The following is a 144179-nucleotide window of genomic DNA, read 5'->3' on the forward strand; positions in this document are numbered from 1 at the left end:
TTTTCGTGCGTGTGTCGTGTGCTTTCGCCCAGGACGGCGAGTAACTACATCTGGGAGCTGGGAGATGGACTTGGCGCTTCTGGCGGTTGCTTGGAGAGGCTTGTTCACAATCGTGACGCCGAGAGGTGTGTGCTTAAACTCCGGTAACCACCGCTATTGATTAGCGTCAGCGTAAATATCTTCATAAATGACGATGAGAACGCCGAATTTACACGCGAATATGTGTCGACATTATCGTACTGCTTAAAGACAGTCGCCATTAAATATGTTGTGTCTTTCTGGGTGGTGTTGGACGAAATGTATACGCAGGCTATCCCACGTCTCGTCCGCTTACATCGCTCTTGACGCCCTACTTGTCTACTGACGTGCTGTTTGTGCTTTCAAGAACTGTTGGTGTCCTGCCCACACGGCGTTTCAGTGGCGACGCCGCCAGCTGGATCGTCGTGACGTTTGGAGAAATCAAGAGCGACGAATCCGTCAAGAGCAACAAGCTTCTCGATCCAAACCTCTCTCTGATCCAGCACACTCAACTGGGAGAAGGAGTCGTCTGTGTAAGCTGACCCTAGTGGTAACATGCGAGCGACCGCACGTTCAGCGACGGTGGTCACACGAGCAGCTATACCATCGTGCATAAAGGTGCAGGACCTCGCGTACAGCGACTGCGGGTTCGGATTAGACATGACATGACAGAACTTGATGTCCCCGCTGGCGTTTATCAGCAGAGGCGCTCCAGGGACATCACCAGCGAAATTGCCACGTACTCAATACTCGGCACACGTGCGCTTATAGTCAACACCAACTTTGATCGTCGCTGCCTTTGGTTTGTGAACGAGGCATAAAAAGCATTGGAGCGCTTGTTTTTCTACTGTTCAGTTGCTCATGCGCTACTGTACATATCCTTTCTTCAACGTGATAATGAGTGTCTCGTCACAATTTTCTGGGTTGAATCGATTCTGTTTCTTGGCTGCGAATAGCCAGTGACCTTTACGGTTGCACCAAACGTCCTGAGTGTTGACCGCACAGAAAGACTTGACCATTTCTATGAGTACACTGGGTGGCATGGTCACTTTCCGCAATGCCCAAGAATTTTGAACTTGTGCATCTTATATACTTATTCGGCATGTTTGCAACTTCAATTGTTCCAGGAAGTTTTCACATCGATAAAAAGGTCTGAGATGCAGATCTTTAATGCAGCTGTAAGAATTTTTGGAACTAGCCTTTCCGAGCTTCAGCTTGCGACACGCATTCTACCATGCCATGGCATCCTCATATGAGGACGTGTAAAGAACGTTGCACTATATTTATTATTATTTTAAGCAAAAAATATTTAGTTGGAAAAAGTGTTTTCAGTAAAGTTGAAAAAGAGTACAAAATTATCAGCGTGCCCAAGCAAGTACTTATAGAACAAAAATCGTCAGAAATCGCACTTCCTATGACAGCGCTCGGTCGTGTCATTTGCCAACTTTCTCGTCTTTTTAAACCTCAATAAAATAAAAAATGGAATTGTGAAGAGTAGAATAATATAAGGAGAGCAATAATTTTGCACCGATTTTGCTTTCGATTTCAGTGACTATTTTCATTATAAGTATACCAAAAAGTTATCGTTTGTTTGTCCTCAAGTAAAGAGACCAGGGCCGAAAGCATAGTTAAAGGCGCCATAAACACCTTCTGAGGAGAGTACATAAACTCTCAGTAATTACATTGCGCTGTCATGAAAGGCTCGACCATATAACACAATTCTACACAAAACACAACTCACTATCGCGCGCAAATGTGGCGAGCGCCTTGCGGCTACTTTTTCAAGCTCGCGCCCTCCTCTGTTTCACGGTCTGGCGTGTGCCAGTTAATAAATGGTTATTAGCTGAATTGATTCAGACCTCACGCAGCTAGCATGGCCGCAGCCACTCATTCGCTTCACTCCGGTGGGTCAGGAAGCTCCGCCCCATCGCGCAGTTCCCGCGCGCGTTAGCAGCATGCGGTCGGGCCGAGTGGGTAGACCGGCGCGAAGACGCTGAAATTCAAACCTACAGGATACTCAGTTTGCAAAAAACAAATTAAAACAATTCTTGCTAGAGGAAATTCTTGAGGCGTGAGGAATTCTGTACCTTCATTAAGAGCCCCTTTCAGAGTCCTTTTAAGGCAAGAGAAAGGGTTGATGAAAAAAGAAATCGTAAATAAGAAATCCTGTATAGAACTAAATTTTTGCACATTTTAAACTTGAAAATTGTCCCCCGGAAAACACTGCACAGCTCTCCGCTATAGAAAAGAACAAATGTGGATGCAAATAACTGGCATTGAACTATACATTTCCTCACGCTCGCTACCATCGAAGAAGAAGAAGCGAAAGAGTCTAGAGGGTCGAATTCACGCGCCTGAGAGGCGCAGCTCATCTCAGAAGAATCCAGCGGCGAGTAAACACTGCTTTCTGGTGGACAGCCCCTGCAAACATCGTCCCCTTTTGCTGACCGTCGCAGGTAGTTGCAGCTTGCATGAGAAGGGAGGAGCGGCGGTTCGGCTGAGCGACGACACAGTGCTGTCCACAAGGAGACCGCGTCGACGCTATGCTCGCGGTAGGTTCTCTGTTGGTAAGCTGAGCCTCTGTGCAAGCGTTCGCTCACTGAGGGAGTCTCACGTATGAACGGATCTCCAGCTGTGCACTGCAGCTTTTATATAGCTCGCACCTCCGTTCTTGAGGTGGGCATACCTGCCCCACATTTCTGTGCGTGTCGAGGCTGTTACCAGCATTAATCTTTAACCATATGCAGTGCCGCGAGCTTCACCGTGCGACTTAATCGCTCAGATTAAGCGCTTCATGCCCACTTCACTTCCGGCTAACTGGGCAGTATCTATATGCAAAATGCGAAATTTTGAGTGCGTACTTCATGGCAAAATTCACACATCCCTGCATCGAGCCGCAAGTGAATGGTGAATTCGTATCCTGTTTCACAGGCAGTAAGAGGTTCTGAACAGTTCACGCCGCGGCACTCTACCCACACGAGATTTTTTTGGTGTGTGCGCAAGCTACATTAGAAAGTTACCGCATAGCGTGATCCGCTACCGTGATCAGCTTCTGCGCAGCGCCACTGAGCATGTGCAGATCGCCTTGGGAGCACCAGATGGCGCCATGTGCCCGGCCAGCTGCGCGCTCCTACTAGGTCGGGACCAATCAACACACGCCTACTGCCGGGGCGCGGAAGCAGATCACGATAGCGGATAACTCTGATCATAGCTGGCGTACAGCGGTGTCCGAGTCACCATAGCGCCGCTACCGGCATTGCAGGCGGAACTAAATTTTAGTTGCGTTATTTCAGTTGCGGGGTTTCAGTAATGGCGATGAGTCCAGGAGGTCCTTCTGATCCCGTCTTCGACGTTGAAGAAAACTTGCGGCACAGCGTGAGTGTGGCAGTAAATGGTGATAACTCGCACAAGCCCACACGACGAATCAGCGATTAGTTCATCGCGGAAGTGAATATTATTGCGGTATATTTCATAAAATCGGCCAAAGCGAAAATAGTGAGAGCAATAGAGCATAGATTTAGCCTTTGTTTCATGACTGAGATACTTGCACTCCAACTGCGGTTGTGAAGAATGAGAAGAGCGAAACTGTTCTGAACGTGTTTGAACAAAATAGTGTGCTTGGCACGGCTAAGGTTCCATGCTGAAGAGGCATAAGTCTAGTGCCGATCATTGTTTTCTGAACAATCGTTTAAGGGATGTGGGAGGAAAGTTTCGTCATAGGTGCCGGAGCAGTGGGCTAGCCATACGTTTTTATTGCTCTCTGTAAAACAACTGTGCGCTTAAGAGACGAAGACGGAGGGAGGAGAACAAACGGAACACAAGGCACTTCCAACTTTAATAATGCGAGATGAATACAGGAGATCTTTTATAATTGCAGCGTAACAGGTGAGTTTGTACAATAAAGAAAGGTCGAGAAGAAAAAGGGGGTGTCTAAATGACTTTAATAAGCAACAAAACAAATCAAAGAATATGAAGGAATCACTTAAGCTATGGCGTGCTTTGTACTCCAGCATTGCGGTGAGATGTTCCCGATTCAAGAATGGTATAATTAAGATAGACAGCTCAGTCTGTACAGCGACTAACCCGATTTGGCGGTGGTCCCAGTTTCGTTCCTGGAGCAGGAGAAATTATTTGACTGGAAGCGTTTGTGAAAGCTGTATAACGTTCCTTGTAGCCGTGCATGGCTTCGCTTAGGCGGACGTTAATAACAACTTTCTTATTACGACTTTCACAATTCCTTCTTTTCTTCCTGATCATTCATTTTTTCCCTCACAGCGCGCTTGAGGCGCCGAAGAGTGGGTCTATTTAGCCTCTAATTTTCGGATTAGCAGTTGTATTTTTAATCCGAGAGCATGAGTACTCAATGCCAGAAAAAACAAACTTTGCTGCGTCGGCGTAGGCGACTATTTGAAGCTTCGCAGCCGGAGCGGCGGGAGCAGCCGTCCGCTCCGGCAACATAGATGGGCCACATAGGTCACGTCACATTGTGGAGTCATTACAACCTAATAACAACATCATACCACTATAAGCACCATGAAATTGTGGGCGTGTTCAGTTCTCTGTATAGTTACAGACAGGCTACCCTAAGCGACATGAGTGATTCCTCTGCCATGAGATGCAACTCATGAACTCAGCGTAAATTCCTCTCAAATGAGGCCCTCCAGCCAAAGCCATCGACTGATTAATGTGACGATGGGTTAGAGCCGGTTTCACCAGCCAACTGCCAGCTCCGTGTGATCTCACACTAGCAGACACAAAGGAATTAACAGCAGCAACGTCATAACGATAGGTCGACGCCATTGACTGATGGAATCCTTTTAGCGGTTTTTGGCGCTGTGCTTTTGAGTTGTGTCAGACTATACTGCGGTCATAAATAGTGCAAAAGAATGATTACAAATGAATACCTTCTGCTTTCGCAAACGTGACACCGAAAGGAGCAGTACTTTTGCATGCTATAATTATTGCGCACTTGTCTTTGACCGAGTGTCACTAAAGAAAGCAACTGTTCAAAAGGAAATCGTGACTTGGTGCTCAGCAAATTCTTATCCTTTCGCGGTGTCTCTTTTTTTGAAAAGAAGGGGGTTCTGAACGATCGCGATAACTATTCCTGCCTCTGCATATCAAATATGACGTGGACATAACCTCTAAGTAGTGTGCACGTGAGTTCTTCAAAATGCGCCGCATTAGGCGTCATTTTTCGCAGAATTTGATATGTGTTATTTTGTATTATTCTTTTCTGGCACTAGGTCTTGGTTCACCGGAGAAGAAATTCAAACGAAAATTATTTATAAAGGACCTAAAGACCTCAAGATAATCATGTCGGGGTGAGTTTGTCATGGCCTACAATTAGTCAAACGGGTAGTCCGACCGCGATTATGCTTAAACGCGATTTCCGAACCAAACTACGGTTATTGCGAATCGCTGTTCGCCGTTGCCACACAGCTCATCACCGTTCTCGGTTGCGGCAACCAACGGCCCCGGCCTTTTGCGAGCAACACACGAAGTGACGCGGTGATCGGCAGAGCGAAGCTGCATTTGCAAGTATCTTTGTTATAGGAGTACGCATAGGAAGGGGGGGGGGACAAAGAGGCAGTGGCTCCCCTGATAGACATCGGAGACGGGCCTCAAGTTTTGTATCGTACTGGTATTTGTTACCCAGAAGATTTGTACGGGCGCTACCATAAACTTGCCCCCCCCCCCCCCCGCCACCCCACCTCTTAAGGAGAGACCTGTGGCCACCTATGATCTTTGCTATTTACAGCAGTGCCATTTGAAGGCACTGTCATATTCCTGAACCGTTTATAGAGGCAGTTTTGATATAATTTAGGAGAATAACGGTAATAGGAGAAATGCTAGACGTATGAGAATAAACTTAATTTGCGTTTCTTGAAAGCTGGAAACTCATCAACTTGGCCTAGCCGTTAGAGGCCCATAGCCCTGAGGAGCTGTAGCACCAAATATTTCAAGAAAGTTCTGAGTATTAGGCTAATGTTCTTGAATTTCGTGTGCATATTGACGATCATCAGTGCAGCTTTAGAAAAGCATGACAAAAGTGATCCTCCGGTCCGGCTTGAAAATACAGCCCGAGAAGCGTTTTACACAAACGACACTGCCTTGCGGACTTCTATGATCTGTAGAAATCCTATGAGACTATATAATGGTTCGGGAGCATGCGCGACTTGACAGACCCTACCATTCGTGGCAGGAAGCAGAAATGTTCGAGCGACTTTCTTTCGAACCGTTTATTTCTAGTACGTCTCGGCGCCACGTTTCCGAGGAACTTGATTCAGGTACATTATACGTGTTATGGTGCTTGTTTAAAAAAGAACTTCTTGGCGAAAATAACCCCAAAATTCAATATGTATTTATATACGTCGGCGACTTCCAAATCGCGTGCACTTAGTCTAGCGCGCCAACATGCGAGAGAGATACAGCTGATCTCTATATAAACCGGAAAAGATTCATCACGCCCTCAAACCCTTTGCTGATGACGGATTTCAGATGGTCTTCGCGAAAAATCCTACCACCTTCAGTGAGGTCATTAACCTTTGCCATGGCTACGACGAGCTCCGCAAGCAGCGCGCTTCTACTTTGCGCTCTGGTGTGCACGACGAGGCCCTCTCCGCACTGGCCTGGGCGGTCCTACTCCTGAGGACTCCCCTCTGCTGTACCAAACCAAAGGCTTCGGTTACGAAGAGGGACCCGCCTGCTGTGCCTCATTTCACATTTCCATGACCCCGCCCACCATGTTCCTGATTCAGCCCCGTCTTTGGCCCCTACTATGCGCTGTGCCGTGCAGGACCACTTCGATGATGTGCTACCATCTAGTCCTGTGCTCCCGCACAGGAATCCCCTTTGACAACACTTTTGACGTACGCCAAAGCGCTGGCTAGGCTGCGACATCAGCCAGCACCCAATTCCTGCCAGGCCGCCCCTTCTTTTTGTCCTCCGCCGTCAACTGAGTCCCCGTCTCATGCTCTGTTCTCAAGAGCCCGCTCACATCCTACGAATACTTGACGTACTGCGGTCAAACGACCAATCTGCTACACCTGTGGTCTTCTCGTCCATGTCGCGCGGCTTTGCCACCAGCGCCTTCCACCTTCTCGACCTGATCTGCGCTTCTAGCCGTACGATGCCGAAACATCCTCGCCGAGAAGGCCGCCCGGTCCCCCTTTGTGTACCCCGATCGCTTAATTAGCGCCCTCAAGACTGAAAGCTGGACTAGTTGGTTGTACATTATTAATAAGAAAAGACTAGCGCCATAGACAAGGACACAGAAATAGAAGTACACAGGACAAGCGCCAAACATCAACTACGTTCTGTACTTCACAGAAAGACACATAAATAGAGGTCATGATCACATTAGTGTGGCTGGAAACAGATCACTTATGCATACGTGGTAAACATTTTTCCAGATAGCGTTTTTCTTTTTGAGACAGGGTGAGTTAAGGCGTGCTAACGCAGTTATCTCCTTTGTTGATGATATAGCAGGCTTCGCATATCTCTCTGTGCAGCCTAGTACCCCCCTACCGAGCACACACGTGGCTTCAAATGCTGGCACGCACCCGCAACGCCTACAGTGTTTGGCTAAAAAGCCGGTCCCGCTAAAGAATCGACTCCTGCGTTGTGTGCTCGTAGTCTATCACTTACGCAGCGTCCCTACTACCCAACATTGCACTTCCCGCAAGAGAGTGGAATCCGGTATATAATACCAGTTCTGCAAGGTAGAGGTGCCCCAAAAGTACTACGGAGCACGCGAGCGGTGGCCGAAATGAAGAAAACTGCATGCCAGCGCGCTCTGTCAACAGATGCGCAGCAAAGAGTAGGGAGACGTCGGCACATCCGGCTGACCCGTCTCGATTTGATGCTCGCTTAATCGCCTCAACGAGCGAAGCTGCGCTGCTATCATCCATGTCCGCCAGGGGAAAGGAAAAGCAAAAAGCGCAAGCTGCCGAACGCCAACTCTCTGCACAGCCCGGACGAACAACAAACCCTTGCATGAGGTATTGTAAGCGCCCCTAGCTAGCACTGATGACAGCAGCGCAGCTTTGCTAGTGGCAGCGATAATGCGAGGATCAAGTTATCGCGATGGGCAGCCGGATATGCCGACATACCCTCGCTCTTTGCCGCGCATCTGCTGATAGAGCGCATTGGCATTGAGTTTATTCCAGTCAGGCCGCAGCTCGCGTGCTCCGTATTACTTTTGGGGCACCTGTACATACTTGCACTCATGATTTGTAGTGCAGGCGGTCTTATTTTTCTCATTCACACCTTTGCACATGCGAACAAGCTTCTCAGGAGCGGTGAACAAAACATTCACACTGCACTTCCCTCCAACCTTTTTCAGCCGGTGTGATAGCTGATGCACATTCGGGATGGCTTCTCGCTTCAATTTGGTGCCGCTTTTTCCGCTCCTATAGCAGAGCGCCCACCTGGCTTGATTTCATTCATCAAGCCTTCAGCGGCTCCCATCACTGTTTCATGAGGGAAACCGGCCTTGTCCAACCTTACGTCTTGTGCCTGCAGAGTTTCCTCCATTCTATGGTGACAGGCCTTCTGAAGAGCACCCCGAACGCAGTTTTTTACTATCGCCGGCTTCACAAATTTCGGGGGGGCCGGATTGTATGCCATTCTGTCCTTTTTTGAGCGTGGCTTCTAGCCCAGCGAATATGCCCCCGACCAAAATACAAACGCAACTCAAAAATTGGAGACATCCTTTGACCGCAACTTCACGCGTGAACCTAAGATCCCGCTAATCTACAGCGCTAGTCTTTTCTAGTTTATAATTTGCGCCACTCGCCGATCGCCTTTCAATCGTCGCTGTTCCCCTTCTCTGATGCTTCGACGTTCTAACAGTCGCAGTTCTAGGGGAAAGAACAGCGCTTGTTTCGGACTATTCAGGTCCTCCGGTTGTGCCGCTAACGTAATCGCAGTGTCCATGGAAGGCGCCGCAGTTCTCGCTCTCGTCGACACGTTCGCTGGAGTATCCGTCATCAGTGAAGCTCTCCACAGTTGACTCCCCGATGTGATCACCCTGCTTGCTGACTTCGCTCTACAGCTCCTCCTCACAGGGTATTCATCCGTCAGCCGCGTGTGTAGCCCGTGTCCTCATTGAAGTCGTTTTGTGCATCATCGAGTTTATTGTTCTGCATCACTGCTCACAAGACATCATTTTTTGATGCCACTTCTTTCCCACCCATCATGCCGTTATTGACTGTGCTAATGACTGCAGGTTCTTCTCTTAGACACCTACGCGTATAACACTGCCACGCAAACAACCACTGGTATCTATTCCTTCTTTTTTCTGTACAACCGCGCCCCCTCCCTACACAATGGATACTCTTCTTCGCTATCACCCCTGCATTTCCGAGTCCACGCTGCTCTCCGACGCCGCCACGTACGCCGAAGAATGCAGTCAGCTCGCTCGATTGATTACGACGCAGAAGCAGTGGCAAGAAAAAAATGATAGCGACACGTTCGAAGCCGCTACGCCTTAACTTGCTGAATCCTTTTTGAGGCTCTGGGTGCCTCCCCCAACACCCAGCCCTTCGCGGAAAGTGCTTGCTCAATATCATGGTCTATATCTTGCTTTACAGCAAACCTATCCTTTCAATTACATAGTTTAGCCCGTTGCACCCTATGCGGGCCGGAATGACGAACTAAGCTTGTATTGTAAGGGGCGAGACCCATTAGGGGCCTCTCCCCGAGCACCTCTCGGTATATATAAATTAGTAAATGCTTTCACCACTACCACCACCATGTAAATTGATTGAAGCCATGCTACAACACCTCTGTTCTTGCCCATAAGTCGCCAGGCTAGCTACTTTTTTCATCTAAGAAGCTGTAATGTACCAACTGTCACGGGTTCCGCTACCCGCAAGCCCAGACACAGCGCGCAGACAGTACGCTGCGCCTGAAGGCGAAGAACTTCCCCGCTCGCTCTCTTGGTTCTGGCTATGCCTGAGCATGCGGCATGATCCGTCACAGCAGCTCCGTCTCTCCGAGGAAACATAATAAATGCACCCCTACACTATGAATTTCAAGTTTTTCATACAGAAATCAGTGGCTGTATTGTTCTTAATTAAATGATGACTGCACACTGATCCCACTCTCTCAAAATGAAAGAGCCCTTGTGGTAAAACGAGAACAAATTTTCTGATGTAACTTCTGATAAACCAACATTTCTGCCTCACACAAACACGTACCCTTAAATAGAAAGCCTCACGTTCTCTGAACATACAGAGAAGTGCTCTCATGGAAACTTAAATTCATCGCTGCGTTGTACAGTTTCTACAGTTATGGGTTCATAGTTTGTGGGTCTGCGAGATCATCATGTCTGGAACAACTGAACTCGGCGCATAACCTGGGCTTGCGTCTCTCAGATGGTGTATAGAGAACACATCTCGCATAAATAGTCTTTATGTAGAAACGAATTACCCGCTCCTAGTAAAGAACAGAAAGGTGCTTAGATGTGCATAAGTGCTCAAAATAACACCCCTAAAACGGTGAAAAAAAAGAGATGATCCAACAGCGACGCGAAGCGCAGCCAGTTAGTATTACCTTTACGCATGGCAGGGCCGCCAGAGAGAAACAAGGACTCTGTGATTGCTGGCGGGAAACGCTGCGCTCTCACTTAGAACCAGTCGAAATGACTACTTCCGGCCGGACATTGACCTCTATCAGCCGTCGTCGCATCGTTTACGTTTGCAAAACCTTACGTTGGACCCCGTTTCCGATTCCGACAACGAACTTCTCCCAAATAACTGCGGCCTGCGTTCACTGACCTCAACCCCACACAGCGTGCCATGCCAAGCGTGCCAGCGCCCGTTTTTTTTGTAATCTCATACGAGCTGAGCAGTCTCGTTCAACTCAAGAAAGGGCTTTGTTCACTCGAACTCTGCGTTTACACAGCCGCCCGGCACGTTTTGCTAGCGATTTAGGCATTGTGCCACGAGGCCCCTGCGGACGCCGTTTCCCCTCCCATGGCCTACGTTAAAGGCATGCCGAGAGCGTTTCGGCAATTATATCAGATCCGGTGAGCCCCCCAGGCTTGCTGTCCGGTGCACATCGTCTCGCTGCCGCCTGCAGTGACGCAGCGGCCTGTATTCTGTTCGCCGCATCCATCCGGGGCAGCTGTGGCGAGACCAGTCAGCAGTCACCTCCGGCTGCTGCTGCCCTGGCGACTACTGCCTGCAGTTTTCCCACCGGCCTTCTATTCGCGGGCCTGCTGACACAGTAGACCGCGGGCATTGAGAGTCGTCCCAGCGGATAAATTCACGCCGCCTTCGGAACACCGCGGAAGTCTGCGTGGACGCAGTCGGCATGACCTCCGCTGCAAGACGTGCCTCAAGGATACGAAGACCAGGAGACTCCTCCATAGCATGTACTTAAATGCGCGTGGGTCTATTTAAGGTTGGGGGGATGTGGGGACCTGCCCTGCAGCCCCCTGTGTTTGCTTTTCTGCGAGGCACCGTGTAGCAGCAGCGTTACCTCGAGGAGGAATGCATTCCCCTGTCAGTTACATTAACTGGCAAAAGAGGGTGCCAGCGTCGCTGCGCGAGAGAGTGCTTGAAGCCCACGCGCTGGAGAGGCTCTTGGGCGCGGATCGTCGGCGCGAGCGGACGTGTCGCTCGCGGCTCCGCTCTTCGCCGGCGGCGCGAGGAAGCGACGTGGAGACCCGCTCTCGTATTCTCGTCCCGTCCAGGCCGCGGAGTACCTCTCAGCCTAGCGGGGGCGAACATTCGCTCGGAACCTTGCTGGTGAGTAATTCATTAGCGTACCTTGCTGCTAGCCGGCGTTATTGTTGCTGTAGCAACAAATGCCTGTTTATGTCCGCCAATGTGTCGTTCCTTTGTGCCCTCAGAGCAAGGCCCACCGTGGTTGGCGTGCGCTCGGTAGCGTACGCGATTGCGGGCTGGGGTCCGGGCGGCATTGAACCGTGTCAGCCGCGATTAAGCGGGGAGAAACTATTTTTCTGCCCAATTCAACACCACAATTTATACGCAGCTTTTTTTCCTTTACGCAGTTTCGTGCCGTTGCACGAACGTCCGATGAGCACTTAATGAGGCTCTTGAACGTCCTCCGCTGCTCTGCCCTTATAAATCGAGGCGCATAAAGAAACCACACGTGCACGAAGAACGCATAGCCGCGAAGCACACCAAAATATACCGAAACTGAGCTGGCCGCCTGTAGCGAATACAATTGCTCATTTTCTATAATTTCCAACATTCAGGTAGTGTTTCTTCCTCTTCCTCGTGTTATAAAACTGTGCTGATTGTTGAAAACAAAACAAATTTCCAATAACGATCAAAGACGTAACCACGATGCATGTTTGAAAGCATCAGAGATCTGTGGTGATTTCCTCTTATTTCATCATCACGCTCGTACTTGCGAGACTCGCCTGTGGCGGCGATACCTGTAATTCAATTCTTGCTCTTCTCTAGCTTACAAGAGCTTTTGTTTTCAAGAAGAGTGGTGTTTTTGTGTTTAGGACTGGTATTCTATCGATCAAACAACTCCAATGCCTCCTCAATCTCTCTTTAATGCTATAGCGTTAAGTTGAGCGGTAAACCCTATGACGTGAGCAAAAATTCTCCAGAGAAATTTCAAGACGTGACCTTGTGATGTCACTGCTCAGGGCGAACAACCTGGGTCGTACAAGCACCATTCGTGGCTGCTCCGGAAGCTCAACACTGCACCACTGAGCCAGGAGCAGGGATGGGCATACTTACGAGGGTTAACCCTCATGAGGGCATCCTCACCATCACCTCATGAGGATTTCACTCGGTGAGGTGAGAGGAAGGGAGGATGGCCGCAAGAAAATATGTGCGGACGAGAGTGAGAGAGGAGCAACATGGTGAGGTGAGGGAGGACAGAATTCGTTGTTTAGGGCGAGGGTGGGGGTTAGAGCCGTACTCCGGGCTACCGCTTTTGTCTGTGCCGCCCGTTATGAATTCTCGTTTTAAAGCGCTGCTTCTTAGGGTGAAGATCCTGGGGAAGACGTAGTTTCTGCACTCTGGAGGTACAAGAGGCAAACACGAAACGCTGGTGCAGCACGCCTTCTCTATCGCCATGATGTACTACACCCCCGAAAAAAGCACTCTTGTAACTTGAGTGGATGAAGCGCACAAAAGACACGGCACATAGGCAAAGACGGACACGACACAGGCGCTTGTGTCGTGTCCGTCTTTGCCTATGTGCCGTGTCTTTTGTGCGCTTCATCCACTCAAGCTATGAACCAACTTGCCGAAGAACGTGTTCCACTCTTCTAACTAAACAATCCTTTTTTAAAGAACTGTGTAAAGTATTCAGTGAAACACCCTGTATAGTGTGCTAACAAGAGGGCACTGCTCGTGCTGTGTGGGTGGCCGCCAGTCCAACGGGAACCATGGTACCGCATTCAACATTTTCATTATCAGCCCCAAGCCTGTCGGATGATCAGAGTGTAGAGTAAAACTCGTAGAAATTATACCTAGTAAGGATGTAGAATTCCCATGTTCCAGGCCTTCTTTTCTCGAACGAAGTTTGATTTCAGCTCAGTGAGGTTTAACAGAATCGGCTGCAGCGCAAAAAAATGCTTGTGCGAAATTTCACCCTCCAATCAAATGCTGTTAGTGTCGTTGGTGTGGAATTTTTTTTATTCACGCTGTGAATAGTTCACTACAGTAATATATTCTTTCCATATTAGATTTTCTATGCAACTGCGGTATAGGAGAGCGGTGCCGCAATGTGACGGGCAAAAGCGACCACTGTAGTCTTACCCTGAATAAAAAGCAGCACCTTAACCGCTTTGGTCTGAATCATCGTTCACACCGCCTTGCATTGTACGATGTGCCAAAAAATAAAGTTTTACTGCTCTCCAAATAACATCAGCATCTCTCGATTTAATTGTGTCTATGGTAACACCTGTGACTGCGTAATCGCGCCCCTGATTCTATGAACCAAATTTCTAGCAGGCATGGTAAGGAATTCGCACTCAGCGTTTGAGCAAGGCGTAGACGGACAAGCAACAAAATCACGGGCGGTTTCGCTCAGAGTTAACCATGAATTATCGTGCGCTAGCACCGTTAGTCCTGTTTCGCATGGTTTATCTTGACTTTTTATGCTCTTGCTTGGCCTGAACTTGCTCACTTTAGTTGATATGTCTTTTATGTAAGCTTGCACGATATTTCATAATTTTAGGCTTCTACTGCGGCAGAATTCGTCATTCTCTGCATTCGCAGATACCTGGAAGTCCTGGTTACGCTCTAGGTGCAGGTACGCAGCGGTTAAGCTACGCGCTAGTACCCTGCTATGGCAGGTGCTGCCATCGGTGGGGCTTGTGAGACCTGTTGTTGCTAAGGAAGCTCTCGCGACTAATCATTAAATTCAACTGCCACGGTTGGGAGCTTGTGATGACGTCAGAATGTCACGTGACCAAGGCGGCCCACGTGCTCAAAGCAGGCTTCGAACAGACAGCCACTTTCGGGGGATTGGAAGCGCTAGGGTACTAAAATGGCATGCACAGGAATCTTTCACTCCTGACTCGAGGAGTTAGTTATTACTATTATTCAGCCCAAATGCTACATTTTAGCTAGCCGTTTGATTTTCAAGTGGCCTAAATAATGTTTTATCTTATGCGTCCGAATAAGAGGCTCACTGAAGAGGAAAGCCGGCACCGCACTGCTGGAAGACACTAAAGAAATAAAAAAAAATTTGAAGCTGGGGGAGCGGGTACTAAACTCACGGCGGCACTAAAAAATTTGTCGAGCTGGCCGCTACTTCAGACAGAACAGCGCGCACTTTGACAGGGAGTGCGGGGAAGACACAACAAAGAGGAACGCTCGTCTGTGTCGTGTCTTCCTCGTAGTTCTCGCTGTTCTGTTTAAAACGACTTACCAACTCGACCAAGCGTCGGTTTTAACGCTACTTCAGACCACTACACTGTCGCCACAGCTTTTTAAGCATGACGTTTATAAGATTGAAAATATTTTGTATTTGCCTGAACTAAATTATTTACAAAGGTTGTAGGATACGCCACGAAACATCGCAAAAAAGAAAGCAACACAGCAGTAGACGCGAGGTAGAGGCTGTGCGCATCATCAAGAAGGAGTGCCACTTCAGTTTTAAGCCGGTCGGTTCATACACTTCCCTAATTTGAGCAATCAGTTTGGAGAAATTATAACATCCTGCCTCTACGAACTGCCAAGCTCTCGAGCTGTGCTTGCAATGTCGTCGTCTTCGGCACGTAGCCGCGTTCACGAAGTTGTTGAAAGTTTCAGTCTCTCACGCTGTAGTTTGAAAGCGTGGTCTTCATCATCTTCGATCTTTGCGCGCGTAAGTGTCATCAGACGAGCATGTAGCAAACCGCACGAAATGGCGGAAGGCTAGAAGCAGTTCACTTCAGAAGACCCAGTGCAATCGAAATGTCATAGGGTAATGGTAATTAAGCGACCTACAAAATTCCTTCTTCTGAGTCTATTCTGTGCTTAGCACTTATTGTAATTATCTGGTAAACGCTGCTGAATGGTTTTCTAAATACCCTTGGCGTACGTTAATTTTTATACACAGACACAACAAAGCGCTCACTGATTTTAGCAGTCGATTTTAGCACAATGGTCATGACAGCAGCAAACGAGCCAGCATGCTAAGCAATTCTTTTTGCCTTGATATCCAGCTTAGTGATTCCAAATCTGAACATTGCTACAAGAGTGACGATCGCTTTCTAGTGCTGCTGCTCTGTCCACTTTGTGTTAAGCGTTTCGCTTCTTGCCTAATTGCATTATCAGAAGATCTGTTGTCTTGTGGCAGTAAAAAAATTGTGGCCGGCTTGTAAAACAAATGCTACCGGAATTAATAGAAAGCCACAGAATAAACTTTCCGGTTTTACTCAGTGCATAGGTGGCTCTGAGAAACAGTTGGCGGGATCTAAATGTCTTGGCTACGAAGGTGACAGACATGGAATCAGCAATATCGGAACTTCAGGAGCAGCTTAGTACAAACAGGAATCAGACAGACGATTTAGAAAAAAGAGGCAGGAAAAAAATATCCTGATCATTTACGGAATAAAACAGGTTAGCGAGGAGACTAGCGATGAACTGGAAAAGGAAATAATGGTGTTCTTTTTCTGGAGCAAGGTTGAACAGTGAGCAGTGTCGGAAGATGCCACAGGGGGGGGGGGGGGATAAACAGGTTATAAATAACGCGCAACCAGTCGTTTTGAAACTCCTCGACTTGTATGAAAGAAAATTCGGTATTACGATCATGCTATTAGTTTAAAAACACCCAAATCAACTCAAAATTTAAACACCAAAAAAGCTCAAAATTATTAGCTTAGGGCATTTCTAAACGAGTTAGGGAAATACGCAAACTGTGGAAGAACTCTGAAGAAGAAGGGAAAGAGGCCGTCAAGCTTTAAAGCTAATCTATTATAAGCTCAGCCTTAATAGCATACTGTATGGTTAGTGTACTGTAAGCTGTCATCTACATACACTAAAACTGTTAAATCAGACGAATGGGGATGCACTGGCCAAAATATTTAAAAGCAGCGGGGATTGCACCAATTCTTGCGGCACACCTATTTATTGATAATATGTATTAGAACATAGGGTTCTCTCAGTGTAATAAAAGCATCTTTCCTTCAGAAAATCAGATATTCACGCATAATTAGGTAGGAGGATGTAACAGAACAAGTCTGTTAAGTAAAATAGTATGTTCTACATTGTCATAGGCCTTTCTGCATCAAGAGGGGCCAAAAATGAAACTTTCCTTCTGCGTAGTGATAGCCGGATTCTGCTCTCTAGATCCACATGCGCGGACCATATAGAGCATCCACGACCAAAGCCAGTGTGGGCTGACCTTAGACCGCTGACATAACATGTTTTGTGAGGCGACTGTGCCCTTTTCTTTCTATTAATTTGACTAAATTTAAGGTCAGCGCAATTGGCCGAATCTTATCTAAGACGTATCCTTTTCTTGCATCTTTAAGCAATAAAATAATTTTCGCTGTCTTACAATTGCCTGGAATCCATGCATTTTCCAACGAAGCATTGACCATGTCTAGGAGGTGGCCTGTAAATTACTGGGCTAAAATTTTAATCATACCAACAGTGACACCATCTGGTCGAGGAGCTGCACGATGCAACATTGTCAGGACTGAGAGAAGTTCTGATGCGCCCACCTCAGTATAATTCAAAGGGGGTGAAATTGGGCACAAAGGAACGTTTCTCTACGTCTACAAGCGTAACGCTAATCGCTGAGCAATACACTCGAGGGTTTCCTGAGCCTTTTGTGGTAATAACACTGTAAAATAGTGAGGAGAGAGACTGCAGAACTCTTGTTACGTGTCATGAATCTACACAGGCCTTCCGACTGCGAGGATTTGAACTATATGAGCGATCACCACTGAGCGCGTCTCTTCGGTGTCTTCTATTCACAATCGGGACGAACGCTCGGCAGTCTCGGATAGTTTCACGAACACGAGAAAGCTGGCAGTGGCGCGGGACGCAGCGTTCGCGCTAGGCCAGCAGTCATTAAAATCATCCCATTGCCATTGTTCATCTCTGCTCATTCTTCGGCTGGTCGCCACGTAACAATATTATTGGAGCATTGTACAGGGCAACCAACTCTACCATTGCCGAAATATAGGAACTAAAAAAATATTTTTGCACGAATGTTATTTATTTTATTTTTATTTACAACATACCGCGGGCTAAGCCCCCAAGCAGGAGTAGTATACAGGTATATAAAATACAAAAAGCAATAAAGTACAATGTCCAAAACACACCACATTTGGTAGGACAGCGGAAGTGGTTATTACTATACATAAGATACTGGAATCAAAAATCACATTCAAGAACACGTAGAAGACAAAACTTGAAGACTTCAAGTTTTTATCAACTTAATTCCAGCTTATACAAAGATCTAAAGTAGAAGCTGGCAAACAATTCCAATCTGCAATTGTATCAGGGAAAAAGGAGAATTTTTATGTTAGTCCTTGCAAAGTGTGGCGCCAAGGACAGTGCATGAGAGTGGCGTGTCTGCATTGTTGCAAATGGGTTGCAAGCCCCAAGGGTAGCGTTGGCCTGGCGGCCTGGGGCAAAGCTGGAAACATCCGAAGGTCCCGGCAAAGGATGAGTCGACTGGCAACAGAACAACTTGTTTATTCTGGCATCCCAAAAGAGCAGCCGGTCAGGGCGACCACGTTACTCGAAGGGCGAAATCGAAGTCTCTCTGGCGTCCGGGGCAGCGGCTTTTTTTATACCCTCGGAGTCGAGGGCAAGAGGGAACGGCTTGGGAAGAGGCGTTCGATACGGCGATGCTTGAACATGTCCAGACGTGACGGGCGCGCCCGCCGGGCCGGCGCCGGTCAGACCTCCTCGCCTCCCAGTTGGGGAGCTCCTCTCCCCGGCTGCCGCGCTTTGACAAGCGTGGGCACCAACATGCACACACACACACACGCACGCACGACGACACGTGGCACTGAAACCTGCCTGGACGCGCTCGGCGGGAGGCGTTGCGGCCGCGATGAACGAAGCCGCGGCGTCCGTTGCATCCGCGCCGGCTATACCGCGCGTCGTAGGCGAGACGTAACAGACCGCCCCGCCGGGAGAAGGAGATCCCGATGGTCAGGGGACTGCATCCGCTGTCCAGAGGGATGTCGCTCGATGATGCTCGTAATCGAAACCGATCGTCCCTCGACGTTGCTTGAGCGCAGCGCACAGAGAAGGCCTCGTTCACATGTTCAGGATCACATAGGACACTGCAAAGTCACTTCGGGAGAGTTGCCATTTTTGTGCTCGTTCCCAGCAAGCGTTAGAACTACGCCGAAACGCAACCGCTCAGTCAGCAAGCACGAGACAACCCTCACTAAGCTCTGCCAGGCTCTTTCCCCTTTTATACTACTGCCTAGTTCCTTACAGTAGTCAAGCAGCACTCAGAACGCGTCCACAAATTGGAAAATTGCACAAGAAAGCACATCATCACTTTGAAACACTAAACAAAAGCAATATGTTAAAAATCCTGCCTCAGGAAGAAAACATCAGTAACGAACAACTTTGAGGCGGATTCCCACGTTAGGGGCTTCGACTTAAGCCATCGGCGTTACCGTTGAGACTCCCCTTTTTGTAACGCACCTCAAAGGAATATTGTTGCAAAGCGAGGCTCCAGCGCAGGAGGCGGCCATTTTTGGGAGATATGGTCTGCAGCCATTGGAGAGGGCAGTGATCCGTCTCAATGATAAACCTCGAGCCGGCTAGGTAGCATGACAATTTCTGAACGGCCCACACGAGACACGCACACTCTTTCTCAGTGGCGCTGTACGCCTGCTCACGACAGGTCAGCTTACGACTAGCATACAGGACGGGGTGTTCCACTTCTCCATTGTCCCTTTTGCACAGTACAACGCCCATGCCTCGCTCACTAGCATCGCACTGAACAACGAACCCTTTTGTGTAGTCTGGCGATCGTAGCACAGGCTGGCTTGTTAGGGCGCTCTTTAGGGCGCTAAAAGCTCTTTCCTTTGTCTCGCTCCAGACGACTGTTTGGGGCTCTGTTTTTCTTAAAGCATCCGTCAGGGGAGCCGCGATATCGGAGTACCTGGGGATGTACCTCTGATAGTAGCCGGCGACACCTAAGAACGACCGAATATCGGTCTTCGTGCGCGGTTGCGGAAAGTCTCGCACAGCGGCCACCTTTATTTCAGAGGGGCGGCGACGACCCTGTCCAATCACGTGACCGAGGTAGACAACCTCGGCCTGTGCTAATTGGCACTTGGGAGCCTTGACTGTCAAGCCCGCTTCGCGCAGGCGGGTTAGCACTGCCCGCAAGTGCGCCATATGCTCAGACCAGGATGCGGAGAATATCGCTACGTCGTCTAAATACGGTAAAGCGAATTCTTCCTGTCCCCGCAACACTTTGTCCATGAGGCTTGAAAAGCAGTATGGCGCGTTCTTCAAACCAAAACTCAAAACTTTAGGACGGAATGTTCCCATTGGTGAAATGAACGCCGCATACCTACTAGCCTCTTCTGTAAGTGGAACCTGCCAATAACCCCTGACAAGATCTAGGGTGGAAATAAACTGAGCGCTACTAACTTTCTCAAGGCGCTCCTCGATGTTAGGGATCGGATAAATTTGATCCTTAGTGATGGAATTAAGCCTGCGGTAGTCGACGCAAGGACGAGGTTCCTTGCCCGGTACCTCAACTAAAATCAAGGGGGAGGTATAATCACTCTCACCCGCCTCAATAACACCGAGCTGTAGCATTTTCTTTACCTCAGCCTCCATAATATCGCGATGGCGGGGTGACACCCGGTACGCCTTGGATCGTACTGGTTCTGGCGAGGTAAGTTCTATATCATGAGTAAGGACAGAAGTCCTACCAGGCCTCTCAGAGAACTGACCTTGAAACTCTTGTAAGAGTTGGTGTAGTTCGGTTTTCTGCTCAGGCGACAGCGGTGCTTTAATGATTAAGTCACTAATGACCTGATCAGTGTCTTCCCTGTTCGTCACTGAGCTTAGTCCCGGAAGCTCGACCGGAAGCTCTTCTAACTTTCCCGTGTCGGGCATTTCCTCTCCAGTACCTGGTGCCTTCAACGCTACAGGCTCAATTTTATCCAGTTCGGACGTGCTCGGAATATCAGCTTGCTGCCCCTCCGACCCTTTTTCATTGTTCGACAACGTCGGCCCCGCAACTACCGCCTTTGCAGCGACCTCCCGAACTCTCGATTTGGTTAAGGCCTGAACGCTAGCCTCACCAAACAAAAGCCCCTTCTCGCGCAGGAGGTGATCGGACCTGTTCGAAAATAGGTACGGGTACTGGGGGGGCAGCATAGATGACACTACGGCCTCCGTCTCAAGTGCTCCGAAAGGTCCTTCAATAAGCACTTTTGCTACGGGCAGACACACGCTGTGAGCTTCCACGGCTTGCTTGATCCATGCGCACTCGCCCGTGAACATATCGGGTTCTACGTAAGAGGGGTGAACTACATCCATTGTAGCTGCGGAATCACGAAGCACCCGGCACTCTTTCCCGTTCACGAGGAAGTCTCGCATGTAAGGCTCGAGAAGCTTCATGTTCTCGTCAGTGCTACATAATGACAAACACACGACTTCTCTTTTTGTTTCTGGACACTGCGCCGAAAAGTGACCCGGCTTCTGGCACGTATAACACACGCGCGCTTGCCTCGCCTCGAACCGCTTTCTGCGTTCGGCTTCGGCTGCCGCCGTCTCCTTACGTTCGGTCGGACTGCTTTCACTCGCATCCGCACTACGCGTGTCCCCCCTTGCTCTCATGGGCGTGAACTTCGGCCTCTCAGACTTGGAGCCAAATTCACCCTTTTGACCGTCCTTAGCTCCGCGAGCCCGACGCGTCACAAACTTCTCGGCTAGCTCGGCGGCTTTAGCCACTGTACTAACGTCTGGCCTATCCAAGACCCAGTACCGCACGTTCTCAGGTAACCGACTGTAAAACTGTTCTAGCCCGAAACACTGCAGAATTTTCTCGTGGTCACCAAACGCTTTCTCTTCTTTGAGCCACTCCTGCATGTTTGACATAAGCCTGTAGGCAAACTCTGTATATGACTCATTTCTGCCTTTTTCATTTTCCCGAAACTTCCGACGGAACGCCTCCGCTGACAGCCTGTACTTTTTTAGCAGACTTGATTTCACTTGGTCGAAATCCTCTGCCTCCTCTCTCTTCAAGCGAGCGACTACGTCGGCCGCTTCGGCGGGTAACAAAGTGAGCAAGCGCTGTGGCCACGTTTCCCGAGAGAACCCCTGCTTCTCGCACGTTCGCTCAAAGTTAACCAGGAACAAACCAATGTCCTCTCCAAGCTTAAACGGCCGCATCAGGTCAGTCATTTTGAACGATACCCGTTCTCCTGCACCGTGTGCCTGACTTCCATTACGAGCGCGTTCCATCTCTACCTCGAGACGCTTCATTTCCAAAGCGCGCTCTTCTTTCTCTTTTTGCTCTTTACGTTCGCGCTCGTCTTTCTGCTCTTTACGTTCGCGCTCCTCTTTTTGCTCCCTCTCCTCAATGGTCTCAAGGCATTCCGACAGCTCGTCATCCTCAGCCTCCAACTCAAGAATAGCCCTTAGCAGTTCTGGTTTTCTGAGTTTGTCTGAGACATCCAGACCCAACTCTCTTGCAAGCTCCAGCAATTTCGGTTTGCGCAACGACTTCAAATCCATGGCTGCTCCGAATGCTGCTTTCTCTACTGCCTACTATTGTCTTGCCGCAAACTAACCCGGCAGCAACGACAACACAATTACCAGCTCTGTTTCTGACACTAACAAAAGCCTGGCAAAACTCAGAAGAAGAAAGTCCGGCACTCACCAAACCTCGCAGCCAAGAATTCAGCGCAGTCGTTCCGCTGCAGGCAACCAGTCATCACACAGGGCTCGTTGCACTGCTCCCGGATGGTCGTTGTGCTGCTCAGCATACAGTTGACCGCATATCTTCGCTGCTGGCCTCCGTTGTCGGGATCTCACCGCTGGCAACCAGTTGTTGCATTTGGGTTGCAAGCCCCAAGGGTAGCGTTGGCCTGGCGGCCTGGGGCAAAGCTGGAAACATCCGAAGGTCCCGGCAAAGGATGAGTCGACTGGCAACAGAACAACTTGTTTATTCTGGCATCTCAAAAGAGCAGCCGGTCAGGGCGACCACGTTACTCGAAGGGCGAAATCGAAGTCTCTCTGGCGTCCGGGGCAGCGGCTTTTTTTATACCCTCGGAGTCGAGGGCAAGAGGGAACGGCTTGGGAAGAGGCGTCCGATACGGCGATGCTTGAACATGTCCAGACGTGACGGGCGCGCCCGCCGGGCCGGCGCCGGTCAGACCTCCTCGCCTCCCAGTTGGGGAGCTCCTCTCCCCGGCTGCCGCGCTTTGACAAGCGTGGGCACCAACATGCACACACACACACACGCACGCACGACGACACGTGGCACTGAAACCTGCCTGGACGCGCTCGGCGGGAGGCGTTGCGGCCGCGATGAACGAAGCCGCGGCGTCCGTTGCATCCGCGCCGGCTATACCGCGCGTCGTAGGCGAGACGTAACAGCATGGAAGAGGGTGAACGTAATGGCTAGGATCTAGTGCGAGCTTGCGATTAAGTAAGAGAAATAAATTTTGAGACGGTGGAATTTTCTCCTTCCCTGGAAAGTGTTGATGTCATTTGCTGCTATTAGTTCAGATAGCCAGTCGGTGCGACCGTACTTCGAATAGATAAAGCGTACTGCCCGTCTCTGAATTTTTTTAAGAGAATTTATATTACACATCGTCTGGAGGTCCCACACAATGCAAGCATATTCCAGCTTAGGTCTTAGAAGTGTTGTGTAAGCAAGAAGTTTGACATGAGCGGCTGCATCCTTGAGCTTGTGCCTGAGCAAGCATTGTTTGCGATAGGCTGAAGAGGAAAAGTTATATGTGTGTTCCAGCTGAGTCGATTATTTAATATAGCTCCGAGATAGTTATATTTCTGAACTTTATATAATCGGCGGTCCTGGACAGAGTAACAGTAATGAAGTGGGTATTTTCTCGTTATGCGAAGACAGATTTTTATAGGTTAAGAAGCGTGCCATACTCCTGGCACCACTCTAGTATGTTAAATAGTTCAACATTAAGTGCGTGTTGGTCTTCAGGTACCACAATTTCATTAAGGATAACGCGGTTTTCGGTGAAGAGACGAATTTAACGAGATCATGGATCACTTTAAGTATGTCGTTGCAAAATATCAGGAAAAGGAGCAGCCCGAGAACACTACCCTGTGGAACTCCGGAAGTGATTTGAAGAAAGTTAGAGTTGAAGTCATTAAAATGTACGCACTGAGAAGGACTGGTTATGTATGCGGAAATCCAGGCAATGAGAAAAGTGGGAAGTTCGGCTGTCTTTATTTTGAAAATAAGCTTTCACGCGGGATGCGATGAAAGGCTTTACTGAAGTGTAAAAGTACGACATCTATTGGCCAACCTCTATGCAGGACAGAAGCGAAAAAATGAACAGCTGTTGTTAATTGGGTAGTAGATGATAACCCCTTTCTGAAGCCTTGCTGGAATGAAGATAGAATATTGTGCTGATTTAAAAAGTCGGTGATATGAGTGCTCCATATATGTTCAAGCATTTAACAGGCCCATGACACCAAGCAAATGGGACGGTAATCAGATACTGAGAGTGGGTTGCCTTTTTTATAAAAACAGGCACTACACGCGCAATTCTCCAGTCAGCTGGAAGACAGGACGATCTAATTTAAAGTTTTAAGATTAGTACAATGTACCATGCTAGTTGCTATGCGTAGCTCTGAAGAAATGAATTTGTAATACCACCTGGTACTGGGGCCAATTTAACTTTCAACCTTAAGATCATAATAACAATTCCCTTCATATGAGAAAAAGTTTGTGTCGTGAGTATCGCAAGGAGTGTTTACAAGTGGACTAGAGATAGAAAAGACATTGCTGAAGTGGCGATTGAAATGAGATGCAATAGCTTCAGGATCTGTTATTAAGGTGCCGTCATGTGAAATTTGATCAATAGGTTTCTTACATTCGGTAACAAACCTCAAGAATTTTTCTGTATCTTATTTGATAAAATTAGGTAAGGTAGCATTAAAATAGAAACGTGTGGCTGACTGAAACCCGATAATCGTATTATTATGTCGGGATATTTTAATTTTCCTGAAGTAGGTTGCTCAAATTTTTCAGTTAAAAACCATGACCTCCAAGGTGAAGCAATGTTGGACATTGCTTTTACCTTTGTTTTGTTGCAAATTGTTGTAGAAAATACCATATTTACTGGCCAATTCTGAACCAATGCTCGACCCCCTTTATTTTAGCGGATCAATTACTGCCAAAACAAATAGCCAGATAGTAGATGAAATATCGGACAACAAAGCTGTACTGCTCAGTATAATACAGACAACGCTTTAAATAAAAAACCTAAATATTCATCCAATCGAAACTTTTCTCGAGCTTTTGTCGAGGAAAGCTCCCGCCTCGATTTCGGAGGTGGTGGGTTTGATTCCCGCTGCCGGCCGGTTACCCACCGGTTTCTTGAAAATGGGTACAAGGTTTGCCCCGGCCTGGTGCTCGCATTGCTAGGGTTGCATGTCTTGGTGAAAAAGCCTCCGCCTTACATCCCGTCACGCCGGGCTTTTCTCGAGATACAATATAAGTTTCTCGGACCCTTGATGACCCATGACTTCACTAGGACTAAGCACATTTATTACATAATGGCTAGTGTTAATCGCAAGCTGTTCTTTCTTAGGAGAGCGTTGAGACTTATACTCCTTCTGTCCGATAGCTCGCATACAAAAGCGTACTTCTGCCGATACTAGACTGTGCATGCGTTATTTGGGACACTTTCAGTAAATCTCACCCTAATAAGATAGAAATGATGCAATTAAAAGCAGCTGACTAGACTATTATAGATAGGACGTACGACAGCGACAGAACTCTGAGCTAAAGCGGACTTGCCACTATTAAAGCAAATAAAGCGTGAGTCACGACTAAAATTCCTCTTTGAATTTAAAAATCGTCACTATAAGATAGATATCACGAGAATAATTTCTTTTCATCTGGTTACACCACTAGGCAAAGACGCATAGTAACGCCATTTACCACGCGTAATAACTGTTTTCAGTATTCTTTCCTTCCACGAACTTCAATTGAATGGAATGTGCTAACCACGTTTCAAAATCGTATATGTCGACAATTCTTTCCAGTATTGTTTAAAAATATGTTGTGTGTGCTTATTTTCCTAAATCTTTAAGCTACGTTATTCTACTTTGTTCTTGTGTTCATTGCCTGTGTTATTACAATGTGTTTACTTCTCTGTATCCCACCCTGCTAAAATCTGCAGCGGGGATTGCAGTATAATCAAAATAAGATATAGATAATAATAAAATTATCTAAGTGCAGGGCACATGTATGCTTGCATTGCGTGACAGAAGTAAAGGCAGAGTGATATTTTAGGGCTCAACTGGTAACTGCCTCGGTTTTGTCTCACATTTTAACTCAAAAAGCTCACGCACACATATTCGATCATACATAGCAGTATAAGCATCTAGCTCTCGTCCAAGAGAGCCTTGAGGGTGTGCCTTGTTTTTTATTACTCAATAATATCGCCAGAAGCTGCGGACCTGAATATATAACTAGAATTTTAAAATGACTGTCAGTGAGGGTGAGGGCGAGGGAGGGCCGGATAAATTTTAAAAATGAGGGCGAGGTTGAGGGAAGGCCGTGGATTCAAAAGTAAGGGTAAGAGAGGAAAATTAAAAATGAAGGAATTTGCCCACCTCTGGCCAGGAGTGGTATGAGGACTCCCAGCGAACTTTATTTGCTTTGGTTAATGGGGTTTAACGTTCCAAAGCGACTCAGGCTATGAGAAACGCCGTATTGAAGGGCTCCGGAAATTTCGACCGCCTGGGGTTCTTTAACATGCACTGACATCGCACAGACACGGGCCTCTAGAATTTCGCCTCCATCGAAAATCGACCGCCGCGCTCAGGATTGAACCCGCGTCTCTCAGGCAAGCAGCCAAGCGCCATACACACTTAGCCACCGCGGCGGCTGCCCAGCGAACTAGAATGTATAAAAGGAAATAACCAGTTCCGCATGGTAATTACCTATTAACGCTATCGCGTCACACATTTCAGGAGGAGGTTAAATGTCCCCTAGTTTTTATGTCGCTCGTTTCGCTGTCGCTTTTATGGGCACGCCTGGCACAGCGCTTTATTTCGATGCATATAAGACAATCGCCTGCTTGAAACGGTTCTTGCTGGGAGAGGTGTGCGCTTATATCTCTGGCGACATTCTGGGTTGTAATTTGACTGCAGACCGCGTCAGTGACAGCTTAATTGATGGTACAACAGCTGTCTTTTCTGCGCATACTGCATTCGACTGTGAATGATGTTCAGGAGAAACATGGCTTATATAATGGCACGGATTGAAAGCGTTCAAATGAGTTCTGTGGAACATGCATTCAGATGAATACTAGAGCACTTGAGAAGTGCACAACTGCCAACGTGTTCAAGCCATGCTTTTGCTCCAGCTGTCAGATGTCTCGTTCTATGACACGAGCTGCAGGGGGTAGTAGTCAACACCTGAATTTAAACAGAGTTAAGGGTGTGGTCATTATTTATACATTTATTGTAAGAAACGTAATGTCAACTAAGCAAAAAATTATTGGTAGTTTTAACTGGAACCAATGTAACAGTCCAAATGGTTTCAGCTCTCTTATATAATCACCCGACCAATTGGACCCATTAGACCGAATCGGCAGTTATAGCATCCGCCAAATATTTACAAAATATGTTTAATTTGGTTTGATTGGGGTTTAACGTCCCAAAGCGACTAAGGCTATGAGCGAGGCTGTAGAGAAGGGCTCCGGAAATTTCGACCACCTGGGGTTCTTTAACGTACACTGACACCGGGCAGAAGGTGGGCCTCTAGAATTTTGCCCCCATCGAAATTGGACCGCCGGGGCCTGAATCAATCTCACATATTTCGGGTCATGAGCCGAGCGCCATATTCACTGATCCACCGCGGTGGCTCTTACAAAATGTACCTGAAAATAAATTGTGTAAATTACATAATGTGACAAGCATTTCCAGAACTTAGCGGGCATTTTATTAATGTGGAAAACGAAAACTGATTTATGAGGACTGTGGTCACACTCTCTGGCTGGTGCGAATCAAAACTATTGTCAGGGAATTAAAAATGAAATTACATCCTTTCATGGAAATGATGACCAACAAGTATGCCATGCATCAGAGACAAGATGCACTTATTTAAACACTAATAGCACAAGCTCAGTATGTGCATCCAAAGAATACTTCTGCTTTAACATATATACCTCATTTATACAATACCATACAATAAAATACAGTACAATGCAATGTTTATTCAACATCTCAGGGATGTTTGGATCACAGGCTTGACTAAGGACTGTATCCTATTACATGGCAAGCAGTGTGCAGCTCCATGTTCAGTGGTTAAAAATAAACAATAAAAAATGGGTCCGATAAGAGAGCACACACAAGTGAAATGTGAGCATACATGAAAATAAAGCGCACTGCACTGAAAGTTTAACTAGCATGGTGAAGCTTATACACGTTTATTCATACATACAACATTATCCAGAAACATCAACAATAAAGAGCACAGCAAAAATTTAAATGCGCAAAGAGTTTCGAAATTTAAAACTTGGTGACATTTCAGTCCTATACATATTTATTCCGCAGGCTCTTCAATGAAATATACCAAAAATCTATATTCCCGTCCCCGCGAAATCATTTAGCAATATTGGCACTCTAAACTTGAAAATTTTCATCAATATCCTGTATGGCATTTGCTGAATTTCCATTCTTCTGGGTGGCAATTGGGCACATGGGTGTGTGTTCTTCAAGATTTGCCAGTAATTTCAAAGTGTCATTCCTTTGGTTCTTTCTACTCTGCTTTGCGTAGAAAGTCTATAGTCATACATAGATTCTACGCTGACAATATTCAGCAGCTTGTGCATCGCCTGCGTACGACGAAGTAAATAGGACGCTTTGCAAATTATGGGGATGGCACGCTTTTTGTACCAAATGAAGCTCATGAAGTATGTCTTTCGTAGTGGTTCTTCAAAGAAGTGCGCTGTAGTTAAGTTTTGATGAGAATAAACAGTTGTAAAGCATAATATTAACTGCTCTTGGAAGTGTGAAATAATGTCGGCGCATGAGACCAATAGTTTTCGAAAGTTTTTGATGAGATAATTTATGTGAGTATCCTAAGAAAATGTTCAGAAAAAAAATGGCCGTGGTTTAGCTCTCGTTAAACCTGCAGTGACGCGATAGCTACAGCTGGCCGAGTGGAACTCGCTCAGTTGAATTACAAAGTCAGTCTTTCGCCGCTGCGTTCCGCTCGCCGTTCCTTGTTCATCTTCGTCCCTGGACGTGGATACACTCTCTCCCTATCTCCCCTCTCCACTCTTCCCCCTCTCGGTTTCGCCGACGTGCCGCGCCATCGGCAGCTGCCACGGTGGCCAAGGCGCTGCCACGCTGAAGGCTCGAAAAGCTAGCATAATGTAGGCGCGCGGCTGTGTGCTGTGTGCCCAGCTGTGTGCCCTGACGTCAATTCGCGCATGCGCGCAACTGACGAGGCGGACGGCGTCTGCTCCGTCGTCGGTGCAGCGGCGAGGCGCGCGTAGGGCACATCAGCTGCAGGCTGTGAAGTCACTCCGCGCATGCGCACAGCTGGCGGAGTGGAGGTGCCACGGCTCAGCACGCAGTCTCGCGACCTCGCGAAGGGCTGGCACAGTGTAGCTATCGCTACAAAAATAACACCGAGCGACTTGAAACCCTCAACAACCTCTACCTCTTTGCAGGCAATGACAATTGGCGGTAATCAATAAATTTTATTCCTTCAATGGAACATAACAAGCTTAGTTTTTGCAATATTTAATTTTAATTCATTTCTTGCTGCATAGGTGCTAACCAGGTTAAGTCTTGGATAAGTATGAGAAGACAAATCCGGACCAGAACTGCCTGGAAAGAATAAGCTTGGGTCATCACCGTAAATTATTTACTTGCCACTGGGGTCAATGCTAACTATGTCGTTTATATACAAAACAAATAGAAACGGACCTTGGATGATCCCTCGCGAAACACCTAGTTTTACCGGTTTGACGGTAGATGAGTGTTCAGTTATTACAACGCATTGAGATCGGTATTGAAGGTAACATGATAAGGTAAGATGGGTATTAATGGGACTCACATGCTTGGGCAGTAGCACTTGCCTATTAAGCACGGTTTGTCATTTCAGTTTGTGCGCGGTTAGAGTGCAGACGATAAATACAATTTCTTAGGCTAAGCTGCTCATAGCTCTTATTATAAGAACCATATCAGCTATGCCTTTTTTCTCGGATATGCAAATTTTCACATGGATGCATTGGGCGGATTTGAACAGAATAATTACATGCGACTACTGGGACAAACTGGGCTCACCAGTTCTAATTGGGAGTCCATTTTGACTAGTTTTATGCGACACATTTCCATCTGGAACCTGTTGGAAACTCAATCGTTTCAATTGTTTTTTTTGACCGGGAACTATAAGAAGCAGGTCGCTGACATCGTTTAAGAACAGCTAGAAGTGAAACACAAGGAGAACCTCAGTGTTTTTGGCGAACTCCTGTATACCGTGTGACTAGCTTGATCCGTATCAGCTATCAGCGCTAACACATGCCATCGGTTCTACCAAAGCTGCTCCGCAGCTCTTCGGCTTCGCGTTGCCATGCGCTGCTGGACATTTTTAGCCTCGCAGAATACGCGGCAGGTGGACGTTCACTTGAATGTTCGACGGACGGCTCTTGGGGCCAAGATCGTCTTTCACATTTGACGCCTCTGCTGCGAGAAGAGCAGTGACCGCGAGCCTCAAGCTGCTCACTGGCTGCTTGTAGATCTTTTTTTGTTTCCTGAACTATTTCTTCTTAGACCAACATAGTAATTTAGATGTGCCTTTATATCCGCTTTGTTCTCAGCGCATGGAAACACTATGCGATGCTTATCAAGCGTTTCGTCGATGCTGATCAGGTTGTAGGCATTAGGCTTTGCAGCATGTTTTCGGAAAACAGCTTCCGCTGCATGCAATATCACTGTCAAAATGCCTTCTGCACACGTAGTCAGTGGACTGGTCAACATGATCGCTACGGGGAATAGCCTTTAGCCATATTTCCAGGCTAGTTCCGCCTTCGGGAAGGCTGTAGAGCAGTATATGTGCTCCTTGCACGACGCATAGCCGCTACTGCTACTAGATACAAAACAGTACAAAACGTCTTCTTTCTCTCGAATATGCGCAGCTGTTCGGCAAGCCTCCCCCAAATAAACGGTTGTGCTTTCCGCGTCCTCTACGTTTGTCGGTGGCATTTGGTGGAGCCGTGCGGGGTACGATCCAATGTACGCTGACCCAGTCGAAATCTTTGACGCTTCCACCCCCAACCCGACGTGCGGACGCCACACCTGTCGACGAAGCCAGCCGTCGCCCGCGAGGCCTGCAACCGGAGTTTGAGCCACTGAAAAGGCCTGTACGAGCTATGACTTCTACCACTGGTAGCCAGACAGGTCAGTACTCCAGCAGTGCCCAGCCGTTCGCCCTTCTCGCACCTCGGTCGCCACCATCCTTCCATGTGGATTCGAGGATGTTGAAGATTGGCTGGCCAGTTTTGACCGTGTTGCTGCGTTCAACCAATGGGACGACAAGCGAAAGCTGATGAATGTTTATTTCGCACTGCAAGACTCCGCGAAAACGTAGTTCGAGAACCACGATTGGGTTGGATTGGAGCGAACTTTATTTGTGCCTGCAGTTGGGCGCTCGCGCGCCCCGACGAGGGCCTACGTCATCTACAAGGTTGCCGTTACTTGGCGCGGGTCTCCGCTCGCCGTTGCCGGCTCGCTGAGTCCCTGCCTTTCAAGCGCCCCAAGGACCTGCTGGACGGCCTATAGCTGTTGGTCATGGTCGTTGCTCTTCGCGGCTGCCTCCAGCCGCGGCGGGATTGTTCTTGATCTTGCTTCCTTTGGATTTTTGATGCAGTCCCACAAACCACGAGGCATCCTTTTCTAACTGGGCTGCTTTCTGCCGTGAGCTGCTCGCCACTTTCTGCTCGAACGAGCGAAAGGAAAATGCTGAAATTGCCCTTCGCTCCAGGTCACAGCAGTCCAACGAGAGCGTGGCCATGTTTATTGAGGACATGACCCGCCTCTTCAATCGGGCCGACCCAGCCATGCCCGAAGCTACAAAGGTGCGGCACCTTATGCGTAGGATAAACGAGCAGATGTTTGCTGGCTTCATGCGTGACCCTCCGAGAACCATCGCCGCCTTCAACAAGAAAGCTACGAGCATGGTACGTTCATTGCAGGAACGGAGTGCCCAATACGGCCGTCGGGCAAATGTAGCAGCCACTCTCTACTGCACGTCCTTGCCTGGCCCCGGGGATGAGGCCCTGCGAGAGCTGGTGCTGAGCATTGTTCGTGAAGAACTGCGACACCTCCACTTGGATGCTCCGTCGGCAAGCATACCTTCTACAGGCGATGTCCTCCGTGACGAAATTCCGCGAGCGGTGCAGCCACCACCAGCACCACTATCGGAGCCGCACGTGATGTCCGACAGCGATGCCCTGCGCCGGCCTGCCCCCGCGCCGCAAGCGTTTCGCCCCGTTGCCGAACCACGACCACCCCATCGTTACCTGCGTCCCGTCGAGCAGCTGCAGGACCTGTGCCCTCCTTTCAACAAAGCGCACGTATGGCGAACATCCAACAATCGCCCGCTCTGCTACCACTGCGGGGAGTCCGGCCATATTCTGCGGAATTGCCCGTACCGGCGGTTGGGTTTGAGAGGATTCCCACCGGACGCACCTCGACCGCGCTATGGTCAAAGACCGCAGGACATAGAGATGTACCTGGCCACTCAGGTGCTGCCCCCGACCTCGCAGAGGTGCCAATCGCGATCGCCGTCCCCGAGGCGCTTTGCCTCGCCCAGTCGGCCGTCATCCTCTGGTCGGTTCACAGGCACGTCCCCTGGCCGGGAAAACTGAAGACGGTGTCCTCCGGGGTAGGGCCGCCGCCACTGCACAGTCAACAACCTCCACCCGACGATTTGATGCGATGGCCCGAGCGGCGACGACCTGATCCGACGTGCTGCGAACGATTAGTTGCTGCTGAAATTTTAGTAACCGCGGACAGTCGTGAAGTGACCGCACTCTTCGATACCGGCGCTGATTTTTCTGTGATGAGCAGGCAGCTCGCCACAACCCTCCATAAGGTTCTGACGGCTTGGTGTGGACCCGTGATCCGCACCGCCGGTGGCCATGTAGTGACGCCGATCGGTGTCTGCACCTGTCGCATCCAGATCCGAGTTCTTACTTTCACTGGCTCCTTTGCCGTATTACGTGACTGTTCGAAAGATCTCATTCTGGGCATGCATTTCCTTCAAGAGTAGTGTGCGGTCATCGACCTTCAGGAGCTTATGGTATCTTTTTCTGCCCAGCAAGCCGCTGGCATCAAACCCGAGCACAGCAGAGTAATGTTGCGCGTATGTGACGACCACATAATAATCCCTCCGCGAGCCAGCAAGTTCGTCACTGTCGAGTGTAATGACAGCACTGGCACTCTTGGCATCGCTGAAGCGAACATGTCGCTGCTACTCGCTCGGCAGGTTTGTGTCGCTCGAGGCCTGGTAGAACTTGCCAATGGTCGCACGGACATCTTAGTCACCAACTTTACAGTGAACCACAGCATTTAACGAAGACAGCGGTCACTGCTTATTTTGACGAGCTTTGAGAGTGTTCCAGACAGTGCTATTTGCCCACCACGTCAGACATCGACGATGCAACGGCTACAGCCATGCCGACCGACGTAAGCCCGCACCTCTTGGCCAGTCAGAAACGCTGCTTGGAAAGCCTCATCTCTTCCATCCGCGACTGTTTTGCATCAACTTCCATGGCGCGACAGACGCCGCTTACCAAGCACCGAATTATCGTTGCTGACAACCAAAGACCACTATGCCAGCGCCCTTATCGCTTGTCTTCAAAAGAACGTGACGCCATCAGCCATCAAGTTACCCAAATGCACCACGACGACGTCATACAACCGTCCACGAGCCCCTGGGCATCGCCTGTTGTCCTTGTCATGAAGAAAGATGGCACCATCAGGTTCTGCGTGGATTACAGACGCCTCAATAACGTCACGAAAAAGGATGTGTATCCTCTGCCACGCATTGATGACTCCCTAGACCGCCTGCGCCATGCCACCTACTTTTCTTCCCTTGACCTCTGCAGTGGGTATTGGCAAATAGAGGTGGACGAACGCGACCGAGAGAAGACCGCCTTTATTACCCAGTTGAAAAATACACCAGGATGTTTTGGTGTGGTCTGGTGTTTTCTACACAGTTTAAGTGTGTTCTACTGTTTACACCAGACTGGTTTGGTGTGCGCTGGTGTGCACATCCTAGTGTGTTAGTGTGTTTTGATGTGCACACCAGAGTGGTTTGGTGTGTGCTGGTGTGCACATCCTAATGTGTTAGTGTGTTTTGATGTGCACACCAGGGTGGTTTGGTGTGTGCTGGTGTACACATCCTAGTGTGTTAGTGTGTTGTGATTTGCACACCAGGTTGAATTGGTGTGGTCTAGTGTGCACACCAGACTAAAGTGCACCTCAGAGTGCTGGGGTTGGTAGCGTGCACATCAGAGAGATGGTGTTTCTTGAGTATGTAACACTGCCAACAGAAGTGAATATATTCGCTGTTTGGATCATGAGCAGCTCAGCATAATTGTACAATAGATGTGCAAGCAATTATTTCACACCAATAAATAATAGTTTAATTATATATAAATAATTATATGTCGAATATCACGGTGAATTACACGGCGTCAGGAGACATCTGAAGATTGAGTATGACGCGCCAATGCAACATCGAGTGCCTTTGAGGGGCTGATTATGGTCATTCTAAAACACGGAGGCGCGAAGCGCCTAAGTCTAACTGCAATTTCCTAACAGTTCGCAGTAATTATTTGCCATGACACGCGCAGCGCTAACAGCCCCGCGCCAGCGCCTAGCGTGCTTCCCAACGCCGTTCAAATCTAGCGCGCTGCAGCTAGGTCACGTGGCAGGAAACAGCAAATCCTCCTCTTTATCCTCTCTCTCTCTGCATTCCAGTGCGATATCCGATTAGGCCTTACGCCGCGCCGTGCCATGTTCCGTGCTGCTGTTCGTGTGCTGTTTGTGTTTGATTTCAAAATCGTTGCTTCAAACTTGCGTTTGGGTTTCCTGCTTATCGTAGCTTGCGCCGCGTGTCAGCAATGCAGCCGTTCGCGTACTTTGTGAATAAGTGACCACGCCAAGAAGCATGGAGCCGTTTCATCTTGACAACACGTTCGACTTCAGCCGTGGCAGCCGAAAATAAGAGAAGAAAGGGGTTACTGCAAGGCGTCGAGTGTTCGTTTCCAGGTGAGACCCATAGTGTAGCGCAGGAATGCGTGCAATTTGCGACCGCGGAACTAAACGAGCGAGCACAAAGGCGAGAAGAAACGGAAGGGACGAGGCTCTCTCAGTTCTGTCCTGTACGTTTCTCTTCGGCATTGCGCGTGTTTCTCTGGTTGTTTCCGCGGCAGCAAAGTGCATTCCACATCGAATCATCAACATGCTGGTCTGTCAGTGTTCACAGTGTATGCGTTGCTACGCGATCGCCGAGGTCTGCCATAGATGCGTTTGCTAAATTCCAGGCACGCGTAGAATCCTAAATGTAATTTTTGCGTATTGGATACCGCCCAGCAAGGCGCTGTCGCAGCGAACTGTGTGACTGTGTTTCGAGATTTCGTTAATGTGGTTGCCCGACTTCCTGTTTATTATTCGACGTACGACGTGATCGCTCGCTGCATGCACGCGTGTTTTTTGACGCCAGTATCGGCCCGTTGCGGACTGCTGATGGCGTACGCCGCTCGGTCTGTTTCGCGTTGTGTTATTCGCTACGCGTATGTGCGTCTTATGATGTGACGTCTTAAGATTAGAAAACACCTCTACGAGCCGATTACACCAGCTGTCAAGATCAGGGTGCGAGCGGGGTGACGCGTCAAGGCAAGCAAGCGACTGAGTGAATTCAGCGACGCGTCGCAGCGATACCCCAGAAGGAAGCTGGCTGCTCGATCACCATTGTAACATTGGTAACGATGGTTGCAGCTGTAAAGTTCTTTTAGTTGCAGGCGGTCGTGAATAAAAATCATAGCTAGATTTTGACGAAGTAGCCCTAGAAAAAGAGCGCTTCTTAGCCGTTTCAAAATAAGTGTTTTTGAATAACCTATGTAGTACAGAGCTTATCATGATAAACTAGTGTGAGCAAGTGGCGTTATGTATTTAAAGTTTGGCTGTTTAAGCATTTTCTTGTGGTTGTGTGAAATGCCAGCAATACAAATAATTACCAGGAAGTGCCAGGCATTGTGGGTGCAAAAATACACAGCTGGAAATTATGTTGTGCAGGTGAAGTACCTGGTGTTCAGTAGTGAAGAAATCTGAAAAGAGCTTCATTGGAGAGGATGTCTCGACTGTTCAGATTTGGGGGCGGCTCTTGTCCGTGCCCCTTTCAGCGTACATTGCAGAGCACAAGTATGTATTGAGTTTTCTAAGATCCGTTCTTTCACCCCTGTGTTGAGATCAGTGTGTTGCAATGTCTGCGTTGGACCAGAACGTTGACGGCATGTATTGGCGTTTCCTTATTCAAAATAAGATGTGTCTCTTCTCAATAGGTCACCATCAGATAGTGCCACTTTCATGCTCAGTATGAAGCAGTGCTTAAATTCAGGGGGGCATTGGCAAGCCTCAGAACCCCTACCAAGACTAATGAAGAATCTGAGACTCCCCGTACTAGAATGTAGGGAGTGTGTGAATCCGAAGCAAGCAACCAATTTTCGTTTCTTGTTAATGGTAGTTGGAACATTTCTTCTGTCATTTATAAAATTTGGTGGGGATTTTTACAATAATCATTAACACGTTTTATCAAGGCCGAGATGGAAAAAATGCAAAGTTGACAGCACAACACAAAGGGTGGAAGAAAAAGGGAAACCCGAACCCTCATACAACGAGTGGGTATAGAGCAGGCCGCTCAGCTCAAAGGCCACACAGCAACAACGAGCACACTGGCATAGCCTCAGGTCAACCACTTTCTCGCTCTCCCGCTCTAGTTCCCTCCCAACCTGTTATCGAGCTACTAGAGGCCCCCTTCAATGCAGCCAGGCTTCAAAAAACACCAATATGAAGTAATGGGCTACAGGGCAGCATTTTAAGGTGGTATTACAGCATGAGGACCATGCTTTTATTTTTTTTCTAGTACCCAGGTCCACATGGCACTCCTCATAGATAATTATCGCAGGATAACCATGTCATTCTTCAATAATGCCGGTGTGTCACATGGCACTCTTCCGAGGCTGCTCCAGCAAAGGCGTCTCATTTCACTTGGCCAAAAGAATATCAACAGTATTATATAGTGCAGCTGTGAATGCGCCTCAAAGATGAAACATGAATTGCACTTTATAGCTTCCCTTGTAAGCTTTTTTCTGCGGCCTCTCACTGTAGTTGCAATATTTTTACTGCCTCTAGATCTGAGTACAAAATAAGCACCGTCTAGTGCAAACTACTTCAGGATCTGTTATATTATAGCCTGTGCACAGAAAAGCTGAAAGTGCTAAATGAAAAAAATGGTGAATCTTCAACATAAAACATTACCTCAGTTATTATCTTGGTGAGTTTTGATGTTTTTTTGCCATTTCACTTTCGTGGCTTTGACGCTGTGCAAGTTCAGTGAATATACTTGTCTAATGCAGCATTAAAAAAAATGTGACCAAAATTTGGGGTTTATAGTCCTTGAAACTAATTCTTTTGGTGTTGCACATTTCACTGTTTTCAATTTGCAGAGGTAGCAGTGTTTAGTACTGCTTGCCTTCTTTCTGTTGTTATTTTTTCATTGATCGGTTGTGCCCTGTTTTTTTGTGTTATTTTGTGTTGTGTTATCAAGTAGTGCATCCCTTCTTTTCTGTTTGTACATCTCTTCGCTTCAGTGTTTTTTTTTTGTGGCACGCCTCATGACAGCTGGCAGCTTTCCTTTCATTTTTTCCTTCTGGTACTAGAAAAAAATATAGTTTACTGAAAGGCAGAATTCTAAATTGTAGAGCATCATTTAGGTGCCCTCTTCCTTTTTAGCAGATGCCATGAATGGTGATGCCTACTGTTGCCAAGAATCTTACATTGACACAAATTTGTTTCACAAATGCAGGGCATGTTTGCTCTCATGTAGAGTTTGTGCATTTGCAGTGTATACTTTGTATATGGTCTCTTAGTTGGTGACTGACACAGTGGCCTTATTGGCTGACTTGTATTATTATGAGGGGTTAGAATTTGTTTTTCACATTGCTGATGAGCGTTTACGGGACCTTATTACGTCTTCTTCAACAGTCGTCTTTTTTGTTGCTTTAGTTAGGATACTGTGGCTCAAATGAGCGAGCATCTGGGGCCAGAATACCAGTATAACTTCGTGCCGTTTGTCAGCTTTCTTTATGATGTACATAACTGTGCAAGTAATTTCTGGTCTCAGTGGCCCTTTATTTGCTTTAGTTTTTGAGCCTTTATGCCAGATGTCAGATTTTGGAGGATAGTTTGTCACATCCTTCATTATTGAAGTGGGGTAGCCCAAGGTACCAGCCATGACAATTGGTCATTGTAACTGAGCACCCCACCCTCACTTTATGAGCACACCAAAACTGAGATCAGAAGGCAACTTTGATAAGCATTGACACCTGAAGTCGTCTTTTTACGAGCATAATGTTACGGACCACCTGTAAATTTCCTTAAGCTATTGTGTTCAAATCGTGGTTTTGCTTATTCAAACTCGCTGAACTGCACTTTAATTATGCCTTCATGGAATTTCACGCCGGACTTCTGCTCCTGCAGCAAATATTGTAGGTCAGATGGTCGGTTGTGTTAAGTAATGCAGCATGGAAGTGAAAATCACAATGCGCACTTATTACTAGTTTTTGGTCCTTGACCAATTTCTGTCATTTAGAGGCACTGTACTAAAAAGAAACTAATGTGTGCCGGAGCCGCTGGCAACCTTTGTGTGAAGAAAAGGCATACTGACTTTGGTCGTTAAAGTTTGATGATTGTGCAAGATTTCAAAATGACCATTTTACTACTTCTTTATGCACATGTACTCTCCAATGTCACATAAGGTGTAATTGCGGAACTTCTCTCATTTTTCTTTGCAATTCAGTTTTGTTTCTATTTATATTTTGTATTTCGTAGCATGAACACGATAGGTAATGCACTTCTGTATTGCATTGTATAAGAAAACAGTGGCGAACACAGCGTGTGTGGGCTCCTCATTGAAAACTGTTCTGAGGCACTAAGTTGTTTGCGTTGGACTATATCAATAGCTCATGCACTTCTACCTAAAAAAATATTAAGTAATATTTCGTTCAATTTTCACTACAAGATATTTGGTAAGCAGCATGTTGAGGGCATATTAGCTTTACTGCAGGTCAACTGGCATAAGTGCCTTGCTTGACAAGATTTTGGGGAAGAACTGTAATTAGAAAATTGTCTTAGCATTCGCTGCTTGTTGATATAGACAATGGAAGTGCTCCTACTATTTTATTATCAGTATTTGTTGCTCCACTTACTAATCTTTGATTTTCAAGGATCAAGTCAATTGTTTTTTAATAATTCTGCAGTTAAAGTTGCAAATTCTTAGAGAAAGCATGCAGTTGCATTTTGTACACTGCTATCAGAACTGACCGCTATTGCATGGCACCATCAACACCAAGGTGTATGTTTTGCATTGGTAATAAACGAAATGATTTCTTACTTTCTTGCTTCAACAGGTGTTAAAGCATACTGCCATTGTGAAGTGTAGAAATGCAATTATTATCATATTCCTGGCTGTGATATATGGGTAAGAATTTTTTCTACGTGTGTTCTTTTTCCTGTAGGTGTATCTAAGTTCAAGGTAGAGAAGGCAGTTTACGGCACCAAGAAGGGAATCCCAAAGGATGCAGTATTTCACAAGAGGGCTGCCACTACCATCTGGACAACAGAAGCAGTTGCACAATGTAGTTCCAGTACCAAGTGCTCAGGAGGTGACAGTGGAAGGCAAGAAAAAGGTTCTCCACAAGGCTAAGCATAGAGGGCTGGGATAATTGGTTCTGGACAGAATTATAAGACATCATTCTAGTGCACAAAAATGTGTCCAGTGACCATGGTGTCTATTCTCTTTGTTCGTGTGTTTTTCTGCGCTGGAGTGATGTTTCACAATTCTCTCCGCAAGGCATTGACTGAAGTGAAAAATCTATGCACTGAGAGGTAATTGCCAGCTTTAGCTGGCTTTATCTCAGAGGCATATACTCACTCCATGAGTGTATGTGAGAATTACGACTCATGATTGTTAGAGGTTTTTAATATAAAAGCACAGAGCAAAGGATAATGAGAAACATATAAGACTTGACCAAATAATTGTAGATATTGTCTTCATGTGAAAGTTAATTTACATGAGGTTAATTTATTGGTGCAATTAGATGATGTGAGGATAAAAGCTTAAAGGCCTAGGCTCTATGTGCAATGTGGCATTGCATGAGCAGTGAAATCGCCCATAATGAACAACTTTGAATGAGTACTTTAGTATCATGCAATGGAGACAGAAGATTGGTCGTACTTGGGAGTCAATTGCCCTGAAGCTTCGATTTTAACTGCTGAGGCTTGAGGGATGCTGATTCAGTGTAGGCTTTCGTGGGTGCCATCACATTTGCAATCATCAATGAATCCTCCGGTTGTCTATGCTTAATTACGAATGTTTCCATATTATAACTTGTAGCCATCACTGAAAATTTTGCACAAAATAAGCTTGAATTGAATGCTAGCCGACCTATTGTCTAGCTGACAGATGCCATGATGGAAGTGACTGTTGGCGTTCATCATGTAGCCCGTAATGACCCCTCCTTTCCCTTCTCTGCTCTCTTGTCGAGCTGTTATGCACATAGTTTTGCAAATCATATTTCAACTTGGGCTACCTCAGCTTACCTGTAAAAAGTTTTTGGCTACTTTTTACTCAAGCATAGGTGTGCTTGAGCTATCTTTTGCTAGTTTTGCTGCATGCTTTGTAAAAATAGTTTGTGGCATTGATTATGACAATCTTAACCACTTTTCACACTTATGAGGGATGGCCCAGTGAAGCCTTGTAGAGATGGCTCGAAGCGGATGCAATACTTTGTTTCATAAATGTTGGGAGTGATCATGCGAATTTTGAGTTATTTTTATTTTATTTTTCATACTGTTAGCCTCACTGGGACTGTTACAGGAGTGGATTGATAAGCAAGGTACAAATTAACAGATAGTAACACAAGGGTCAGCAATAAGGTTTAAAGAAAGAAGATATTAAAGTATCAGTAAGCGGTCACATCGAGTGCGGCATAGTTGACGGAAGATAGTTCGCAATTCTGATCTTCAAAGCATCCGTTCAAACACATTCAAAGCAGTACAGGCAATTGGCCAACTTTGGAATCCGTATTAGCAAAGGCCGGCCTTACATGTATTTGTGTGGCAGTAAACATTGCTACTTTGGAAAAGGCGCCAGTCTGCCATACAATGTCAGCAAAGCTTAAAGAACCCCACTTGTTCTAAGTTATTTTGAAGCCCTCCATTACAGTCGAAGAACAATTTTTATCAGCCGAAAAAGAAGAGGGACAATAGGAGAACCTACACTGGTTCCTGTGTAGGTTCTCCTCTCGTCTGTCTTTTTTCGGCTGGTAAAAATTCTTTGACATGACTTACCAACTGGCCCACTATTCAGCCTTGTGCTCTACAGTGTACTGCAGCCGTTATTGCTATCTGCCTTGCTGTGAGAAGCGGCTCTTGCAAGTGATATGCCTTCTTAGAACCAATCAACAGGTTAAGCTTATTCTTAAGAGGGTTTCAAATTGGGCAAGTTGGTAGTTCACATGGTAAAACATAATTGCACTTTTAGACTGACGTGGGAGAACACAGGGACGGTACAAACACTGGTCCGCAAACTATCAACAGAGGTTTAGTGTGGTGCGCACATATATACGCTTAACATGTCAAAACATGAAAAACACATTTGAACCGGCAACTTTGCTATTTTATCGTCAAGCATCAGAGAGAGTTTGTCCCAGCAGATTGGTTTGTTTGGTATCTCTTGTCCAAGAATTGCTTTTCCTGTTTGGTAAGCAAAACTGAAGGGTCACTAACACACGTCCCTTCTTTTCCTGATTCCAAGCATTAGGCTTCCCACAGCTCCCTGCTTGTCTAATCTCTGGATTTCAGCAGAACTGTAGTCTGTTGGAAGTGGGATTTGCAGCTGTCGCATCTGGCGCATTGTGCCGCCAGATTTCCAGGTGACTTAATCTGCCGGCAGTTGCGGTTATGCTCTCTAAGTCTTTTATTTAAACTTCTGCTCGTCTGGCCCACATATGCTCGGCCACAAGATAGCGGTATCTTGTAAACCACTCCTTCACAGCACTCGACGAACCTGTTTGTGTGCCTGACGCCACAAGACTTCAATCCTCAAGGACTAGTTTCTTCATTTACCTTCGCACACATTCCTTTCAGTTTTCTTGGTGCGGAAAAAACCACTTGCACTTCATGCCTTTAGGCAAATTTTTTCCTACCGTACATTCATGCACGTTCTCACAATTTGGAAGACGTTGCCGGAAGGCATGAAGTGCAAGTAGTTTTTTCCGCACCAAGAAAACTAAAAGGAATATGCGCGAAGGTAAATGAAGAAACCAGTCCTGGAGAAGAGAAGTCTTGTGGCGTCAGGCACACAATCAGGTTCGTTGAGTGCTGTGAAGAAGTGGTTTATAGGATACTGCTATCTCGCGGCCCAGCATATGTGAGCCAGATGGGCAGATGTTTAAATGAGACTCAGAGAGCATAACCGCAACTTCCGGCAGATTATGTCACCTGGAAATCTGGCGGCACATTGCGCCAGAAGCGATAGCTGCAAACCCCACTTTCAACAGACTACAGTTCTCAAATCCAGAGATAAGACAACAAGGGAGCTGTGGGAAGCCTAATGCTTGGAATCAGGAAAAAAAGGACGTCTGTTAGTGACCCTTCAGTTTTGCTTACCAAACAGGAAAAGCAATTCTTGGTCAAGAGATACCAGACATAAACCGATCTGCTGAGACAAACTCTTTCTGATGCCTGACGATACGATAGTAAAGTTGCGGTGTCAAATGTGTTTTTTATGTTTTGACATGTTAAGCTTTTATATGTGCGCACGCCACAATAAACCTCCGTTGATAGTTTGCACACCAGAGTTTGTGTCATTCCTGTGTTCTCCCACGTCAGTCTAAAAGCGCAATTATGTTATTCCCTTAACTCGGAATCAACTAGGACATTTTTTGTAACTGGAACCCTAGCGCTTGGATGCACCAAAAGAAGTGCATCTCACTGGAAGACAGGGAGTGCTAGGCACCATAGTGGATAGTTCACAGTACCCAGAATCTACTGTGGGTTTTGTATGTGTGCAGGTACCATGCAGTGAACTGCACCAGACGCTCAGGATGTGTATAGAAAGATAATACCTAAAGAAAACTGATGTGTGCTCAGCCAGCTTTGGTTTCAACACGTTCAGAAAGAAAATAAGCTGGCAGCTTTTTTGCACATCTGTTGCGGTTTTAAAAGTGCCAGGGTTCAGAGCATCTTGTTTAATTTTCCTTGAAATTGAGTGGGAGAAAAGTTTTATTTCGAATCGTTAACAATCCAGCCTTGTCGTTTTGTATGTGGCATTGAGCTTAAAATAAATGTCAACAGACTGCTTTTTATGCTTTTCTGCCAAAATAGGAAGAAAAGAAGAGGAATGGTCTTCTAAATAGATGCAGCCAGCCATTGCTTTACTGTTCTGCACACTGTGGGCATAAAAAGTCTAAATACGTGGATTTTGTCACCCTAAATTGCACTCGCATCAAATGTTTTGTTTTTACTGGAACTGCAGCTTATCTCATTTTTGTGACCATCTTTACGGTCACCTTCTAAACATTTCTCTAATGTCTTAATGCCTCTTAATTTTTTTCTTTTCTGCAGCAGTAGAATTTTCATGGTAATTTATTTCTCTAGATTACGAAGTATTAGAATCTTTGAGTCTGATAATGAATGAAATTACCTGAGATACTAGAGTGCTGTTCATTGTCTCAGAAAGCTTGATTTTGTTTTAGAAGGACTGTCATGCTCAAAATCAGATGCAACGGTAAATATTTGGTAGGAATTCAGATTATGAAGCGGGCGTACCCAGCTGTGGTGTAAATATCCGCAATTAGCTATGAATGCAAAAAAACGCAACGCAATAAATAATTCACACTTTCATTCACACAGCATGATGACGAACAAGGGCAAGGGGGACGCACCACAAAGCGTTTTTTGGCGTCTTTTCGTGTATGTATTGTCACACTGTGCGAATGAAACTATGAAATATTAGCTCATCCAGCAACTGATTTCAAGCAACTTAATGCAAGTGGGGTGCTTTATGTGAGTAGCATTGATTTACTATAAAGCAGAAGACTCACTTGGCTTACTGCAGAGGCATTTCGAGTCGTATTGAATGTGTAGTACATGTTTGCACCACTAAGCAAAATTGAATGGCTGCATTTGCTAGTTGCCTTTGTGCTGTGATTAGTATAGTGTACTTCACACAAATTTGCGATTTTGTTCTGTTGTTCTTCGGGTGTTGGGCTACACAGCTGGATTCAAGCTGCTGTCAGGGAAATGCAAGATTTTCGACTTTCTCAGAAAAGTTGCATGCTACGATGCAAGAGGCCTCTAGCTTGACTGTGCTGCCAATTTTGTCTACCAATAAAGCTAAGGATGCTTTTGAGCAAATGTGAGCATTTTTTTCTTTCTATACATGCTTTTTGTTCATATTCTGCAAGAACACAATTGATGTGGTTATGTGCATGCTCCAGCATGCAATCGTAAAAAATTATGACGCTGCGAGTGTGTGTGAAACTCTTCCTAACTGTGTGCATTTCCCACTTATAAAATGCTCGTGCCTTCAAGACCGGCACAGCGAGATCAGTGGATGTTAGTGCACCTGTCTCGACATCAGGAGTGCTTGCAGTTTAACACCATTTGGCGTGCGCTCACAGGGGTCTCTGGTTTTCGCTCACGATAGTATGTCCAAACTCGCAGCATCTCTATAAATACATTGTACAGTACACCAACCACACCAAATCGAATGGTACACCGACCACAAAAGAAAAAACAAAACGAAGCCACACCAGAACCGGTATCAGATGACTGGGTCACAGCACAGAACACCAGACCGGAACACACTAAAACACGCCACACTACACCATATCAGGACCCGTGTCTGAAAAACCGGTCTGGTCAGAAAACCAGACACGGTCACACCAGAAAACACTACACCAGGTCACACCAGAACCCTTGTCTGAAAATCCTGTCTGGTGTAAACACCAGAAACAGGCTGGTGTTTTTCAACTGGGTACTCCTGATGGTTTGTACGAGTTTAAGGTTCTCCCTTTTGGCTTGTGCTCGGCTCCTGCCATATTCCAACGAATGATGGACACCGTACTGTCTGGCCTGAAGTGGCAGTCGTGCCCCTCGTAAATCTCGATGATGTCGTGATCTTCTCTGACACGTTCGATGAGTACCTGCAACGTTTGTGTGCTGTTTTCGAGGCCATACGTTCCGCTGGTCTGTCTCTCAAGCCAGAAAAACGCCACTTTGCGGTTCATGAGTTAAAGTTTTTTGATCACATTATCAGCGCTCGAGGTATTAGTCCATACCCCGAAAAGACGGCTGCCGTAGCTGTCTTCCCCAAGCCAACAGACAAACGGAGCCTGCGTCGTTTCTTGGGCCTCTGCGCGTACTATCGCCGGTTTGTTCGCAACTACTCCAAGCTAGCAGAGCCTCTGACCTGCCTGAAGAAAGACGCTGAACCCTTCTTCTGGGGCAAGGACCAGGAAAGAGCCTTCACGGAACTCAAGTCCCGTCTCCAATGTGCGCCTATGCTTGGCCACTTCGATGACGAGGCCGATACGGAACTGCACACTGATGCCAGTAACGTTGGTCTCGTTGCGGTCCTTTTTCAGCGGCACGATGGTCTAGAACGCGTGATTGCTTACGTCAGTCGCACTTTATCCTGTTCCGAAGTGTATTATTCCACCACGAAGAAGGAATGTCTGGCTTTGCTGTGGGCAGTTACAAAATTTCGACTGTACTTGTATGGCCGCCCGTTTCGGGTCGTGAGCGACCATCATTCACTGTGTTGGCTGGCGAACCTGAAAGATCCCTCGAGGCGGATTGCTCGATGGAGCCTTCGGTTACAAGAATTTGATGTCACCATCGTGCACAAGTCCGGCCAGAAACACAGTGATGCTGAATGTCTCTCCCGCGCTCCTATTCTCTGCCCCACGGACGAGTCCGACGACGATTCCGCTTTTCTCGGTGCTGTCACCACATCCACCCTTGCCCGCCAACATAGGGACGACTCCGAACTGCTGCCCCTCATCGAGTGCCTCGAAGGAACCGCTCCATCACCTACTCGACTCTTCAAGCGCGGAATTTCATCGTTTTTCTTTCGTGATGGTGTCCTCTACAAAAAGAACTACGGCCCAACAGACATTGTCTGTCTGCTTGTAGTGCCTACAACGCTTCGTGACGCAGGTCTGTGTGCTTGTCACAATGACGTTCTCTCGCACCACTTCGGGTTTTCCCGCACGTTATCGCACATACGCCACAAGTACTACTGGCGCAGGCTTGCTGCTGTTGTCCACCGTTACGTGCGAACCTGTCGTGATAGCGCGGGAAGACGCCGCCGACTAAACCAGCCGGGCTTCAGCAGCCTATCGATCTCCCGCGCCTCGCATTTCAACAGGTCGGCATGGACTTACTCGGCCGATTTCCGGCGTCTTCCTTGGGTAACCCGTATATTGCTGTTGCCACTGACTCTCTTAGCCGCTACTGGGAGATCAAGGCCCTTCCCCGTGACACCGCCGCCGAATTTGCACATTTTTCATTCGCAACATTGTGCTTCGTCACGGAACCCCAACAGTCGTATTAACTGGCAGGGGAACCGCGTTTACGTCGGCACTTACGAGCGAGGTACTTCGACTCAGTGGCACCAGCCATCGCAAGACTACAGCTTACCATCTGCAAACAAATGGACTGACTGAGCGGCTTAACAAGACAATTGCCGATATGCTTTCTATGTATGTCGACGATGACCATGCGAACTGGGACCGGATACTGCCTTACATCACGTTCGCGTAAAACACTGCGCTGAAACGACGCGCTTCACTCCGCTCCATTTGGTGCACGGTCGCAAAGCCTTGACCATGCTGGACGCCATGCTTCTTCCGGATCCTACTCCCTCTTCTGTCGTAGACGCTGAACAATTTGTTCGTGACGCCGAAGCCGCTCGCCAAGTTGCTCGACAGTGAATCTGGTGCCAACCACAACATATCGCCGAGCGCTACAACCTCCGCCGCAGGGAGATAATTTACACACCCGGTGAACAAGTCTGGGTGTGGAGTCCGATCCGTTTGCGAGGGTGGTCTGAGAAGCTTCTTCGCCGTTACTTTGGTCCATACCAGGTGTTACGCCGCATCAGCGCGGTGACCTACGAGGTCGTCTCCACAACCGAAGTCCGAAGTAGTCCACGTGGCTCGAATGAAGCCGTATTGTTCCCCTTAGCCCCTTTCCACAAAGACACTCGCGCCGCTACCTGGAAGTCTTACGTATGTTTTTCCCCCTCGCGTGCGGCATCGAGTCGATGCCTCTTGGAAGGGAGGGGGCAATGCTACATTGCTGACATTCTGCCGGCGCCACCTGGTGGCCTAGCCTGTCACCCAGCACGTGGCCGAACGTCCTCTTTCTCTCGAATGTGCGCGGCTGTTCGGCAAGCCTCGCCCGAGTAAACGGTTGTGCTTCCCGCGTCCTCTGTTTCTCGGTGACAATATTCACTTCCTTCAGTAGGCAAATTCATCTTTTAAAGATCCAAGATAGAGGATCAAAGCTTGTCTCTGCAGTTGCAATTGAAGGAAACGGGTGAGAGGGTGCAGCACAGCGCCATATATCTGGTTGTCAGTTGAGCTGCCGACCACACAGTCAGGAATTGCTTTTGATGGCTGATGATATGAAATGATATGAAACGACCCTTCAATTAGCCAGACGAGGCAACAGATCGCTGCATTCGCCTGTGGTGCCGACTCGATTGGGAGAGGTATTTGAAATTATTTGGATAGTAAGCGGTATGTAAGCTTCTACTTGCTCAGAAGTAGATGTTTGAATAAAACATAGGCATGCATCAAGGTCGGGCTCTTTGAAACGAGACTGACGTCGCAAAAGTTTATGCGGGTGTTCAAACCAAACCACAACCCCTGATGTCGTGCGGTCCCTAGCGACGGCGCTCTCTTCCGGGCACACAGTCATTACCGGGACTAATATGCGCTAATGATATACTACTAATGGCTGAAAACAAGGAAGATTTGCAGAATTTGATAGACATATGTGGTACAGAGAGAGATTGGTTAGGTTTCAAGTAAAGTATAGATAAATCTGCAGTTATGATATTTAATGATGAAGGCGGCGAGCATAGAATGCAAGAGTTCACGATAGAAGTAGTGGATGAGTACAAGTATCTCAGGGTATGAATTAATAACGGTGCTGAGTATCTGACAGAGCCTGAAAAAGATGCAATGAATTAAGCTAGTAGGAATGCAGCTGTCATGAAAAATAGGGCACTGTGTAATTACAATAGGTATGAAGTGGTAAGAGGAATCTGGAGAGGGGTAATGGTTCTTAGCCTGACTTTCGGTAATAAGGTCATGTTCATGAGACCACATGTTCAAGCAAGGTTAGAAATCAAACAACGCGGCGTAGGGAGGCTAGCTTTGGGAGCACATGACAATACACCATATCAGGTGGTACAGGTTGATATCGTATGGGTGTCGTTTGAGAGCACAGAAGCTTGCAGTAAAATAGCATTTGAGGAGCGATTGAGAAAAATGGGGGAGAAGCAGTGGGCTAGGAAAGTTTTCAGATACCTGTACATAAGGAATGTTGACACGAAATGGAGAAAGCGAACTAGGAAATCGACAAGCAAATATCTGGAAAGCTGTAGGGGGGGGGGGCAAATCAGCAATTATCGGTTAAGAAAAAGGTTAAAGAGGGAGCTCTGTGGAAAACAGGAATGCTGACGAAATCGACACTGGGAACATGCAGGATCTCTAAGCAAGAAATTGCCAAAGAAAATATTTATGATAATTGTAGTGGAAGCTCTTTGTTGTTTGAGGCCAGGAAGGAAGTTTTGCGTGCTAAGACACATAGAGTCAGGTACCACGAGTTAGACACGTTGCGTGCGGAGAGGAGGAGGAAACGGCTGAACACTTGACACTTTTCTGTAAAGGGCTTCATCCTACAGTGGAAAGCAGCGGGGCTGATTTATCCAAGGCATTGGGATTTAGGGAAAGCGAACGGAAAGTAGATGTTTAACGGGTAGAAGTAACCAAGCGAAGGTTATCTCTCTGGTGGCTAAAATCAAGACGAGTAAAATTTCATAAGTCCTGGCTAGGTGGCTTGAGCCACCGCCTGATTTAAAGGGTTCAGCCTCCATCCATCCGACCGACTGACCAACCGACCGACAGACCGACCGACCGAGCGACCTACCAATCTACCGACCGACCGACGGACCCACTGGCCGACCGACCGACCTATCGACCGACCGACTCACCAACCAACCAACCAACCAACCAACCAACCAACCAACCAACCAACCAACCAACCAACCAACCAACCAACCAACCAACCAACCAACCAACCAACCAACCAACCAACCAACCAACCAACCAACCAACCAACCAACCAACCAACCAACCAACCAACCAACCAACCAACCAACCAACCAACCAACCAACCAACCAACCAACCAACCAACCAACCAACCAACCAACCAACCAACCAACCAACCAACCAACCAACCAACCAACCAACCAACCAACCAACCAACCAACCAACCAACCAACCAACCAACCAACCAACCAACCAACCAACCAACCAACCAACCAACCAACCAACCAACCAACCAACCAACCAACCAACCAACCAACCAACCAACCAACCAACCAACCAACCAACCAACCAACCAACCAACCAACCAACCAACCAACCAACCAACCAACCAACCAACCAACCAACCAACCAACCAACCAACCAACCAACCAACCAACCAACCAACCAACCAACCAACCAACCAACCAACCAACCAACCAACCAACCAACCAACCAACCAACCAACCAACCAACCAACCAACCAACCAACCAACCAACCAACCAACCAACCAACCAACCAACCAACCAACCAACCAACCAACCAACCAACCAACCAAAGTGGCCACTCTGGCACCAGAGCGCTGCCGCGTCCAATGACCTCTCTTTCTTCCACCGTGTTACACGCAAAAACATCTGTTACTAAGTGGACATCAAAAAAACGTTCCCAACAAACACCTAGCCATCGAACCATTCCTCTTTTGCTCTGAAGAAAAATGCCAAGAAGTAGCTCTAATGAAGGGATGGTCGAATATCGCCGGAAGAGCTCGCCCACTGCCGCGTTTGTACACTTTCGTACTGTACACGACTTGACACTAACACACATTTACAAAAAGAAAACCTCACAGGAATATATGCTGCAGGAGTTTCTCGCACTGAATTAAGAATGAGAATTACACAATGTCTCACATCGGTGGTTGTAAAACAGCACTCCCTGTTGGGAGTGCAGTAACACGAGAAAAATGGCAGACAATAATAATGCTTCATCCGTGAGCGTCAGTTCTCACTGCAGTGTTGCGCCATTGCTGTGGCTGCAGAAAAAAATACTGAAGAAGAACATTGAAAAGATTATTATGGGCACAACACTACACTCCAGAAATGCCGTTAAACTCTTAATAGTGACAATACATAATGTAGCATTAGCTCTGCCGGAAGGAGAGGCCTGATGCATGGGCCGCCCGAGCCCGTAATGATAAAATAAAACAAGTAAGCATGCCTCATAAAGATTGTGTTTAGTTCGTATTAAGTAAATTGAGAGAAATACGGAAGACTTCATCTGACAATAAATAAGGAACAATCTCCAGCTGGTTAAGCCAATCGTAGCAGAATGAAAGTCATGTAGACAACAAGTACGCCGCATTGAAGTCACTTTGTGTCATCTTCAGATCGGGCATAAGAATCTGACAAATACATCTTATGGAACAAGTAAACCGATCACTGAAGGATGTGAAGATGAGCTCACAATAGAATGCATCTCACTTTCGTGCACTAAAGTCAAGAAACTAAGGAAAAACTTTTCGCAGTTTTACTGCAAATAGATTCCTTTTCAATCCAGCATGCTTGTAGGAGATAATGGATTTGTCGAAATCACCTGTTTTTAGAAAGTTGTTTAGATGCCTTAAAACACGCCATAACGTTAAACGATTGTAGGGTGCAAATGGAACTGCCCCCTCCGAGAGTTGTCTATAAATCTTGCCTGGCTTCCTCAATTAAATCAGCTAACCCCAAATAATAGTAGTTTATGAGGGACTAGCTGTCGTAGATTTTCAGTTATGTAACTTGAACATTTGTTTATGTTGCACTTTGTTTCGAAATGCAGGTCCCAATTTTCATTTTCGACTGCACTCGAAGAGCTCTACGAGCGCGTTAAGCCACACCATGAAAAAATGGCAATCATAAAAGAAGAAGCATCGTCAGCTATCGCAAAAGTGTTAGAAAAAATTTCGGCGGCGCAGTCGGAGTAAGTATTTTATTTTCGCTATTTGCACTTTATTTGTTATCAGAGGTGCCTTTCTCGTGGTCGTACTATAAAGGTTCAACAAAAAAGAAACCAGGCTATTAGGGAAAGCAATTTTGGCATCCAAATTACTTTCTCCATTCCTGGAACTGTTACGGTAGAATGCAGGTTGTTCTCTACACCACTTTTGGATTAATATCAGACATTTGTTCGTTATCGACAGCTTGGCCTCTGCAGTGGCTACAACGAATTCATTTGCTGTAGCATTCAATTCCAAGGCTCTGCATTGCCATGTCCACCAAAGATACGACTAGAAAGGGTGTTTAACAAGACTACAATTAGTTTTACAATATAGGTTTTTGGAGAGAACAGAACGCTATTCTCGGCATAGCATAGTCAATGATGTAGTACATGAGAATACATCTAGGACGTGCGAATTAGCAGGCTGCTTTTCGAATATTCAATAGCTAACTTGTTAACTTTTACTGTTAGGGGTTTTAATTATTCTGAGGCGCGTAGCGTCTATAAATAATATCCATATCAGTTTTTAAAATTTTGAAAACGTGGTTACCTTCGGCGCTGTGGCCAAAAAATTTTTTGGCTACATCGCCTCAATATACATGCACTTTTAACGAGCTTGCAGGCAAAGCAATCTCTCCAGCGCACATAACTCGCAAATCAAGCTAAAATTTTCTGGGCCACAGCGCTGAAGGTAACCACAATTTCAAAGTTCTAAAAAGTGATATGGGTATTACTGCCGGTGGGGTACACACCTCTCAATAATTAATGAGCCAAGTGGTAACAATTAAAAAGTTAACTTTTTCATATTAGTTAAGAGCCTGCTAGTTAGCATGTCTTAGGTGTATTCTGGTATACTACACCGCTGACAATGCTGTGCCGAAAAAATCACTCTTCTAACACAAATAACCTGTTTTTAAAAATTATGTAACCTCCTCGGTGAACCACCCTGCATGTTACACCATACATAGTGACAGCTTCTTCTATCAGTTCATGAATATAGCAGAAAGACTTTGAGCTCGACTATGTAAGATTTCCTCACAAAAACAGCATCATCCCACTGTGGTAAGCATCTACAAGCTTGGTTTTGGCGAAATAAATATTTCACTTGGTGGCGGCCATTTTACGCTCACTGTTGAGGACAAAGCAGTGGAAAAGGGCTGTAAAAGTGTAATCTTTCTGTTCCTACGTTGACCGGGATGCCAAGTGCTCTTTTATATACTTTGTGTTTTATGACGTCCAACTTGTTCTGCTCAATTTTCTTCCATTTCAAATAAGGTGCTTTGTAAGCTATTCTGGTCACAATGAAAGTGCGTATTAACATTATGGCTTATTTTTCTTTAGGTCCATGCTTGTGGTTTGATACCCTACTAATCATTCTCACCACTTCCTCAGCTGTTGCTTTGAATCGCCTAATCATTTCCGCGTTGTTGCCCTTGGCGCCTATTAACAGACCTAAGATTTTCCCAAGTGGCACCTATTGCATTTGCGCTCCCCCAACAAATAGTGCAATAGAGTCAGAGTCTCCTTTCATCCTAAATATTAGTAACTCTGATTTCTTTGGTGTGCATTGTGCTCTTGTACGGCATCCGCCGCATATTGTAGTCTTTCCTGCATGCTCCCAAATGATCCTCCGGAGGTCCAATTCTTAATGTTGTCAGCATACAGCGCCTACCTGACACCCTGTATGCTGTCAAACCTACTCAGTAGTCCTAATAGTGCAATGTTGAAGAGCAAAGGGGACAGCACTGCCCCCTGCGGTGTGCCCCTATTTTCCAGTCGCGTGAACTCTGTCCTGACTTCTCTGACATTGAGCCTAACTCTTCGGTTGGAGAGCAATTCTTTAATATAACTATATGTCCTAACACCACAATTGCAATACTGTAGATTTTTCAGTGTGATATCATGTTCGACATTGTAAAATGCAGTTTTGAGGTTTAATGCTATAAATGCCCTAGTCGGATAGCTACTAGTCTTGTCGTTTATTTCCGCTTTTAGCTGTAGAATTGCGTATTAAGTCGAAAAGTTTGGTCTGAACTTGATCATTGTTTTTTGGGAAGATGCCACTTTTATCTAAATGTCTGTAAATTCTTTTATACATAACTTTTTTTATCAACTTGCTGATGCAGAACGTTAGCGACATTGGCCTTAAATTATCGATACCGGTCTCTTTACAGAATTTCCGCATAAACAAAACTTCTGCCGTCTTCAATTACTCAGGAATCATATCCTGCCGGCCAGCATTTGTTAAAAAATTCCGCGATAGCCTCCAACTTCTAGTCGTCCAAGTTAGCTAGCATTTTATGGTAACCCAATCTCCGCCAGGCCAGATATCCCTCCTCCTGTCCACGACTGCAGCATGCACCTCCCAGGTTGTGATCGCGTTGTCCATTACCTATTTCTGTTTGGCCGTGTATTGTGCCATGTCCAGACCGACACCCTCCTATTGTATCTCCTTTTAAGTTCCGAAATATTCTCCCGTTCGCTCCCCTTGAAGTTATGTACGACCTTTACCAGATTTGCTTTGTCGCTGTTTCGCTCTTTCCTGGGTCCATCAGATATTTCAGTATAGACCAGGTTATTCAGAGGTCAAGTCTGGCATTTAAATAGTCAGAGAGGTTGTGCAAATTACCCTTGACCAAATTCGAGGTATACTGCTACGCGGGCTCGGTAAGCTTTGCTATTCTTTAGTTTCCTGTTTAAGTTTTGCCTCCTCCACCTCGTTGTGAGCCCTCTCCTCGCTTCCCATAGATGGAGTAAATGAGGGTCAATGGCAGGAAAGTCCTTCGATGTCTTAATATATTTGGTGTGAGTTTCCACGTCTTCCAGAAACGTTTTCGCCCATATCTCGTATTCTTCAATTCTATGCTCCTCATTTCCCCTCCTGCACTCCCTGCCTGTATCCTAATTTGTAATTGTGGCTGCCCCCTCTTCGTGTTGCTCTTGCTGCACTCAACTGTAGTCTACAGGATAAAGTGATCGCCCCCAATTTCTCCTTCAAGTTCTCCCAGGCTGCATGTCTGAGATTTTTCCCAGTTCTTTTCTCAGTTCTCTGTATTCATTATTCTTCCGTACAACTAAGGACCCGAGGTAACTGGGGCTTCCCAGCTCACCTTTTCAGCTTTTTTGTCCGTGGTCATTTCCTTCCAACGTTCCGTCGATCCGCCTCTGCTTCTGTCGGCTACCGCCAAGCTGACCGACCGTGAGTGGCTGCTTGATCTTTGCCCGCCGGCTGCGGCCGCCTCGAACAGCGCCCGCCTTGACTCCCTGTCCTTTGCAACTCCGAGGTCACGCAACCTCTCCGCATACCTCCTCTTAATATGTATTGGTCTTGAATTTCTGCTCACACAGGTTCGAGTTGGTCTTGTGTTCACCGTTAGACACTGAATAGCCCACTACACATTCATGTTCCTCCACAGGATCCCGTATCCTGCAGAATTCACATCTCATTACCTTCAGTATGGGGCGAAAGTCGGCCCTCTGTTTCCCCTCTCCAAACACGTAGCAGGCCGATGTTTTTTGTAAATGTAGCGCGGCATTTGCCCTGCGTTGTAGTTGACCTAAAAGGGCACTCTGCTACCCGAGAACGTGACCGCCACTGTGATTAGCACTGTGACGTGTAACACGAGCAGCAGATAGCAACGCTCGGCGCTGCACTTACGAACAAGCCGATAACAAAATTGCCAAGCGTGTGCGCGAAGCACGGCGCTGCGTTAGTCGCAAGGTGCGATTTTTGTCGCTCAGGTGACGTCACTGTGCTAATATTTTTCTGCGGCGACTGTGCGATGAAGAAAAAATATTTTTCAGGAGAACAAGCAATTCGTGATTCAGTGTCTGCACCTGTGCGTAGTGGTGAACATTGAGGTAGAAATTAAAATCTTGGGGGCTACAAGCGTGTTAATCTACTCACAGTTATTTGGAAAATAACTTCATGCAGTTTGAACCGCCTAGTGTTCTCTGAGGCGCGTGATCATATATCTCATAAGTTTGCTGATATACAACATTTCTCCGCAAAGTTTCGTGACTGATTTATATTCCTCTCTAGAAATGATTCCCCAAAACAAATGTTGGTGCGAAGTGTATCGCCAACTTTTCGAGCTAACCTGAGCTTTTTATGTTAATTGCTGTGGCAGCCGCTATATGGCACTACATGTAGAAAAGTACGTTGTGACTAGTCGTCAGCACATTCTACTGTGAGTGAATGTAGGGAGATGGACGTCAACTACGAACAGCGTGTAAACATAACATTCTGTGTGAAGGTTTGCAAGGCAGCCGCACAGACGTATGAGCTTCCACGTTACGCTTACGGGAACGAGACATTATCGTGGGCGCGAGTTTTCGAGTGGCACAAGAGGTTCGTTTCGGGGAGAACGTCTGTGGAAGACGACACTAGGCAGGGGCGCCCTTAAACCTCACGGAATGAAAACAACATAGCTAAGTTCAGAGAAATCGTAAGCAAGACCGCACAATTACAGTCCGCATGCTATCAGATACTCTCGACATTAGTAAGACAACACGCCACCAAATTGTGCGTGAGAACTTCGGGAAACCAAAGCTGAATGACAGACTTGTGCCGCACTCCCTCACACTGGAGAAGGACACGCGGGCATCAGTGAGCGCTGAATTGCTCTCCGTGGCAGAGGAGAATGCTACATTCGTCGACAGCATCATTGCTGAAGCCGAAACATGGTGTTTTCCATACGATCCTCAAAAAACAGGCAGAGCGCTGAATGGCGGTCCACAAGCTCTCCGGCGTCGAGAAATGTGCGGCGAGAGAAGACCAAAGTAAAGACGCTGCTGATAGTTTTTTTCGATGCCAGAGGTGTCATACACCGCGAGTTCGTCCCACAAGGGTAGACGGTGAATTAGGAGATTTTTATCCGCGTGCTCCAACATATGCGTGATGCATTGCGACACCGTCACCCTAACTTATGGGCATCTGGACAATGAAGCCTTCTCCACGAAAAGGCAAGGCCGCGCACTGCTCTCAGTGTGAAAAAAATTTCTCGCCAAGCACAGTTTCTGTTCTTCCCCATCCGCAATGTTCCGTCTGACCTCTCCCCATGCCATTTTTTCCTGATTCCATTTGTGAAGTGAGCCCTAAAATGTCGCTGGTAGGGGAGCGTGGAGGCCATCCATGACTTCTCTACAAAGGAGCTGACAGCCCTGCCAAAAGAAACGTTTTCCAACTGTTTCCAACACCTCAAGAAGCGGTGAAAGCGGTGTATAGACTGCAAGAGATACTATTTCGATGGGGTACTGCACAAATGACTTCAATGTTAAACGCATTTTTTTAATTGACTCATTCTTGGAACTTTACGGACAAAGGTTGTATCAAAGTTTCAGTCCATTTTGATAAATTGGGAGTGGCCGATAGGACGAGGACAGGAGGCAAAGAAACGAAATCATCACTATGGGCGCAGTCATTCCTGCGGCCTAGTTGCTTCATTTTGACAAAAGGTAGCACTCATTTCTATGTCTCCTGTTATTTTCCTATTCCCGTCGTCCTACCATTTCACGAAATGAGCCAACTATCGCGGAAGAACAATTGCCTAGTGCATAACTGTGGTAAGTCGACGATCAGCTGCTGGAGCAGGCCTTCAATATAACACAAGCTGCTGAGAAAGCATCCTTACCAACCATTCATGTAGTATGACGAATGGTGAGGCCCTTCGACAGGGCACCTCGAAGCGAGAAAACAGAGTCATCATTCTGGAATTTGCCTCTTTCTCTGCTTTTCGCTGGCATCTACCACACAACATACAAGAGTGGAAAGGTATGGTTCGTAATTTGAGAGTTCGTGTTCATCGCTGTCCATTATATCGCGAGAAGATTACATGGACCCCAAAGAGCTCTACTCATTTTCAGCCTCTTTATTGTCGTAACAGCCGGGTTCGAGATTCCTGAGTTGAAAATACATGAAGAACGTTTACTTCCAAGAAAAACTGTCTATAATTCTCGTCGTCCACATTAACGAGGTTCATATTAACGAAACAGGGTTGTATGTGGGGGTGTTACAGAGTCGCACTGTAGGTGCAGGCTATTCACTGCGTCCGCTTTCGGCTGAGTCGAGTAGCCGCCTGGATATTGCTTAGCTCTTCGAAGTTATGCGTAACCTTGATTGGCGGATAGAAATGACCCAGGGGCTAGGCTCACGTTGTAGCCGATCGGCGGTAAGAGTCCAGCTAATCCAGTACTTCCGACAGCGGTTGAAATGAACTGTGCCGAGAGACTCGAGGCCGAGTAAACAACAGAAAAATTTTGTTTACGTCCCAAGTAGCTTATAAAGAAAGTTCTGGGAGAATTTCAGCCAGGAAAGTTTCCCTGCTGCAGCTAGAATAAATACTATCATAATTAGTCGGGATGACCTCTGCACACTCCACAAGTCTAGAGGGGGTGCAGCGACAAAGGGCTTAACGCCATGTGCCGAAGGAGAAGATTCGGACTGCTCACTGGCGACAGAGGTCAAGCCTTATTAGCCGCTCACCAAACGTATAGGGACTACATGACATATTGGACAACAAAACACTACTCTGAACCAAAATGCAAAAAGCACTAACAGAGCCTAATATAGTTTCATGATTACCAAAAGGCAAAACACTGTAGTGTGCATGACTGAGGAACTAGGAATTTTTATAGATAAGACAAAAGTTGAGGTATAGTGCAATTACTTAACACATTGGTAATGCCGAAGTTATGACAAAAAAACTCTTCGCGCCGATACAGTGGTGGATAACGCTGGGACCTGCATTGCCACCATGGATATGCCACGGGCATTTTTCATGGCATTAGAACAAGCCCTGTACGCGATATCACCGCGCTGGTTGCAGGATCATAACCGTAAGAGCGAAACCTGCGAGCCAAGATATCGGGCAAATGGGAAATATTGCCGAAATAAGGCTGTTTTCTTGAAACTCATTTGGTACCTGAAAAATAATGGAAGGCAATTCCTTGCTCTTTGGAAACTTAGATTGCTGAGCCGGTCGATCTTAAGCCAGCGAGATCGACGTCACGCCTGTCCTCATATGAGCGAGTGACGAGCAGCTTGCAACGGGAGAATTAACGAAATATTTTGGGTCAATATCACAAACTTAAAAGCAAGGCTGTTTTCTTGGAACCCAATTGGTACCTGAACAACAAAAAAGGCAATTTCTTGTTGTTTGGAACGTTTGGATAGCGGAGTCGATCAAGCTGCCGCGGTGGCTGAGTGGTTACGGCGCTCGGCTGCCGGCCCGAAAGACGCGGGTTCGATCCCAGCCGCGGCGGTCGAATTTCGATGGAGACGAAATTCGAGAGGCCCGTGTACTGTGCGATGTAAGTGCACGTTAAAGAACGCCAGGTGGTCGAAATTTCCGGAGCCCTTCACTACGGCGTCTCTCATAGCCTGAGTCGCTTTAGGACGTTAAACCCTATAAACCATAAACCAAAAGCTGAGTCGATCGATATTCAGCCAGCGGGATCGACATAGCGCCTGTCCTTATGTCAGGGATTGACCAGCAGCTTGCAGCGGAAGAATGAACGGAATAATTTGTGCCAGTGTCAAAAACTTGAAAAATGTGCTTAACTTCTCTGGAACACAGTGCGTACTGCTGAAATATGCACAGCAAGCTTCATCGCGTGCTTCAAAGAGGCCCACGAAGCAGCGGGCTATCTGCGGCCATCTTTACGCACCGACCAAGTGCGAACAGCAGTGCAAAAAGAATGAAAAAAGGAAAAGCAGCGGGGAATCAGTGTGTAAAAGAAAGAGCACACAGCGCCTCACTTGTACAATTTTCGGCGTGCTTATTCGTTTGTGCACTGTTTCTTGCGCTAAACATCAACTAGAAGAGCCGTCGATCGGACAACGCTTCCTAATATCTTGCAAGTAAATTACTGTCATCGCTGCCTCGTAGCCGGTTCTGAAGCTACATCATGCAGTAGGCGATGAAGTTTGGCTCTGGAACCCCATGTCTATTGATAATTAGGCGCGCGTTATAGGAGCGCAATCAAACAGGCAGCGCTGCGAAAACTGACATGGGAAGATGCTTTCGCCTGCGCATAGAGATTCAGAAATCTCGAGAGTAGGCAAACAGCTGCAGCGCTACATCAGCGGGAACCGTATAGCGGCAGAGGGCTGGCACAAACTTTAAGACGCACCCTCGGCCTCAGCCCGAGCATCTTTTCCTCCCCCACCCTCTCCTGACAACCTCTCTCTTCCCTCGTGTTCGCCTTCGCCTATCGCAGAAAGGGGGGAGGCTCGAGGAAGGCGCACTCCCGTAGGCTGTGCACGTATAATTGACGCTACACGTGCACATAATTTTATACATGCAAGTGGTGGTGTGATGGTCATTTGCAATTCCGCCACTGGTGTGACGGGGTGGCTGAACTTCTGATACGCATTTATTTGCGGGCTGCCACGTTTACATACATGCACACGTTTTCCCCTGCTCTGGAAACACCTCTCAGGGGAGCCAGATACTTAGCGACGGCAAGTCTGTGACTGAAGGCGCTACTATGAACACAAACTGCGGTGACAAGCTGCTCCAGAAACCCGCAAATCTGCGCAGGGAGCCTGAGAGACCACTCGAGGACCCGGGCGAGGGGCCGTCTCATGGGCCATCAAAGACACCCAAGCCGCCACAGAAGCGGGGGCCCACTTGGGCACAAAGTAAGGATTAAATTCCAGCCAATGCTAATAACCCGCCTTAGTTGTGCGGGAGTTACGCATTCCTCCCCACAAGTTTTCTGCCCGGCCATTAATAGCGTGCAGGAACACGCTCTGTCTTAGCTCCATGCAGACCACTGAGCTTAAAAGTGCATTTGGTGGGGACAGTGCCTCTTGTCGATTAGTTATCGAACCTGTGGGCCATGCAGGCCACTCAGTGATGGATTATTAATTTTATTTCATAATTACATCATCATTACCATCAGCCTGACTACGCCCACTGCAGGGCTAATGCCTATCGCATGTCTCTCCAATGAACCCTATCCTTTGCCAGCTGCGGTCAACGTATCCTCGCAAACTTCTTAATCTTGTCCGCCAACATAACTTTTTGCCGCCTCCTGCTACGCTTGCCTTCAGTTGGAATCCGTTCTATTGCCCTTTGGGACCAGAGGTTGCGTTGCTGTCGCATTACATGCCCTTCCCAAGCCCAATTTTTCCTCTTGATTTCGAATCGATTGCCATGATCCCCCGTTTGTTCCCTCACCCACTCTGCTATCTTCCAGTCTCTTAACGTTACAACTGTCATGTTTCCATACCACGCTGCGTTGTTCTTAAATTAAGCTGAACCCTTTTCGTTTTCCTCCATGCTTCTGCCCCATAGGAGAGTGTTAGTAAGATACAGCTGTTGTATACCTTTCTCATGAGGGATATTAGTGAGTTGCCATTCATGATCTCAGAGAACCTGCCAAATGTGCTCCAGCCTATTTTTAGCCTTCTAGTTATTTCCGTCTCATGATCCGGATAAGCTACCACTACCAACCCTAAGTAGATGTATTCCCTTACCACTTCCAGTGCCTCAAGTTCAAAAAGACTGAATTTCTTCCTGGGGATTATTAAAAGTATACTCAAAGCCAAAGCAATCAAGCTATTTGCCACACTTCTCTCCCCTTCTCCACGACTGCTTCTCTCGCAAAGTTAGACAGCTGAAATGTTTCCTTCTCCTAAGATGACATGAACTCCTAAAGAAGTTCGCTCATAGAAATAATTTACGGATCATGACTACCTTCTTCCGCAAACGAGAGAACGAGAAGTGGACCTGCAAGGGCGCCAATGGTGAGACTAAAAATGATAGAGACTTCATACTAAGCACTCACCTTGACATTGTGCAGGATGTGAACGTCGTCGGAAAGGTGCGGTGCAGCGACGCAGATTGGTAAGATCTCAAATTAGCCTAGATTTAAAGAGGGAGCGGCACGAACAGCAATGCGTGGGAACAGAAGAAACTAACATGTTAGCGGCAAGAGAGAAAGTAGAAGAATTAAGGATTGCGCTGCAAAACAGATATTCGGAACGAAACCGAACTAATGAGTTAGCGGTAAGAGGGAAAGTAGAGTAATTCAGGGTTTTGCTGCAACGCCGATATTCGGCTTTAACTGATGAAGACGATGTTAATGTTCAAATATTGAATGATAATCTCACTGCTCTCATTGCCTAGTGCGCCGCAGAAGTAGGTGGTCGGATGATACAACATGATGCCGGCAATCTATCTCAAGAGACAGAAGATCTGCTTAAGAAAGGCCAGAACATGAGGGCGTCTAGCTATAGACAAAATATAACTAGCAGAGTTATCGAAGTTAATAAATAAGCGCAAGGGGGTGGGTAGCGCACGTAAATAGTTTAATGTGGAGAGAATCGAGCATGCTCTAAAGAACTGAGGTAACCTAAAAGCGGCAAACTAGGCATAGGTAGAAACTAGATGTATGCGTTAAGAGACAAGGAGGGCAATGTCATTAGCAATATGCATAATACCCCTCATGTAAAGCCGTCAAGGGCGCTTGAGGTATCTATAATAATAATATAATATAAAGTAGACGAACAGGTCTACAGAAATCTACACAGTAGCCAATGCAATCAGAAGGTTAATGATAGAGACAATAGCGAACAGCAATGCGTCATTCAGCTAGTAACGAGAGGGAATATCGAAAGCCTTCGGAGCAATACAAAGGGCAAAAAAAAACGCTGGTGCGGATCAAGTAACAGCAAATCTGTTGAAGTGCGGAAGAGCGATTCTGCTAGAAAAACTGGCCACCTTTTATACGCAACGCCTTATGACCTACTGTACCAGAAGCTTGGAAGAACGCTAACGTTATCTTACTTCATAACAAAGGAGACGCCAAGGACTTCACAAAATTACAGGCCTTTCAGCTTACGGTCCGTTGCCTATAAAGTCTTTACTAAGCTAATCACTAATAAAGTCAGGCCAACCTTAGACTTCAATGAAGCAAATGATCAGGCATGCTTCCGCAAAGGATATTTCACAAAAGATCTTATTCACACTATCATTCAGGTAATAGAGAAATGCGCAGTATATATCCAATCCCGATATATATCCTCTATTGATTACTAGAAAGCAACCTCGGCAGTCATGCAGGCATTGCGGAATCAGGGGGTAGAAAAGCCTTTGAGAATACTGGATGATGTCTATAACACCTGCAAAGCAACCATAGCTCTTCATAATATCAGCAATAAAATTCCAGTAAGGAAGGGCGTCAGGCAGGGAGACACGACCTCACCAATGTTATATCTCTGTCACACGGGTACTGCAAAGGCGTTTAAGAATCAGGCCCCTTATATCCAAAGACGAATGGAGTGCAGCTACACGCCAAAAATGTGGCCCCTTTGCAGCTAAGGGCCATGGAGGCGAAGGCCAACTATGTGTGAAAATATTTCTTTTACATACGAAAGGTGTTTCTGGCTTTGCTTTTTGTGCGGATGTTTATATTTTATGCCCAGATTTCAAGGCAGTGAAAGTGTTGAGCAACACTGAGTGCCCCTGGTGGCCAAGGCAATATACAACAAAACCTGCTTCTGATTATGAGAGTGGCTATTGCAGTACTACTAAGGGAGCTTTCAGAATAAAAAGTAATTGTCTGAGCTCAACGAATGAACAGAATACCCCACTTTAATTTTAAAACACTCACTTTAGCCACCTAGAGCACAGCAGCGGGTGCTAAGCCTGATTGACGGTTTCACCTTTGGTCTGCACCGTGTAGCGGCATCGCTACTTCTTTAAGCTTTCGCTTCTTTGGTGAAAAAGGTGCCTTTGCTGGAAAGGCCTGCAAGGAATTCCGTGCGACAGGGGTATTATTCACCGGCTAATTACAGCAGGTATTCAGAGGCCTGAATTGGGAACAGGTAAGAATAATAGTCACTGCAGAATACCTAAATAATCTGCGATTCGCTGATAACATTCCCTTGCTGAGTCAATCAGGAGATTAATTGCAAAGCATTATAAATAATTTAGACAGGCAGAGCAGAACTTCGGGTCTAAAAATTAACATGAAGAAAACCAAAGTTCAACAGCCTAGCAAGGGAACAGCGGTTCACAAATGGAAGCCAGGTGCTGGAAGTGGTAAAGGAATACGTCTACTTATTGCAGGTTGTGACAGCTGATCCGGATCATGAGAGGGAAATAACTAGAAGGATAAGAATGAGGTGGAGCGCAGATGGCGGGTCCTCTCAGATCATGAATGGCATCTTACCAATATCCCTCATGAGAAATGTATACAACAGATTTGTCTTACTGGTACTCTCCTATGGGGCATAAACATGGAGGCTACTGAAAAGGGAACAACGCAGCGAGGTATGAAAAGAAAACTGACAGGTGTAACGTTAAGAGACTGGAAGAGAGCACAATGGGTGAGGAAACAAACGGGGGATCATGACATTCTATTCGAAATAAAGATGAAAAAATGGGCTTGGGCAGGGCATGTAATGTGAAGGCAAGATGACCGCCGGTGTTTAAGGGTAATGGAGGAGATTCCAATAGAAGGCAGGCGTAGCAGGGTGCGGCAGAAAATTCTGGGTACGGATGAGATTGAGAAGTTTGCAGGCGTAGGAAAGTGTTAACTGGAGAGACATGAGAGAGGCCTTTGCCCTGCAGTGAGCGTTGTCAAGCTGATGATGATGAACATGAGCCACACACCTCTGTCAATAATTTAGCATCATGGAGCCCAACTGCACGGTGACTAGAGTTGATACATACGCTCCCAAAGGAAGCCACAGTTCTGCATTTCTTTTCCCCATGCTACTGAATCTTCTGCGCAACCACGCAGCTGTGATCTCCGATGCACTGCAGAGAAGCTTACATATGTCCTTTCTCCGGGTCGTCCGGGTCCCTGTGTTCACTTAATGTTGTTATGCGCTGTGGGCGTCCTTTTTGCCCAAGTGCATAGTTTCATAAAATTAGTTATCAAAAGATTAACATGCAATTTATTTCTCGTTTTTCTTATCATTCAAATGATTGTTACTGGTTTATGGCGTGTAAATTCAATGCCACTACCGCACCGCAACGTGGATGTTTTGTTGATACCTTATTCAGATATGTCTTAGTGCAGCCAACATCCACTAACGAGCCGTTTGACTGCGGCAGTATTTCTCTCAGGATAGAACTCTTATAAAGCCAGATTTAGAACAGCTAAGCTTAATAAGTTAGGGCATTAGGCAGCGAACGCTGATTAGAATTGGCGGCGTTTCTGGCCGGTAAGGCAGGTCTGGGGTATGCAGGCTACGAGGATGGTAGCACTGGAACAAGCATGTTAACAGACATTTCACGCACGCGACGAGCCAACCTGAGACACAAAGAGCTACTTGGCTTCGCCTCTCTTTTTAGCATGTAAAGCTACTTCGCTTTGACCTCTTTATTTTGAGCCGGTTTTGGTACCTGGCTTAGCCTCTCTTCTTAGAAGTCATTTGGCCATCGGGATTCGCTGCGTATGAGCCAGCATCACCGCTAGTGGTGCGGTATTGCAGGTTCAGCTTAAAGATCAACACTCTTTTTCACTTGCCCGTAGGAATAGAGAATATCCACTTTCGTCGGCAATGGCAAATCGAGAAGCATCCCACGGCGCACACTTCTTGCGAACAACTGTCGTGGTTGGTCTCCTCTTCGCACCTCGTCAACGCGGCATTGAACTCCACTGCCGACTCCTTGCGATGTTCCCAAGGCTCGTGTGGCTGTTGCGGCTGCTGTTACGTGATGCGCTGCACCGCGTTGTCTAGCCAGTCCTCTCTTTACCTCCCTCTCCATGCTCCCCTGCCTCCGTGACGAGTCAACCGCCAGAGCCTCGGCAAGTCGAGGCACCGCCTTCTCTATTTCTTTCACTCCGACCTTCTTGCCTACGCACACAGCGCGGTTCTCTTGTCTTTCCGCGCCTTGGAACCTGCGGCTAAACCGGCTTTCCCTCTCCTCGGCGGAGTGGTCCACTCGGCTGGTGACATAGCAACCGGTGGCGGTTGATTCCGGCTTTCAATCTCTGCCATCTACGGGAGAGAGTGAAAGCGTTACTCGTAACGCATTACGGCTGCCCTTGTAGCTGAATGTATTCAATGGCTTGTATAAAGCTACAAAAGCTTTCGCTGTAAAAGTAGTACAGCAATTAAAACGGTTCCTCCATGCAGAAGGCGAGGTTCTGCTTGTACCTTGGACGGGCTCAGGAGTGCGACAGGACGAATGGCACTCAATTCTCCTCCCGTAGGGAGCATATACAGCAAATCTAGCTGTCGCAGGCATGTTCAGGCCCCCACTGTCTGAATGCGGATGACCACCAGTGGCTTTAGCTCTTTTATAAAACATGGCTATGTACAGTCTGTGACACTTATATGCAGAGCATTTCAGCAGCGCATTGGCTTTCAAAAAGTGAGGCACCTCGCTGGAGCTACTAAATTCTTGAAGCCTGATTTGCGCGCAAGTAGACAGGAATTTTTCCTGAAAGCTAAGAAATATTGTCTTATTTCAGTTTTTGCTGACTGATGTGCACGGATTGACTGCCCAACACACTACCACAGGAACGCTTCACGGCGCGGGAAGTAATCTACAAGGAATCTGGGGTACAGCTCTGTTGTGCTTGCGTGCAACCAGTCCAGTATAGCCTAATGTTAAAAGAAAACGAAATTAGTGAAAATACATAAGCCTCTGAGAAATTTAGGGATTGCTACACCGCTTGACAACTTGCACATTGCTGAGTAGAAGATATGAAGATAAGGTAATGGATTCCACAGCTGTGCTGTTGTGGCATGTTCGCAGACCTTCACAATTGATTTGGAAAATATCTCCATGAAAAGTTTTGTAAAATATATCCCTGCCATGTAGGTGGGAGACGGATCGAAGCTACTGCACTCAACACCAGACGCCACAAAGAAAGAGGGAGGACTAAGCGTGCACGAAATGCCACACCAGAAAAGTCCATCGCCTCACAGCTGGGGTGATCGGCCAGCGAACTTATCCGCCGTTAATGCAACATGGAATACAGCCCTGCGGTCATCACGTCATCAGTGGACTAGAAGATTGTCTACGTAGATAGGAAGCACAGAGGGGGTGTAATTTCATTTTTTTAGTGACGCGCTACTATACCAAATTTCGAATGTGAATAGAACGTCAGTTATTCGGTTCGTACTCTATTTGGGATGTGAAGACTTTATAATTTCAAATATTCCGCAACGACCGTAATAACGTAAGTCGACTTTCATTCGCCCCATCGTAGCAAATCCGTAATATTTGTCAAGTTATACAAATGTCGAGTTTGAAATGTCAGGAAAAACAGTACACAAACGTCCTCTGTGCTTTCTTGTGCGTTCCTTATCGCTTGAACTGTTCACTTTCCACAGCATATGTCATCGCACGGTGCTGATCGGGATCTCGTGCTAGCGAAATTCCGCAAGTGGGCTTTTCCGCATATGACATATTAAAACAATAATGGCACACCACCCGCTTCGAACAAGCACAACGCGAAGGTGGCGGCTTTTTTTTAGATCCTTCCACGGTGCTCTTCGTACCTAACGCTCACACACATCCCACTCCTCCGCTCGCCTCCACAGCTCGACTGACGAGAGCTCTGCCATCTCGTCTTGATCATCCTGACTACTGAATGATGCAGTGCAGCCCGTGCACATCTGACGTGCGCTTGACGGGAAGCGCAACGACGGTGCCGGAGCCCCTGTCCCTAAGCCAATAAATAGACTGGCCGCGTAGTTTCGGTTTCTGAGTTTCGCTGCCAGCCCGCGGCGAATGCTGCTATCGATCGCGGATTCGGCAGCATTCTGAACCCAACTGTGCGACGATATTCGGGCCAGTTCGCTGGATGCTGATGATTTTACACAACTGGTAAAGGCAGATTTTTCAGTTTTGTAACGGCGGCACCGTAGGAGAAACGAGGAGCAGTGGCGCTACGGATTTGTGGCGTCCTCTGTGCCGACGGGTGGTACGACCTGTCCCTTGCGCCGTTTGCGTTTCTTCGCATGGAGGGCGCGGCGTAGAGCTACTGCATATATGCTGCCTACGGAAACCAGATTTCCCAGCACTGCTCGTGCGTCTATTGGCCAAAAGCGATGACATTGTTCCATATTTAGTTCATTCCTTCCTGCATGGTTCTAAAGCACCGTGCGTTACAGAAAAGCCAACGTGTCGACAATATTCAACGCTAGACTGCTGCTGGAAGCCTGTTGTCGTACTTTGATGTCTTTCATTTTGTCCTAGTGCAGACCTTCAAAAATTGCGTCTGTATCCAAAACATGCAATTTTATTACGAACTTGCTCTAATTATTGAAACGAAAGGGCGTTTGACTTGTGGTACCTGAAACGTATGGACCCAGCGACCGACATGGCTAGTATTTCATTGACGCTGGAATAAATAGGCTTTGCTGCCGATTCAGTACTAACAAGCTTTCTCAGTCACTATGGCAGTGTTTTATTTAAATAGATTGATTTTCCAGCGACTAACAAGTGAATATAGCGAGCACCCGCTGCGCTGTCACTTCCGCACCAAGCATGCCTCCTGCATGTAAGAATGGCAAATTTCTCAGATGGCTTTCATGCTTGAGGGAGCAATATGGCGGTCATACACGCAGCTCACGTAACTTTGGGGCGGCGTGGTTGCTGGAAACTTTGTTCAAGCCTTTTCAGTTATACTAGAGTGGCGTTCTGTGCCTCAAAGTAAGTGGAAAAGTGTTTAGTGGCTTTAGCCCTCATAGGGCTTAGGTCACTTGCGCGGCGAAAGAAGCGTTCCGCACCGCAAATTGACGGCGCTTAACCCCGCATATCTCAGGCGTAGCCAACCTCCTTCGTTTGTTAGCTCAACGGCAGATTATTCGGACATTGTTGCCGGTTCCTTGAAGTCCGAAATGAGCTTTTACTCTGATCCTGATACTTTAGTAGCGATGCAAGCTTGCCTCGTTCATATATTTTGTTCTGTCACTCATTTTGAATGAGCATATACACGTCGTTGTATACTTTCATGCTGTCTAATGAAGCTTTATGCAATTCTGAAACCTTCATTTTTTCACACCATGTTGAGTCAATATAGCTTTTTTATTCATTTCATCTGCAATCACGATATTCTCATCTTGTCGATGTATATATTCCTATTCTTTTTTATTTTATACCTAAAATTCTCCTAGTATGGGGCATTACATGAGCGATGGGAGCGGCAGTTAAAGAATAATGGCCTCGATAGCCTTCTTAATACGAATGGCACTGGTATGGTGCATGACCCCCTACGGTATATCATTCCAGTCCCGGGATGACGAGGCAAAAAAAGATAGAGAATGAGCTGTAGCTCCAGTGGGGACGACGTAGACGGCGTTATGGTGACTATTACGGCTGGAGAGGCGATGAGCAGGTGATATGACTGATTCTCCTAGAGATGAGTGATAAAAAATATGAAAGAGACACAATCGAGAAACTTTTCGGTGCGTTTCAAGGCTCAGTAAGCTGGCCCTTGATTTTAGAGCAGATTAGGATAGCATTATTAATCGTGATAATTAAAACGAGTAGAAAGATATTGTATTTTTTCTAAGGCTAAAGAGAGGTTACATCGCTGTGGATGCTGTATTGCTAAAGCGTGTTCTAGTTTAGGGCAGACAAAAGTTAGGTATGGTAATGATTGATGGATAGTTTGGCAAATCCTAGATTGCGACGTAGAAACCCAAGGGTACAACTAGCCTCGTTAGCGATGTTCATGATATGAGATGACCATGCTAGGCTTTGCGCTACATTAATACCCAAATACTTACAGGAAGAAGCTGACGAGCTTTTCGAACCAAAAAGAACGTATTTAGAAGGAGTATGCATCTGCCGTCGAAGGAACGAAATCAAACATGTTTTGGCAATATTAAAGGCATATATCCTTATGTTTGCGCCAAGTTTCAATTTGGTTAAGACCTTGTTGAAGAATGTCCGCGTTAGTACTGTAAGAATTTTGGCGGTAAATTACACAATCATCAGCAAATAATCCAATGGTAGAGAAAATATTGGAAAGAATATCGATAATGTAGAGGAAAGGCAAGTGTCCTAGAACTATACCTTGAGGAGCACATGAAATGACCGGGCTACGAGAAGAATAATTGTTAGGAGAGACAAATTGCTCTCAGCTGGTCAAAAAGGTAAAGGCATTCAACTAATAGCGGATTAAGATTTAGGCACAACAACTTTAGTAGCAGTCTTTTTGTGCGGTACTTTATCGAAAGCTTCTTCAAAATCAATGAAGGGAGTGTCAGTAGGGAATGTTTCGTTAAAGATTGGAGCATGGGTCTCTAATAAAGAGAGCTAATCGGGAGTCACATGAACCTTCCTTAAAAAAGCCATGTCGCAATAAAGCATATGTTCCATTAGTTTCGAACGGATACTTTTGCGGGAAATGGGTGGGCAATATTTGCATGAAATAGGTGAGCCTTTTTTTGTGGATTGGAATGATCTTACAAACTTTCCAATCTTATAGAAGGACAACTGTTGATATCAACTTCTGAAAGATGTTGCAGAATATTACGTTTACAATGTTTTTTAGTATTTCTTGTATTTTAGAGTTTATGACGTCCAAACCAGATGAAGATGTTTCAATGATTAAATGAGTTTATTGATGCTTTTAGCATCAAATATAATCTTTGCATTAACTGGGTGGCCAAGAGCTGAGAATTGCGGTAAGGCGCCGGCGCGATCGTTCGCAACGCTGAGAAAATAACTCATTGTTCCGGGATAAAGTTTTTGTCGTCTTCAGACAATGTTATAGGCTTAGAACGTGAGGGGCTGTGTTTTCCAGAACTTGCGAGGGTTGGTGTGCAACATGGAAGGAAGGACAGATGAACAAAGTTAACGTTTAGTTTTGCCTGATAAATATGTTTCCGATTCATACCAATCGATTTAGATTCATATTCGATTCGTATCAAATTTTTGTCCTTTCAAACACTCGCGGCTCTAATATTCTGCAAAGACAATTTATGCATTGCTCTAATGAGGCGTCAAAACTGGGTCAGGGGCCCTTAGAAAAATTGAAAGCTTCCCTAAATATAATTTTTTTGTTCTTCCACGTCTATTTCAGACCCATTACTGGAGACCACATTTTACATGCAAGCAAAAGGCACCAAGGACGGCAGCGTCATATTTGGTCCAGTTCCTCGGCCCAGCTTGGACGATGTTTTTCAAAATAAGAAAGATTAAAGCGCATCAGCTCTGGAAACACTTCCTCGGACACTTTCCTGTGACACTTCTTTCACAGCGCTGACGAAGAGGAGAGGAATCCGTTTGGACAGCACATTGGCAGTGTGTTATTAAAGAAACTCTGCTCTGAATCATGAATAAATAAAACGTGGCAAAATTTGAACACTCTTTTGTGTCCAGATGATTGCATTGAACTATTTTCCATTGATTGAATGTGCCAGTAAGTTTGTAACTGTTGATGGCGCTGCACTGAAATCAGAGTGACTCTGTTTTGGATATTGTGTTACTTAAAACTACGCAGTGAACGCGGTGAGCCATATACCAGGTGCCACGAAAGCCCTGCACTAATTTTAATGCGACAGCGTTAAGTAGCTCGTGTCGCATAAAAGCCGATGTCGGCATTGTTGGCGTTGTAACGAGAACCTCCAAATAAAAAATCTTGTGGACATACGTACATTCGAACACAGATCTTTCAGAATGCAAGACGAGCACGCGCTGAACGCGCTACAAAGGCTTTTCTTTCCTTTATTGCATTTTGACAAAGGGTACAAACAAATAAAACATGTCAGCAACACTTGTACTGACACGGTGAGCTAAAAGTTTTTCAGTTCAACCAAATCATCAAGCATATTTATACATGTTGGCTGATCAGGCAGTGCCCGATACACATCCCTGTCTTATGACACCTTCAATGAAACGCTCGCATGAATATCTCACAACTACATCAGCATTGTTGAATTGTGTCCTTTGTTCCTTATACTATGAAGGCCAAGAAGCATAATAGTGTAATAAAGAATGCCCTGTTTTCCTACCGGTAAAAACCTGTTGCCTTTCTGACGTAATGGTAAGTCTTTCTTTAAAGTTCTTTGAAGTACATCCCAGAAAAAAAATACCATCCCAACAATCTAAAAACACGTGATCTATTGTTTCAGTTTTTTATAGAAAAAACAGTCTGTCGATAAAAACACGTGATTTATTGTTTCATGCTTTTTACACAAAAAACAGTGTCCACCAAGGGACAAAGATACCTTTATCATGCATCCATGTTTTTACCGACAGTGTGTCTGGTGAAGTTTAAAGAAGTTTTTGAAGATGGGTACACTGGCATTCTTATGACCCTTTTGAGCACATCTGCTCCTGGGCCTCCACAATATGACAAATGGTAAATGAGTACTGGGAGCATTGTTTCTATTAGATCTTTGTACAGGTTTTTAAAGTGACGTTGGAGAGGTACTGCATTGAAAATCGCACCTGTAACATCCTGTACGCAAGCACAACTTCGCGCAGGTAACCACTCACGGTACCACTCATTTCTTCAACCGAGCATACTACAAATCCTGGTAGCAATCGACATAAACCAATTTGCATAACAGTGCGAAGAAAAGTGTCGTTCTGGTCGCGAAGAAACATAAAGCGATACACGATTGGTCGTACAAATAAATGAGCCAGTCCGAGACCGCCTTTCTTCACGGGCATGAATAAGTTTGTTCGACTGGTGCTTTCCCAAGTCGACGCCCAAATAAAAATCGAAAAAACCCTGTGAATCTTTTGCATACTGATACGCATGGCGCCCAACACATTCAAGACATACCACATCTTGGAGACGAGAAACAGGTTTCACATGGTGGCTCGCGAGAACATTGATAGTTGTCGCCCCTGCCACGCACTGGCCTTTTCCTGTGTCATTGCCGCCTGTTCACTCCAGTATGGTTCGGGTCTGCTATAACAATCCAGCGGCACAGCAAGATACTTCTTCGGAGTAGTGGCCCATCGAAGTCGATAGTAGTAGTCTGGCGTTACCTCGCAGTCACCATACCAGAATCTCTATCTCCCCTCCCAATTTATTTGCGCCCTGATGCATTTGCAAAACTCCTCAACGACCGCCGTGACTTCACAGATACTGTATACTTGAGCAGAACGCAGCGATTTCGTTGGCATAAGCCAAGATTTTCACGTGAGCTGACAGTAACCTGAAGCCAGTTATACGGTCAGATTTTTGTATAGCCAGACAGAGGGGCTCGAGATAGACTGCTAACAAGAGCGGTGACAATGGACATCCTTGCCTCACTGAAGAGCGTACGTACATGCTTTCAGTGAGCTCCCCATTAACAATGACGCGCGTTGTGCAGTTTTCGTACGCCATTCGTACACCCTCCAATATTACACAGCCGACATTAGCATGATCTAGCAAGCTGAACAGATCGTCATGTGACACACGGTCAAAAGCCTTTGCGAGATCTAGCTGCATCATTGCATCTTTGCCTCCCTGTCGTCATGTGCGTCGCAACATTCAAGAACACTTCGCGCCCTGTGCATATTGAAATCTAAAGTCTGACGAAAACTCGTCTGGTCGGGAAGAAGATTCATGAATGAAGTAAAAGGAACGCCGACCAAAAGGTTGTTGTTTAAAACGAAGACGTTTCGGCTTCCATACGGAAGCCTTGATCCCAGCACGTAGTCTTTTCCCAGCACGGAGTCTTTCCGACACGGACTCTTTTTCCGACACGGAGTCATTTTCCAACACGGAGTCTTTTTCCAACACGGAATCTTTTTTCAACACACTTTTTCCAACACGGAGTCTTTTTCCAGCACGGAGACTTTTTCCAACACGGAGTCTTTTTTCGACACGGAGTCTTTTTCCGACACGGAGTCTTTTTCCGGTACGGAGTCTCTTTCAACACGGAGTCTTTTCCGAAACGGAGTCTTCCTCACACGGAGTTTTTTTCCTACACAGACTCTTTTTCCGACACGGAGTCTTTTTCCGACGCGGCGTCTTTTCCGACGCGGTGTCTTTTTCGACGCGGGGTCTTTTTTCGACACGGAGTTTTTTCCGACGCGGAGTGTTTTTCCGACACGGAGTGTTTTACAGACACGGAGGTTTTTTCCGACACGGACGTTTTTTTCCGACACGGAGGTTTTTCCGACACGGGGTCTTTTTCCTACACGGAGTCTTTTTCCAACACGGAGTCTTTTTCCAACACGGTCTTTTTCCAACACGGAGTCTTTTTCAAATACGGAGTCTTTTTCCAACACGGAGTCTTTTCCCTGCGCGGAGTCTTTTCCCGGCACGGAGTCTTTTCCCGGCACGGAGTCTTTTTCCTGCACGGAGTCTTTTTGCGGCACGGTGTTTTTTTCCGACACGGAGCTTTTTTTCGACGCGGAGTCTTTCCGACACAGTCTTTTTCCGACAAGGAGTCTTTTTCCGACACGGAGCCTTTTTCCGACACGGAGCTTTTTCCAACACGGAGTTTTTTCGACACGGAATCTCTTCCGACACGGACTCTTCCGACACGGAGTCTCTTCCGCACGGAGTGTTTTCCGACACGCAGTCTTTTCCGACACGGAGTCTCTTCCGACACGAAGTCTTTTCCGACACGGACTCTTTTCCGACACGGAGTCTTTTCCGACATGGAGTTTTTCCGACACGGAGTCTTTTTCCAACACGAGGTCTTTTTCCAACACGGAGGCTTTTTCCAGCACGGGGTCTTTTCCCGGCACGGAGTCTTTTCCCAGCACAGTCTTTCCCGGCACGGAGTCTTTTCTCGGTACGGAGTCTTTTCCCGGCACGGAGCCTTTTCCCGGCACGGAGTCTTTTCCCGGCGCGGAGTCTTTTCACGGCATGGAGTCTTTTCCGACGCGGAGCCTTTTTCCAACACGGAGTCTTTTCCTAGCACGGAGTCTTTTTCCAACACGGAGTCTTTTTACAACACGGAGTCTTTTTACAACACGGAGCCTTTTTCCAACACGGAGTCTTTTTCCAGCACGGAGTCTTTTTTCGACACGGAATCTTTTTCTGGCACGGAGTCTTTTTCCGGTACGGAGTATCTTTCGACACGGAATCTTTTCCGACACGGAGTCTTTTCCGACACGGAGTCTTTCCCGAAACGGAGCCTTTACCCGACACGGAGTTTTTTTTCCGACACGGACTCTTTCCGACAACGAGTCTTTTTCCGACACGGTGTCTTTTCCGACGCTGCGTCTTTTTCGACGCGGGGTCTTTTTTCGACACGGAGTTTTTTCCGACGCGGAGTGATTTTTCGACACGGAGTGTTTTTCCGACACGGAGGTTTTTTCCGACACGGAGTTTTTTTTCCGACACGGACTCTTTTTCCGACACGGAGTCTTTTTCCGACGCGGTGTCTTTTCCGACGCGGTGTCTTTTTCGACGCGGGGTCTTTTTTCGACACGGGGTTTTTTTCGACACGGTGTGTTTTTCCGACACGGAGGTTTTTTCCCACACGGAGGTTTTTTCCGACACGCATTCTTTCCCGAAACGGAGCCTTTACCCGACACGGAGTTTTTTCCGACACGGACTCTTTTTCCGACACGGAGTCTTTTTCGACGCGGGGTCTTTTTTCGCCACGGAGTTTTTTCCGACGCGGAGTGATTTTTTGACACGGAGTGTTTTCCGACACGGAGGTTTTTCCGACACGGAGGCTTTTTCCGACACGGAGTCTTTTTCCGACATGGAGTTTTTCCGACGCGGAGTCTTTTTCCGACGCGGAGTCTTTTTCCGACACGGTGTCTTTCCCAGCACGGAGTCTTTTCCCAGCACGGAGTCTTTTCCCAGCACGGAGTCTTTTCCCAGCAAGTAGTTTTCCCAGCACGGAGTCTTTCCCCACAACGAAGTCTTTTTCCGACACGGAGATTTTTTTCCGACACGGAGTTTTTTCCAACACGGAGTTTTTTCCGACATGGAGTCTTTTTCCGACACGGAGCTTTTTCCAACACGGAGTCTTTTTCTGAAACGGAATCTCTTCCGACACGTTGTCTCTTCCGACACGGAGTCTCTTCCTCACGGAGTCTGTTAAGACACGGTGTCTTTTCCGACAGGGAGTCTTTTCCGACACGGAGTCTTTTCCGACACGGAGTCTTTACGACACGGAGTTTTTTGAAAACGGAGTTTTTTCCGACAAGGAGTTTTTCCGACACGGAGTCTTTTTCCGACACGGAGGTTTTTCCGACACGCAGTCTTTTTCCGACACGGAGTCTTTTTCCGACACGGAGTCTTTTTCCAACACGGAGTATTTTTCCAACACGGAGTCTTTTTCCAACACGGAGTCTTTCTCCAACACGGAGTCTTTTTCAAATACGGAGTCTTTTTCCAACACGGGGTCTTTTTCCAACACGGAGTCTTTTTCCAACAGGGAGTCTTTTTCCAACACGGAATCTTTTTCCAACATGGAGTCTTTTTCCAACACGGAGTCTTTTTCAACATGGAGTCTTTTTCCAACACGGAGTCTTTCCGACACGGAGTCTTTTTCCGGTACGGAGTCTCTTTCAACACGGAGTCTTTTCCGAAACGGAGTCTTCCTCACACGGAGTTTTTTCCTACACAGACTCTTTTTCCGACACGGAGTCTTTTTCCGACGCGGCGTCTTTTCCGACGCGGTGTCTTTTTCGACGCGGGGTCTTTTTTCGACACGGAGTTTTTTCCGACGCGGAGTGTTTTTCCGACACGGAGTGTTTTACAGACACGGAGGTTTTTTCCGACACGGACGTTTTTTTTCCGACACGGAGGTTTCTCCGACACGGGGTCTTTTTCCTACACGGAGTCTTTTTCCAACACGGAGTCTTTTTCCAACACGGAGTCTTTTTCAAATACGGAGTCTTTTTCCAACACGGAGTCTTTTCCCTGCGCGGAGTCTTTTCCCGGCACGGAGTCTTTTCCCGGCACGGAGTCTTTTTCCTGCACAGAGTCTTTTTGCGGCACGGTGTTTTTTTCCGACACGGAGCTTTTTTTCGGCGCGGAGTCTTTCCGACACAGTCTTTTTCCGACAAGGAGTCTTTTTCTGACACAGAGCCTTTTTCCGACACGAAGCTTTTTCCAACACGGAGTTTTTTCGACACGGAATCTCTTCCGACACGGACTCTTCCGACACGGAGTCTCTTCCGCACGGAGTGTTTTCCGACACGCAGTCTTTTCCGACACGGAGTCTCTTCCGACACGAAGTCTTTTCCGACACGGACTCTTTTCCGACACGGAGTCTTTTCCGACATGGAGTTTTTTCCGACACGGAGTCTTTTTCCAACACGAGGTCTTTTTCCAACACGGAGGCTTTTTCCAGCACGGGGTCTTTTCCCGGCACGGAGTCTTTTCCCAGCACAGTCTTTTCCCGGCACGGAGTCTTTTCTCGGCACGGAGTCTTTTAACGGCACGGAGTCTTTTCCCGGCACGGAGTCTTTTCCCGGCGCGGAGTCTTTTCACGGCATGGAGTCTTTTCCGACGCGGAGCCTTTTTCCAACACGGAGTCTTTTCCTAGCACGGAGTCTTTTTCCAACACGGAGTCTTTTTACAACACGGAGTCTTTTTACAACACGGAGCCTTTTTCCAACACGGAGTCTTTTTCCAGCACGGAGTCTTTTTTCGACACGGAATCTTTTTCTGGCACGGAGTCTTTTTCCGGTACGGAGTATCTTTCGACACAGAATTTTTTCCGACACGGAGTCTTTTCCGACACGGAGTCTTTCCCGAAACGGAGCCTTTGCCCGACACGGAGTTTTTTTTCCGACACGGACTCTTTCCGACGACGAGTCTTTTTCCGACACGGTGTCTTTTCCGACGCTGTGTCTTTTTCGACGCGGGGTCTTTTTTCGACACGGAGTTTTTCCGACGCGGAGTGATTTTTCGACACGGAGTGTTTTTCCGACACGGAGGTTTATTCCGACACGGAGTTTTTTTTCCGACACGGACTCTTTTTCCGACACGGAGTCTTTTTCCGACGTGGTGTCTTTTCCGACGCGGTGTCTTTTTCGACGCGGGGTCTTTTTTCGACACGGAGTTTTTTTCGACACGGTGTGTTTTTCCGACACGGAGGTTTTTTCCGACACGGAGGCTTTTTCCGACACGCATTCTTTCCCGAAACGGAGCCTTTACCCGACGCGGAGTCTTTTTCCGACACGGTGTCTTTCCCAGCACGGAGTCTTTTCCCAGCACGGAGTCTTTTCCCAGCAAGTAGTTTTCCCAGCACGGAGTCTTTCCCCACAACGAAGTCTTTTTCCGACACGGAGATTTTTTTCCGACACGGAGTTTTTTTCCAACAGGGAGTTTTTTCCGACATGGAGTCTTTTTCCGACACGGAGCTTTTTCCAACACGGAGTCTTTTTCCGAAACGGAATCTCTTCCGACACGTTGTCTCTTCCGACACGGAGTCTCTTCCTCACGGAGTCTGTTAAGACACGGTGTCTTTTCCGACAGGGAGTCTTTTCCGACACGGAGTCTTTTCCGACACGGAGTCTTTACGACACGGAGTTTTTTGAAAACGGAGTTTTTTCCGACAAGGAGTTTTTCCGACACGGAGTCTTTTTCCGACACGGAGGTTTTTCCGACACGCAGTCTTTTTCCTACACGGAGTCTTTTTCCGACACGGAGTCTTTTTCCGACACGGAGTCTTTTTCCAACACGGAGTATTTTTCCAACACGGAGTCTTTTTCCAACACGGAGTCTTTCTCCAACACAGAGTCTTTTTCAAATACGGAGTCTTTTTCCAACACGGGGTCTTTTTCCAACACGGAGTCTTTTTCCAACAGGGAGTCTTTTTCCAACACGGAATCTTTTTCCAACATGGAGTCTTTTTCCAACACGGAGTCTTTTTCAACATGGAGTCTTTTTCCAACACGGAGTCTTTCCGACACGGAGTCTTTTTCCGGTACGGAGTCTCTTTCAACACGGAGTCTTTTCCGAAACGGAGTCTTCCTCACACGGAGTTTTTTCCTACACAGACTCTTTTTCCGACACGGAGTCTTTTTCCGACGCGGCGTCTTTTCCGACGCGGTGTCTTTTTCGACGCGGGGTCTTTTTTCGACACGGAGTTTTTTTCGACACGGTGTGTTTTTCCGACACGGAGGTTTTTTCCGACACGGAGGCTTTTTCCGACACGCATTCTTTCCCGAAACGGAGCCTTTACCCGACACGGAGTTTTTTCCGACACGGACTCTTTTTCCGACACGGAGTCTTTTTCGGCGCGGGGACTTTTTTCGCCACGGAGTTTTTTCCGACGGGGAGTGATTTTTCGACACGGAGTGTTTTTCCGACACGGAGGTTTTTCCGACACGGAGGCTTTTTCCGACACGGAGTCTTTTTCCGACATGGAGTTTTTCTGACGCGGAGTCTTTTTCCGACGCGGAGTCTTTTTCCGACACGGTGTCTTTCCCAGCACGGAGTCTTTTCCCAGCACGGAGTCTTTTCCCAGCACGGAGTCTTTTCCCAGCAAGTAGTTTTCCCAGCACGGAGTCTTTCGCCACAACGAAGTCTTTTTCCGACACGGAGATTTTTTTCCGACACGGAGTTTTTTTCCAACACGGAGTCTTTTTCCGACACGGAATCTCTTCCGACACGTTCTCTTCCGACACGGAGTCTCTTCCTCACGGAGTCTGTTAAGACACGGAGTCTTTTCCGACAGGGAGTCTTTTCCGACACGGAGTCTTTTCCTACACGGAGTCTATTCCGACACAGAGTCTTTACGACACGGAGTTTTTTGAAAACGGAGTTTTTTCCGACAAGGAGTTTTTCCGACACGGAGTCTTTTTCCGACACGGAGGTTTTTCCGACACGCAGACTTTTTCCTACACGGAGTCTTTTTCCGACACGGAGTCTTTTTCCGACACGGAGTCTTTTTCCAACACGGAGTATTTTTCCAACACGGAGTCTTTTTCCAACACGGAGTCTTTTTCCAACACGGAGTCTTTTTCCAACAGGGAGTCTTTTTCCAACACGGAATCTTTTTCCAACATGGAGTCTTTTTCCAACACGGAGTCTTTTTCAACATGGAGTCTTTTCCGAAACGGAGTCTTCCTCACACGGAGTTTTTTCCTACACAGACTCTTTCCGACACGGAGTCTTTTTCCGACGCGGCGTCTTTTCCGACGCGGTGTCTTTTTCGACGCGGGGTCTTTTTTCGACACGGAGTTTTTTCCGACGCGGAGTGTTTTTCCGACACGGAGTGTTTTACAGACGCGGAGGTTTTTTCCGACACGGACGTTTTTTTCCGACACGGAGGTTTTTCCGACTCGGGGTCTTTTTCCTACACGGAGTCTTTTTCCAACACGGAGTCTTTTTCCAACACGGTCTTTTTCCAACACGGAGTCTTTTTCAAATACGGAGTCTTTTTCCAACACGGAGTCGTTTCCCTGCGCGGAGTCTTTTCCCGGCACGGAGTCTTTTCCCGGCACGGAGTCTTTTTGCGGCACAGTGTTTTTTCCGACACGGAGTTTTTTTCGACGCGGAGTCTTTCCGACACAGTCTTTTTCCGACAAGGAGTCTTTTTCCGACACGGAGCCTTTTTCCGACACGGAGCTTTTTCCAACACGGAGTTTTTTTGGACACGGAATCTCTTCCGACACGGACTCTTCCGACACGGAGTCTGTTCCGCACGGAGTGTTTTCCGACACGCAGTCTTTTCCGACACGGAGTCTCTTCCGACACGAAGTCTTTTCCGACACGGACTCTTTTCCTTCACGGAGTCTTTTCCGACATGAAGTTTTTCCGACGCGGATTCTTTTTCAACACGAGGTCTTTTTCCAACACGGAGGCTTTTTCCAGCACGAGGTCTTTTCCCGGCACGGAGTCTTTTACCAGCACAGTCTTTTCCCGGCACGGAGTCTTTTCTTGGCACGGAGTCTTTTCCCGGCACGGAGTCTTTTCCCGGCGCGGAGTCTTTTCACGACATGCAGTCTTTTCCGACGCGGAGCCTTTTTCCAACACGGAGTCTTTTCCCAGCACGGAGTCTTTTTCCAACACGGAGTCTTTTTACAACACGGAGTCTTTTTACAACACGGAGCCTTTTTCCAACACGGAGTCTTTTTCCAGCACGGAGTCTTTTTTCGACACGGAATCTTTTTCCGGCACGGAGTATTTTTCCGGTACGGAGTCTCTTTCGACACGGAGTCTTTTCCGACGCGGAGTGATTTTTCGACACGGAGTGTTTTTCCGAGACGGAGGTTTTTTCCGACACGGAGTTTTTTTCCGACACGGACTCTTTTTCCGACACGGAGTCTTTTTCCGACGCGGTGTCTTTTCCGACGCGGTGTCTTTTTCGACGCGGGGTCTTTTTTCGACACAGAGTTTTTTCCGACGCGGAGTGATTTTTCGACACGGAGTGTTTTTCCGACACGGAGGTTCTTCCGACACGGAGGCTTTTTCCGACACGGAGTCTTTTTCCGACATGGAGTTTTTCCGACGCGGAGTCTTTTTTCGACGCGGAGCCTTTTTCCGACACGGTGTCTTTCCCAGCACGGAGTCTTTTCCCAGCACGGAGTCTTTTCCCAGCACGGAGTCTTTTCCCAGCAAGTAGTTTTCCCAGCACGGAGTCTTTCCCCAGAACGAAGTCTTTTTCCGACACGGAGATTTTTTCCGACACGGAGTATTTTTCCATCACGGAGTCTTTTTCCGACATGGAGTCTTTTTCCGACACGGAGCTTTTTCCAACACGGAGTCTTTTTCCGACACGGAATCTCTTCCGACACGTTGTCTCTTCCGACACGGAGTCTCTTCCTCACGGAGTCTATTAAGACACGGAGTCTTTTCCGACAGGGAGTCTTTTCCGACACGGAGTCTTTTCCGACACGGAGTTTTTTGAAAACGGAGTTTTTTCCGACAAGAAGTTTTTTCCGACATGGAGTCTTTTTCCGACACGGAGGTTTTTCCGACACGGAGTCTTTTTCCTACACGGAGTCTTTTTCCGACACGGAGTCTTTTTCCGACAAGGAGTCTTTTTCCAACACGAAGTATTTTTCCAACACGGAGTCTTTTTCCAACACGGAGTCTTTTTCCAACACGGAGTCTTTTTCAAATACGGAGTCTTTTTCCAACACGGGGTCTTTTTCCAACACGGAGTCTTTTTCCAACACGGAGTCTTTTTCCAGCACGGAGTCTTTTTTCAACAGGGAGTCTTTTTCCAACACGGAATCCTTTTCCAACATGGAGTCTTTTTCCAACACGGAGTCTTTTTCCAACATGGAGTCTTTTTCCAACACGGAGTCTTTCTGTTACGGAGTCTCTTTCAACACGGAGTCTTTTCCGAAACGGAGTCTTCCTCACACGGAGTCTTTTTTCGACACGGAATCTTTTTCCGACACGGAGTCTTTCCCGAAACGGAGCCTTTACCCGACACGGAGTTTTTTTCCGACACGGACTCTTTTTCCGACACGGGAGTCTTTTTCCGACGCGGTGTCTTTTCCGACGCGGTGTCTTTTTCGACGCGGGGTCCTTTTTCGACACGAGGTCTTTTTCCAACGCGGAGGCTTTTTCCAGCACGGGGTCTTTTCCCGGCACGGAGTCTTTTCACGGCACAGTCTTTTCCGAAACGGAGTCTTTTCTCGACACGGAGTCTTTTCCCGGCACGGTCTTTTCCCGGCGCGGAGTCTTTTCCCAGCACGGAGTCTTTTTCCAACACGGAGTCTTTTTAAAACACGGAGTCTTTTTACAACACGGAGCCTTTTTCCAACACGGAGTCTTTTTCCAGCACGGAGTCTCTTTTCGACACGGAATCTTTTTCCGGCACGGAGTCTTTTTCCGGTACGGAGTCTCTTTCGACACGGAGTCTTTTCCGACACGGAGTCTTTTTCCGACGCGGTGTCTTTTCCGACGCGGTGTCTTTTTCGACGCGGGGTCTTTTTTCGACACGGAGTTTTTTCCGACGCGGAGTGTTTTTCCGACACGTAGTGTTTTACAGACACGGAGGTTTTTTTCCGACACGGACGTTTTTTTCCGACACGGAGGTTTTTTCGACACGGGGTCTTTTTCCTACACGGAGTCTTTTTCCGACACGGAGTCTTTTTCCAACACGGAGTCTTTTTCAAATACTGAGTCTTTTTCCAACACGGAGTCTTTTCCCTGCGCGGAGTCTTTTCCCGGCACGTAGTCATTTCCCGGCACGGAGTCTTTACCCGGCACGGAGTCTTTTTCCTGCACGGAGTCTTCCCGACACAGTCTTTTTCCGACAAGGAGTGTTTTTCCGACACGGAGCCTTTTTCCGACACGGAGCTTTTTCCAACACGGAGTCTTTTTCCAACATGGTCTTTTTCCGACACGGAGTCTTTTTCCAACACGGAGTCTTTTTCAAATACTGAGTCTTTTTCCAACACGGAGTCTTTTCCCTGCGCGGAGTCTTTTCCCGGCACGTAGTCATTTCCCGGCACGGAGTCTTTACCCGGCACGGAGTCTTTTTCCTGCACGGAGTCTTTTCCCAGCACGGAGTCTTTTTCCGGCACGGAGTCTTTTTGCGGCACGGTGTTTTTTTCCGACACGGAGCCTTTTTCCGACACGGAGCTTTTTCCAACACGGAGTTTTTTTCGACACGGAATCTCTTCCGACACGGACTCTTCCGACACGGAGTCTCTTCCGCACGGAGTGTTTTCCGACACGCAGTCTTTTCCGACACGGAGTCTCTTCCGACACGAAGTCTTTTCCTACACGGACTCTTTTCCGACACGGAGTCTTTTCCGACATGGAGTTTTTTCCGACACGGAGTCTTTTTCCAACACGAGGTCTTTTTCCAACACGGAGGCTTTTTCCAGCACGGGTTCTTTTCCCGGCACGGAGTCTTTTCACGGCACAGTCTTTTCCCGGCACGGAGTCTTTTCCCGGCGCGGAGTCTTTTCACGGCATGGAGTCTTTTCTGACGCGGAGCCTTTTTCCAACACGGAGTCTTTTCCCAGCACGGAGTCTTTTTCCAACACAGAGTCTTTTTAAAACACGGAGCCTTTTTTGAACACGGAGTCTTTTTCCAGCACGGAGTCTTTTTTCGACACGGAATCTTTTTCCGACACGGAGTCTTTCCCGAAACGGAGCCTTTACCCGACACGGAGTTTTTTTCCGACACGAACTCTTTTTCCGACACGGGAGTCTTTTTCCGACGCGGTGTCTTTTCCGACGCGGTGTCTTTTTCGACGCGGGGTCTTTTTTCGACACGAGGTCTTTTTCCAAAACGGAGGCTTTTTCCAGCACGGGGTCTTTTCCCGGCACGGAGTCTTTTCACGGCATAGTCTTTTCCCGGCACGGAGTCTTTTCTCGGCACGGAGTCTTTTCCCGGCACGGTCTTTTCCCGGCACGGAGTCTTTTCCCGGCGCGGAGTCTTTTCACGGCATGGAGTCTTTTCCGACGCGGAGCCTTTTTCCAACACGGAGTCTTTTCCCAGCACGGAGTCTTTTTCCAACACGGAGTCTTTTTAAAACACGGAGTCTTTTTACAACACGGAGCCTTTTTCCAACACGGAGTCTTTTTCCAGCACGGAGTCTTTTTTCGACACGGAATCTTTTTCCGGCACGGAGTCTTTTTCCGGTACGGAGTCTCTTTCGACACGAAGTCTTTTCCGACACGGAGTCTTTTCCGACACGGAGTCTTTCCCGAAACGGAGCCTTTACCCGACACGGAGTTTTTTTTGCCGACACGGACTCTTTTTCCGACACGGAGTCTTTTTCCGATGCGGTGCCTTTTCCGACGCGGTGTCTGTTTCGACGCGGGGTCTTTTTTCGACACGGAGTTGTTTCCGACGCGGAGTAATTTTTCGACACGGAGTGTTTTACCGACACGGAGGTTTTTCCGACACGGATTTTTTTTTCCGACACGGAGTCTTTTTCCGACAAGGAGTCTTTTTCCAACACGGAGTATTTTTCCAACACGGAGTCTTTTTCCAACACGGAGTCTTTTTTCAACACGGAGTCTTTTTCAAATACGGAGTCTTTTTCCAACACGGGGTCTTTTTCCAACACGGAGTCTTTTTCCAACACGGAGTCTTTTTCCAGCACGGAGTCTTTTTTCAACAGGGAGTCTTTTTCCAACACGGAATCCTTTTCCAACATGGAGTCTTTTTCCAACACGGAGTCTTTTTCCAACATGGAGTCTTTTTCCAACACGGAGTCTTTTTCTGTTACGGAGTCTCTTTCAACACGGAGTCTTTTCCGAAACGGAGTCTTCCTCACACGGAGTCTTTTTTCGACACGGAATCTTTTTCCGACACGGAGTCTTTCCCGAAACGGAGCCTTTACCCGACACGGAGTTTTTTCCGACACGGACTCTTTTTCCGACACGGGAGTCTTTTTCCGACGCGGTGTCTTTTCCGACGCGGTGTCTTTTTCGACGCGGGGTCTTTTTTTGATACGAGGTCTTTTTAACACGGAGGCTTTTTCCAGCACGGGGTCTTTTCCCGGCACGGAGTCTTTTCACGGCACAGTCTTTTCCCGGCACGGAGTCTTTTCTCGGCACGGAGTCTTTTCCCGGCACGGTCTTTTCCTGGCACGGAGTCTTTTCCCGGCGCGGAGTCTTTTCACGGCATGGAGTCTTTTCCGACGCGGAGCCTTTTTCCAACACGGAGTCTTTTCCCAGCACGGAGTCTTTTTCCAACACGGAGTCTTTTTAAAACACGGAGTCTTTTTACAACACGGAGCCTTTTTCCAACACGGAGTCTTTTTCCAGCACGGAGTCTCTTTTCGACACGGAATCTTTTTCCGGCACGGAGTCTTTTTCCGGTACGGAGTCTCTTTCGACACGGAGTCTTTTCCGACACGGAGTCTTTCCCGACACGGAGTCTTTCCCGAAACGGAGCCTTTACCCGACACGGAGTTTTTTTTCCGACACGGAGTCTTTTTCCGACGCGGTGTCTTTTCCGACGCGGTGTCTTTTTCGTCGCGGGGTCTTTTTTCGACACAGAGTTTTTTCCGACGCGGAGTGATTTTTCGACACGGAGTGTTTTTCCGACACGGAGGTTTTTCCGACACGGAGGCTTTTTCCGACACGGAGTCTTTTTCCGACATGGAGTTTTTCCGACGCGGAGTCTTTTTTCGACGCGGAGTCTTTTTCCGACACGGTGTCTTTCCCAGCACGGAGTCTTTTCCCAGCACGGAGTCTTTTCCCAGCACGGAGTCTTTTCCCAGCAAGTAGTTTTCCCAGCACGGAGTCTTTCCCCAGAACGAAGTCTTTTTCCGACACGGAGATTTTTTCCGACACGGAGTTTTTTTCCAACACGGAGTCTTTTTCCGACATGGAGTCTTTTTCCGACATGGAGTCTTTTTCCGACACGGAGCTTTTTCCAACACGGAGTCTTTTTCCGACACGTTGTCTCTTCCGACACGGAGTCTCTTCTTCACGGAGTCTATTAAGACACGGAGTCTTTTCCGACAGGGAGTCTTTTCCGACACGGAGTCTTTTCCGACACGGAGTTTTTTGAAAACGGAGTTTTTTCCGACAAGAAGTTTTTTCCGACATGGAGTCTTTTTCCGACACGGAGGTTTTTCCGACACGGAGTCTTTTTCCTACACGGAGTCTTTTTCCGACACGGAGTCTTTTTCCGACACGGAGTCTTTTTCCAACACGGAGTATTTTTCCAACACGGAGTCTTTTTCCAACACGGAGTCTTTTTCCAACACGGAGTCTTTTTCAAATACGGAGTCTTTTTCCAACACGGGGTCTTTTTCCAACACGGAGTCTTTTTCCAACACGGAGTCTTTTTCCAGCACGGAGTCTTTTTTCAACAGGGAGTCTTTTTCCAACACGGAATCCTTTTCCAACATGGAGTCTTTTTCCAACACGGAGTCTTTTTCCAACATGGAGTCTTTTTCCAACACGGAGTCTTTTTCTGTTACGGAGTCTCTTTCAACACGGAGTCTTTTCCGAAACGGAGTCTTCCTCACACGGAGTCTTTTTTCGACACGGAATCTTTTTCCGACACGGAGTCTTTCCCGAAACGGAGCCTTTACCCGACACGGAGTTTTTTTCCGACAAGGACTCTTTTTCCGACACGGGAGTCTTTTTCCGACGCGGTGTCTTTTCCGACGCGGTGTCTTTTTCGACGCGGGGTCCTTTTTCGACGCGAGGTCTTTTTCCAACACGGAGGCTTTTTCCAGCACGGGGTCTTTTCCCGGCACGGAGTCTTTTCACGGCACAGTCTTTTCCGGCACGGAGTCTTTTCCCGGCACGGTCTTTTCCCGGCACGGAGTCTTTTCCCGGCGCGGAGTCTTTTCACGGCATGGAGTCTTTTTCCAACACGGAGTCTTTTTAAAACACGGAGTCTTTTTACAACACGGAGCCTTTTTCCAACACGGAGTCTTTTTCCAGCACGGAGTCTCTTTTCGACACGGAATCTTTTTCCGGCACGGAGTCTTTTTCCGGTACGGAGTCTCTTTCGACACGGAGTCTTTTCCGACACGGAGTCTTTTCCGACACGGAGTCTTTCCCGAAACGGAGCCTTTACCCGACACGGAGTTTTTTTTCCGACACGGAGTCTTTTTCCGACGCGGTGTCTTTTCCGACGCGGTGTCTTTTTCGACGCGGGGTCTTTTTTCGACACGGAGTTTTTTCCGACGCGGAGTGTTTTTCCGACACGTAGTGTTTTACAGACACGGAGGTTTTTTTCCGACACGGACGTTTTCTTCCGACACGGAGGTTTTTCCGACACGGGGTCTTTTTCCTACACGGAGTCTTTTTCCGACACGGAGTCTTTTTCCGACACGGAGTCTTTTTCCAACACGGAGTCTTTTTCCAACATGGTCTTTTTCCGACACGGAGTCTTTTTCCAACACGGAGTCTTTTTCAAATACTGAGTCTTTTTCCAACACGGAGTCTTTTCCCTGCGCGGAGTCTTTTCCCGGCACGTAGTCATTTCCCGGCACGGAGTCTTTACCCGGCACGGAGTCTTTTTCCTGCACGGAGTCTTCCCAGCACAGAGTCTTTTTCCGGCACGAAGTCTTTTTGCGGCACGGTGTTTTTTTCCGACACGGAGCCTTTTTCCGACACGGAGCTTTTTCCAACACGGAGTTTTTTTCGACACGGAATCTCTTCCGACACGGAGTCTCTTCCGCACGGAGTGTTTTCCGACACGCAGTCTTTTCCGACACGGAGTCTCTTCCGACACGAAGTCTTTTCCTACACGGACTCTTTTCCGACACGGAGTCTTTTCCGACATGGAGTTTTTTCCGACACGGAGTCTTTTTCCAACACGAGGTCTTTTTCCAACACGGAGGCTTTTTCCAGCACGGGGTCTTTTCCCGGCACGGAGTCTTTTCACGGCACAGTCTTTTCCCGGCACGGAGTCTTTTCCCGGCGCGGAGTCTTTTCACGGCATGGAGTCTTTTCCGACGCGGAGCCTTTTTCCAACACGGAGTCTTTTCCCAGCACGGAGTCTTTTTCCAACACAGAGTCTTTTTAAAACACGGAGTCTTTTTACAACACGGAGCCTTTTTCCAACACGGAGTCTTTTTCCAGCACGGAGTCTTTTTTCGACACGGAATCTTTTTCCGACACGGAGTCTTTCCCGAAACGGAGCCTTTACCCGACACGGAGTTTTTTTCCGACACGAACTCTTTTTCCGACACGGGAGTCTTTTTCCGACGCGGTGTCTTTTCCGACGCGGTGTCTTTTTCGACGCGGGGTCTTTTTTCGACACGAGGTCTTTTTCCAAAACGGAGGCTTTTTCCAGCATGGGGTCTTTTCCCGGCACGGAGTCTTTTCACGGCATAGTCTTTTCCCGGCACGGAGTCTTTTCTCGGCACGGAGTCTTTTCCCGGCACGGTCTTTTCCCGGCACGGAGTCTTTTCCCGGCGCGGAGTCTTTTCGCGGCATGGAGTCTTTTCCGGCGCGGAGCCTTTTTCCAACACGGAGTCTTTTCCCAGCACGGAGTCTTTTTCCAACACGGAGTCTTTTTAAAACACGGAGTCTTTTTACAACACGGAGCCTTTTTCCAACACGGAGTCTTTTTCCAGCACGGAGTCTTTTTTCGACACGGAATCTTTTTCCGGCACGGAGTCTTTTTCCGGTACGGAGTCTCTTTCGACACGGAGTCTTTTCCGACACGGAGTCTTTTCCGACACGGAGTCTTTCCCGAAACGGAGCCTTTACCCGACACGGAGTTTTTTTTCCGACACGGACTCTTTCCGACACGGAGTCTTTTTCCGACGCGGTGTCTTTTCCGACGCGGTGTCTTTTTCGACGCGGGGTCTTTTTTCGACAAGGAGTTTTTTCCGACGCGGAGTGATTTTTCGACACGGAGTGTTTTTCCGACACGGAGGTTTTTCCGACACGGAGTTTTTTTTGCCGACACGGACTCTTTTTCCGACACGGAGTCTTTTTCCGACGCGGTGCCTTTTCCGACGCGGTGTCTTTTTCGACGCGGGGTCTTTTTTCGACACGGAGTTTTTTCCGACGCGGAGTGATTTTTCGACACGGAGTGTTTTACCGACACGGAGGTTTTTCCGACACGGAGTTTTTTTTCCGACACGGAGTCTTTTTAAAACACGGAGTCTTTTTACAACACGGAGCCTTTTTCCAACACGGAGTCTTTTTCCAGCACGGAGTCTCTTTTCGACACGGAATCTTTTTCCGGCACGGAGTCTTTTTCCGGTACGGAGTCTCTTTCGACACGGAGTCTTTTCCGACACGGAGTCTTTTCCGACACGGAGTCTTTCCCGAAACGGAGCCTTTACCCGACACGGAGTTTTTTTTCCGACACGGAGTCTTTTTCCGACGCGGTGTCTTTTCCGACGCGGTGTCTTTTTCGTCGCGGGGTCTTTTTTCGACACAGAGTTTTTTCCGACGCGGAGTGATTTTTCGACACGGAGTGTTTTTCCGACACGGAGGTTTTTCCGACACGGAGGCTTTTTCCGACACGGAGTCTTTTTCCGACATGGAGTTTTTCCGACGCGGAGTCTTTTTTCGACGCGGAGTCTTTTTCCGACACGGTGTCTTTCCCAGCACGGAGTCTTTTCCCAGCACGGAGTCTTTTCCCAGCACGGAGTCTTTTCCCAGCAAGTAGTTTTCCCAGCACGGAGTCTCTCCCCAGAACGAAGTCTTTTTCCGACACGGAGATTTTTTCCGACACGGAGTTTTTTTCCAACACGGAGTCTTTTTCCGACATGGAGTCTTTTTCCGACATGGAGTCTTTTTCCGACACGGAGCTTTTTCCAACACGGAGTCTTTTTCCGACACGTTGTCTCTTCCGACACGGAGTCTCTTCTTCACGGAGTCTATTAAGACACGGAGTCTTTTCCGACAGGGAGTCTTTTCCGACACGGAGTCTTTTCCGACACGGAGTTTTTTGAAAACGGAGTTTTTTCCGACAAGAAGTTTTTTCCGACATGGAGTCTTTTTCCGACACGGAGGTTTTTCCGACACGGAGTCTTTTTCCTACACGGAGTCTTTTTCCGACACGGAGTCTTTTTCCGACACGGAGTCTTTTTCCAACACGGAGTATTTTTCCAACACGGAGTCTTTTTCCAACACGGAGTCTTTTTCCAACACGGAGTCTTTTTCAAATACGGAGTCTTTTTCCAACACGGGGTCTTTTTCCAACACGGAGTCTTTTTCCAACACGGAGTCTTTTTCCAGCACGGAGTCTTTTTTCAACAGGGAGTCTTTTTCCAACACGGAATCCTTTTCCAACATGGAGTCTTTTTCCAACACGGAGTCTTTTTCCAACATGGAGTCTTTTTCCAACACGGAGTCTTTTTCTGTTACGGAGTCTCTTTCAACACGGAGTCTTTTCCGAAACGGAGTCTTCCTCACACGGAGTCTTTTTTCGACACGGAATCTTTTTCCGACACGGAGTCTTTCCCGAAACGGAGCCTTTACCCGACACGGAGTTTTTTTCCGACAAGGACTCTTTTTCCGACACGGGAGTCTTTTTCCGACGCGGTGTCTTTTCCGACGCGGTGTCTTTTTCGACGCGGGGTCCTTTTTCGACGCGAGGTCTTTTTCCAACACGGAGGCTTTTTCCAGCACGGGGTCTTTTCCCGGCACGGAGTCTTTTCACGGCACAGTCTTTTCCGGCACGGAGTCTTTTCCCGGCACGGTCTTTTCCCGGCACGGAGTCTTTTCCCGGCGCGGAGTCTTTTCACGGCATGGAGTCTTTTTCCAACACGGAGTCTTTTTAAAACACGGAGTCTTTTTACAACACGGAGCCTTTTTCCAACACGGAGTCTTTTTCCAGCACGGAGTCTCTTTTCGACACGGAATCTTTTTCCGGCACGGAGTCTTTTTCCGGTACGGAGTCTCTTTCGACACGGAGTCTTTTCCGACACGGAGTCTTTTCCGACACGGAGTCTTTCCCGAAACGGAGCCTTTACCCGACACGGAGTTTTTTTTCCGACACGGAGTCTTTTTCCGACGCGGTGTCTTTTCCGACGCGGTGTCTTTTTCGACGCGGGGTCTTTTTTCGACACGGAGTTTTTTCCGACGCGGAGTGTTTTTCCGACACGTAGTGTTTTACAGACACGGAGGTTTTTTTCCGACACGGACGTTTTCTTCCGACACGGAGGTTTTTCCGACACGGGGTCTTTTTCCTACACGGAGTCTTTTTCCGACACGGAGTCTTTTTCCGACACGGAGTCTTTTTCCAACACGGAGTCTTTTTCCAACATGGTCTTTTTCCGACACGGAGTCTTTTTCCAACACGGAGTCTTTTTCAAATACTGAGTCTTTTTCCAACACGGAGTCTTTTCCCTGCGCGGAGTCTTTTCCCGGCACGTAGTCATTTCCCGGCACGGAGTCTTTACCCGGCACGGAGTCTTTTTCCTGCACGGAGTCTTCCCAGCACGGAGTCTTTTTCCGGCACGAAGTCTTTTTGCGGCACGGTGTTTTTTTCCGACACGGAGCCTTTTTCCGACACGGAGCTTTTTCCAACACGGAGTTTTTTTCGACACGGAATCTCTTCCGACACGGACTCTTCCGACACGGAGTCTCTTCCGCACGGAGTGTTTTCCGACACGCAGTCTTTTCCGACACGGAGTCTCTTCCGACACGAAGTCTTTTCCTACACGGACTCTTTTCCGACACGGAGTCTTTTCCGACATGGAGTTTTTTCCGACACGGAGTCTTTTTCCAACACGAGGTCTTTTTCCAACACGGAGGCTTTTTCCAGCACGGGGTCTTTTCCCGGCACGGAGTCTTTTCACGGCACAGTCTTTTCCCGGCACGGAGTCTTTTCCCGGCGCGGAGTCTTTTCACGGCATGGAGTCTTTTCCGACGCGGAGCCTTTTTCCAACACGGAGTCTTTTCCCAGCACGGAGTCTTTTTCCAACACAGAGTCTTTTTAAAACACGGAGTCTTTTTACAACACGGAGCCTTTTTCCAACACGGAGTCTTTTTCCAGCACGGAGTCTTTTTTCGACACGGAATCTTTTTCCGACACGGAGTCTTTCCCGAAACGGAGCCTTTACCCGACACGGAGTTTTTTTCCGACACGAACTCTTTTTCCGACACGGGAGTCTTTTTCCGACGCGGTGTCTTTTCCGACGCGGTGTCTTTTTCGACGCGGGGTCTTTTTTCGACACGAGGTCTTTTTCCAAAACGGAGGCTTTTTCCAGCATGGGGTCTTTTCCCGGCACGGAGTCTTTTCACGGCATAGTCTTTTCCCGGCACGGAGTCTTTTCTCGGCACGGAGTCTTTTCCCGGCACGGTCTTTTCCCGGCACGGAGTCTTTTCCCGGCGCGGAGTCTTTTCACGGCATGGAGTCTTTTCCGGCGCGGAGCCTTTTTCCAACACGGAGTCTTTTCCCAGCACGGAGTCTTTTTCCAACACGGAGTCTTTTTAAAACACGGAGTCTTTTTACAACACGGAGCCTTTTTCCAACACGGAGTCTTTTTCCAGCACGGAGTCTTTTCCGACACGGAGTCTTTTCCGACACGGAGTCTTTCCCGAAACGGAGCCTTTACCCGACACGGAGTTTTTTTTCCGACACGGACTCTTTCCGACACGGAGTCTTTTTCCGACGCGGTGTCTTTTCCGACGCGGTGTCTTTTTCGACGCGGGGTCTTTTTTCGACAAGGAGTTTTTTCCGACGCGGAGTGATTTTTCGACACGGAGTGTTTTTCCGACACGGAGGTTTTTCCGACACGGAGTTTTTTTTGCCGACACGGACTCTTTTTCCGACACGAAGTCTTTTTCCGACGCGGTGCCTTTTCCGACGCGGTGTCTTTTTCGACGCGGGGTCTTTTTTCGACACAGAGTTTTTTCCGACGCGGAGTGATTTTTCGACACGGAGTGTTTTACCGACACGGAGGTTTTTCCGACACGGAGTTTTTTTTCCGACACGGAGTCTTTTTCCGACACGGAGTCTTTTTCCAACACGGAGTATTTTTCCAACACGGAGTCTTTTTCCAACACGGAGTCTTTTTCCAACACGGAGACTTTTTCAAATACGGAGTCTTTTTCCAACACGGGGTCTTTTTCCAACACGGAGTCTTTTTCCAACACGTAGTCTTTTTCCAGCACGGAGTTTTTTTTCAACAGGGAGTCTTTTTCCAACACGGAATCCTTTTCCAACATGGAGTCTTTTTCCAACACGGAGTCTTTTTCCAACATGGAGTCTTTTTCCAACACGGAGTCTTTTTCTGTTACGGAGTCTCTTTCAACACGGAGTCTTTTCCGAAACGGAGTCTTCCTCACACGGAGTGTTTTTTCGACACGGAATCTTTTTCCGACACGGAGTCTTTCCCGAAACGGAGCCTTTACCCGACACGGAGTTTTTTCCGACACGGACTCTTTTTCCGACACGGGAGTCTTTTTCCGACGCGGTGTCTTTTCCGACGCGGTATCTTTTTCGACGCGGGGTCTTTTTTCGACACGAGGTCTTTTTCCAACACGGAGGCTTTTTCCAGCACGGGGTCTTTTCCCGGCATGGAGTCTTTTCACGGCACAGTCTTTTCACGGCACAGTCTTTTCCCGGCACGGAGTCTTTTCTCGGCACGGAGTCTTTTCCCGGCACGGTCTTTTCCCGGCACGGAGTCTTTTCCCGGCGCGGAGTCTTTTCACGGCATGGAGTCTTTTCCGACGCGGAGCCTTTTTCCAACACGGAGTCTTTTCCCAGCACGGAGTCTTTTTCCAACACGGAGTCTTTTTAAAACACGGAGTCTTTTTACAACACGGAGCCTTTTTCCAACACGGAGTCTTTTTCCAGCACGGAGTCTCTTTTCGACACGGAATCTTTTTCCGGCACGGAGTCTTTTTCCGGTACGGAGTCTCTTTCGACACGGAGTCTTTTCCGACACGGAGTCTTTTCCGACACGGAGTCTTTCCCGAAACGGAGCCTTTACCCGACACGGAGTTTTTTTTCCGACACGGAGTCTTTTTCCGACGCGGTGTCTTTTCCGACGCGGTGTCTTTTTCGACGCGGGGTCTTTTTTCGACACGGAGTTTTTTCCGACGCGGAGTGTTTTTCCGACACGTAGTGTTTTACAGACACGGAGGTTTTTTTCCGACACGGACGTTTTTTTCCGACACGGAGGTTTTTCCGACACGGGGTCTTTTTCCTACACGGAGTCTTTTTCCGACACGGAGTCTTTTTCCGACACGGAGTCTTTTTCCAACACGGAGTCTTTTTCCAACATGGTCTTTTTCCGACACGGAGTCTTTTTCCAACACGGAGTCTTTTTCAAATACTGAGTCTTTTTCCAACACGGAGTCTTTTCCCTGCGCGCAGTCTTTTCCCGGCACGTAGTAATTTCCCGGCACGGAGTCTTTACCCGGCACGGAGTCTTTTTCCTGCACGGAGTCTTTTCCCAGCACGGAGTCTTTTTCCGGCACGGAGTCTTTTTGCGGCACGGTGTTTTTTTCCGACACGGAGTTTTTTTTCGACGCGGAGTCTTCCCGACACAGTCTTTTTCCGACAAGGAGTCTTTTTCCGACACGGAGCCTTTTTCCGACACGGAGCTTTTTCCAACACGGAGTTTTTTCGACACGGAATCTCTTCCGACACGGACTCTTCCGACACGGAGCCTCTTCCGCACGGAGTGTTTTCCGACACGCAGTCTTTTCCGACACGGAGTCTCTTCCGACACGAAGTCTTTTCCTACACGGACTCTTTTCCGACACGGAGTCTTTTCCGACATGGAGTTTTTTCCGACACGGAGTCTTTTTCCAACACGAGGTCTTTTTCCAACACGGAGGCTTTTTCCAGCACGGGGTCTTTTCCCGGCACGGAGTCTTTTTTCAACAGGGAGTCTTTTTCCAACACGGAATCCTTTTCCAACATGGAGTCTTTTTCCAACACGGAGTCTTTTTCCAACATGGAGTCTTTTTCCAACACGGAGTCTTTTTCTGTTACGGAGTCTCTTTCAACACGGAGTCTTTTCCGAAACGGAGTCTTCCTCACACGGAGGCTTTTTTCGACACGGAATCTTTTTCCGACACGGAGTCTTTCCCGAAACGGAGCCTTTACCCGACACGGAGTTTTTCCGACACGGACTCTTTTTCCGACACGGGAGTCTTTTTCCGACGCGGTGTCTTTTCCGACGCGGTGTCTTTTTCGACGCGGGGTCTTTTTTCGACACGAGGTCTTTTTCCAACACGGAGGCTTTTTCCAGCACGGGGTCTTTTCCCGGCATGGAGTCTTTTCACGGCACAGTCTTTTCCCGGCACGGAGTCTTTTCTCGGCACGGAGTCTTTTCCCGGCACGGTCTTTTCCCGGCACGGAGTCTTTTCCCGGCGCGGAGTCTTTTCACGGCATGGAGTCTTTTCCGACGCGGAGCCTTTTTCCAACACGGAGTCTTTTCACAGCACGGAGTCTTTTTCCAACACGGAGTCTTTTTAAAACACGGAGTCTTTTTACAACACGGAGCCTTTTTCCAACACGGAGTCTTTTTCCAGCACGGAGTCTTTTTTCGACACGGAATCTTTTTCCGGCACGGAGTCTTTTTCCGGTACGGAGTCTCTTTCGACACGGAGTCTTTTCCGACACGGAGTCTTTTCCGACACGGAGTCTTTCCCGAAACGGAGCCTTTACCCGACACGGAGTTTTTTTTCCGACACGGACTCTTTCCGACACGGAGTCTTTTTTCCGACACGGAGTCTTTTTCCGACGCGGTGTCTTTTCCGACGCGGTGTCTTTTCGACGCGGGGTCTTTTTCGACACGGAGTTTTTTTCCGACGCGGAGTGTTTTTCCGACACGTAGTGTTTTACAGACACGGAGGTTTTTTTCCGACACGGACGTTTTTTTCCGACACGGAGGTTTTTCCGACACGGGGTCTTTTTCCTACACGGAGTCTTTTTCCGACACGGAGTCTTTTTCCGACACGGAGTCATTTTCCAACACGGAGTCTTTTTCCAACATGGTCTTTTTCCGACACGGAGTCTTTTTCCAACACGGAGTCTTTTTCAAATACTGAGTCTTTTTCCAACACGGAGTCTTTTCCCTGCGCGCAGTCTTTTCCCGGCACGTAGTAATTTCCCGGCACGGAGTCTTTACCCGGCACGGAGTCTTTTTCCTGCACGGAGTCTTTTCCCAGCACGGAGTCTTTTTCCGGCACGGAGTCTTTTTGCGGCACGGTGTTTTTTTCCGACACGGAGTTTTTTTTCGACGCGGAGTCTTCCCGACACAGTCTTTTTCCGACAAGGAGTCTTTTTCCGACACGGAGCCTTTTTCCGACACGGAGCTTTTTCCAACACGGAGTTTTTTCGACACGGAATCTCTTCCGACACGGACTCTTCCGACACGGAGCCTCTTCCGCACGGAGTGTTTTCCGACACGCAGTCTTTTCCGACACGGAGTCTCTTCCGACACGAAGTCTTTTCCTACACGGACTCTTTTCCGACACGGAGTCTTTTCCGACATGGAGTTTTTTCCGACACGGAGTCTTTTTCCAACACGAGGTCTTTTTCCAACACGGAGGCTTTTTCCAGCACGGGGTCTTTTCCCGGCACGGAGTCTTTTTTCAACAGGGAGTCTTTTTCCAACACGGAATCCTTTTCCAACATGGAGTCCTTTTTCCAACACGGAGTCTTTTTCCAACATGGAGTCTTTTTCCAACACGGAGACTTTTTCTGTTACGGAGTCTCTTTCAACACGGAGTCTTTTCCGAAACGGAGTCTTCCTCACACGGAGGCTTTTTTCGACACGGAATCTTTTTCCGACACGGAGTCTTTCCCGAAACGGAGCCTTTACCCGACACGGAGTTTTTTCCGACACGGACTCTTTTTCCGACACGGGAGTCTTTTTCCGACGCGGTGTCTTTTCCGACGCGGTGTCTTTTTCGACGCGGGGTCTTTTTTCGACACGAGGTCTTTTTCCAACACGGAGGCTTTTTCCAGCACGGGGTCTTTTCCCGGCAAGGAGTCTTTTCACGGCACAGTCTTTTCCCGGCACGGAGTCTTTTCTCGGCACGGAGTCTTTTCCCGGCACGGTCTTTTCCCGGCACGGAGTCTTTTCCCGGCGCGGAGTCTTTTCACGGCATGGAGTCTTTTCCGACGCGGAGCCTTTTTCCAACACGGAGTCTTTTCCCAGCACGGAGTCTTTTTCCAACACGGAGTCTTTTTAAAACACGGAGTCTTTTTACAACACGGAGCCTTTTTCCAACACGGAGTCTTTTTCCAGCACGGAGTCTTTTTTCGACACGGAATCTTTTTCCGGCACGGAGTCTTTTTCCGGTACGGAGTCTCTTTCGACACGGAGTCTTTTCCGACACGGAGTCTTTTCCGACACGGAGTCTTTCCCGAAACGGAGCCTTTACCCGACACGGAGTTTTTTTCCGACACGGACTCTTTCCGACACGGAGTCTTTTTCCGACGCGGTGTCTTTTCCGACGCGGTGTCTTTTTCGACGCGGGGTCTTTTTTCGACAAGGAGTTTTTTCCGACGCGGAGTGATTTTTCGACACGGAGTGTTTTTCCGACACGGAGGTTTTTCCGACACGGAGTTTTTTTTGCCGACACGGACTCTTTTTCCGACACGGAGTCTTTTTCCGACGCGGTGCCTTTTCCGACGCGGTGTCTTTTTCGACGCGGGGTCTTTTTTCGACACGGAGTTTTTTCCGACGCGGAGTGATTTTTCGACACGGAGTGTTTTACCGACACGGAGGTTTTTCCGACACGGAGTTTTTTTTCCGACACGGAGTCTTTTTCCGACACGGAGTCTTTTTCCAACACGGAGTATTTTTCCAACACGGAGTCTTTTTCCAACACGGAGTTTTTTCCGACGCGGAGTGTTTTTCCGACACGTAGTGTTTTACAGACACGGAGGTTTTTTTCCGACACGGACGTTTTTTTCCGACACGGAGGTTTTTCCGACACGGGGTCTTTTTCCTACACGGAGTCTTTTTCCGACACGGAGTCTTTTTCCGACACGGAGTCTTTTTCCAACACGGAGTCTTTTTCCAACATGGTCTTTTTCCGACACGGAGTCTTTTTCCAACACGGAGTCTTTTTCAAATACTGAGTCTTTTTCCAACACGGAGTCTTTTCCCTGCGCGCAGTCTTTTCCCGGCACGTAGTCATTTCCCGGCACGGAGTCTTTACCCGGCACGGAGTCTTTTTCCTGCACGGAGTCTTTTCCCAGCACGGAGTCTTTTTCCGGCACGGAGTCTTTTTGCGGCACGGTGTTTTTTTCCGACACGGAGTTTTTTTTCGACGCGGAGTCTTCCCGACACAGTCTTTTTCCGACAAGGAGTCTTTTTCCGACACGGAGCCTTTTTCCGACACGGAGCTTTTTCCAACACGGAGTTTTTTCGACACGGAATCTCTTCCGACACGGACTCTTCCGACACGGAGCCTCTTCCGCACGGAGTGTTTTCCGACACGCAGTCTTTTCCGACACGGAGTCTCTTCCGACACGAAGTCTTTTCCTACACGGACTCTTTTCCGACACGGAGTCTTTTCCGACATGGAGTTTTTTCCGACACGGAGTCTTTTTCCAACACGAGGTCTTTTTCCAACACGGAGGCTTTTTCCAGCACGGGGTCTTTTCCCGGCACGGAGTCTTTTTTCAACAGGGAGTCTTTTTCCAACACGGAATCCTTTTCCAACATGGAGTCTTTTTCCAACACGGAGTCTTTTTCCAACATGGAGTCTTTTTCCAACACGGAGTCTTTTTCTGTTACGGAGTCTCTTTCAACACGGAGTCTTTTCCGAAACGGAGTCTTCCTCACACGGAGGCTTTTTTCGACACGGAATCTTTTTCCGACACGGAGTCTTTCCCGAAACGGAGCCTTTACCCGACACGGAGTTTTTTCCGACACGGACTCTTTTTCCGACACGGGAGTCTTTTTCCGACGCGGTGTCTTTTCCGACGCGGTGTCTTTTTCGACGCGGGGTCTTTTTTCGACACGAGGTCTTTTTCCAACACGGAGGCTTTTTCCAGCACGGGGTCTTTTCCCGGCAAGGAGTCTTTTCACGGCACAGTCTTTTCCCGGCACGGAGTCTTTTCTCGGCACGGAGTCTTTTCCCGGCACGGTCTTTTCCCGGCACGGAGTCTTTTCCCGGCGCGGAGTCTTTTCACGGCATGGAGTCTTTTCCGACGCGGAGCCTTTTTCCAACACGGAGTCTTTTCCCAGCACGGAGTCTTTTTCCAACACGGAGTCTTTTTAAAACACGGAGTCTTTTTACAACACGGAGCCTTTTTCCAACACGGAGTCTTTTTCCAGCACGGAGTCTTTTTTCGACACGGAATCTTTTTCCGGCACGGAGTCTTTTTCCGGTACGGAGTCTCTTTCGACACGGAGTCTTTTCCGACACGGAGTCTTTTCCGACACGGAGTCTTTCCCGAAACGGAGCCTTTACCCGACACGGAGTTTTTTTTCCGACACGGACTCTTTCCGACACGGAGTCTTTTTCCGACGCGGTGTCTTTTCCGACGCGGTGTCTTTTTCGACGCGGGGTCTTTTTTCGACAAGGAGTTTTTTCCGACGCGGAGTGATTTTTCGACACGGAGTGTTTTTCCGACACGGAGGTTTTTCCGACACGGAGTTTTTTTTGCCGACACGGACTCTTTTTCCGACACGGAGTCTTTTTCCGACGCGGTGCCTTTTCCGACGCGGTGTCTTTTTCGACGCGGGGTCTTTTTTCGACACGGAGTTTTTTCCGACGCGGAGTGATTTTTCGACACGGAGTGTTTTACCGACACGGAGGTTTTTCCGACACGGAGTTTTTTTTCCGACACGGAGTCTTTTTCCGACACGGAGTCTTTTTCCAACACGGAGTATTTTTCCAACACGGAGTCTTTTTCCAACACGGAGTTTTTTCCGACGCGGAGTGTTTTTCCGACACGTAGTGTTTTACAGACACGGAGGTTTTTTTCCGACACGGACGTTTTTTCCGACACGGAGGTTTTTCCGACACGGGGTCTTTTTCCTACACGGAGTCTTTTTCCGACACGGAGTCTTTTTCCGACACGGAGTCTTTTTCCAACACGGAGTCTTTTTCCAACATGGTCTTTTTCCGACACGGAGTCTTTTTCCAACACGGAGTCTTTTTCAAATACTGAGTCTTTTTCCAACACGGAGTCTTTTCCCTGCGCGCAGTCTTTTCCCGGCACGTAGTCATTTCCCGGCACGGAGTCTTTACCCGGCACGGAGTCTTTTTCCTGCACGGAGTCTTTTCCCAGCACGGAGTCTTTTTCCGGCACGGAGTCTTTTTGCGGCACGGTGTTTTTTTCCGACACGGAGTTTTTTTTCGACGCGGAGTCTTCCCGACACAGTCTTTTTCCGACAAGGAGTCTTTTTCTGACACGGAGCCTTTTTCCGACACGGAGCTTTTTCCAACACGGAGTTTTTTCGACACGGAATCTCTTCCGACACGGACTCTTCCGACACGGAGCCTCTTCCGCACGGAGTGTTTTCCGACACGCAGTCTTTTCCGACACGGAGTCTCTTCCGACAGGAAGTCTTTTCCTACACGGACTCTTTTCCGACACGGAGTCTTTTCCGACATGGAGTTTTTTCCGACACGGAGTCTTTTTCCAACACGAGGTCTTTTTCCAACACGGAGGCTTTTTCCAGCACGGGGTCTTTTCCCGGCACGGGGTCTTTTTTCAACAGGGAGTCTTTTTCCAACACGGAATCCTTTTCCAACATGGAGTCTTTTTCCAACACGGAGTCTTTTTCCAACATGGAGTCTTTTTCCAACACGGAGTCTTTTTCCGGTACGGAGTCTCTTTCGACACGGAGTCTTTTCCGACACGGAGTCTTTTCCGACACGGAGTCTTTCCCGAAACGGAGCCTTTACCCGACACGGAGTTTTTTTTCCGACACGGAGTCTTTTTCCGACGCGGTGTCTTTTCCGACGCGGTGTCTTTTTCGACGCGGGGTCTTTTTTCGACACGGAGTTTTTTCCGACGCGGAGTGTTTTTCCGACACGTAGTGTTTTACAGACACGGAGGTTTTTTTTCGACACGGACGTTTTTTTCCGACACGGAGGTTTTTCCGACACGGGGTCTTTTTCCTACACGGAGTCTTTTTCCGACACGGAGTCTTTTTCCGACACGGAGTCTTTTTCCAACACGGAGTCTTTTTCCAACATGGTCTTTTTCCGACACGGAGTCTTTTTCCAACACGGAGTCTTTTTCAAATACTGAGTCTTTTTCCAACACGGAGTCTTTTCCCTGCGCGCAGTCTTTTCCCGGCACGTAGTCATTTCCCGGCACGGAGTCTTTACCCGGCACGGAGTCTTTTTCCTGCACGGAGTCTTTTCCCAGCACGGAGTCTTTTTCCGGCACGGAGTCTTTTGCGGCACGGTGTTTTTTTCCGACACGGAGTTTTTTTTCGACGCGGAGTCTTCCCGACACAGTCTTTTTCCGACAAGGAGTCTTTTTCCGACACGGAGCCTTTTTCCGACACGGAGCTTTTTCCAACACGGAGTTTTTTCGACACGGAATCTCTTCCGACACGGACTCTTCCGACACGGAGCCTCTTCCGCACGGAGTGTTTTCCGACACGCAGTCTTTTCCGACACGGAGTCTCTTCCGACACGAAGTCTTTTCCTACACGGACTCTTTTAAGACACGGAGTCTTTTCCGACATGGAGTTTTTTCCGACACGGAGTCTTTTTCCAACACGAGGTCTTTTTCCAACACGGAGGCTTTTTCCAGCACGGGGTCTTTTCCCGGCACGGAGTCTTTTCACCGCACAGTCTTTTCCCGGCACGGAGTCTTTTCCCGGCACGGAGTCTTTTCACGGCACGGAGTCTTTTCCGACGCGGAGCCTTTTTCCAACACGGAGTCTTTTCCCAGCACGGAGTCTTTTTCCAACACAGAGTCTTTTTAAAACACGGAGTCTTTTTACAACACGGAGCCTTTTTCCAACACGGAGTCTTTTTCCAGCACGGAGTCTTTTTTCGACACGGAATCTTTTTCCGACACGGAGTCTTTCCCGAAACGGAGCCTTTACCCGACACGGAGTTTTTTTCCGACACGGACTCTTTTTCCGACACGGGAGTCTTTTTCCGACGCGGTGTCTTTTCCGACGCGGTGTCTTTTTCGACGCGGGGTCTTTTTTCGACACGAGGTCTTTTTCCAACACGGAGGCTTTTTCCAGCACGGGGTCTTTTCCCGGCACGGAGTCTTTTCACGGCACAGTCTTTTCCCGGCACGGAGTCTTTTCTCGGCACGGAGTCTTTTCCCGGCACGGTCTTTTCCCGGCACGGAGTCTTTTCCCGGCGCGGAGTCTTTTCACGGCATGGAGTCTTTTCCGACGCGGAGCCTTCTTCTAACACGGAGTCTTTTCCTAGCACGGAGTCTTTTTCCAACACGGAGTGTTTTTAAAACACGGAGTCTTTTTACAACACGGAGCCTTTTTCCAACACGGAGTCTTTTTCCAGCACGGAGTCTTTTTTCGACACGGAATCTTTTTCCGGCACGGAGTCTTTTTCCGGTACGGAGTCTCTTTCGACACGGAGTCTTTTCCGACGCGGAGTCTTTTCCGACACGGAGTCTTTTCCGACACGGAGTCTTTCCCGAAACGGAGCCTTTACCCGACACGGAGTTTTTTTTCCGACACGGAGTTTTTTTTTGCGACACGGACTCTTTTTCCGACACGGAGTCTTTTTCCGACGCGGTGTCTTTTCCGACGCGGTGTCTTTTTCGACGCGGGGTCTTTTTTCGACACGGAGTTTTTTCCGACGCGGAGTGATTTTTCGACACGGAGTGTTTTTCCGACACGGAGGCTTTTTCCGACACGGAGTCTTTCCCGAAACGGAGCCTTTACCCGACATGGAGTTTTTTCCGACACGGACTCTTTTTCCGACACGGGAGTCTTTTTCCGACGCGGTGTCTTTTCCGACGCGGTGTCTTTTTCGACGCGGGGTCTTTTTTCGACACGGAGTTTTTTCCGACGCGGAGTGATTTTTCGACACGGAGTGTTTTTCCGACACGGAGGTTTTTTCCGACACGGAGGCTTTTTCCGACACGGTGTCTTTTTCCGACATGGAGTTTTTCCGACGCGGAGTCTTTTTCCGACGCGGAGTCTTTTTCCGACACGGTGTCTCTCCCAGCACGGAGTCTTTTCCCAGCACGGAGTCTTTTCCCAGCAAGTAGTTTTCCCAGCACGGAGTCTTTCCCCAGAACGAAGTCTTTTTCCGACACGGAGATTTTTTCCGACACGGAGTTTTTTTCCAACACGGAGTCTTTTTCCGACATGGAGTCTTTTTCCGACACGGAGCTTTTTCCAACACGGAGTCTTTTTCCGACACGGAATCTCTTCCGACACGTTGTCTCTTCCGACACGGAGTCTCTTCCTCACGGAGTCTATTAAGACACGGAGTCTTTTCCGACAGGGAGTCTTTTCCGACACGGAGTCTTTTCCGACACGGAGTCTTTCCGACACGGAGTTTTTTGAAAACGGAGTTTTTTCCGACAAGGAGTTTTTTCCGACACGGAGTCTTTTTCCGACACGGAGGTTTTTCCGACACGGAGTCTTTTTCCTACACGGAGTCTTTTTCCGACACGGAGTCTTTTTCCGACACGGAGTCTTTTTCCAACATGGAGTATTTTTTCAACACGGAGTCTTTTTCCAACACGGAGTCTTTTTCCTTCACGGGGTCTTTTTCCAACACGGAGTCTTTTTCCAACACGGAGTCTTTTTCAAGCACGGAGTCTTTTTCCGACATGGAGTCTTTTTCCGACACGGAGCTTTTTCCAACACGGAGTCTTTTTCCGACACGTTGTCTCTTCCGACACGGAGTCTCTTCTTCACGGAGTCTATTAAGACACGGAGTCTTTTCCGACAGGGAGTCTTTTCCGACACGGAGTCTTTTCCGACACGGAGTTTTTTGAAAACGGAGTTTTTTCCGACAAGAAGTTTTTTCCGACATGGAGTCTTTTTCCGACACGGAGGTTTTTCCGACACGGAGTCTTTTTCCTACACGGAGTCTTTTTCCGACACGGAGTCTTTTTCCGACACGGAGTCTTTTTCCAACACGGAGTCTTTTTCCAACACGGAGTCTTTTTCCAACACGGAGTCTTTTTCAAATACGGAGTCTTTTTCCAACACGGGGTCTTTTTCCAACACGGAGTCTTTTTCCAACACGGAGTCTTTTTCCAGCACGGAGTCTTTTTTCAACAGGGAGTCTTTTTCCAACACGGAATCCTTTTCCAACATGGAGTCTTTTTCCAACACGGAGTCTTTTTCCAACATGGAGTCTTTTTCCAACACGGAGTCTTTTTCTGTTACGGAGTCTCTTTCAACACGGAGTCTTTTCCGAAACGGAGTCTTCCTCACACGGAGTCTTTTTTCGACACGGAATCTTTTTCCGACACGGAGTCTTTCCCGAAACGGAGCCTTTACCCGACACGGAGTTTTTTTCCGACAAGGACTCTTTTTCCGACACGGGAGTCTTTCCGACGCGGTGTCTTTTCCGACGCGGTGTCTTTTTCGACGCGGGGTCCTTTTTCGACACGAGGTTTTTTTCCAACACGGAGGCTTTTTCCAGCACGGGGTCTTTTCCCGGCACGGAGTCTTTTCACGGCACAGTCTTTTCCGGCACGGAGTCTTTTCCCGGCACGGTCTTTTCCCGGCACGGAGTCTTTTCCCGGCGCGGAGTCTTTTCACGGCATGGAGTCTTTTTCCAACACGGAGTCTTTTTAAAACACGGAGTCTTTTTACAACACGGAGCCTTTTTCCAACACGGAGTCTTTTTCCAGCACGGAGTCTCTTTTCGACACGGAATCTTTTTCCGGCACGGAGTCTTTTTCCGGTACGGAGTCTCTTTCGACACGGAGTCTTTTCCGACACGGAGTCTTTTCCGACACGGAGTCTTTCCCGAAACGGAGCCTTTACCCGACACGGAGTTTTTTTTCCGACACGGAGTCTTTTCCGACGCGGTGTCTTTTCCGACGCGGTGTCTTTTTCGACGCGGGGTCTTTTTTCGACACGGAGTTTTTTCCGACGCGGAGTGTTTTTCCGACACGTAGTGTTTTACAGACACGGAGGTTTTTTTCCGACACGGACGTTTTCTTCCGACACGGAGGTTTTTCCGACACGGGGTCTTTTTCCTACACGGAGTCTTTTTCCGACACGGAGTCTTTTTCCGACACGGAGTCTTTTTCCAACACGGAGTCTTTTTCCAACATGGTCTTTTTCCGACACGGAGTCTTTTTCCAACACGGAGTCTTTTTCAAATACTGAGTCTTTTTCCAACACGGAGTCTTTTCCCTGCGCGGAGTCTTTTCCCGGCACGTAGTCATTTCCCGGCACGGAGTCTTTACCCGGCACGGAGTCTTTTTCCTGCACGGAGTCTTCCCAGCACGGAGTCTTTTTCCGGCACGGAGTCTTTTTGCGGCACGGTGTTTTTTTCCGACACGGAGCCTTTTTCCGACACGGAGCTTTTTCCAACACGGAGTTTTTTTCGACACGGAATCTCTTCCGACACGGACTCTTCCGACACGGAGTCTCTTCCGCACGGAGTGTTTTCCGACACGCAGTCTTTTCCGACACGGAGTCTCTTCCGACACGAAGTCTTTTCCTACACGGACTCTTTTCCGACACGGAGTCTTTTCAGACATGGAGTTTTTTCCGACACGGAGTCTTTTTCCAACACGAGGTCTTTTTCCAACACGGACGCTTTTTCCAGCACGGGGTCTTTTCCCGGCACGGAGTCTTTTCACGGCACAGTCTTTTCCCGGCACGGAGTCTTTTCCCGGCGCGGAGTCTTTTCACGGCATGGAGTCTTTTCCGACGCGGAGCCTTTTTCCAACACGGAGTCTTTTCCCAGCACGGAGTCTTTTTCCAACACGGAGTCTTTTTAAAACACGGAGTCTTTTTACAACACGGAGCCTTTTTCCAACACGGAGTCTTTTTCCAGCACGGAGTCTTTTTTCGACACGGAATCTTTTTCCGACACGGAGTCTTTCCCGAAACGGAGCCTTTACCCGACACGGAGTTTTTTTCCGACACGAACTCTTTTTCCGACACGGGAGTCTTTTTCCGACGCGGTGTCTTTTCCGACGCGGTGTCTTTTTCGACGCGGGGTCTTTTTTCGACACGAGGTCTTTTTCCAAAACGGAGGCTTTTTCCAGCATGGGGTCTTTTCCCGGCACGGAGTCTTTTCACGGCATAGTCTTTTCCCGGCACGGAGTCTTTTCTCGGCACGGAGTCTTTTCCCGGCACGGTCTTTTCCCGGCACGGAGTCTTTTCCCGGCGCGGAGTCTTTTCACGGCATGGAGTCTTTTCCGACGCGGAGCCTTTTTCCAACACGGAGTCTTTTCCCAGCACGGAGTCTTTTTCCAACACGGAGTCTTTTTAAAACACGGAGTCTTTTTACAACACGGAGCCTTTTTCCAACACGGAGTCTTTTTCCAGCACGGAGTCTTTTCCGACACGGAGTCTTTTCCGACACGGAGTCTTTCCCGAAACGGAGCCTTTACCCGACACGGAGTTTTTTTTCCGACACGGACTCTTTCCGACACGGAGTCTTTTTCCGACGCGGTGTCTTTTCCGACGCGGTGTCATTTTCGACGCGGGGTCTTTTTTCGACAAGGAGTTTTTTCCGACGCGGAGTGATTTTTCGACACGGAGTGTTTTTCCGACACGGAGGTTTTTCCGACACGGAGTTTTTTTTGCCGACACGGACTCTTTTTCCGACACGGAGTCTTTTTCCGACGCGGTGCCTTTTCCGACGCGGTGTCTTTTTCGACGCGGGGTCTTTTTTCGACACGGAGTTTTTTCCGACGCGGAGTGATTTTTCGACACGGAGTGTTTTACCGACACGGAGGTTTTTCCGACACGAAGTTTTTTTTCCGACACGGAGTCTTTTTCCGACACGGAGTCTTTTTCCAACACGGAGTATTTTTCCAACACGGAGTCTTTTTCCAACACGGTCTTTTTCCAACACGGAGTCTTTTTCAAATACGGAGTCTTTTTCCAACACGGGGTCTTTTTCCAACACGGAGTCTTTTTCCAACACGTAGTCTTTTTCCAGCACGGAGTTTTTTTTCAACAGGGAGTCTTTTTCCAACACGGAATCCTTTTCCAACATGGAGTCTTTTTCCAACACGGAGTCTTTTTCCAACATGGAGTCTTTTTCCAACACGGAGTCTTTTTCTGTTACGGAGTCTCTTTCAACACGGAGTCTTTTCCGAAACGGAGTCTTCCTCACACGGAGTCTTTTTTCGACACGGAATCTTTTTCCGACACGGAGTCTTTCCCGAAACGGAGCCTTTACCCGACACGGAGTTTTTTCCGACACGGACTCTTTTTCCGACACGGGAGTCTTTTTCCGACGCGGTGTCTTTTCCGACGCGGTGTCTTTTTCGACGCGGGGTCTTTTTTCGACACGAGGTCTTTTTCCAACACGGAGGCTTTTTCCAGCACGGGGTCTTTTCCCGGCATGGAGTCTTTTCACGGCACAGTCTTTTCCCGGCACGGAGTCTTTTCTCGGCACGGAGTCTTTTCCCGGCACGGTCTTTTCCCGGCACGGAGTCTTTTCCCGGCGCGGAGTCTTTTCACGGCATGGAGTCTTTTCCGACGCGGAGCCTTTTTCCAACACGGAGTCTTTTCCCAGCACGGAGTCTTTTTCCAACACGGAGTCTTTTTAAAACACGGAGTCTTTTTACAACACGGAGCCTTTTTCCAACACGGAGTCTTTTTCCAGCACGGAGTCTCTTTTCGACACGGAATCTTTTTCCGGCACGGAGTCTTTTTGCGGTACGGAGTCTCTTTCGACACGGAGTCTTTTCCGACACGGAGTCTTTTCCGACACGGAGTCTTTCCCGAAACGGAGCCTTTACCCGACACGGAGTTTTTTTTCCGACACGGAGTCTTTCCGACGCGGTGTCTTTTCCGACGCGGTGTCTTTTTCGACGCGGGGTCTTTTTTCGACACGGAGTTTTTTCCGACGCGGAGTGTTTTTCCGACACGTAGTGTTTTACAGACACGGAGGTTTTTTTCCGACACGGACGTTTTTTTCCGACACGGAGGTTTTTCCGACACGGGGTCTTTTTCCTACACGGAGTCTTTTTCCGACACGGAGTCTTTTTCCGACACGGAGTCTTTTTCCAACACGGAGTCTTTTTCCAACATGGTCTTTTTCCGACACGGAGTCTTTTTCCAACACGGAGTCTTTTTCAAATACTGAGTCTTTTTCCAACACGGAGTCTTTTCCCTGCGCGCAGTCTTTTCCCGGCACGTAGTCATTTCCCGGCACGGAGTCTTTACCCGGCACGGAGTCTTTTTCCTGCACGGAGTCTTTTCCCAGCACGGAGTCTTTTTCCGGCACGGAGTCTTTTTGCGGCACGGTGTTTTTTTCCGACACGGAGTTTTTTTTCGACGCGGAGTCTTCCCGACACAGTCTTTTTCCGACAAGGAGTCTTTTTCCGACACGGAGCCTTTTTCCGACACGGAGCTTTTTCCAACACGGAGTTTTTTCGACACGGAATCTCTTCCGACACGGACTCTTCCGACACGGAGCCTCTTCCGCACGGAGTGTTTTCCGACACGCAGTCTTTTCCGACACGGAGTCTCTTCCGACACGAAGTCTTTTCCTACACGGACTCTTTTCCGACACGGAGTCTTTTCCGACATGGAGTTTTTTCCGACACGGAGTCTTTTTCCAACACGAGGTCTTTTTCCAACACGGAGGCTTTTTCCAGCACGGGGTCTTTTCCCGGCACGGAGTCTTCTTTCAACAGGGAGTCTTTTTCCAACACGGAATCCTTTTCCAACATGGAGTCTTTTTCCAACACGGAGTCTTTTTCCAACATGGAGTCTTTTTCCAACACGGAGTCTTTTTCTGTTACGGAGTCTCTTTCAACACGGAGTCTTTTCCGAAACGGAGTCTTCCTCACACGGAGTCTTTTTTCGACACGGAATCTTTTTCCGACACGGAGTCTTTCCCGAAACGGAGCCTTTACCCGACACGGAGTTTTTTCCGACACGGACTCTTTTTCCGACACGGGAGTCTTTTTCCGACGCGGTGTCTTTTCCGACGCGGTGTCTTTTTCGACGCGGGGTCTTTTTTCGACACGAGGTCTTTTTCCAACACGGAGGCTTTTTCCAGCACGGGGTCTTTTCCCGGCATGGAGTCTTTTCACGGCACAGTCTTTTCCCGGCACGGAGTCTTTTCTCGGCACGGAGTCTTTTCCCGGCACGGTCTTTTCCCGGCACGGAGTCTTTTCCCGGCGCGGAGTCTTTTCACGGCATGGAGTCTTTTCCGACGCGGAGCCTTTTTCCAACACGGAGTCTTTTCCCAGCACGGAGTCTTTTTCCAACACGGAGTCTTTTTACAACACGGAGCCTTTTTCCAACACGGAGTCTTTTTCCAGCACGGAGTCTTTTTTCGACACGGAATCTTTTTCCGGCACGGAGTCTTTTTCCGGTACGGAGTCTCTTTCGACACGGAGTCTTTTCCGACACGGAGTCTTTTCCGACACGGAGTCTTTCCCGAAACGGAGCCTTTACCCGACACGGAGTTTTTTTTCCGACACGGACTCTTTCCGACACGGAGTCTTTTTCCGACGCGGTGTCTTTTCCGACGCGGTGTCTTTTTCGACGCGGGGTCTTTTTTCGACAAGGAGTTTTTTCCGACGCGGAGTGATTTTTCGACACGGAGTGTTTTTCCGACACGGAGGTTTTTCCGACACGGAGTTTTTTTTGCCGACACGGACTCTTTTTCCGACACGGAGTCTTTTTCCGACGCGGTGCCTTTTCCGACGCGGTGTCTTTTTCGACGCGGGGTCTTTTTTCGACACGGAGTTTTTTCCGACGCGGAGTGATTTTTCGACACGGAGTGTTTTACCGACACGGAGGTTTTTCCGACACGGAGTTTTTTTTCCGACACGGAGTCTTTTTCCGACACGGAGTCTTTTTCCAACACGGAGTATTTTTCCAACACGAAGTCTTTTTCCAACACGGAGTCTTTTTCCAACACGGAGTCTTTTTCAAATACGGAGTCTTTTTCCAACACGGGGTCTTTTTCCAACACGGAGTCTTTTTCCAACACGTAGTCTTTTTCCAGCACGGAGTTTTTTTTCAACAGGGAGTCTTTTTCCAACACGGAATCCTTTTCCAACATGGAGTCTTTTTCCAACACGGAGTCTTTTTCCAACATGGAGTCTTTTTCCAACACGGAGTCTTTTTCTGTTACGGAGTCTCTTTCAACACGGAGTCTTTTCCGAAACGGAGTCTTCCTCACACGGTGTCTTTTTTCGACACGGAATCTTTTTCCGACACGGAGTCTTTCCCGAAACGGAGCCTTTACCCGACACGGAGTTTTTTCCGACACGGACTCTTTTTCCGACACGGGAGTCTTTTTCCGACCCGGTGTCTTTTCCGACGCGGTGTCTTTTTCGACGCGGGGTCTTTTTTCGACACGAGGTCTTTTTCCAACACGGAGGCTTTTTCCAGCACGGGGTCTTTTCCCGGCATGGAGTCTTTTCACGGCACAGTCTTTTCCCGGCACGGAGTCTTTTCTCGGCACGGAGTCTTTTCCCGGCACGGTCTTTTCCCGGCACGGAGTCTTTTCCCGGCGCGGAGTCTTTTCACGGCATGGAGTCTTTTCCGACGCGGGGCCTTTTTCCAACACGGAGTCTTTTCCCAGCACGGAGTCTTTTTCCAACACGGAGTCTTTTTAAAACACGGAGTCTTTTTACAACACGGAGCCTTTTTCCAACACGGAGTCTTTTTCCAGCACGGAGTCTCTTTTCGACACGGAATCTTTTTCCGGCACGGAGTCTTTTTCCGGTACGGAGTCTCTTTTGACACGGAGTCTTTTCCGACACGGAGTCTTTTCCGACACGGAGTCTTTCCCGAAACGGAGCCTTTACCCGACACGGAGTTTTTTTCCGACACGGAGTCTTTTTCCGACGCGGTGTCTTTTCCGACGCGGTGTCTTTTTCGACGCGGGGTCTTTTTTCGACACGGAGTTTTTTCCGACGCGGAGTGTTTTTCCGACACGTAGTGTTTTACAGACACGGAGGTTTTTTTCCGACACGGACGTTTTTTTCCGACACGGAGGTTTTTCCGACACGGGGTCTTTTTCCTACACGGAGTCTTTTTCCGACACGGAGTCTTTTTCCGACACGGAGTCTTTTTCCAACACGGAGTCTTTTTCCAACATGGTCTTTTTCCGACACGGAGTCTTTTTCCAACACGGAGTCTTTTTCAAATACTGAGTCTTTTTCCAACACGGAGTCTTTTCCCTGCGCGCAGTCTTTTCCTGGCACGTAGTCATTTCCCGGCACGGAGTCTTTACCCGGCACGGAGTCTTTTTCCTGCACGGAGTCTTTTCCCAGCACGGAGTCTTTTTCCGGCACGGAGTCTTTTTGCGGCACGGTGTTTTTTTCCGACACGGAGTTTTTTTTCGACGCGGAGTCTTCCCGACACAGTCTTTTTCCGACAAGGAGTCTTTTTCCGACACGGAGCCTTTTTCCGACACGGAGCTTTTTCCAACACGGAGTTTTTTCGACACGGAATCTCTTCCGACACGGACTCTTCCGACACGGAGCCTCTTCCGCACGGAGTGTTTTCCGACACGCAGTCTTTTCCGACACGGAGTCTCTTCCGACACGAAGTCTTTTCCTACACGGACTCTTTTCCGACACGGAGTCTTTTCCGACATGGAGTTTTTTCCGACACGGAGTCTTTTTCCAACACGAGGTCTTTTTCCAACACGGAGGCTTTTTCCAGCACGGGGTCTTTTCCCGGCACGGAGTCTTTTTTCGAAAGGGAGTCTTTTTCCAACACGGAATCCTTTTCCAACATGGAGTCTTTTTCCAACACGGAGTCTTTTTCCAACATGGAGTCTTTTTCCAACACGGAGTCTTTTTCTGTTACGGAGTCTCTTTCAACACGGAGTCTTTTCCGAAACGGAGTCTTCCTCACACGGAGTCTTTTTTCGACACGGAATCTTTTTCCGACACGGAGTCTTTCCCGAAACGGAGCCTTTACCCGACACGGAGTTTTTTCCGACACGGACTCTTTTTCCGACACGGGAGTCTTTTTCCGACGCGGTGTCTTTTCCGACGCGGTGTCTTTTTCGACGCGGGGTCTTTTTTCGACACGAGGTCTTTTTCCAACACGGAGGCTTTTTCCAGCACGGGGTCTTTTCCCGGCACGGAGTCTTTTCACGGCACAGTCTTTTCCCGGCACGGAGTCTTTTCTCGGCACGGAGTCTTTTCCCGGCACGGTCTTTTCCCGGCACGGAGTCTTTTCCCGGCGCGGAGTCTTTTCACGGCATGGAGTCTTTTCCGACGCGGAGCCTTTTTCCAACACGGAGTCTTTTCCCAGCACGGAGTCTTTTTCCAACACGGAGTCTTTTTAAAACACGGAGTCTTTTTACAACACGGAGCCTTTTTCCAACACGGAGTCTTTTTCCGGTACGGAGTCTCTTTCGACACGGAGTCTTTTCCGACACGGAGTCTTTTCCGACACGGAGTCTTTCCCGAAACGGAGCCTTTACCCGACACGGAGTTTTTTTTCCGACACGGAGTCTTTTTCCGACGCGGTGTCTTTTCCGACGCGGTGTCTTTTTCGACGCGGGGTCTTTTTTCGACACGGAGTTTTTTCCGACGCGGAGTGTTTTTCCGACACGTAGTGTTTTACAGACACGGAGGTTTTTTTTCGACACGGACGTTTTTTTCCGACACGGAGGTTTTTCCGACACGGGGTCTTTTTCCTACACGGAGTCTTTTTCCGACACGGAGTCTTTTTCCGACACGGAGTCTTTTTCCAACACGGAGTCTTTTTCCAACATGGTCTTTTTCCGACACGGAGTCTTTTTCCAACACGGAGTCTTTTTCAAATACTGAGTCTTTTTCCAACACGGAGTCTTTTCCCTGCGCGCAGTCTTTTCCCGGCACGTAGTCATTTCCCGGCACGGAGTCTTTACCCGGCACGGAGTCTTTTTCCTGCACGGAGTCTTTTCCCAGCACGGAGTCTTTTTCCGGCACGGAGTCTTTTTGCGGCACGGTGTTTTTTTCCGACACGGAGTTTTTTTTCGACGCGGAGTCTTCCCGACACAGTCTTTTTCCGACAAGGAGTCTTTTTCCGACACGGAGCCTTTTTCCGACACGGAGCTTTTTCCAACACGGAGTTTTTTCGACACGGAATCTCTTCCGACACGGACTCTTCCGACACGGAGCCTCTTCCGCACGGAGTGTTTTCCGACACGCAGTCTTTTCCGACACGGAGTCTCTTCCGACACGAAGTCTTTTCCTACACGGACTCTTTTAAGACACGGAGTCTTTTCCGACATGGAGTTTTTTCCGACACGGAGTCTTTTTCCAACACGAGGTCTTTTTCCAACACGGAGGCTTTTTCCAGCACGGGGTCTTTTCCCGGCACGGAGTCTTTTCACCGCACAGTCTTTTCCCGGCACGGAGTCTTTTCCCGGCGCGGAGTATTTTCACGGCACGGAGTCTTTTCCGACGCGGAGCCTTTTTCCAACACGGAGTCTTTTCCCAGCACGGAGTCTTTTTCCAACACAGAGTCTTTTTAAAACACGGAGTCTTTTTACAACACGGAGCCTTTTTCCAACACGGAGTCTTTTTCCAGCACGGAGTCTTTTTTCGACACGGAATCTTTTTCCGACACGGAGTCTTTCCCGAAACGGAGCCTTTACCCGACACGGAGTTTTTTTCCGACACGGACTCTTTTTCCGACACGGGAGTCTTTTTCCGACGCGGTGTCTTTTCCGACGCGGTGTCTTTTTCGACGCGGGGTCTTTTTTCGACACGAGGTCTTTTTCCAACACGGAGGCTTTTTCCAGCACGGGGTCTTTTCCCGGCACGGAGTCTTTTCACGGCACAGTCTTTTCCCGGCACGGAGTCTTTTCTCGGCACGGAGTCTTTTCCCGGCACGGTCTTTTCCCGGCACGGAGTCTTTTCCCGGCGCGGAGTCTTTTCACGGCATGGAGTCTTTTCCGACGCGGAGCCTTCTTCCAACACGGAGTCTTTTCCTAGCACGGAGTCTTTTTCCAACACGGAGTGTTTTTAAAACACGGAGTCTTTTTACAACACGGAGCCTTTTTCCAACACGGAGTCTTTTTCCAGCACGGAGTCTTTTTTCGACACGGAATCTTTTTCCGGCACGGAGTCTTTTTCCGGTACGGAGTCTCTTTCGACACGGAGTCTTTTCCGACACGGAGTCTTTTCCGACACGGAGTCTTTTCCGACACGGAGTCTTTCCCGAAACGGAGCCTTTACCCGACACGGAGTTTTTTTTCCGACACGGACTCTTTCCGACACGGAGTCTTTTTCCGACGCGGTGTCTTTTCCGACGCGGTGTCTTTTTCGACGCGGGGTCTTTTGTCGACACGGAGTTTTTTCCGACGCGGAGTGATTTTTCGACACGGAGTGTTTTTCCGACACGGAGGTTTTTCCGACACGGAGTTTTTTTTTGCGACACGGACTCTTTTTCCGACACGGAGTCTTTTTCCGACGCGGTGTCTTTTCCGACGCGGTGTCTTTTTCGACGCGGGGTCTTTTTTCGACACGGAGTTTTTTCCGACGCGGAGTGATTTTTCGACACGGAGTGTTTTTCCGACACGGAGGCTTTTTCCGACACGGAGTCTTTCCCGAAACGGAGCCTTTACCCGACATGGAGTTTTTTCCGACACGGACTCTTTTTCCGACACGGGAGTCTTTTTCCGACGCGGTGTCTTTTCCGACGCGGTGTCTTTTTCGACGCGGGGTCTTTTTTCGACACGGAGTTTTTTCCGACGCGGAGTGATTTTTTGACACGGAGTGTTTTTCCGACACGGAGGTTTTTTCCGACACGGAGGCTTTTTCCGACACGGAGTCTTTTTCCGACATGGAGTTTTTCCGACGCGGAGTCTTTTTCCGACGCGGAGTCTTTTTCCGACACGGTGTCTCTCCCAGCAAGGAGTCTTTTCCCAGCACGGAGTCTTTTCCCAGCAAGTAGTTTTCCCAGCACGGAGTCTTTCCCCAGAACGAAGTCTTTTTCCGACACGGAGATTTTTTCCGACACGGAGTTTTTTTCCAACACGGAGTCTTTTTCCGACATGGAGTCTTTTTCCGACACGGAGCTTTTTCCAACACGGAGTCTTTTTCCGACACGGAATCTCTTCCGACACGTTGTCTCTTCCGACACGGAGTCTCTTCCTCACGGAGTCTATTAAGACACGGAGTCTTTTCCGACAGGGAGTCTTTTCCGACACGGAGTCTTTTCCGACACGGAGTCTTTCCGACACGGAGTTTTTTGAAAACGGAGTTTTTTCCGACAAGGAGTTTTTTCCGACACGGAGTCTTTTTCCGACACGGAGGTTTTTCCGACACGGAGTCTTTTTCCTACACGGAGTCTTTTTCCGACACGGAGTCTTTTTCCGACACGGAGTCTTTTTCCAACATGGAGTATTTTTCCAACACGGAGTCTTTTTCCAACACGGAGTCTTTTTCCTTCACGGGGTCTTTTTCCAACACGGAGTCTTTTTCCAACACGGAGTCTTTTTCAAGCACGGAGTCTTTTTTCAACAGGGAGTCTTTTTCCAACACGAAATCTTTTTCCAACATGGAGTCTTTTTCCAACATGGAGTCTTTTTCCAACATGGAGTCTTTTTCCAACACGGAGTCGTTTTCCGACACGAAGTCTTTTTCCGGTACGGAGTCTCTTTCAACACGGAGTCTTTTCCGAAACGGAGTCTTCCTGACACGGAGTTTTTTTTCCTACACAGACTCTTTTTCCGACACGGAGTCTTTTTCCGACGCGGCGTCTTTTCCGACGCGGCGTCTTTTCCGACGCGGTGTCTTTTTCGACGCGGAGTCTTTTTTTGACACGGAGTTTTTTCCGACGTGGAGTGTTTTACCGACACGAAGTGTTTTAGACACGGAGGTTTTTTGCCGACACGGAGGTTTTTTCCGACACGGAGGTTTTTTCCGACACGGAGGTATTTTCCGACACGGAGGTTTTTCCGACACGGGGTCTTTTTCTACACGGAGTCTTTTTCCGACACGGAGTCTTTTTCCAACACGGAGTCTTTTTCCAACACGGAGTCTTTTTCCAACACAGAGTCTTTTTCAAATACGGAGTCTTTTTCTAATAAGGAGTCTTTTTCCAACACGGAGTCTTCTTCCGACACGGAGTCTTTTCCGACACGGAGTCTTTTCGGACACGGAGTCTTTTCCGAAACGGAGTCTTTTCCCGACACGGAGTTTTTTCCGACACGGACTCTTTTTCCGACACGGAGTCTTTTTTCGACAGTTTTTTTCAACACGGTGTCTTTTTCCGACACGGAGTCTTTTTCCGACAGGGAGTGTTTTTCCGACGCGGAGTCTTTCCGACGCGAAGTCTTCTTCCAACACGGAGTCTTTTTTCGACACGGAGTCTTTTTCCGACACGGAGTCTTTTTCCGGTACGAAGTCTCTTCCGACACGGTCTTTTTCCGAAACGGAGTCTTTTTCCGACGCGGAGTCTTTTTCCGACGCGAAGACTTTTTCCGACGCGGAGCCTTTTTCCAACACGGAGTCTTTTCCCAGCACGGAGTCTTTTCCCTGCACGGAGTCTTTTTCCAACACGGAGTCTTTTTCCAACACGGAGCCTTTTTCCAGCACGGAGTCTTTTTTCAACACGGTCTTTTTTCAACACGGAGTCTTTTTCCAACACGGAGTCTTTTTCCAACACGGAGTCTTTTTTGACACGGTCTTTTTTCGGCACGGAGTCTTTTTCCGGTACGGAGTCTTTTCCGACACGGAGTATTTTCCGACACGGAGTCTTTTCCGACAGTCTTTTCCGAAACGGAGTCTTTTCCTGACACGGAGGTTTTTTCTCTACACGGAGTGTTTTTCCGACACGGAGGTTTTTTCCGACACGGAGGATTTTTTCCGACACGGAGTTTTTTTCCGACACGGAGTTTTTTCCGACACGGAGTCTTTTCCCGGCGCGGAGTCTTTTCCCAGCACGGAGTCTTTTCCCAGCAAGTAGTCTTCCCAGCACGGAGTCTTTCCCCAGCACGGAGTCTTTTCCCGACACGGAGATTTTTTCCGACACGGAGTTTTTCCAACACGGAGTCTTTTTCCAACACGAAGTCTTTCCAACACGTACTCTTTATCCAACACGGAGTCTTTTTCCAACACGGAGTCTTTTTCCAACACGGAGTCTTTTTCCAACACGGAGTCTTTTTGCGGCACGGTGTTTTTTTCCGACACGGAGCCTTTTTCCGACACGGAGCTTTTTCCAACACGGAGTTTTTTTCGACACGGAATCTCTTCCGACACGGACTCTTCCGACACGGAGTCTCTTCCGCACGGAGTGTTTTCCGACACGCAGTCTTTTCCGACACGGAGTCTCTTCCGACACGAAGTCTTTTCCTACACGGACTCTTTTCCGACACGGAGTCTTTTCAGACATGGAGTTTTTTCCGACACGGAGTCTTTTTCCAACACGAGGTCTTTTTCCAACACGGACGCTTTTTCCAGCACGGGGTCTTTTCCCGGCACGGAGTCTTTTCACGGCACAGTCTTTTCCCGGCACGGAGTCTTTTCCCGGCGCGGAGTCTTTTCACGGCATGGAGTCTTTTCCGACGCGGAGCCTTTTTCCAACACGGAGTCTTTTCCCAGCACGGAGTCTTTTTCCAACACAGAGTCTTTTTAAAACACAGAGTCTTTTTACAACACGGAGCCTTTTTCCAACACGGAGTCTTTTTCCAGCACGGAGTCTTTTTTCGACACGGAATCTTTTTCCGACACGGAGTCTTTCCCGAAACGGAGCCTTTACCCGACACGGAGTTTTTTTCCGACACGAACTCTTTTTCCGACACGGGAGTCTTTTTCCGACGCGGTGTCTTTTCCGACGCGGTGTCTTTTTCGACGCGGGGTCTTTTTTCGACACGAGGTCTTTTTCCAAAACGGAGGCTTTTTCCAGCATGGGGTCTTTTCCCGGCACGGAGTCTTTTCACGGCATAGTCTTTTCCCGGCACGGAGTCTTTTCTCGGCACGGAGTCTTTTCCCGGCACGGTCTTTTCCCGGCACGGAGTCTTTTCCCGGCGCGGAGTCTTTTCACGGCATGGAGTCTTTTCCGACGCGGAGCCTTTTTCCAACACGGAGTCTTTTCCCAGCACGGAGTCTTTTTCCAACACGGAGTCTTTTTAAAACACGGAGTCTTTTTACAACACGGAGCCTTTTTCCAACACGGAGTCTTTTTCCAGCACGGAGTCTTTTTTCGACACGGAATCTTTTTCCGGCACGGAGTCTTTTTCCGGTACGGAGTCTCTTTCGACACGGAGTCTTTTCCGACACGGAGTCTTTTCCGACGCGGAGTCTTTCCCGAAACGGAGCCTTTACCCGACACGGAGTTTTTTTTCCGACACGGACTCTTTCCGACACGGAGTCTTTTTCCGACGCGGTGTCTTTTCCGACGCGGTGTCATTTTCGACGCGGGGTCTTTTTTCGACAAGGAGTTTTTTCCGACGCGGAGTGATTTTTCGACACGGAGTGTTTTTCCGACACGGAGGTTTTTCCGACACGGAGTTTTTTTTGCCGACACGGACTCTTTTTCCGACACGGAGTCTTTTTCCGACGCGGTGCCTTTTCCGACGCGGTGTCTTTTTCGACGCGGGGTCTTTTTTCGACACGGAGTTTTTTCCGACGCGGAGTGATTTTTCGACACGGAGTGTTTTACCGACACGGAGGTTTTTCCGACACGGAGTTTTTTTTCCGACACGGAGTCTTTTTCCGACACGGAGTCTTTTTCCAACACGGAGTATTTTTCCAACACGGAGTCTTTTTCCAACACGGAGTCTTTTTCCAACACGGAGTCTTTTTCAAATACGGAGTCTTTTTCCAACACGGGGTCTTTTTCCAACACGGAGTCTTTTTCCAACACGTAGTCTTTTTCCAGCACGGAGTTTTTTTTCAACAGGGAGTCTTTTTCCAACACGGAATCCTTTTCCAACATGGAGTCTTTTTCCAACACGGAGTCTTTTTCCAACATGGAGTCTTTTTCCAACACGGAGTCTTTTTCTGTTACGGAGTCTCTTTCAACACGGAGTCTTTTCCGAAACGGAGTCTTCCTCACACGGAGTCTTTTTTCGACACGGAATCTTTTTCCGACACGGAGTCTTTCCCGAAACGGAGCCTTTACCCGACACGGAGTTTTTTCCGACACGGACTCTTTTTCCGACACGGGAGTCTTTTTCCGACGCGGTGTCTTTTCCGACGCGGTGTCTTTTTCGACGCGGGGTCTTTTTTCGACACGAGGTCTTTTTCCAACACGGAGGCTTTTTCCAGCACGGGGTCTTTTCCCGGCATGGAGTCTTTTCACGGCACAGTCTTTTCCCGGCACGGAGTCTTTTCTCGGCACGGAGTCTTTTCCCGGCACGGTCTTTTCCCGGCACGGAGTCTTTTCCCGGCGCGGAGTCTTTTCACGGCATGGAGTCTTTTCCGACGCGGAGCCTTTTTCCAACACGGAGTCTTTTCCCAGCACGGAGTCTTTTTCCAACACGGAGTCTTTTTAAAACACGGAGTCTTTTTACAACACGGAGCCTTTTTCCAACACGGAGTCTTTTTCCAGCACGGAGTCTCTTTTCGACACGGAATCTTTTTCCGGCACGGAGTCTTTTTCCGGTACGGAGTCTCTTTCGACACGGAGTCTTTTCCGACACGGAGTCTTTTCCGACACGGAGTCTTTCCCGAAACGGAGCCTTTACCCGACACGGAGTTTTTTTTCCGACACGGAGTCTTTTTCCGACGCGGTGTCTTTTCCGACGCGGTGTCTTTTTCGACGCGGGGTCTTTTTTCGACACGGAGTTTTTTCCGACGCGGAGTGTTTTTCCGACACGTAGTGTTTTACAGACACGGAGGTTTTTTTCCGACACGGACGTTTTTTTCCGACACGGAGGTTTTTCCGACACGGGGTCTTTTTCCTACACGGAGTCTTTTTCCGACACGGAGTCTTTTTCCGACACGGAGTCTTTTTCCAACACGGAGTCTTTTTCCAACATGGTCTTTTTCCGACACGGAGTCTTTTTCCAACACGGAGTCTTTTTCCAACATGGTCTTTTTCCGACACGGAGTCTTTTTCCAACACGGAGTCTTTTCCCTGCGCGCAGTCTTTTCCCGGCACGTAGTCATTTCCCGGCACGGAGTCTTTACCCGGCACGGAGTCTTTTTCCTGCACGGAGTCTTTTCCCAGCACGGAGTCTTTTTCCGGCACGGAGTCTTTTTGCGGCACGGTGTTTTTTTCCGACACGGAGTTTTTTTTCGACGCGGAGTCTTCCCGACACAGTCTTTTTCCGACAAGGAGTCTTTTTCTGACACGGAGCCTTTTTCCGACACGGAGCTTTTTCCAACACGGAGTTTTTTCGACACGGAATCTCTTCCGACACGGACTCTTCCGACACGGAGCCTCTTCCGCACGGAGTGTTTTCCGACACGCAGTCTTTTCCGACACGGAGTCTCTTCCGACACGAAGTCTTTTCCTACACGGACTCTTTTCCGACACGGAGTCTTTTCCGACATGGAGTTTTTTCCGACACGGAGTCTTTTTCCAACACGAGGTCTTTTTCCAACACGGAGGCTTTTTCCAGCACGGGGTCTTTTCCCGGCACGGAGTCTTTTTTCAACAGGGAGTCTTTTTCCAACACGGAATCCTTTTCCAACACGGAGTCTTTTTCCAACATGGAGTCTTTTTCCAACATGGAGTCTTTTTCCAACACGGAGTCTTTTTCTGTTACGGAGTCTCTTTCAACACGGAGTCTTTTCCGAAACGGAGTCTTCCTCACACGGAGTCTTTTTTCGACACGGAATCTTTTTCCGACACGGAGTCTTTCCCGAAACGGAGCCTTTACCCGACACGGAGTTTTTTCCGACACGGACTCTTTTTCCGACACGGGAGTCTTTTTCCGACGCGGTGTCTTTTCCGACGCGGTGTCTTTTTCGACGCGGGGTCTTTTTTCGACACGAGGTCTTTTTCCAACACGGAGGCTTTTTCCAGCACGGGGTCTTTTCCCGGCATGGAGTCTTTTCACGGCACAGTCTTTTCCCGGCACGGAGTCTTTTCTCGGCACGGAGTCTTTTCCCGGCACGGTCTTTTCCCGGCACGGAGTCTTTTCCCGGCGCGGAGTCTTTTCACGGCATGGAGTCTTTTCCGACGCGGAGCCTTTTTCCAACACGGAGTCTTTTCCCAGCACGGAGTCTTTTTCCAACACGGAGTCTTTTTAAAACACGGAGTCTTTTTACAACACGGAGCCTTTTTCCAACACGGAGTCTTTTTCCAGCACGGAGTCTTTTTTCGACACGGAATCTTTTTCCGGCACGGAGTCTTTTTCCGGTACGGAGTCTCTTTCGACACGGAGTCTTTTCCGACACGGAGTCTTTTCCGACACGGAGTCTTTCCCGAAACGGAGCCTTTACCCGACACGGAGTTTTTTTTCCGACACGGACTCTTTCCGACACGGAGTCTTTTTCCGACGCGGTGTCTTTTCCGACGCGGTGTCTTTTTCGACGCGGGGTCTTTTTTCGACAAGGAGTTTTTTCCGACGCGGAGTGATTTTTCGACACGGAGTGTTTTTCCGACACGGAGGTTTTTCCGACACGGAGTTTTTTTTGCCGACACGGACTCTTTTTCCGACACGGAGTCTTTTTCCGACGCGGTGCCTTTTCCGACGCGGTGTCTTTTTCGACGCGGGGTCTTTTTTCGACACGGAGTTTTTTCCGACGCGGAGTGATTTTTCGACACGGAGTGTTTTACCGACACGGAGGTTTTTCCGACACGGAGTTTTTTTTCCGACACGGAGTCTTTTTCCGACACGGAGTCTTTTTCCAACACGGAGTATTTTTCCAACACGGAGTCTTTTTCCAACACGGAGTCTTTTTCCAACACGGAGTCTTTTTCAAATACGGAGTCTTTTTCCAACACGGGGTCTTTTTCCAACACGGTGTCTTTTTCCAACACGTAGTCTTTTTCCAGCACGGAGTTTTTTTTCAACAGGGAGTCTTTTTCCAACACGGAATCCTTTTCCAACATGGAGTCTTTTTCCAACACGGAGTCTTTTTCCAACATGGAGTCTTTTTCCAACACGGAGTCTTTTTCTGTTACGGAGTCTCTTTCAACACGGAGTCTTTTCCGAAACGGAGTCTTCCTCACACGGAGTCTTTTTTCGACACGGAATCTTTTTCCGACACGGAGTCTTTCCCGAAACGGAGCCTTTACCCGACACGGCGTTTTTTCCGACACGGACTCTTTTTCCGACACGGGAGTCTTTTTCCGACCCGGTGTCTTTTCCGACGCGGTGTCTTTTTCGACGCGGGGTCTTTTTTCGACACGAGGTCTTTTTCCAACACGGAGGCTTTTTCCAGCACGGGGTCTTTTCCCGGCATGGAGTCTTTTCACGGCACAGTCTTTTCCCGGCACGGAGTCTTTTCTCGGCACGGAGTCTTTTCCCGGCACGGTCTTTTCCCGGCACGGAGTCTTTTCCCGGCGCGGAGTCTTTTCACGGCATGGAGTCTTTTCCGACGCGGAGCCTTTTTCCAACACGGAGTCTTTTCCCAGCACGGAGTCTTTTTCCAACACGGAGTCTTTTTAAAACACGGAGTCTTTTTACAACACGGAGCCTTTTTCCAACACGGAGTCTTTTTCCAGCACGGAGTCTCTTTTCGACACGGAATCTTTTTCCGGCACGGAGTCTTTTTCCGGTACGGAGTCTCTTTCGACACGGAGTCTTTTCCGACACGGAGTCTTTTCCGACACGGAGTCTTTCCCGAAACGGAGCCTTTACCCGACACGGAGTTTTTTTTCCGACACGGAGTCTTTTTCCGACGCGGTGTCTTTTCCGACGCGGTGTCTTTTTCGACGCGGGGTCTTTTTTCGACACGGAGTTTTTTCCGACGCGGAGTGTTTTTCCGACACGTAGTGTTTTACAGACACGGAGGTTTTTTTCCGACACGGACGTTTTTTTCCGACACGGAGGTTTTTCCGACACGGGGTCTTTTTCCTACACGGAGTCTTTTTCCGACACGGAGTCTTTTTCCGACACGGAGTCTTTTTCCAACACGGAGTCTTTTTCCAACATGGTCTTTTTCCGACACGGAGTCTTTTTCCAACACGGAGTCTTTTTCAAATACTGAGTCTTTTTCCAACACGGAGTCTTTTCCCTGCGCGCAGTCTTTTCCCGGCACGTAGTCATTTCCCGGCACGGAGTCTTTACCCGGCACGGAGTCTTTTTCCTGCACGGAGTCTTTTCCCAGCACGGAGTCTTTTTCCGGCACGGAGTCTTTTTGCGGCACGGTGTTTTTTTCCGACACGGAGTTTTTTTTCGACGCGGAGTCTTCCCGACACAGTCTTTTTCCGACAAGGAGTCTTTTTCCGACACGGAGCCTTTTTCCGACACGGAGCTTTTTCCAACACGGAGTTTTTTCGACACGGAATCTCTTCCGACACGGACTCTTCCGACACGGAGCCTCTTCCGCACGGAGTGTTTTCCGACACGCAGTCTTTTCCGACACGGAGTCTCTTCCGACACGAAGTCTTTTCCTACACGGACTCTTTTCCGACACGGAGTCTTTTCCGACATGGAGTTTTTTCCGACACGGAGTCTTTTTCCAACACGAGGTCTTTTTCCAACACGGAGGCTTTTTCCAGCACGGGGTCTTTTCCCGGCACGGAGTCTTTTTTCAACAGGGAGTCTTTTTCCAACACGGAATCCTTTTCCAACATGGAGTCTTTTTCCAACACGGAGTCTTTTTCCAACATGGAGTCTTTTTCCAACACGGAGTCTTTTTCTGTTACGGAGTCTCTTTCAACACGGAGCCTTTTCCGAAACGGAGTCTTCCTCACACGGAGTCTTTTTTCGACACGGAATCTTTTTCCGACACGGAGTCTTTCCCGAAACGGAGCCTTTACCCGACACGGAGTTTTTTCCGACACGGAGTCTTTTTCCGACGCGGTGCCTTTTCCGACGCGGTGTCTTTTTCGACGCGGGGTCTTTTTTCGACACGGAGTTTTTTCCGACGCGGAGTGATTTTTCGACACGGAGTGTTTTACCGACACGGAGGTTTTTCCGACACGGAGTTTTTTTTCCGACACGGAGTCTTTTTCCGACACGGAGTCTTTTTCCAACACGGAGTATTTTTCCAACACGGAGTCTTTTTCCAACACGGAGTCTTTTTCCAACACGGAGTCTTTTTCAAATACGGAGTCTTTTTCCAACACGGGGTCTTTTTCCAACACGGAGTCTTTTTCCAACACGTAGTCTTTTTCCAGCACGGAGTTTTTTTTCAACAGGGAGTCTTTTTCCAACACGGAATCCTTTTCCAACATGGAGTCTTTTTCCAACACGGAGTCTTTTTCCAACATGGAGTCTTTTTCCAACACGGAGTCTTTTTCTGTTACGGAGTCTCTTTCAACACGGAGTCTTTTCCGAAACGGAGTCTTCCTCACACGGAGTCTTTTTTCGACACGGAATCTTTTTCCGACACGGAGTCTTTCCCGAAACGGAGCCTTTACCCGACACGGAGTTTTTTCCGACACGGACTCTTTTTCCGACACGGGAGTCTTTTTCCGACGCGGTGTCTTTTCCGACGCGGTGTCTTTTTCGACGCGGGGTCTTTTTTCGACACGAGGTCTTTTTCCAACACGGAGGCTTTTTCCAGCACGGGGTCTTTTCCCGGCATGGAGTCTTTTCACGGCACAGTCTTTTCCCGGCACGGAGTCTTTTCTCGGCACGGAGTCTTTTCCCGGCACGGTCTTTTCCCGGCACGGAGTCTTTTCCCGGCGCGGAGTCTTTTCACGGCATGGAGTCTTTTCCGACGCGGAGCCTTTTTCCAACACGGAGTCTTTTCCCAGCACGGAGTCTTTTTCCAACACGGAGTCTTTTTAAAACACGGAGTCTTTTTACAACACGGAGCCTTTTTCCAACACGGAGTCTTTTTCCAGCACGGAGTCTCTTTTCGACACGGAATCTTTTTCCGGCACGGAGTCTTTTTCCGGTACGGAGTCTCTTTCGACACGGAGTCTTTTCCGACACGGAGTCTTTTCCGACACGGAGTCTTTCCCGAAACGGAGCCTTTACCCGACACGGAGTTTTTTTTCCGACACGGAGTCTTTTTCCGACGCGGTGTCTTTTCCGACGCGGTGTCTTTTTCGACGCGGGGTCTTTTTTCGACACGGAGTTTTTTCCGACGCGGAGTGTTTTTCCGACACGTAGTGTTTTACAGACACGGAGGTTTTTTTCCGACACGGACGTTTTTTTCCGACACGGAGGTTTTTCCGACACGGGGTCTTTTTCCTACACGGAGTCTTTTTCCGACACGGAGTCTTTTTCCGACACGGAGTCTTTTTCCAACACGGAGTCTTTTTCCAACATGGTCTTTTTCCGACACGGAGTCTTTTTCCAACACGGAGTCTTTTTCCAACATGGTCTTTTTCCGACACGGAGTCTTTTTCCAACACGGAGTCTTTTCCCTGCGCGCAGTCTTTTCCCGGCACGTAGTCATTTCCCGGCACGGAGTCTTTACCCGGCACGGAGTCTTTTTCCTGCACGGAGTCTTTTCCCAGCACGGAGTCTTTTTCCGGCACGGAGTCTTTTTGCGGCACGGTGTTTTTTTCCGACACGGAGTTTTTTTTCGACGCGGAGTCTTCCCGACACAGTCTTTTTCCGACAAGGAGTCTTTTTCCGAAACGGAGCCTTTTTCCGACACGGAGCTTTTTCCAACACGGAGTTTTTTCGACACGGAATCTCTTCCGACACGGACTCTTCCGACACGGAGCCTCTTCCGCACGGAGTGTTTTCCGACACGCAGTCTTTTCCGACACGGAGTCTCTTCCGACACGAAGTCTTTTCCTACACGGACTCTTTTCCGACACGGAGTCTTTTCCGACATGGAGTTTTTTCCGACACGGAGTCTTTTTCCAACACGAGGTCTTTTTCCAACACGGAGGCTTTTTCCAGCACGGGGTCTTTTCCCGGCACGGAGTCTTTTTTCAACAGGGAGTCTTTTTCCAACACGGAATCCTTTTCCAACATGGAGTCTTTTTCCAACACGGAGTCTTTTTCCAACATGGAGTCTTTTTCCAACACGGAGTCTTTTTCTGTTACGGAGTCTCTTTCAACACGGAGTCTTTTCCGAAACGGAGTCTTCCTCACACGGAGTCTTTTTTCGACACGGAATCTTTTTCCGACACGGAGTCTTTCCCGAAACGGAGCCTTTACCCGACACGGAGTTTTTTCCGACACGGACTCTTTTTCCGACACGGGAGTCTTTTTCCGACGCGGTGTCTTTTCCGACGCGGTGTCTTTTTCGACGCGGGGTCTTTTTTCGACACGAGGTCTTTTTCCAACACGGAGGCTTTTTCCAGCACGGGGTCTTTTCCCGGCATGGAGTCTTTTCACGGCACAGTCTTTTCCCGGCACGGAGTCTTTTCTCGGCACGGAGTCTTTTCCCGGCACGGTCTTTTCCCGGCACGGAGTCTTTTCCCGGCGCGGAGTCTTTTCACGGCATGGAGTCTTTTCCGACGCGGAGCCTTTTTCCAACACGGAGTCTTTTCCCAGCACGGAGTCTTTTTCCAACACGGAGTCTTTTTAAAACACGGAGTCTTTTTACAACACGGAGCCTTTTTCCAACACGGAGTCTTTTTCCAGCACGGAGTCTTTTTTCGACACGGAATCTTTTTCCGGCACGGAGTCTTTTTCCGGTACGGAGTCTCTTTCGACACGGAGTCTTTTCCGACACGGAGTCTTTTCCGACACGGAGTCTTTCCCGAAACGGAGCCTTTACCCGACACGGAGTTTTTTTTCCGACACGGACTCTTTCCGACACGGAGTCTTTTTCCGACGCGGTGTCTTTTCCGACGCGGTGTCTTTTTCGACGCGGGGTCTTTTTTCGACAAGGAGTTTTTTCCGACGCGGAGTGATTTTTCGACACGGAGTGTTTTTCCGACACGGAGGTTTTTCCGACACGGAGTTTTTTTTGCCGACACGGACTCTTTTTCCGACACGGAGTCTTTTTCCGACGCGGTGCCTTTTCCGACGCGGTGTCTTTTTCGACGCGGGGTCTTTTTTCGACACGGAGTTTTTTCCGACGCGGAGTGATTTTTCGACACGGAGTGTTTTACCGACACGGAGGTTTTTCCGACACGGAGTTTTTTTCCGACACGGAGTCTTTTTCCGACACGGAGTCTTTTTCCAACACGGAGTATTTTTCCAACACGGAGTCTTTTTCCAACACGGAGTCTTTTTCCAACACGGAGTCTTTTTCAAATACGGAGTCTTTTTCCAACACGGGGTCTTTTTCCAACACGGAGTCTTTTTCCAACACGTAGTCTTTTTCCAGCACGGAGTTTTTTTTCAACAGGGAGTCTTTTTCCAACACGGAATCCTTTTCCAACATGGAGTCTTTTTCCAACACGGAGTCTTTTTCCAACATGGAGTCTTTTTCCAACACGGAGTCTTTTTCTGTTACGGAGTCTCTTTCAACACGGAGTCTTTTCCGAAACGGAGTCTTCCTCACACGGAGTCTTTTTTCGACACGGAATCTTTTTCCGACACGGAGTCTTTCCCGAAACGGAGCCTTTACCCGACACGGCGTTTTTTCCGACACGGACTCTTTTTCCGACACGGGAGTCTTTTTCCGACCCGGTGTCTTTTCCGACGCGGTGTCTTTTTCGACGCGGGGTCTTTTTTCGACACGAGGTCTTTTTCCAACACGGAGGCTTTTTCCAGCACGGGGTCTTTTCCCGGCATGGAGTCTTTTCACGGCACAGTCTTTTCCCGGCACGGAGTCTTTTCTCGGCACGGAGTCTTTTCCCGGCACGGAGTCTTTTCCCGGCGCGGAGTCTTTTCACGGCATGGAGTCTTTTCCGACGCGGAGCCTTTTTCCAACACGGAGTCTTTTCCCAGCACGGAGTCTTTTTCCAACACGGAGTCTTTTTAAAACACGGAGTCTTTTTACAACACGGAGCCTTTTTCCAACACGGAGTCTTTTTCCAGCACGGAGTCTCTTTTCGACACGGAATCTTTTTCCGGCACGGAGTCTTTTTCCGGTACGGAGTCTCTTTCGACACGGAGTCTTTTCCGACACGGAGTCTTTTCCGACACGGAGTCTTTCCCGAAACGGAGCCTTTACCCGACACGGAGTTTTTTTTCCGACACGGAGTCTTTTTCCGACGCGGTGTCTTTTCCGACGCGGTGTCTTTTTCGACGCGGGGTCTTTTTTCGACACGGAGTTTTTTCCGACGCGGAGTGTTTTTCCGACACGTAGTGTTTTACAGACACGGAGGTTTTTTTCCGACACGGACGTTTTTTTCCGACACGGAGGTTTTTCCGACACGGGGTCTTTTTCCTACACGGAGTCTTTTTCCGACACGGAGTCTTTTTCCGACACGGAGTCTTTTTCCAACACGGAGTCTTTTTCCAACATGGTCTTTTTCCGACACGGAGTCTTTTTCCAACACGGAGTCTTTTTCAAATACTGAGTCTTTTTCCAACACGGAGTCTTTTCCCTGCGCGCAGTCTTTTCCCGGCACGTAGTCATTTCCCGGCACGGAGTCTTTACCCGGCACGGAGTCTTTTTCCTGCACGGAGTCTTTTCCCAGCACGGAGTCTTTTTCCGGCACGGAGTCTTTTTGCGGCACGGTGTTTTTTTCCGACACGGAGTTTTTTTTCGACGCGGAGTCTTCCCGACACAGTCTTTTTCCGACAAGGAGTCTTTTTCCGACACGGAGCCTTTTTCCGACACGGAGCTTTTTCCAACACGGAGTTTTTTCGACACGGAATCTCTTCCGACACGGACTCTTCCGACACGGAGCCTCTTCCGCACGGAGTGTTTTCCGACACGCAGTCTTTTCCGACACGGAGTCTCTTCCGACACGAAGTCTTTTCCTACACGGACTCTTTTCCGACACGGAGTCTTTTCCGACATGGAGTTTTTTCCGACACGGAGTCTTTTTCCAACACGAGGTCTTTTTCCAACACGGAGGCTTTTTCCAGCACGGGGTCTTTTCCCGGCACGGAGTCTTTTTTCAACAGGGAGTCTTTTTCCAACACGGAATCCTTTTCCAACATGGAGTCTTTTTCCAACACGGAGTCTTTTTCCAACATGGAGTCTTTTTCCAACACGGAGTCTTTTTCTGTTACGGAGTCTCTTTCAACACGGAGCCTTTTCCGAAACGGAGTCTTCCTCACACGGAGTCTTTTTTCGACACGGAATCTTTTTCCGACACGGAGTCTTTCCCGAAACGGAGCCTTTACCCGACACGGAGTTTTTTCCGACACGGACTCTTTTTCCGACACGGGAGTCTTTTTCCGACGCGGTGTCTTTTCCGACGCGGTGTCTTTTTCGACGCGGGGTCTTTTTTCGACACGAGGTCTTTTTCCAACACGGAGGCTTTTTCCAGCACGGGGTCTTTTCCCGGCACGGAGTCTTTTCACGGCACAGTCTTTTCCCGGCACGGAGTCTTTTCTCGGCACGGAGTCTTTTCCCGGCGCGGAGTCTTTTCACGGCATGGAGTCTTTTCCGACGCGGAGCCTTTTTCCAACACGGAGTCTTTTCCCAGCACGGAGTCTTTTTCCAACACGGAGTCTTTTTAAAACACGGAGTCTTTTTACAACACGGAGCCTTTTTCCAACACGGAGTCTTTTTCCGGTACGGAGTCTCTTTCGACACGGAGTCTTTTCCGACACGGAGTCTTTTCCGACACGGAGTCTTTCCCGAAACGGAGCCTTTACCCGACACGGAGTTTTTTTTCCGACACGGAGTCTTTTTCCGACGCGGTGTCTTTTCCGACGCGGTGTCTTTTTCGACGCGGGGTCTTTTTTCGACACGGAGTTTTTTCCGACGCGGAGTGTTTTTCCGACACGTAGTGTTTTACAGACACGGAGGTTTTTTTTCGACACGGACGTTTTTTTCCGACACGGAGGTTTTTCCGACACGGGGTCTTTTTCCTACACGGAGTCTTTTTCCGACACGGAGTCTTTTTCCGACACGGAGTCTTTTTCCAACACGGAGTCTTTTTCCAACATGGTCTTTTTCCGACACGGAGTCTTTTTCCAACACGGAGTCTTTTTCAAATACTGAGTCTTTTTCCAACACGGAGTCTTTTCCCTGCGCGCAGTCTTTTCCCGGCACGTAGTCATTTCCCGGCACGGAGTCTTTACCCGGCACGGAGTCTTTTTCCTGCACGGAGTCTTTTCCCAGCACGGAGTCTTTTTCCGGCACGGAGTCTTTTTGCGGCACGGTGTTTTTTTCCGACACGGAGTTTTTTTTCGACGCGGAGTCTTCCCGACACAGTCTTTTTCCGACAAGGAGTCTTTTTCCGACACGGAGCCTTTTTCCGACACGGAGCTTTTTCCAACACGGAGTTTTTTCGACACGGAATCTCTTCCGACACGGACTCTTCCGACACGGAGCCTCTTCCGCACGGAGTGTTTTCCGACACGCAGTCTTTTCCGACACGGAGTCTCTTCCGACACGAAGTCTTTTCCTACACGGACTCTTTTAAGACACGGAGTCTTTTCCGACATGGAGGTTTTTCCGACACGGAGTCTTTTTCCAACACGAGGTCTTTTTCCAACACGGAGGCTTTTTCCAGCACGGGGTCTTTTCCCGGCACGGAGTCTTTTCACCGCACAGTCTTTTCCCGGCACGGAGTCTTTTCCCGGCGCGGAGTATTTTCACGGCACGGAGTCTTTTCCGACGCGGAGCCTTTTTCCAACACGGAGTCTTTTCCCAGCACGGAGTCTTTTTCCAACACAGAGTCTTTTTAAAACACGGAGTCTTTTTACAACACGGAGCCTTTTTCCAACACGGAGTCTTTTTCCAGCACGGAGTCTTTTTTCGACACGGAATCTTTTTCCGACACGGAGTCTTTCCCGAAACGGAGCCTTTACCCGACACGGAGTTTTTTTCCGACACGGACTCTTTTTCCGACACGGGAGTCTTTTTCCGACGCGGTGTCTTTTCCGACGCGGTGTCTTTTTCGACGCGGGGTCTTTTTTCGACACGAGGTCTTTTTCCAACACGGAGGCTTTTTCCAGCACGGGGTCTTTTCCCGGCACGGAGTCTTTTCACGGCACAGTCTTTTCCCGGCACGGAGTCTTTTCTCGGCACGGAGTCTTTTCCCGGCACGGAGTCTTTTCCCGGCGCGGAGTCTTTTCACGGCATGGAGTCTTTTCCGACGCGGAGCCTTCTTCCAACACGGAGTCTTTTCCTAGCACGGAGTCTTTTTCCAACACGGAGTGTTTTTAAAACACGGAGTCTTTTTACAACACGGAGCCTTTTTCCAACACGGAGTCTTTTTCCAGCACGGAGTCTTTTTTCGACACGGAATCTTTTTCCGGCACGGAGTCTTTTTCCGGTACGGAGTCTCTTTCGACACGGAGTCTTTTCCGACACGGAGTCTTTTCCGACACGGAGTCTTTTCCGACACGGAGTCTTTCCCGAAACGGAGCCTTTACCCGACACGGAGTTTTTTTTCCGACACGGACTCTTTCCGACACGGAGTCTTTTTCCGACGCGGTGTCTTTTCCGACGCGGTGTCTTTTTCGACGCGGGGTCTTTTGTCGACACGGAGTTTTTTCCGACGCGGAGTGATTTTTCGACACGGAGTGTTTTTCCGACACGGAGGTTTTTCCGACACGGAGTTTTTTTTTGCGACACGGACTCTTTTTCCGACACGGAGTCTTTTTCCGACGCGGTGTCTTTTCCGACGCGGTGTCTTTTTCGACGCGGGGTCTTTTTTCGACACGGAGTTTTTTCCGACGCGGAGTGATTTTTCGACACGGAGTGTTTTTCCGACACGGAGGCTTTTTCCGACACGGAGTCTTTCCCGAAACGGAGCCTTTACCCGACATGGAGTTTTTTCCGACACGGACTCTTTTTCCGACACGGGAGTCTTTTTCCGACGCGGTGTCTTTTCCGACGCGGTGTCTTTTTCGACGCGGGGTCTTTTTTCGACACGGAGTTTTTTCCGACGCGGAGTGATTTTTCGACACGGAGTGTTTTTCCGACACGGAGGTTTTTTCCGACACGGAGGCTTTTTCCGACAAGGAGTCTTTTTCCGACATGGAGTTTTTCCGACGCGGAGTCTTTTTCCGACGCGGAGTCTTTTTCCGACACGGTGTCTCTCCCAGCACGGAGTCTTTTCCCAGCACGGAGTCTTTTCCCAGCAAGTAGTTTTCCCAGCACGGAGTCTTTCCCCAGAACGAAGTCTTTTTCCGACACGGAGATTTTTTCCGACACGGAGTTTTTGTCAACACGGAGTCTTTTTCCGACATGGAGTCTTTTTCCGACACGGAGCTTTTTCCAACACGGAGTCTTTTTCCGACACGGAATCTCTTCCGACACGTTGTCTCTTCCGACACGGAGTCTCTTCCTCACGGAGTCTATTAAGACACGGAGTCTTTTCCGACAGGGAGTCTTTTCCGACACGGAGTCTTTTCCGACACGGAGTCTTTCCGACACGGAGTTTTTTGAAAACGGAGTTTTTTCCGACAAGGAGTTTTTTCCGACACGGAGTCTTTTTCCGACACGGAGGTTTTTCCGACACGGAGTCTTTTTCCTACACGGAGTCTTTTTCCGACACGGAGTCTTTTTCCGACACGGAGTCTTTTTCCAACATGGAGTATTTTTCCAACACGGAGTCTTTTTCCAACACGGAGTCTTTTTCCTTCACGGGGTCTTTTTCCAACACGGAGTCTTTTTCCAACACGGAGTCTTTTTCAAGCACGGAGTCTTTTTTCAACAGGGAGTCTTTTTCCAACACGAAATCTTTTTCCAACATGGAGTCTTTTTCCAACATGGAGTCTTTTTCCAACATGGAGTCTTTTTCCAACACGGAGTCGTTTTCCGACACGAAGTCTTTTTCCGGTACGGAGTCTCTTTCAACACGGAGTCTTTTCCGAAACGGAGTCTTCCTGACACGGAGTTTTTTTTCCTACACAGACTCTTTTTCCGACACGGAGTCTTTTTCCGACGCGGCGTCTTTTCCGACGCGGCGTCTTTTCCGACGCGGTGTCTTTTTCGACGCGGAGTCTTTTTTTGACACGGAGTTTTTTCCGACGTGGAGTGTTTTACCGACACGAAGTGTTTTAGACACGGAGGTTTTTTTCCGACACGGAGGTTTTTTCCGACACGGAGGTTTTTTCCGACACGGAGGTATTTTCCGACACGGAGGTTTTTCCGACACGGGGTCTTTTTCTACACGGAGTCTTTTTCCGACACGGAGTCTTTTTCCAACACGGAGTCTTTTTCCAACACGGAGTCTTTTTCCAACACAGAGTCTTTTTCAAATACGGAGTCTTTTTCTAATAAGGAGTCTTTTTCCAACACGGAGTCTTCTTCCGACACGGAGTCTTTTCCGACACGGAGTCTTTTCGGACACGGAGTCTTTTCCGAAACGGAGTCTTTTCCCGACACGGAGTTTTTTCCGACACGGACTCTTTTTCCGACACGGAGTCTTTTTTCGACAGTTTTTTTCAACACGGTGTCTTTTTCCGACACGGAGTCTTTTTCCGACAGGGAGTGTTTTTCCGACGCGGAGTCTTTCCGACGCGGAGTCTTCTTCCAACACGGAGTCTTTTTTCGACACGGAGTCTTTTTCCGACACGGAGTCTTTTTCCGGTACGAAGTCTCTTCCGACACGGTCTTTTTCCGAAACGGAGTCTTTTTCCGACGCGGAGTCTTTTTCCGACGCGAAGACTTTTTCCGACGCGGAGCCTTTTTCCAACACGGAGTCTTTTCCCAGCACGGAGTCTTTTCCCTGCACGGAGTCTTTTTCCAACACGGAGTCTTTTTCCAACACGGAGCCTTTTTCCAGCACGGAGTCTTTTTTCAACACGGTCTTTTTTCAACACGGAGTCTTTTTCCAACACGGAGTCTTTTTCCAACACGGAGTCTTTTTTGACACGGTCTTTTTTCGGCACGGAGTCTTTTTCCGGTACGGAGTCTTTTCCGACACGGAGTATTTTCCGACACGGAGTCTTTTCCGACAGTCTTTTCCGAAACGGAGTCTTTTCCTGACACGGAGGTTTTTTCTCTACACGGAGTGTTTTTCCGACACGGAGGTTTTTTCCGACACGGAGGATTTTTTCCGACACGGAGTTTTTTTCCGACACGGAGTTTTTTCCGACACGGAGTCTTTTCCCGGCGCAGAGTCTTTTCCCAGCACGGAGTCTTTTCCCAGCAAGTAGTCTTCCCAGCACGGAGTCTTTCCCCAGCACGGAGTCTTTTCCCGACACGGAGATTTTTTCCGACACGGAGTTTTTCCAACACGGAGTCTTTTTCCAACACGAAGTCTTTCCAACACGTACTCTTTATCCAACACGGAGTCTTTTTCCAACACGGAGTCTTTTTCCAACACGGAGTCTTTTTCCAACACGGAGTCTGTTTCCAACACGGAGTCTTTTTCCAACACGGAGTCTTTTTCCAACACGGAGTCTTTACCCAACACGGAGTATTTTTCTAACACGGAGTCTTCTTCCGACACGGAGTCTTCTTCCGACACGGAGTCTTTTCCGACAAGGAGTCTTTTCGGACACGGAGTCTTTTCCGACACGGAGTCTTTTCCGAAACGGAGTCTTTTCCCGACACGGAGTTTTTTTCGACACGGACTCTTTTTCCGACAGTTTTTTTCAACACGGAGTCTTTTTCCGACACGGAGTGTTTTTCCGACGCGGAGTCTTTCCGACGCGGAGTCTTCTTCCGACACGGAGTCTTTTTCCAACACGGAGTCTTTTTACAACACTGAGTCTTTTTCCAACACGGAGTCTTTTTCCAACACGGAGTCTTTTTCCAACACGGAGTCTTTCTCCAACACGGAGTCTTTATCCAACACGGAGTCTTTATCCAACACGGAGTCTTTTTCCAACACGGAGTCTTTTTTCGACACGGAGTCTTTTTCCGACACGGAATCTTTTTCCGGTACGGAGTCTCTTCAGCACGGAGTCTCTTTCCGACACGGAATCTTTTTCCGACGCGGAGTGTTTTTCCGACGCGAAGTCTTTTTCTGACGCGGAGCCTTTTTCCAACACGGAGTCTTTTCCCAGCACGGAGTCTTTTCCCTGCACGGAGTCTTTTTCCAACACGGAGTCTTTTTCCAACACGGAGTCTTTTTCCGACACGGAATCTCTTCCGACACGTTGTCTCTTCCGACACGGAGTCTCTTCCTCACGGAGTCTATTAAGACACGGAGTCTTTTCCGACAGGGAGTCTTTTCCGACACGGAGTCTTTTCCGACACGGAGTCTTTCCGACACGGAGTTTTTTGAAAACGGAGTTTTTTCCGACAAGGATTTTTTTCCGACACGGAGTCTTTTTCCGACACGGAGGTTTTTCCGACACGGAGTCTTTTTCCTACACGGAGTCTTTTTCCGACACGGAGTCTTTTTCCGACACGGAGTCTTTTTCCAACACGGAGTATTTTTCCAACACGGAGTCTTTTTCCAACACGGAGTCTTTTTCCCACACGGAGTCTTTTTCAAATACGGAGTCTTTTTCCTTCACGGGGTCTTTTTCCAACACGGAGTCTTTTTCCAACACGGAGTCTTTTTCCAGCACGGAGTCTTTTTTCAACAGGGAGTCTTTTTCCAACACGAAATCTTTTTCCAACATGGAGTCTTTTTCCAACATGGAGTCTTTTTCCAACATGGAGTCTTTTTCCAACACGGAGTCGTTTTCCGACACGAAGTCTTTTTCCGGTACGGAGTCTCTTTCAACACGGAGTCTTTTCCGAAACGGAGTCTTCCTGACACGGAGTTTTTTTTTTCCTACACAGACTCTTTTTCCGACACGGAGTCTTTTTCCGACGCGGCGTCTTTTCCGACGTGGAGTGTTTTACCGACACGATATGTTTTAGACACGGAGGTTTTTTTCCGACACGGAGGTTTTTTCCGACACGTAGGTTTTTTCCGACACGGAGGTTTTTTCCGACACGGAGGTTATTCCGACACGGGGTCTTTTTCTACACGGAGTCTTTTTCCGACACGGAGTCTTTTTCCACCACTTAGTCTTTTTCCAACACGGAGTCTTTTTCCAACACAGAATCTTTTTCAAATACGGAGTCTTTTTCCAATAAGGAGTCTGTTTCCAACACGGAGTCTTCTTCCGACACGGAGTCTTTTCCGAAACGGAGTCTTTTCGGACACGGAGTCTTTTCCGACACGGAGTCTTTTCCGAAACGGAGTCTTTTCCCGACACGGAGTTTTTTCCGACACGGACTCTTTTTCCGACACGGAGTCTTTTTTCGACAGTTTTTTTCAAAACGGTGTCTTTTTCCGACACGGAGTCTTTTTCCGACAGGGAGTGTTTTTCCGACGCGGAGTCTTTCCGACGCGGAGTCTTCTTCCAACACGGAGTCTTTTTTCGACACGAGTCTTTTTCCGACACGGAGTCTTTTTCCGGTACGGAGTCTCTTCCGACACGGTCTTTTTCCGAAACGGAGTCTTTTTCCGACACGGAGTCTTTTTCCGACGCGAAGACTTTTTCCGACGCGGAGTCTTTTTCCGACGCGAAGACTTTTTCCGACGCGGAGCCTTTTTCCAACACGGAGTCTTTTCCCAGCACGGAGTCTTTTCCCTGCACGGAGTCTTTTTCCAACACGGAGTCTTTTTCCAACACGGAGTCTTTTTCCAGCACGGAGTCTTTTTTCAACACGGTCTTTTTCCAACACGGAGTCTTTTTCCAACACGGAGTCTTTTTCCAACATGGAGTCTTTTTTGACACGGTCTTTTTTCGGCACGGAGTCTTTTTCCGGTACGGAGTCTTTTCCGACACGGAGTCTTTTCCGACAGTCTTTTCCGAAACGGAGTCTTTTCCTGACACGGAGGTTTTTTCCCTACACGGAGTGTTTTTCCGACACGGAGGTTTTTCCGGCACGGAAGTTTTTTCCCGACACTGAGGTTTTTTTCCGACACGGAGGATTTTTTCCGACACGGAGTTTTTTTCCGACACGGAGTTTTTTCCGACACGGAGTCTTTTCCCGGCGCGGAGTCTTTTCCCAGCACGGAGTCTTTTCCCAGCACGGAGTCTTTTCCCAGCAAGTAGTCTTCCCAGCACGGAGTCTTTCCCCAGCACGGAGTCTTTTCCCGACACGGAGATTTTTTCCGACACGGAGTTTTTCCAACACGGAGTCTTTCCAACACGGAGTCTTTCCAACACGTACTCTTTATCCAACACGGAGTCTTTTTCCAACGCGGAGTCTTTTTCCAACACGGATTCTTTTTCCAACACGGAGTCTTTTTCCAACACGGAGTCTGTTTCCAACACGGAGTCTTTTTCCAACACGGAGTCTTTTTTTAACACGGAGTCTTTTTCCAACACGGAGTCTTTTTCCAACACGGAGTCTTTACCCAACACGGAGTATTTTTCTAACACGGAGTCTTTTTTCGACACGGAATCTTTTTCCGACACGGAGTCTTTTTCCGGTTCGGAGTCTCTTCCGACACGGAGCCTTTTCCGACACGGAGGTTTTTTCCGACACGGAGTTTTTTTTCCCCACACGGAGTTTTTTTCCGATACGGAGGTTTTTTCCGACACGGAGGTTTTTTTCCGACACGCAGCTTTTTTCCGACACGGAGTTTTTTTCCGACACGGAGTGTTTTTCTGACGCGGAGTCTTTCCAACGCGGAGTCTTCTTCCGACACGGAGTCTTTTCCGACACGGAGTCTTTTCGGACACGGAGTCTTTTCCGACACGGAGTCTTTTCCGAAACGGAGTCTTTTCCCGACACGGAGTTTTTTTCGACACGGACTCTTTTTCCGACAGTTTTTTTCAACACGGAGTCTTTTTCCGACACGGAGTCTTTTTCCGACACGGAGTGTTTTTCCGACGCGGAGTCTTTCCGACGCGGAGTCTTCTTCCGATACGGAGTCTTTTTCCAACACGGAGTCTTTTTACAACACTGAGTCTTTTTCCAACACGGAGTCTTTTTCCAACACGGAGTCTTTTTCCAACACGGAGTCTTTCTCCAACACGGAGTCTTTTTCCAACACGGAGTCTTTTTCCAACACGGAGTCTTTTTCCGACACGGAATCTCTTCCGACACGTTGTCTCTTCCGACACGGAGTCTCTTCCTCACGGAGTCTATTAAGACACGGAGTCTTTTCCGACAGGGAGTCTTTTCCGACACGGAGTCTTTTCCGACACGGAGTCTTTCCGACACGGAGTTTTTTGAAAACGGAGTTTTTTCCGACAAGGAGTTTTTTCCGACACGGAGTATTTTCCGACACGGAGTCTTTTCCGACAGTCTTTTCCGAAACGGAGTCTTTTCCTGACACGGAGGTTTTTTCCCTACACGGAGTGTTTTTCCGACACGGAGGTTTTTCCGGCACGGAAGTTTTTTCCCGACACTGAGGTTTTTTTCCGACACGGAGGATTTTTTCCGACACGGAGTTTTTTCCTTCACGGGGTCTTTTTCCAACACGGAGTCTTTTTCCAACACGGAGTCTTTTTCCAGCACGGAGTCTTTTTTCAACAGGGAGTCTTTTTCCAACACGAAATCTTTTTCCAACATGGAGTCTTTTTCCAACATGGAGTCTTTTTCCAACATGGAGTCTTTTTCCAACACGGAGTCGTTTTCCGACACGAAGCCTTTTTCTGGTACGGAGTCTCTTTCAACACGGAGTCTTTTCCGAAACGGAGTATTCCTGACACGGAGTTTTTTTTCCTACACAGACTCTTTTTCCGACACGGAGTCTTTTTCCGACGCGGCGTCTTTTCCGACGCGGCGTCTTTTCCGACGCGGTGTCTTTTTCGACGCGGGGTCTTTTTTTGACACGGAGTTTTTTCCGACGTGGAGTGTTTTACCGACACGAAGTGTTTTAGACACGGAGGTTTTTTTCCGACACGGAGGTTTTTTCCGACACGGAGGTTTTTTCCGACATGGAGGTTTTTTCCGACACGGAGGTTTTTCCGACACGGGGTCTTTTTCTACACGGAGTCTTTTTCCGACACGGAGTCTTTTTCCAACACAGAATCTTTTTCAAATACGGAGTCTTTTTCCAATAAGGAGTCTTTTTCCAACACGGAGTCTTCTTCCGACACGGAGTCTTTTCCGAAACGGAGTCTTTTCGGACACGGAGTCTTTTCCGACACGGAGTCTTTTCCGAAACGGAGTCTTTTCCCGACACGGAGTTTTTTCCGACACGGACTCTTTTTCCGACACGGAGTCTTTTTTCGACAGTTTTTTTCAACACGGTGTCTTTTTCCGACACGGAGTCTTTTTCCGACAGGGAGTGTTTTTCCGACGCGGAGTCTTTCCGACGCGGAGTCTTCTTCCAACACGGAGTTTTTTTCGACACGGAGTCTTTTTCCGACACGGAGTCTTTTTCCGGTACGGAGTCTCTTCCGACACGGTCTTTTTCCGAAACGGAGTCTTTTTCCGACGCGGAGTCTTTTCCGACGCGAAGACTTTTTCCGACGCGGAGCCTTTTTCCAACACGGAGTCTTTTCCCTGCACGGAGTCTTTTCCCTGCACGGAGTCTTTTTCCAACACGGAGGCTTTTTCCAACACGGAGTCTTTTTCCAGCACGGAGTCTTTTTTCAACACGGTCTTTTTCCAACACGGAGTCTTTTTCCAACACGGAGTCTTTTTCCAACACGGAGTCTTTTTTGACACGGTCTTTTTTCGGCACGGAGTCTTTTTCCGGTACGGAGTCTTTTCCGACACGGAGTATTTTCCGACACGGAGTCTTTTCCGACAGTCTTTTCCGAAACGGAGTCTTTTCCTGACACGGAGGTTTTTTCCCTACACGGAGTGTTTTTCCGACACGGAGGTTTTTCCGGCACGGAAGTTTTTTCCCGACACTGAGGTTTTTTTCCGACACGGAGGATTTTTTCCGACACGGAGTTTTTTTCCGACACGGAGTTTTTTCCGACACGGAGTCTTTTCCCGGCGCGGAGTCTTTTCCCAGCAAGTAGTCTTCCCAGCACGGAGTCTTTCCCCAGCACGGAGTCTTTTCCCGACACGGAGATTTTTTCCGACACGGAGTTTTTCCAACACGGAGTCTTTTTCCAACACGGAGTCTTTCCAACACGTACTCTTTATCCAACACGGAGTCTTTTTCCAACGCGGAGTCTTTTTCCAACACGGAGTCTTTTTCCAACACGGAGTCTTTTTCCAACACGGAGTCTGTTTCCAACACGGAGTCTTTTTCCAACACGGAGTCTTTTTCCAACACGGAGTCTTTTTCCAACACGGAGTCTTTTTTTAACACGGAGTCTTTTTCCAACACGGAGTCTTTTTCCAACACGGAGTCTTTACCCAACACGGAGTATTTTTCTAACACGGAGTCTTTTTTCGACACGGAATCTTTTTCCGACACGGAGTCTTTTTTCGGTTCGGAGTCTCTTCCGACACGGAGCCTTTTCCGACACGGAGGTTTTTCCGACACGGAGTTTTTTTCCCGACACGGAGTTTTTTTCCGACACGGAGGTTTTTCCGACACGGAGGTTTTTTTCCGACACGCAGCTTTTTTCCGACACGGAGTTTTTTTCCGACACGGAGTGTTTTTCTGACGCGGAGTCTTTCCGACGCGGAGTCTTCTTCCGACACGGAGTCTTCTTCCGACACGGAGTCTTTTCCGACACGGAGTCTTTTCGGACACGGAGTCTTTTCCGACACGGAGTCTTTTCCGAAACGGAGTCTTTTCCCGACACGGAGTTTTTTTCGACACGGACTCTTTTTCCGACAGTTTTTTTCAACACGGAGCCTTTTTCCGACACGGAGTCTTTTTCCGACACGGAGTGTTTTTCCGACGCGGAGTCTTTCCGACGCGGAGTCTTCTTCCGACACGGAGTCTTTTTCCAACACGGAGTCTTTTTACAACACTGAGTCTTTTTCCAACACGGAGTCTTTTTCCAACACGGAGTCTTTCTCCAACACGGAGTCTTTTTCCAACACGGAGTCTTTTTTCGACACGGAGTCTTTTTCCGACACGGAATTTTTTTCCGGTACGGAGTCTCTTCAGCACGGAGTCTTTTTCCGACACGGAGTCTTTTTCCGACGCGGAGTCTTTTTTCCGACGCGAAGTCTTTTTCTGACGCGGAGCCTTTTTCCAACACGGAGTCTTTTCCCAGCACGGAGTCTTTTCCCTGCACGGAGTCTTTTTCCAACACGGAGTCTTTTTCCAACACGGAGTCTTTTTCCGACACGGAATCTCTTCCGACACGTTGTCTCTTCCGACACGGAGTCTCTTCCTCACGGAGTCTATTAAGACACGGAGTCTTTTCCGACAGGGAGTCTTTTCCGACACGGAGTCTTTTCCGACACGGAGTCTTTCCGACACGGAGTTTTTTCCGACGTGGAGTGTTTTACCGACACGAAGTGTTTTAGACACGGAGGTTTTTTTCCGACACGGAGGTTTTTTCCGACACGGAGGTTTTTTCCGACATGGAGGTTTTTTCCGACACGGAGGTTTTTCCGACACGGGGTCTTTTTCTACACGGAGTCTTTTTCCGACACGGAGTCTTTTTCCAACACAGAATCTTTTTCAAATACGGAGTCTTTTTCCAATAAGGAGTCTTTTTCCAACACGGAGTCTTCTTCCGACACGGAGTCTTTTCCGAAACGGAGTCTTTTCGGACACGGAGTCTTTTCCGACACGGAGTCTTTTCCGAAACGGAGTCTTTTCCCGACACGGAGTTTTTTCCGACACGGACTCTTTTTCCGACACGGAGTCTTTTTTCGACAGTTTTTTTCAACACGGTGTCTTTTTCCGACACGGAGTCTTTTTCCGACAGGGAGTGTTTTTCCGACGCGGAGTCTTTCCGACGCGGAGTCTTCTTCCAACACGGAGTTTTTTTCGACACGGAGTCTTTTTCCGACACGGAGTCTTTTTCCGGTACGGAGTCTCTTCCGACACGGTCTTTTTCCGAAACGGAGTCTTTTTCCGACGCGGAGTCTTTTCCGACGCGAAGACTTTTTCCGACGCGGAGCCTTTTTCCAACACGGAGTCTTTTCCCTGCACGGAGTCTTTTCCCTGCACGGAGTCTTTTTCCAACACGGAGGCTTTTTCCAACACGGAGTCTTTTTCCATCACGGAGTCTTTTTTCAACACGGTCTTTTTCCAACACGGAGTCTTTTTCCAACACGGAGTCTTTTTCCAACACGGAGTCTTTTTTGACACGGTCTTTTTTCGGCACGGAGTCTTTTTCCGGTACGGAGTCTTTTCCGACACGGAGTATTTTCCGACACGGAGTCTTTTCCGACAGTCTTTTCCGAAACGGAGTCTTTTCCTGACACGGAGGTTTTTTCCCTACACGGAGTGTTTTTCCGACACGGAGGTTTTTCCGGCACGGAAGTTTTTTCCCGACACTAAGGTTTTTTTCCGACACGGAGGATTTTTTCCGACACGGAGTTTTTTTCCGACACGGAGTTTTTTCCGACACGGAGTCTTTTCCCGGCGCGGAGTCTTTTCCCAGCAAGTAGTCTTCCCAGCACGGAGTCTTTCCCCAGCACGGAGTCTTTTCCCGACACGGAGATTTTTTCCGACACGGAGTTTTTCCAACACGGAGTCTTTTTCCAACACGGAGTCTTTCCAACACGTACTCTTTATCCAACACGGAGTCTTTTTCCAACGCGGAGTCTTTTTCCAACACGGAGTCTTTTTCCAACACGGAGTCTTTTTCCAACACGGAGTCTGTTTCCAACACGGAGTCTTTTTCCAACACGGAGTCTTTTTCCAACACGGAGTCTTTTTCCAACACGGAGTCTTTTTTTAACACGGAGTCTTTTTCCAACACGGAGTCTTTTTCCAACACGGAGTCTTTACCCAACACGGAGTATTTTTCTAACACGGAGTCTTTTTTCGACACGGAATCTTTTTCCGACACGGAGTCTTTTTTCGGTTCGGAGTCTCTTCCGACACGGAGCCTTTTCCGACACGGAGGTTTTTCCGACACGGAGTTTTTTTCCCGACACGGAGTTTTTTTCCGACACGGAGGTTTTTCCGACACGGACGTTTTTTTCCGACACGCAGCTTTTTTCCGACACGGAGTTTTTTTCCGACACGGAGTGTTTTTCTGACGCGGAGTCTTTCCGACGCGGAGTCTTCTTCCGACACGGAGTCTTCTTCCGACACGGAGTCTTTTCCGACACGGAGTCTTTTCGGACACGGAGTCTTTTCCGACACGGAGTCTTTTCCGAAACGGAGTCTTTTCCCGACACGGAGTTTTTTTCGACACGGACTCTTTTTCCGACAGTTTTTTTCAACACGGAGCCTTTTTCCGACACGGAGTCTTTTTCCGACACGGAGTGTTTTTCCGACGCGGAGTCTTTCCGACGCGGAGTCTTCTTCCGACACGGAGTCTTTTTCCAACACGGAGTCTTTTTACAACACTGAGTCTTTTTCCAACACGGAGTCTTTTTCCAACACGGAGTCTTTCTCCAACACGGAGTCTTTTTCCAACACGGAGTCTTTTTTCGACACGGAGTCTTTTTCCGACACGGAATTTTTTTCCGGTACGGAGTCTCTTCAGCACGGAGTCTTTTTCCGACACGGAGTCTTTTTCCGACGCGGAGTCTTTTTTCCGACGCGAAGTCTTTTTCTGACGCGGAGCCTTTTTCCAACACGGAGTCTTTTCCCAGCACGGAGTCTTTTCCCTGCACGGAGTCTTTTTCCAACACGGAGTCTTTTTCCAACACGGAGTCTTTTTCCGACACGGAATCTCTTCCGACACGTTGTCTCTTCCGACACGGAGTCTCTTCCTCACGGAGTCTATTAAGACACGGAGTCTTTTCCGACAGGGAGTCTTTTCCGACACGGAGTCTTTTCCGACACGGAGTCTTTCCGACACGGAGTTTTTTGAAAACGGAGTTTTTTCCGACAAGGAGTTTTTTCCGACACGGAGTCTTTTTCCGACACGGAGGTTTTTCCGACACGGAGTCTTTTTCCTACACGGAGTCTTTTTCCGACACGGAGTCTTTTTCCGACACGGAGTCTTTTTCCAACACGAAGTATTTTTCCAACACGGAGTCTTTTTCCAACACGGAGTCTTTTTCCAACACGGAGTCTTTTTCCAGCACGGAGTCTTTTTTCAACAGGGAGTCTTTTTCCAACACGAAATCTTTTTCCAACATGGAGTCTTTTTAAAACAAGGAGTCTTTTTCCAACATGGAGTTTTTTTCCGACACGGAGGTTTTTTTCCGACACGCAGCTTTTTTCCGACACGGAGTTTTTTTCCGACACGGAGTGTTTTTCTGACGCGGAGTCTTTCCGACGCGGAGTCTTCTTCCGACACGGAGTCTTCTTCCGACACGGAGTCTTTTCCGACACGGAGTCTTTTCGGACACGGAGTCTTTTCCGACACGGAGTCTTTTCCGAAACGGAGTCTTTTCCCGACACGGAGTTTTTTTCGACACGGACTCTTTTTCCGACAGTTTTTTTCAACACGGAGTCTTTTTCCGACACGGAGTCTTTTTCCGACACGGAGTGTTTTTCCGACGCGGAGTCTTTCCGACGCGGAGTCTTCTTCCGACACGGAGTCTTTTTCCAACACGGAGTCTTTTTACAACACTGAGTCTTTTTCCAACACGGAGTCTTTTTCCAACACGGAGTCTTTTTCCAACACGGAGTCTTTCTCCAACACGGAGTCTTTTTCCAACACGGAGTCTTTACCCAACACGGAGTCTTTTTCCAACACGGAGTCTTTTT

The 144179-nt window shown here is 48.1% G+C and overlaps 1 protein-coding gene across 3 annotated transcripts; it reads left to right on the forward strand.

Moving 5' to 3' along the window:
- The first annotated feature begins 2347 nt into the window (after positions 1 to 2347).
- Positions 2348 to 70615, forward strand: LOC144104816 (uncharacterized). Of its 3 annotated transcripts, XR_013308634.1 has the most exons (6): positions 2348 to 2570; positions 5265 to 5342; positions 51181 to 51321; positions 59883 to 59983; positions 65779 to 65869; positions 70351 to 70434. XR_013308634.1 is itself a non-coding variant. In XM_077638017.1 (5 exons), the coding sequence occupies exons 2-5, from the start codon at positions 5335 to 5337 to the stop codon at positions 70467 to 70469; spliced, it is 369 nt and encodes a 122-aa protein (XP_077494143.1). In that variant the 5' UTR covers positions 2348 to 2570; positions 5265 to 5334; the 3' UTR covers positions 70470 to 70615. The 3 variants fall into 3 exon arrangements, 2 of the variants coding, with proteins under 2 accessions (XP_077494143.1, XP_077494156.1); XM_077638017.1 differs by lacking the exon at positions 65779 to 65869 and having other exon boundaries at positions 70351 to 70615; XM_077638030.1 differs by lacking the exons at positions 51181 to 51321; positions 65779 to 65869 and having other exon boundaries at positions 70351 to 70615.
- Positions 70616 to 144179: the final 73564 nt, after the last annotated feature.

This window comes from Amblyomma americanum, chromosome 1 (genome assembly GCF_052857255.1).
Source record: "Amblyomma americanum isolate KBUSLIRL-KWMA chromosome 1, ASM5285725v1, whole genome shotgun sequence".
In the NCBI taxonomy this organism is placed as follows: Eukaryota; Metazoa; Arthropoda; class Arachnida; order Ixodida; family Ixodidae; genus Amblyomma; species Amblyomma americanum.

What these genes read in the sequence shown, in the direction of transcription:
- LOC144104816 (XM_077638017.1), top strand. An exon ending in ATTTCGGCGGCGCAGTCGGA is followed by an intron (nt 51,322 to 59,882) that starts GTAAGTATTTTA and finishes AAATCTGCGCAG; the next exon opens with GGAGCCTGAGAGACCACTCG. An exon ending in GGGGCCCACTTGGGCACAAA is followed by an intron (nt 59,984 to 70,350) that starts GTAAGGATTAAA and finishes CGTCTATTTCAG; the next exon opens with ACCCATTACTGGAGACCACA.